This window comes from Pieris rapae, chromosome 12 (genome assembly GCF_905147795.1).
Source record: "Pieris rapae chromosome 12, ilPieRapa1.1, whole genome shotgun sequence".
In the NCBI taxonomy this organism is placed as follows: Eukaryota; Metazoa; Arthropoda; class Insecta; order Lepidoptera; family Pieridae; genus Pieris; species Pieris rapae.
In genome coordinates, this window is record NC_059520.1 from 2,427,422 (window position 1) to 2,551,443 (window position 124,022).

A 124,022-nucleotide genomic window follows, 5' to 3' on the forward strand; every position below is an offset into this window, starting at 1 on the left:
TGATTGTATTTGTTTAATATGTTTTACTCGATGTAAGTTAGTTGATTGACTCGATACCGACAGTGACAAAGATAATGAAGGGTAGTCTTGATACGATCTAAAATAAGTGAGATTATTCGGACCGTTCCGCTTGACGAAGACGGACGTTAAATTGTAAGCTGTGTGGTTGTTTAAGGATAAGAAGTGTTGGAAATATACTTAGTTATTGTTGTAACAAAGCAGGCGTTTATTATTATACACCGAGAATCGAATAGAGAGAATTTATCTCAATATACTTTTTTGAAGTTATACTATTGGCGCGTCAGAGATAAAAGATTAGGGTAAATTTTTACCATCGTGAGTGTCGTTTCTACAAATTCTACAAACGTAGAATAAGGCGAAAGATAAAATTTTTTAAAAGATTTTTATTTTGTTACGCCGAAGATATATTATATCGAAAATATATTACGGTAACTATTGTATATAAAACATTTCTAACTATTTTTGTGCATTTTTATCCTTTTAACACTGAAAAATACGGGACTTTACCTATAGGTACATTTGTTAATCATTAATTTTCCCAATCATGAAACTAAAAGAGCTTTTACATCGCAAAATCCATCCACTGCTAACATTTCAAATTTCAAATCGGGGTCTCCGGTCTCCAACTCTGCAACGATATAACAATACAAGTTACAGTACATACAGTATAGGTACGGTTCATTTGTATTATGATAATTAGGTTAAATAATATACTAGATCCACATTTCGTGTTGTTTAAAAAAGTTTTTATGTGGAACCAATTGTCATTTCAACATCATTGTCAATTCTTTGATTGTGATTCAGTTTGTAGAAACGATATTTAATACTTCATAATACAAAAAATATTTTGCAATATGAAGAAATCTATGGAAAAGCTGTCTTCGGATAAATCCCTTTCTGAGGCCGATGTCTTGTTTTCGTTTAAACGTTATTTTATTAACAATGTCGATTCATATCACGGCGAATGTATCTTAAAGGAAGTATCTAAAGTATTAGAGAAAAATGCTACAGAGTCTGTCAAACAGTCTTCGCAGACAATGGTGCTTGGTGAAGATGCAGTAGATATGGGCCCGGCCCCGCCACCAGAACAACCATATGAAATTTTCGGTAGGACGTTTTTTTCTTCAAAAAGTTTTTATAAATATCTTCCTTATGTAACTATATATTTAAAATAGTTTTATTTTATTTGAAGGTACCGTCACCGATTCTAAAATAAGATCTATTGACAACGTTGCTCGAATAGTGCCTAAGGCAGAATGTTTGTCGACCATGCTGACGTGTGGAACGCTTGTTTTGGACATAAGCTATGATAGAAACGAGCTATCAACAGTTGTGGACTATTTAAAACGTTAGTATATAGCGGAATAAATAGATCGATATTTGGCACCTAATAGGTACACATGGCGACCTAAGGCTGTTACATTCAGAAACGAGGCGTACGATGTCAAAAATGTAACTTATTCTGACATACGGAGTAGACTTGGTGCTAAGCTTCATTTCTAAATTATACACTAAGGTTTTTTTTAAATCAAATCAAAAATCAAAAACAGCATTAATGCGAGTCGCTTCCACGCTGCCATTACGAAATTGTGATAACAATAATTAAATAAGTGGGAAATATCAGCAATGATCATTTCATTCATGATGAAGAAAGGTTTATAAAAAAATCTTTAATTTTTGACTATTTTAAAGTTACAAAGCCCAAGTATCTACTCTGTTTTTAGTTTTGAAGGATTTATTAGAGAAACAGTCTGGCCAAATAGTATCTACAGATGACGATGGTGGGGCAGGCGAGTCTAAGAAACGATATCTCATACTCGTATCTACTGTTATGACTTGGGGTGTTACGAAACCACTCGACCCGGTGAGAATTTTCGCTATCAATAGATCGATATTACAATTGTACGTAACGATAGGTATGTTATCTAAGCAACCTACTTGTGTGAAGGAAATTCGATTGACTTATAAAAATACTAGTATTTTTAGTAACCACTGCATACATAACCAGTGTTCTTTTGTTTGAGGTTTTTCGGAATGAAAACTTTTTAGGTTTTCCTGTGAAATTTTTCTCTATATCAGAGTTCCAAGTTTTAGGTTTTTAATAAAAAAATAAAAAATATGGCTTGTTCGTAGAGGGGTGAAAATTAAGGGTTGTGTGTATTTTTGTTTGCTGTATATAAAAAAAAACAAAAAAAATGTGTTAATAATAAGAGAGAGAGATATGTCAAGATTGTAGCATGTGGAGATCCGTTGTCTCTACTTATGCGAAAAAGTCGTTAATGCATAAATAAATGAATAGTTTATTAGGTCAACAATCAGCAGAACTAAGGGACGTTAAATCTCGGACTTAGTAGAATACAATATTAATTATTTATCGCGCTATCGTACACAAATGACAATTTATATTTCATTAAATACGCCTTAATTTTCGATCAGGTCACGTGTGCTGACGTGAATTTAACATTTTTTACTCATTCCAAAAAAGTGTTTTACACCGCTAAAGGTTTCCATTCAAAAATAAAAAAGTCATTGTAATAAACAGGAGACACCAGATCTGCCGTTTATCGAGTCAGACTTTAGGAAACGGAAGCCACATCCAAGTTACAAGATTCACTATGATGTCGAAAACGAAGTTGTGTCAATCGCTAGAAAATATAGAACGCAGATTGGGTATGATAAGATTTAATTTAATTACTTTAAAATAACAGCAGCTATATTAGATATATGTACTACATACTATTGCATGTAAATGGCGTATTACATCCAGTAAACTAGACAAAACTCGAAAATGGTGAATTTATAAATTAAGAAACTTAAGAATGGTTTCGAAAACTTTTTTGTGAAAAAGTGCTTTCGTCTTGCAAAAGTCGTTTCTGCTGCTTCTAACCTGAACTAGGCGTTTACACTTAATTGTTAGTGCGTATAATAAGAAAATCTACTAACTAAAAATGGGCCAAACTGTTTTTCTTGCAGCACCAAGACAGATTTTTAATGGATCCCATACTATTTTAGAGTGACAGCTATACACACTTAAAAAATTAACAAATAAAATAAAGTTATTTAAATAACGAATTTTATAAAATAACATACCCAAATCAATATACCAATATTATCTTTACTGCTCAGTATTTAAATTTATTTAGGAATCTTCTTTTTTGTTTTATTAATGTGTGCGTGTGTGCCATGTTTTGTTAATTATTTCTACACTTCTTGTACGGTATTATTATTGTACTTCTTTTTGAAGTGAAACTTCTTTTTACGGATAAAACGCTGTACCTAATAATAATAGGAGCATCACGAAGATGTGCAGCGTTTTTGTTGAAGAAAATATGGGAGAGAGCGATTGAGAGAGAGAGAGAGTGAGAAAGGGCGAACGTAGCATGAAGCTATTTGCTTCATGACCATGGAGCTAGAGTTGGTTGATGGGATGATGTATTCGTTTAGAAGTTACATATAATGACTTTAGATATGGCAATTCTGTCGCATAACGTCTTGTGCAGTAAACGGAGATTTTTATTAGTTTATATTATGATAGCAGACTCGGCCAAGCGTTGCTGTGGCTAAGGTTTTTGTTATATTACATAGTAGTAAATTAATCAAGGGAAACCGTAGGAGAACTTATGTGAAACGTTGGTACCACGACACGGACCTAAACTAAACTACCTTTAACTCAGCGCCATCTGTTAGAATTGTATCAAATAATAAACAAATGTTAATGTTATCGTAATTTTAGTAAGGATGCCTATTTTTTTTGAAAATGAAATATAGCCTATGTCACTCAGGAATGATGTAGCTTTCCAACAGTGAAAGAATTTTTCAAATCTGCCAAGTAGTTTCGGAGCCTATTCAATTCATACAAACAAACAAACAAACAAAAAATCAAACCTTTCCTCTTTATAATATTATTATAAGTATAGATTTGCACGTATACAGTGTGCAAAAAGTTTGAATTTAGATATACAAATACATGGTGTGATCATATATACTGGTACAAGGCCATCTATTGGGGCCTTTACTTTTGTATTAATTAATTTCCAAAGATCTTTTACTTGGGTACTTGTACTTTGTACGCACTTTTTATCCATACTAGGGTTGTCTGGATTAACGTTTGTTAGCGATTAGGCCGCACATCAACAACAAAATATTAATTCCTAAATGATTTCCCACTTGCTTAAGTAATTGCCAAATTTCTTATATCAAAATACTTCAGTGCTATCGTTGTCGGAGCTGGTTTGACGTATGGCGGTACAGAGGATGTGCTTTTCTATTGGTTTCAAAAGGCTTGGGAGTGTGAACCGTTTTTACCCATACTTGGACGAGGCTATAACGTAATACCTCTCATTAATGTACTGGATTTAGCTCAGTAAGTATAAGTCCCTTTCATAAATGTATACAAATCTAATGGTACCTTTAAATGTTCCTTCGTCTCTTTCTGTCAAAGTGTGCTTACGAAGTGATGAAAAAAGACAGATATAATTAAACGAATGAATTTTTTATGAAGTGGATATATCTTTGCTAATATAAAGTAGAATTATTTGTATTTTTTGACTGATTTCATTATCGGAATTCTACATTATCTCTAAGTAACAAAGGCTGTACAAAATATTATCAAATAACCTTGCGAGGACAAGCTCGTAGACTAAATTTTACGGAAATCATGTAATTGTAAGATAAATACGATATTTGTAAGAAGTCTTAATTGGTTAAAGATTATTTTATAACTTAATTTCCAAAGAAGCAGAAATAATGAAGTCACAGCTATTAAAATGTTGAAATAAATGTTCAACTCACCCCGAAGTTTGTTACGCCTATATTTAGGTGTAAGTGTTCTTCGTGGTCTATCTGGGGCTTCAAACCTGGAGTTCCTGAGTTCGATTATCAGTTAAATTATAATAACAATTTTCCGGGCTAATCTTGAAGGTTACACTGGTTATTTACAAACTTATAACTTACCTTTAAGCGGACCCTTTGCCAGATGGGTTTTACAATCAATATCATCTCAACAATATTCATAATATCTTATAATTGGCAAGACGTTTTTATATTTACACTACATTAAACAAGTGTATTTATCTATTTTGATTATCTAGGCAAAGCAAGTTTGATGTACGTATACTATTTTTTATTTTTATAGCACTGTGGTATAATTCTAAAATTAATTCTTATTTCAGAATAGTTTACAATCTAATAACTGATTTTCCAAAGAAGTTATATCTATTGGCTGTTGAACAAAACGTTACGAAACAAAAAGAGGTATACTGTTTTAATTAAATTTTGTCATTAAAGATTTAAATATGTACTGATTTTACTTTAACGAGTAGTTATTGCATTTTAAACGTAATTTAATTGTACTTACCTGACGACTATTGGTAAGTAATACCTACCATTAGTGCCAGATCATTCGAAGATTGTCATGTCCTTTCAAATTTAAATTTGAACACTTAAAAAATGGGGGAGGCCTTTGCCCGTGGGCACAGAGAATCAGTTATCGTAACAGTACGGTAGTTAACAAAAACAATAGCTATAATGTATATTATATTGATTCTGATATAAGGCTATAAAAATAAGCTGATGACTTAGACTACTCACTTTTTTTTTTCGTGGGGAAATGCGTTATGCATACCCTCCCGCGGCACGGTTGCCTGGTGGTGAAAGGTTATGTGGGACTCGCCACTGTGCCACCACACTAAAACCCCCCGGCGCCACCAAAAATCACCCAAGGCAGGACACGGTAACAGCTTAGTCTTGTCCGCATACGACTACTCACATGACTTAATGTCCTATAACACCTAGATGGGGCAGAGGGCTACCATCGCTTTAGGTCTTTAGCCTGCGAGTACTACTGAACCATAGAAATTATAAAATAAAGATATATTTATTCAATTTTTCTATAGATTATAAAACCTTTGGGCCGAATAGTTGGATCAGGCATGTTTAAATGTATTCCACCGGAAGACGCCTTTCTGATACCGGAAATTGACGTAAGATAATTTTCCTTTTATAACGATATTACAATTTTTCTAAATGGACACATTTTTCATCAAATCAATTAACAATGAATTTGCCAAAACCTTTAACTCAGCGGTTGTATTAATAATTTGTGATTAAAACATTGTGTGCGGACATGATGGCACAGTTGTTCATTTTATTTATACACATTGACGTTTAAAAATGTGGGTCTAGTAGCAGCAGCTTGCGCCTTATCCCTGAGGTTGTGGGTTCACATACACCCCTACATCGTGAGGAAACTGGCATATCTCAACTCAAAACATCGATGACGTCTCAGACATCACAGATCAAACAAGTTGTCTATGAAATTAAAATGGTCAAATAAACGGGTGCAATCTAAGGCCTAGATATAAGATTTTGCCCATTTAGTTTTAGGGTTGTAGTGTCTCTGGATGTTATTTATATCACTGTAGTTTAGATTCATAGACATTCATATATCATGTGGCGCTAAATAAAATATTAAAATCAAATACATTATACTATGTCTGTAACAAACAGTTGAAAGTTATACTATTATTTAATTTTTGAACAAACTTAATTCGCGTTGCATTATTGAGATTGGCCCACTAGGTTCTTCGTGTTCGTCAATCCCAAATAAGCGATATGATCAGTAACTAAAGGTTCTTTTTGTGGAATTCTTTAGTATGATCGTAAACCTAGTAGGTAATATTTTTATTTTATTTGCCAAACACTTTTACACAAGACTTTTAATTACTTACACTGCTAACGTTTACTACTATTATTATTTTTCTTTTTTACTAAGTATTATACTGCATTTACATTCAGCCGTAGTGAGCAGGGATACGCGATACTTTGTCGTAAGTCACACACTCTACACAACAAGTTACACACTCGTCCTGCCTCAGCATAATGCTGAACCAGGACTAATTACAATCACAGTACTGTGTTCTTTAAAATAAAATTCTTATCTCATTCTTTTTTCTATTCTTCTTTGATTTTTGTTATATTGTGTGTATATAGGAATAAATATTGTATCTATGTCTAACTTGAATAAAAGCATTATTTAGCAAAGGATATACGATTTGATGACGCTTAATTTGAATATGGAGCCCACGTTCATTGTCGAAACAATAGCCTTGCAATGGACCTCGGAGATGAGTTTCGGAGAGAATGTGCCTGCGCTCATCAAACAGTTTAAAAAGGAGAGAGGGCTCAAACCATTTAAGGTATTTAAATAGACATGTTGATATTGTGAAATTGCTATTTCTAAAAATATAGTTTTCAGTTTGAATTTCGTAATTCCGCTCGTTAAAACATTTCATATTTTTTTGTTGGCAACCCAAATAATATTTTAAATATCGAACCCGAATCTGTGAGCTTTTGGCTAAACAAGGCTATATTTTGACAGTTTTCTTATAATATACCGGTGAAATGTCAAATGTTTACTAAAAATAATGATCATCTGTGTTTTTATTGGTACAAAAAAATAAACCGTTTAAGGGATACAGTTTCAAGGGGCACTATCTTGCTGTCTAAAGCCCACAACACAGTACAAATTCCTTTACTTAACCCTAAAGAGAATAGAACAGCTCAGGGCGATGGAAAAAAGTTTTCCTTAAGAAGTAACTGCCAAAACTTGTTCGTGGATTGCTATTATTCCACAGTATCTAAACAATCCTAGGTGATTAATAGATTCTTAAAAATATTAATTTTTAAGTTATAAATGTCCAAGTAGGTTTTATAAGTTCGTCCGTGGCTGTATAGTTTTCTTCAGGGTGAATAATTATTTTATCTATGATATTAATAAAATTTTAGTTTTATAAAAACCTGTTACTCTAGGTGATTGTCTACGGGCCTCCTATTGTAGGAAAAACTACGTTGTCGAAACTTATATGCGAAGCGTATGGATTGATCTATATTTCACCAGACACAGTGGTAGACGATATAATAAATGACTTGGTGTGTATTAATGTATAATACTTAATTAATTAATTGTTTACTTCATTCTCTTGGTTATTCTATAGATTTGAAATTATTTTATATTTTAATGATATTTTAACAATTCTTGACATAGATTTATATATAGAAACTGGAAAGGTATCTGTTTAATTTTAATTATTGAAGTGAAACTAATTTATTCGCATGAGCGTAATTTTTTTTATCGGATGAAACGCAATAATAATAATATTAGCATGTTGAAGACATGCAGCGTTATTGTCGAAGAAAAGGAGGAGAGCGATTGATATCTATTGAGAGTATAGTGAGAAAGATTGAGAGAGAAAGACCAAAGGAGATCGAGAAGATGGCAATTCTGTTGCATACCGTCTTGTGCAGTAAACGCAGATTTATATTTTTTTATATTAGCACGTATACAGTGTGTAAACGCTGTGAATATATATACACAAATACATGATGTGATCATATACTTGTACTTGATCATCTATTGGGGCTTTCACCTTAGTAATAAGTCATTTACAAAGAGGTTTGACTTGTGACATATGACATATGTACTTTGTACGCACGCAATTTATTTTCCAATGCAAGGGCGTCTATTAAGGGAAGGTTCTTTGCCCCTAGCCCCCTCTGGCGACCCTGTATCAATGAATGATAGTAATAAGGCAAAGAAATATACACTCTAGGATTTGAGCTGATCCAATTTCTAGACATGGCGTATACAACACTGGGAAACTGGGGAAACTGCCGGTCTGCCAATGCCCACTGGTGAAGAGGAAGATGCTTCACCACCTGATGATGAAGACGATGCCGGTGAGGAGGAAGCCATTCAGGAGAATGCTCGTCAAACACTTGCTATGCTGCAGTCAGGTCGAGCCCTCACCGATGAGGAATTACTAGGGTTCGTATATAATATATACCAGGTGTTATTTTTCAAATAAACATACTATTTAAATCAGTGGTTAGAAAATTTCTTCAAAAATTACAAAATTCTACAAAAAGCCTAAAATTTATCTATTTCGTACATACCTTATAATAAATTTTAACAATTTATTTATTATGTTAAATGGATATAATTACACTTTAAAAATTTATTTACTAAATCGACATAGTAATAATAAAAATAATATATTATTTATATAAAAGTCCCCAAGGCAGTCTTTAACGCTGGCAGCATTTCTTATCTGTGTACTAGTGACCCGTCCCAGCTTCGCACGGGTGCAATGCTGATGAAAAGCAGGTTCTTAATATGTATTGTTATTTCCGTCGCTGGAAAGCTCCGATAATATACGCGACGTATACCATATAGACACATATACCATCACGGACTTTTCTGTGGACCTTTTCAATGTGTACAATAATTAGTACATTATTTTGATAAAAATCGTAGGGTTCAGCCTGCGTTTGCAATGTAAGCGGAAAAAATTTAATTATTTACGATATCACATTAGAAATCTCAAAAATAACAGTACTTCTCCACTATTTAATGCATGCTATTATGCATATAAACCTTCCTCTTGAATCACTCTAATTAAATTTAAATTCAATATCTATTAAAAAAACCGCATCAAAATCCGTTGCGTAGTTTTAAAGATTTAAGCATACAAAGGGACATAGGGAGTAGGGACAGAGAAAACGACTTTGTTTTATACTATGTATTCGTTATTGTAACTTATTCGTTGAGCCAGGAAAGCACGAACATGACAATTAAGATTCAATGTTTATCTCAAATAAATTTATACGATTACAGTAATATTCAAATTAAACTTTGGTTATTCGATTTGAGGTTATCTAAGCTAATCTAAAATACATGTTTCATAAAAAATCCCCCTACCCCTAGAAATTGTAATGACAATGTAAAATTTTTTACTTTAGATATTTGCGTCAAAGAATGCTTAACCGCGAAGCCATTAACAGAGGCTGGGTTCTCGATGGATTTCCAACTACGATAGCACAGTGCTCGATGCGTAAGCCACCGTTATTATATATTTCAATTGAAGATCCAGTGGGGAGCCTAGGTCTAGGTCTGAGCCTCAGATTTCTGTATCTGTTTCGTGATGATTTTTTAATGGGTATGTTGGTGATCAGCCTTCTGTAGCTGCCACGTGCTGTCCCCTGAAATATTTCTGAACCAATTCGACATAGGGTCCTTCAAGAAGAGAACATACCAATTCTTAAAGGCCGACTTTAAGAATTGTCAAATCTTAAATTGATAAAAATCGACAAATTTTTTTGGCAGTGCGAGTGTCCATGGGCGGAATCTCTTAGCATCTGATGAGCCTCCTGTCCATTTGCCTGTCAGGAACTGAGTCAGGGTTTAACTCAGAACTAAAGTTCATGAAGTTGTAGTCACGTTTCTTCAGATTGTTCTGGCAGACACGAATGTTTATAGGCAAGTGCCATTCCGAGATCTGACAAATGCTTTTTGAAAATCTAACTAAATCGGACTTCTGATTTATACATAGACGACTGAATTACAACTTTATTGCTTTAAAAAATCTGTGTAGTGTTTGACAAGGGAGATGAGCAAGATTCCGAAGCAGGTGAGGAAACAGAAGAAGAACCGTTTGATGAAGATCTGGATTTATTTAGCAATGTATTGAAAAAGCTATTGCCAGGTAGTGTTATTATTTAGATTTATATATTAATTTAGACATTTTTTTAAAATAAACAGAAAGCCTCTTCTATCCATTAATCCTTTCAAATGTTACACATAACATATAAATTAATAATTAATTTCTATTTATAAGACGGTACCCTCCTTACCTAGGTGTACCCTACCACGAAAAATTTGATTTTGACAATACAACATAAGTGTAATCTGTCTCTATTCTAAAGAAATCTCTATTCTAAATCAGGTTATACAGATTCATTCACATGATTACAATGTACCATACAACTTTATGAATAAGAAGATAATATGCTGTCCCAATGTTCACAGATATCGTAGTATCGTTAGAAGCGAGTGACGACTTTATCTGTGATAAGGCCATGCGCCAACCGGACGGTGACTCACGGCTAGACGAGGAGACCGTCTTGAAACGACTCAGTGAATTTAGGCTTAATGATGGTCGTGACGTCACTCCTCTGAACTTCTTTGACGAGCTTGATATACACCCGTTGGTTGTTCCCGTAAAGGAACATTCAGATTATGGTATGAAGGGGACGTATGCGGCGGTCGCTTTGAGGATGGGACGGCCTTGTCGGTATGGGAAGCTTATTGGTGAGTCTAGTAGTGACGGGTTGCATTATCGAGCTCCGTTTGTGCGCCTATGAACTTTCTATGTGTGTGTATGTTAAATATACGCTCGTATGATGAAGGAAAACATCCTGAGGAAACCGACCTTAGATCCAAACAGTCGATGGTGTCTGCTGTCTGCCAGGCACAGAAGTTAGATTAGTTGCCTATTAGAAACAAGACGAAACTATTTTTTTTAATCGGTGTAGTATTTGTGTTATTAGTTACTTTTTGTTTTATTTATATTTGAATACTCGTAGATATCATTTAGACGTTTAAAGTAATTACATGCTCGAAGATATTATAGTACTTATACACGTGTAAGAAGTTTTATTTAAATGTAGTACGTTAAACAATATTAGCTTGTTTAATGTCAAGCCATGCTTTTTATTTGCCGCACGCTTGCGGTGCCCACATACATATGGTCACTTACGACTGGTTTTAAAGCTTTGATCGAAGCCGCTGAAAAGAAAGAGAAGATGGAATGTGAGACACTTCGGTCTCAGGAGGCGAAGGCTTTGAAGGAGCTGGAAAAGAAAATGCAAGAAGAACACGAAGACAAAATGGAGTATTGGGTAAGTTTTTTTAACTATTGTTTATATTTTTTATTTTATTATTTCTAGATTCATTTTGTGTCATAACATGTCAGAATATATTTGTGCTTCAGTGTTATATGTGTTTTTACATATTAACTTTCTTTGCCTACCAATTTATTGTTTCGCAGGGAATCGATTCTTCTTTTTAGAATGCTAACTTGATCCCAACAATGTGCTGTTAAAGCAAGTCCCACACTTTATGCGGAATTAATTTAATTCCCTAAAAATAGAATCGAACCAACCACCGAAATATATATTTTACACTTAATGTGTCTTAGGTGCGGAACTAATGTCTTCGCAATAACTATTACTTAGTAACTATTAGTAACTTCGACAGAAGTCATAATGGTCATGCTACTAGAGTAAAGGGGACCGAAATGCCTCTATAATCTACTGTATGTGTGTCACGTAACTCCTCTTAAACGGCAGAATCGATTTTAATGCTTATTTGCGTTTGGACGGTACTAGGTTATTTATCTACACAGCAAACATACAGTTGTAGGTATATATATACATGTAAATATAAACATCTGTGCATGTGTAATTAATAATCTGTGCTGTCTTGGTAATTAAAGTCCTAAACGGCTGCACAGATTTTGATGATCAGTGGCGCTACAACTTTGTTAGGTCTGGGCCTCAGATTTTTGTATCTGTTTTACGATCATTTTTCAAATCAATGATCAAGTAGGTGATCAGCCTCCAATGCCTGACACACGTCATCGACTTTTTGGGTCTAAGACATGTCGGTTTCCTCACGATGTTTTCCTTCACCATTCGAGCGAATGTTAAATACGCAAAATATATAAAAGAACTATTATAGTCGGAGTTATACATCCTGATGCAAGAAGAAGAAGAGGCAGCGTTGGCTGCAGCCAGCGAACCCATGCGTAATTATCTCATCAACCACATTTTCCCTACCCTCACTCCAGCCTTACTCGAAGTCGCCAAACTGAGACCTGATGATCCTATTGATTTCTTGGTAAGTGAAAAGCGAATGACGTCAGGCTGATACTTTGATATTTGACAGATTAGTCTTAGGGCATGCTTGTCAATAACGTTTACAAAAATTTTGAAAGAGCAAGACTAGTCTATCCGTTCACAAAACTACAAGGAGGCCTTGTGAGAAGAACGGGCAAGAAACTCTGAAAGATAGATACCTTTACATTAATATTATTCTAAGGAAAATGTCGTTATCAACGTATTGAAATATTGAAACACAAATCTAAGAATTTTCTTACTTTAAGCAGAGTCTGCTTTAAAAAACCTGTCACAATACATGTGTATACGGTCTTCATTATATAAGTTTAAATTTTGATAGGCCCTTAGGAAGTTAAGAAGGTCGAAATAACTTTGCATATACATTAACTACAGCTGATTTTCAAGCGTGGCACTTCAATAATTCTTATATTGTAAGCTTAACTCAGACATCGAGATTATATAATTAAAACCCTTTATACAATAAATATTTTGTTTACCGAATACCTGAAAGCATTGTCAGTAATCTTGTCCAAAATTATAAGTAACATATATTAATCCTGATTTCGACTGTGATATAAATACACACGTATGTTTCATTGATACACACGCAATCAGATCACACAAATCAAACATATTCCACTCAATGCAACTGTTTTGGAACTTGTTAGATTTAATAAATTAGTTTGTCGATTGCAAGTACATTTACTATATTACCTCTATAATAAGAATACAGACAAAAACTCAAATGTACTTGTTATATTTAATTCCACAATCGTCAAATAATACTTAGGTACTAAATATTATTTGACGATTGTGGAATTAAATATGTATTATTTTAACTGAAGTATGCAAAGTATTGGGAAATTTTATTGACACGACATTGAAGATGCCCTTAATGATTAAGCAACGTTAAATTCGATTTAAATTTATTCAGTCACGCGGATTTAACTATTTAGAGATAGTCCATGGTTTTGACTTTATAGTTTAACTTGATAAGACTTCTATATCGAAAACATGGTAACCATGGCAACTAATACGTTTAATGCTTATTTCTTCATACAGGCAGAGTATCTATTCAAATTGAACCCAACTGGCAAGATGTTAGAGCCAGGTTACAATTTACAAGCCGAGAAGTTACTTGGCAAGATTAAAATCTTGGACGATGCGTTGAAAGATCTAGATATCAACATAGATCCATTACTTCCGCCGGAAGCCGCTGTCGACGATCCAAAACCGAACAATATAAAAAGTATGAATGCTTTGTAAGGAATGATAAAATATATACTTTATTTATATTGTGTCTTTTATAAGTACCTGCTACATATTTGTAATTTCGGTTACTAGCAAAAATATGACCGACAGACATAACGTTTATTAAAAACAAAACACTGGGTGTGTTTTGTGCATAACCACACAAATTAACAATAATCAAAGAAAACATAAAATTACTGATATCAAAAACTATAAATATTTTTTTTTAATTCTCTTTTCCCATACGGTCCGTTTCAAATGTGTGCATGTGTGCTGTGGCGTAATTGGCCCTGGCTCAGCAGTATGTTGAGTAGCAGAATGTTTAATGAATGTAAGGGAAAAAAATTGATGAGTAAAGTTCAAGAAGTGCATAACCAAATGATATATGAAAAAAATATAGGACCTTAATATAAATATAAAAAAAATTCGAAAAACTAAAAACCTAATAATACGGATTCATGAATACAAAATAAAAGGAAATACAAGTATTACAAGTCACGATAGATCAGGATAGGTTAGGTTAGGATTTTTTATACGGCAAGAATAACACACAATTTCTAGAAGATAAAAATAAACCCATACAAAACAGTGCTCATTTGGCTTAGGCCCATGTGCAACAGTGTACCCACATCATAAGTACCAAGTTCCATTTAAAATGTTGTTAGCTTATAGCTGAGATGTCTTTGCCATTAGTCTGCCACTCGTTATCTGCTTTACTATAAAATTAGTTATAGTATCACTTGTCTGTCTTGACTATCGTCATTAGGAAACAAATTATTGCAATCAACGGAATTAAATAACAAAAACTGAGTAAATTATTGTTCATTGAACAAGTCAATACAACTGATAATATCTGTTTGCGTGATTTATAAAAGCATGCGACAGTATAACTTATGTCACGCCATTTACAATAATAATTCGTAACAATAGGACATAAAAAATTATCGAAATGAAAATTCATCCGTCAAACGCGCTAAGGAAACGTAAAACCTGGTTTCCGGAGAAAGATGAGAATATTTGTTCATTATTGGGAACGAGTTTACGTCATCAGACAACTGAGTTTTTTGAAAATTCAACTTTGCATGGTGTACGTTACATTGCGGAGAAAGAGCGGCCATTTTGTGAAAAGTAAGTACCTGTTATACATGGACGCATGAACTTATGGGTAGCTGCGATATTTGAGACCAATTTCCGTACAGCCTGCCTGGTCCTGTGTATTCGATCTCTTATCGCGGGTCCTTTTTCTGTTATTAATACACTTACCTAATAGATCGTTTAGCTTTACTAAAGTAGATTTTTAATATATTTTTTACTAATTTTAGCACTTCCTCTTGTGTGTTTTGCATGCATGTATATGAATGAAAAGGTGTCTAAATAAGTATTATGTTGTCACTATAGGAGAGACGGGATCTTTAATTTTCTTATTTGGTTCCATCAACCGTAATTATTTACTTTACACACATTACGATAACATTATCTATGCTTGAAAACGAAATGCATTTTGGAGGATTCCTAGAAAAAAATACGTTTATGTACTATTTCTTTTTAATGTGGTTTGCTTACTTTTGCTGACAAGAGGAAGGGGGGGGGGGTTAAGTATCACCTTACGTAATGCGGACGAATTTACAGATTCATGTGGTTCAGTTTCACAGCTATAGGAGCAATAGCAACGTGCATTATAATCGTTAGTTTGTGGGAGAAATTTCAAACGAATCCAACAATTACAGGTAGGAAATGTATAGAGGTGTAAAATTAATATGATTTAGCTTCTATTAAGTATGTGTGTGTTATGTTTCTGTAGGTTTGGACACAGATTTTCATAATTGGGATGTACCATTTCCAGCCGTCACTATATGCGATAGGAATGCCGTTGATGATGAATTGTTACAAGAATACATAGAAAAGTAAGTAAAGGCAAAACATGATCACTTTCGAAGTATTTTCTTCAATGAAATTGTACCACAGTATGTTGAAAAAATTACGCCTATAAAAGGTTTCTTAATTTAAATCTTTATCTTCAAACTACGAAAATATTTTTTACACAATTAAATAATGAATATATGACAGCATAATATACAGGAGTATTTCAATGTACATATATGAACTTTTTCAGCAGATTACTAATATATTATCAGAAATTAAAATAAGAGAAGAAGAATACGTAATTAAAGTAACGAAGACAAACACGTAAATTTGCGTAATGCTAATGATCGTAATCAAATAAATTTACTTACGTAAAACTAAAATCGATTTGGGGTAAAATCTGTGTAAAAAACGCAGATCATCCAATTTACAAATATTATTATAATAAGACTAGCTGACCCGGCAAACGTTGTTTTGCCATGTTCTTGTGCCAAAAAATTAAAGTTTATAATTAACAAAAAAACATAAGGGATGATTGTAGAGGGGTGAAAATTTAGGGTTGCATGTATTTTTGTATGGTGTATCGTAAAAAAATGAAAATGTTGTCTAAAAAAATAATTAAAAAAAATTATCTATTTTTCATCACCCTTAACATTTAGGAGGATGAAAAATAGATGTTCGATTCTCAGACCTACCCAATACGCACACAAAATTTCATTAGAATCGGTCGAGCCGTTTCGGAGGAGTTCGGTTACTAACCCCGTGACACAAGAATTTTATATATAAGATTGTCTCGAAGAAATCGCATTCCTAGATTTTATGCATTTCTACTTTTAATTAAAAAATATTTTATTTTTATAAATATGCACAAGTATTTACAAAAATACAAATTTCATTAGAACATGGGGAACAGATGCGCCTCCAAACGCCGAAGAGTTTTTGCGATGGCTTTCGACTCTCAGTTATGAGTCTATATCGGCCAGAGCGTTAGACTTTACTAAGGATAAATCTGTGAACACGTTAGATCCAAAAGATGCTGTTTTTAACGTATGTATTTTATTTTATGATTGAAACTCACTGCTTTAGCTTGGTACTGTTATATATTTAAAAACCATAGAAACCACCCTGTGTCAACCTTTATTCTAGCAAGCTTGCATTCTCTTACTCAACTGCGATTAGCAATATCTCTCAACCATGAGTCAGTCCTATTTTACCATTCAAACCGGGCAGTTGCCTTTCTAAGCCAATAAATTTAATAAAATCCTTCGTGTTTAATAAATAGTTTTTTTTTTAACTCTTAAACCGGGACGTCGTATAACAGTACGCATAATGTCGTGTGCATTTATTGATTAATCTTTGAATATGCTTTGGAAGGTATTTTTGTTAAAAAGCTAGTTTTATTAGGCCGCGTAGATCAGGGTTTGAAAGGACTATCAGAATTGAAAGACCTTACCAATGTTAGCCAATTATAAATAATAATTGTGTGAAAATCATAGTATTGTCTTTTATTAACATAACTTTTGCACATTTAAAGAAAACACTTTTTTACAGATTATAGTTATGTGTTATTGTATTTAAACTTATAATTATTTAGACATAATTTTAAATTTACCGTATATTTTAATTTCAAAATCACCGTGACCACGCGTATTAATTGAACGGCTAAATAAACTAGTTGGCTGCCGTATAGACAATAAAAACTTGTAGATTGTGCGACACTGTGAAAATATTTTCTACGACTGTGAATGGAAGGGCGACTCGGAGGAATGCTGTGATTTAGTGGCGCCTGTCTTCACCGAAATGGGCTTCTGTTATGCGTTTAATTCGAAACACGCTGAAAAATCTTGGCCATGGTAAGCTATTTAATGAATTAATTAATTGAGTTTACTATTATTATTATTAAATGAGTTTACTCACTAGATGGTAGGATTTTCTTTGAAATATAAAGTCCACATATGAAACAGCAAGTTTATATGAATAATGCTTAATTATAATTTTGACTACTTAGTAATATTATGCTGACTTAACTTTCTGCGGAAAATGGAACTAAAAACAACGAAGGAGGAACGTATGCACACAGAATCGGTTATCGTAGATAAAGAAAAACAATAGTTATAATGTATTATACAATTATATATTTTGTGTTTCTGATATAAGGGTATAACACAGGTATTTTTACTTAAAAGGGTTTCCAAATCTTACACTTTGAAAAGAAAATGTAAGAACTTAAAATTAATAAAGACTTCTTATTATTATTATAAATAAATAAATTTCTGCGATACATAGTTTGAACTTCAAAAATGTTCATTACAACAAGTGCATTCCACGATACCTCGCACTTATATTACACTAGTTTTGCTAACCTAAAACATATAGTTTCCACTCTCTCGTTCCTGTCGTAACAAAATGCCTAAAGAGTCCCTGTCGGAGCTGGGTGATCTTGCGGTAATTTCGGCGATTGGCTATTGCGTATTTTGTGGTATGGCTATACCGGCTGGCAACGCATACGCCAGCTTTCTGGAATTGAGAGTGTCCATGGGCGGTGGTATCACTTATCATTAGATGAGCCTCCCGCCCGGAATCCCCCTGGAAAATACAAAAAAACGTTAGCTGGTCTTCATACTTAATAGCCATAACCAGAGGCCGCGTCTTAGAGAACTTATAAAGAAAACAGTTTCTTTATTCATATAATTATCAAAAAGAACTTACTTATCAAAAAATATTTACCTTAACGGTAAATAAAACTAAATATTTATTACTTATTATTAGTTTTTTACGCAAAACGGACCGAATTTAAGTCTAATTGCGGAAAATGAGTCCACCTACCTACCTCATAGCCAGATCCCGTACCAATTTCCGGCTGAGCTAAGCTCCGGCTGAGCTAAGCTTCCGGCTGAGCTTAGCTCGCCAAACAGCCTGAGCTGGGCTGTAGAGGCCCTTAAGGCCAATAGCGAGATTCTATTCAAAAAAAAACCGTAAGTACCAATTTCTTTACAGGCAACCGCAATCCGAACAATTCACCGAAGCTTTCATCCACGAAACGGACGCTAAATGGTCGTTTTTGTTCAATTCATTTCGAAACGATACAATAATTGATGTAAGTTGTAATAAAATACTTAAGTACGTTATCAAATATTTTCTTAATACATCTTTTAACTTTAACATTTTCGATTCGCAAAATCTTGTGAGTATAGATTATTTTTATGAAGGAATGATTTAGCTTGACATATACATAATATAAATAAAGAACTTCTGACAGCGTTCAACCGGTAAAAGAAACCATAATAGTAATAAACTGAAATAATTGTTGCCTTGTCATACATAACAGGAATTTCATAGTAAACAATTCGTTCCGAAATTCTCCAGTTTTATTATGTTACTAAATAATAAACATCGTGCAGGTATACATACATTCAACAGAAGAAATGGCAGGCTTGGAGCAAACAATCCAACATTCCTGGGACAGGCGTGTTGAAAAAGTGTCGTTTTCCGTCAAACATACATACACAACGGAAGACGCGAGACAGCTTTCGATTCGCCAACGGCGTTGTATTTTCGCGGATGAACAGAAATTGGAAACGTCTAATATATATACATATACTGCTTGTATGCGTCAATGCAGGATGCAAAGATGTCGATCATTATGCAAATGTGTTCCCCATTTTTATCCGCCTATTAGTAAGTTAACAATTTATAATAGTTATACCAGTTATTTCAGTAAAGTTGCTCACGTAATACTTCAAGGTTCAACTTATCATAGCTTGTAATGCTGTTGCAACATTTTGTCTGGCTCCAGTAACTACAGTCAGAGACAGATCGACAGTTCTGACCGCTCTAGGCTATTTATCAGGATGCGCCCTTATTTTCATTTCTTCAAATTAAATGGTTTGTAAGAAATCACTTTCTATGTACATTAGCAAGAACGTTGCAAATTTTTGCTGGCGGAGTGTAGAGAACAAGTTTTTTATAAATACGATTATGATTCTATTTATTTTTCACTTTTGTAATTATTATCATGCATCCACAAATTGCGTATTTTATCAAAGGTATGTTAGAATATATCAGCCCCATTCAATATTTAAATCTTATTTTAACCTTTTTGCGATTATTTAAGCAAAGTTTAAAAGATTAAATATTCTGTTACCTTTGTTCGATTATAATATGAATTTCAAATGCTAACCTTTTCGCTCTTACAGAAGGTTATCGCTACTGTACTATTAGAGAATTGGAATGCATAGCACAACACGCGACAACAATTACCGATGTAACACGATGCAATTGTGAACTCGGGTGCACCCACACTGTCTATGAAGTGGAGAAACTTACAGCGATTGAGTAAGATATTGTATTGCAATTATTTCTAAAGATGATGAGAACTGTAAAGATTAAGTAGTTAAATTTTTTATCGGCTTTTAAAAAAATTATATCAATTTATAATTGTAATTTGAAAATAGTGGGTCATATGTGGTACATTGCGTTAACAAAGCTACGTGTATTGCAGTGCCAGCAAAAGCTCAGCTACAACAAATTCGTTAGAAACTGAATTTGTTTCTTGGCCCATGGTGCGATATAAGCGAGAAGTGCTGTTCGGCTGGGTCGATTTATTAGGTACGTATCACTAAGACAATGTTAAAAACGTTGGCTTCCTTTTGGGAAATTGTGTAATATTTTCAGAAAAAAAGTTAGACATAAATTATTCTATGCGCTTTATCTGTCGTTTGATTTTGTGATAAAGAAAAATAATTTGTACATAACAAAGGCAGAGGGATGTGTCTTTTGCATGTCTTCATGTCATGTTTTATTTAACTTTAACAAAATGGTATAATGTTATTAATTTATTAACAATTAGTTGTATTACATACTTGGTACACATACATTCAGACAGATGGGATTATCTCTACAATCGATCTGTTCTAGACAACCCTAGTAGAAATAAAAAGTGCAAAACTAAACTAAAAATACTGAAATCTAATTTTAAGAGTCATGAATAACAATACTAGATTCTAAAATACATAAAAATAAATATACATTTGCACAAAATAATAAAACAAACTAATTTTACCTACATATAAATTAATGAACTATTATATAAACATAACTATTGTAAAATGAGGATATTCATTAAAGCTGCTACACTAGAAAATATTGTTTTAATAATTAATACAAATAAATGCTACGCATAAAGCGAAAGTTTTCTTAAATATGAATTTATTTTAGTATCGTTCGGTGGTATAGCTGGTTTATTCCTTGGGTTCTCGCTTCTATCGGGCGTAGAATTAATCTACTACTTCACACTACGCGCGTGTTGTGCGCTCGTTCGTGACGCTGACACGTTACGCGAAGAACGTGCGACTCGGCTTTCTAAGCCCAAACCGCCCCATGATCTCAGCCTAGTGCCATGGTATGTAATCTACGAAATTATTTAGTAAGAATTAAATAAAATAAAATAAAATACGTTTATTTTGGAACATAAGATCATTTAGGTATCACTTATTCCACGTCAATCAATTCGAACTTGTAGGCATCCCTACTCATCGGCAATGACAGAGGGTGTAGGCCGAGAGAAAAAGCCGTAGATTACATCATATATATTAGATTTTTCATCAGTGTTACGATTATTGCATTTAATCATCATAAATTGCTCTTCCCACCAATTGACAGGGCCGCAAATTAAACTATTTAGACTTCTTGAGAAATTTGTATTATTTCTTTACACGAATTCGGTGTTTAAGTACAATTATTAATGTCGCCCCACCTTACAATTAGTATTTGAAAGTGCGCCTGATATTAAACTTGCGCAATGCCGCAACAGACCTTTTTTTAATCTACTATAACCTTTAAATCAACTTACGGAATTTTTTACTTATCTACAAAGTTCATATTTATTATTATAAGATTGTTGTTTCTAAAGTTTTTTTCTTTCTAGGTGGAAACAGCCACCTCCAATTCAAACATCAAAGCCTTTGAAGGTTCAGGTTAGTAGCATCAAGCTGCCGCGGTATTCGCCTCCACCAGGATACACACAATACTTACCATAGATTAATATTGTGTGGAGGAAGAATTTGTCTTCCTCCGACTTAAAAGGGGGATCCTTCACTAGTCTGCTGATGGTACCATTGGCAAACGTTTTGAAGCTATATATAAACTTAGCGGTCCGAATAACTTTGTAAGCGCGATTCAGTTTATCGTAGTGATTTTGGAATTGAGTATTTGCCAAATACTCAAAAATATCTAAATACAGCATGTTTACTTAGATCTCTCTCTAACTTGGACCAGCCTCTGTATTTTAGCAAGATTTTTTTTATATTATCGTCAGACCTTTTTCCCGAAGCGGTAGAAAGAAACCTATGTTGTGTTGTTTGAATGTTTGAATTCTGTAGAAAATAAAACTTCAAATTGCTATAACGACTTTTATTCAATACATTTGGTCACATCAAGTGTTTACAGTCAATTCATATTCGACTACATTAAATAAAAAACAGTCAACAAATTCCCAATATTCGAGAAATACAACAAGAATTAGGACCACAATCGTGTAATACATTTATAAAACACGTATCCAAGTTTCGATAGACGTGACAAATTCTGTTTGACTTAGCATTGTCAACTGATTGACCTTTGGACTCTATCAATAACTTAGGATTCAGTTTAATTTCTTGATAGCTATATTGGTATAACTTTAAAGAGAGTTGCACAAGTGTGGCAAGCTTTGTTTAATTTACAATAAATGTAAGAAAAATGATTGAAATTTTTAGATTTAAATAAAAATTCAAGTAATAATTATGACTCCAGTTTCGAGTAAAAAACAAATACACATAGACAAATCGGTCACTAGTCTATTCTATAGAAGTAATGTGCCAAGACTAAATATACCTTTAGTCTGAGTGGTATTAAGAATGCACTAGATATATATTGGTTACACAATACAAAATAAGAGACGATTTATAAATAAAATTGGCTAAAAATCGCTATAAGTCTTGTATCGCAATCTTTCTTTAACTAATGCACTGGACAAAAGACGTAACGCGCTCTCTTTGATTCTGATTGGTCAACAAAATCTCCAATACGCGTTTACATGCGTCACGGTCCCTTTGACCAATCACAATCGAAAACAAGGTTTCGCCTTTTGTTTTACATTCCCACTCCTCGTGTATCACTATGACAGAAAGAGACAAATATATTTCATCAAAAACATTTGTATGAAAACGTAAATCAGTTGACAAGCCAGCAGGTTATCGAAAATACATTTTATGAATTGCACTATCCTTCAATAAATCACACATCGAAAACAATTCTTACTTTGACTAAAAACTAAGTACTAGATAATTAGGAATGAAGCATAGCCTTAAATAATACTAAATTAACTGCATTGCTGAATTTTGGTATTAAACTGCAAAATACTGTTAACTGAATTTGCTAAACTAGCCAATTTGTAAGTAACTAACTGTACGTGCATTATACTACGCAATAATTAAATACAATAATTCATTTAAGTCGCGCTACAGAAGTTAATGATATAAAAAAGCTAGGCTCCAAAAAGTTTCTTGTTATCTAAAAGAAAAATAGATTTTCTTGCATACAAAGTTTGAAATACATAATTTGCTATAAAAACTAAATAAGAACTATGCTTTAAAGTACCCTTTATGTTCAAGCGCTGTTAATGTACACAGAGCCAAAAGTATATAACTGAAAAATCTAGACTCATTCGAAAACGTATTATAAACCTAAAATAGTTTTGTCTAATTACAAAAATATCCAATAGATAGTACGTACAATACGGTAAAACATTTATATGTGAATAAACATTTATTTTTGATTTTAAAAATTGACTGCATTCCAATACGGACGCTTTCACCATGAAAACATTTCTCTATGTAAAAACACTGGTTTGACATTCTCATAAATTAGAAATAAACTAGATTAAATAAATGGATATTTTGGAAAAAAATCCACTTCGAATTGCAAAACCTTTGGGGTTTTATATCGGGCATCATTATACTGTCTTTTTTCATCACAGCGTAAATACCATTTGAAAGAAAGAGACGAAGTATGAAATGCGTTGATAATTTGAATGTTTCGTTAATTCATTCTTACTGTTTAGATTGTCAAGTAGAACAAAACGCGGCAAGAGGCATCTTATTACAAGACACCCTGGTACCGATAAACCCAACAAAGACGGTCTAAAATGGAGAGCGAATTATCGACCAAAATTGGCAATTTGAGAGTATAATTTTTTATTGACAGTAATGTGTATAAATCGTGGTGTTAAATAACAAATATTAATTTATTGAAAAAAATAAATACATAATTAATAACATTGATTTTAATACGTCAGTTACACAAAAAGTCACAGATTAGTCAAAGCGATTGTGACTTAGCATGTTTCTATACGTGTTCTGTGGTCTAATCTAGCCCGGACTGTTTATGATGACAATATATAATATGTGTATTTGTATAATTATATATTCTTAAAACAAACTTGAGGTTTGTTTACGCGTTCAAAGCATAGTGTGCCGCCAGTTTGTCTAGTGTTTAGATAAGTATTGGCGGCTTCTTGAAATTATGAACGTTTCATTTTAATTTTTAAAGCCAACACAGAAATTAAAATAACGATTGGTTCTATAGTAACTAATAAATAATCTGAAATTATTTATATATATAATTTTAAAATCCTGTCAAATAGTCCATTATGATACTTTTTTGTATTTTCCATTAGGTCGTGGCCTAAGGCTACACAGATTAAAGATTTCTTATCTATGCTCTTCATAAACCTGACAAGATTCTATAACGTATAAGACATACATTTTAGTATATGGAGGCAATAATATTCAGAGAGAGCAGAGATAAAGTTAATAATAGGCTCGGCTCGTTACTTGACAATCTGTCTTTAGCAAGAATTTCTTACGAAAATACATAACCACAATAAGTACTGGTATAGGTAATGAATATCTACAAATAAATAATTCATAAACGGCTTTCTTATATATGTACATCTAACGTCAATATAGCGGCCATAGGTCAAGCCTGGTTTTGACAGGTGACAATTATCATTTCGAAACACGTCGTAGCCATAGACTATGACAGTTTATGAAGACTATACGATGATTTATGTGCTTTTAAGTATATTCTCTAACCTTATAAAAGTATGGATATCTAAATAAATATATTATAGAAAAATAATGTAAGAGAGACAAAAATAGTTTTTTAAGGGTAACTTAGATTTCTTTAAGCTTGGTTAAGTACGTAATACAACTTTGGAGTACCTAAGACATTACAAATACTGGGTTAATTTTGATGGAATTTGTAGAAACAATCATTAAAATAGTACTTTATCCTATAATCCAAACGCATAATATGTGATTTTTAATATAGAAAAAGTATCTGCCCGTTTAGTAAGTAAAAGACTAACACCCAAGTGTTTATAATGTTAATAGGTATTTCTATATAACGCAAAAAATGTCAATATCGTGTAGGAAACAATTTAACAAAATCCTAATACTAACATTTCAAACTTATTTTAATCGCTATTTACATAAAGATTTAATGCGTATATGGCCTCTTGCTCTAACAAAACCAAATCTATTGCACTGTTAAATATAGATCTGTCTCTGTCCCTCACAGCGTATACACAATGAGGGAAAGAGACAACAGATGACTGATTATACAATGATAGAGTTGAACAGAACTTTAGAGGAAGAGAGCAAGGTCGTGAAGAGGCCTTAGCTAAAAATACGTTAATAGCTATTGTAATCATAGATTTTTGTATGGATATTGAGCTCTATGGACATATTTGGAACTAAACAAACATGCAATATTCGAATATTAATATAATTCGTCTAGAATTGTTTTTAACAAATCGGTTTTAATTCTTGATATAAAGTGATACCGACACCCATGGAGACTCAATGCCAGAGGGTTCGCGAGTGTGTTAACGGCTTTTCAAGAATTGATACGCTCATTTCTTAAAGGACCCTAAGTCGAATTGTTTCGAAAATAATTCAGCGGGTAGCTGGTTCTACATAGTGGCAAAAACGTCCAGTTCACTGTGTTCCAAATATGGCCACGGATAGCTAAGTTCAATGAAATTATATTACCGTAGCTATTATGATTCCTCCAATAAGCAATAATGTAAAATTCGCATTTAAATCCATATTTTAAAATACATACTTATATGTCAGCAGACGTGGGAGGGGGAATGAGGGGGCCAGAGGGGGCATTCAGCGTCCGCCGAGTTCTCTTCCTTTGTGTTGCAACGCCGGAAGGAGCTGTATATGTTGCTGAAGAGTTCTGGGTCTGAGAAAGTGGCCTGGAATATTTTTGATAAGGCATTAATTATGTAGAAGATATATACAACAATCCCCCCTAAAACACGCACATTCAGTACATGTGCACGCACTGCTGTCCATTATCGATACTTAGAGAAGAGATAGAGAGTTAAAGAGATAAACCGCCACCTATGACAATGAAACAGATGGGGAAGAAATTTGCTACCTAAACATTATATCTAGATGAATTTTGTAATAGATGTGTATTTTCTCTTCTACACACTCCTTAGAAAATAAAAAAAAACACTAACGTATAAATCTAAAGCATACCCGAATCCACTTGAAGACACAAAATTTAATCAAAATCGGTCCAGCCGTTTAAGTGTTAAATTACACACACACAAAAAAATTACATCTATCTTTTACAATGAATAAAGTATATTCTTACTAGGATCTGTTTAATCTCTATGGTTTAACTAGAATATAAACAATCAATAAGTATTTTTGTTGTTTTATAAAATATTTCACGAAACCTACCTCAACACCCACAGCGATTAGCAGATGAAGAACCGGTATGATGAGGATATAGACCCTGAAGTAGTTCTCCTCAATGTGGGACGCCTTCATCACTTCCACCTCGATCCAGTTCGCCAAACCCTGCCAAGGGCAGAACAGGAGAAGGGTGACGAAAAACGCCTGACTCAGTAATGTTATCACCATGTAATCTGAAATATAATTTTATCTTTAATATATATATAAAGAACTAGAAAGTCAAAATATATAAAACCTCGAGGAAACCGGCATTAGAACGAAGAGTTTCCTGCAACTGAGTTTCATCATCGGACGTCGAGGCAGAATAGAAATACGGAGGTGATATGAAATTTCACCTGTTTTTATGAATTTACCGGCAAACATCCTGAACAAATGTCCTTGTCTGCGCAGAAGGTTTTTAGGTATCACTGGGTGTGAGTGTGTATGTGTGTGCATAGTGAAGTGTCGATCGCGTGAATGGTAAACCAGTTGACGTTTGTACGTTCCCCCACTACTTTGTTTAATGTTAAATTATAAATATACATAAAAATTTGGTTCTAATAACTAATCTACAAAACCTGCGGCCGGATCTGAAAACATTATATTTATTTGGAAGTATTTTTGTACACTTATGAACATCAATAAATGAAATGTCTGTACGTCAGTATTGATTTTTTTGAAATACCCTCATTTGTTAATACTCACAATTGGCACAAAAAGGTTGTCTAAAGGGCCAGCCTTTAGCGTAGACGCACGCCATTATCAAATATTGGAATGCGGTCACGATGAATATTACTGTATTCTCCCAACACAACACTTGCTCTATATCTGGTCCACCTTTCACCGACTCGAACCTGAAAAATTCAAATTTTATTAATTACGAGAATTATTAGGGAAAGCTTTAAATTATATCTTTTTTTAAGTTATACGCGATCGGGAAAAATTATGAGAGTAAATTTTTACGATAAGGACGCACACCGTCACAAAAAACCGACACCCTGACGTAGCTATAGTCAGCATTTTAGTTTTGAAGTTATACTTCTTTTGGCGCATTCGGGAAAAACGATGAGAGTAAATTTTTACGATGCGCGCGCACACCGTCACAAAAAACCGACACCCTGCCAGCTATAGTCAACATTTTAGTTTTTCTATTGTTAGCGTCCTCTACAAAAGTGGAATATTTTTTTTTTTAATCTTGTTATGACAAAAAAGTATAACATCCAACGCGTGTACAATACACACATTTTTTATATAAAACAAGGGGCAAACTAACAGAACACTTAGTTGATGTAAAGATATAACGCCCATAACAAGGCCAAAAGCGTTTGCGTCTTTTAAAATGATTTTGATATTTTGTTTATTATAGATCTTTGATTTCCCGTTCTTCACTCGTAATCAATAACATACTAATTAACACAGACATTTTAATTATATTCTAAGCTCTTAAAGGCTTTAACAAGTAAATCTTAGAGAAATCTCTTCAAATATTTGTTTCCGGTAAAAGATCAACGAAGGAACTCACCAAGGCTGCGAGAAGAGTAGCACAGTAGCCACTACTTGTACCACTAGCACTAACGTCACTTGTATGAAGAGTGGGAGTAGACTAGACAATGCTACTAGTGACACTGCAGGCGATTGCTTTGTAAGTATTGGGCCAGGTCCCGCTCGACCAAGGGACAGAGCCAATAGAGTTGTCAAAACTAGATCGATGTACAGGAACTGGTTATTGCCGAGAATCGAGTAGAACTGAAAAAAATTATCACATCTGTTATATACCAATTTGTTTTGGGTTACTCTGCTTAGATTAAATTCAATCCATCAAATCTATCCTCACCGTGATAACACTTAGATCGCGACGTTGGCGGAATTGTGATTGACGCAGAAGTCGCCATTAAAAATAAAGTGAATTGAAGTGAAGAGCGTCGCTGACATGGATGTTAGTATTGCCAGTAAATAAAAATCATCCATTATAAAGGGAATAATTTAAACTTTTATTTAAGAAAATTAGCCCACGATCTACGAAGCTATAATCCAATTCCAGCAAACAAATAAAATATGCTTTATTGGATATTACCTCATACCTTTTTGTTTACTATAGTAGTTCTTATATACTTACATTGTACAGTATCAGGATAGAGAAGAATTGTATGAGAGAGTACAGAGCCATGTACTTGAATATCGCGAAGGACGTACTCAAAGCACATCGCCCTTCCAAAGCCAGCAATTTCACACACGTTATGTTCTGCTCTTGAGATGTGAAAGGGGCCGCAACTAAAAATAAATTATGATGAGAAAACAAAATTTATATATCAACGCCAAATTCAATGATAATTTGTTACGATTTTAAATAGTTACATTATCAGAGTTCATTATGAGTAAACATATAATATTGCTATAAGATATTGTTCTGAAATATTATGTATATTTTTTTAATACTTCGTTTTATTTTCTAAGACTTCTAGACTAACTCTACAATCATAGGCCTGTTATTAAAGTTATACTTCTTTAGGCGCGTTATGAAAAATTTATGACAGTGAAATTTTACGATGCGCGCGCACCGTGACACACAATTAACAGAATGAAGTTAGGTCTAGGTGGCATGAAAATCTAAAATTGTATATTTAGAACTCGTGTTTCGTAACAGTACAATTAATCAGTGTGAATAAATAAATATTATTTTGGTGTTTTTAAATCCATTTCATATAAGACGGTGATAGTTTTTACTAATAAAAGCTTTTTGATTTATTTTATTATTTATCCTTAATCACTACTGCATTTTAGTTATTATTTTCCGATACGCCAAAGAAGTATAACTTCTAACGCGTACATAAGTACAAACACTCTTTTTTTATTCCCGGTTATTATGCGGCAAAAAACAAACTGAAAATTTACTTCATTTATTTATACATTATATTTCATTATCTTCATACTATAAACATTAGCGCGTTTACTAAAGCGATGATTGTTCCATATCCAAGGTTTTCATAATTACATTAACTAATTGACGAAATGGTAATAATATATATCACTAAAGGCTTCTAAAAAAGCCTGAATTGAAAGGCTTAGCGGGGATTAAAAAAATTATAGCACCTTTAGAAAAGTTTAACTTCTTTATTTATACAAAAAAAAAATTTTTTTTTGTTTTAACTAAACCTCTATTGATATCATAGTGTAGACACAATACACAAAAAGAGTCTCTTAGCGTGGTGTTATGGTATAGCAACAATCACTTACCAGAGGCATCTGCTTCAGAGAGAGATATCCCAACATGTGCGGCTTTTAAAGCCCCACAATCGTTGGCACCATCCCCACACATACCCACTATCAAGCCTTCCCCTTGTAACGCTGTTATTAACTGCGTCTTTTGATCTGGGCCGAATCGACCGAATATCATTCCTGAAAAGCATTTTTTCCTTAGGTTCAAGTAGAGTACTTCGCCAAGGTCATTCAACTTTCATTTAGTTACTTACAATATAAAAAAAAATTAAAAAAAAAAAAGATATATATAATTAAGAAGTTCTTTAACTCTATAATTGTGTGTGCGTCTGTGAGGGGGGCAATGGTCGCTAAAAGATACGACCTTCAATTGTTTAAAGTAAAACTAAAAATGGGTATCCATGGACTGCGATGACTACCACTAGGTACGTTTCCCCCCCTTTTTTATTAAAAATTACTTACCTTTGCTAAGTACAGTAGGCATGAATTCCGGGTAATGCGTTCTAACAATTGCCCATGTTTTTCCCTCCATAGCGATCACATAGTCCTCAATGGCTAACTTCGGTGGCCCACCTTCGCCCACAATCTGTTAAAGAAAAAAATTGTTAAAAAATCTCATAACCTAAAGCTAAAATCTTTTTCCTGATTATACTGTTTTAATACAGTGTAATATTTTTTGGCTTTATTTTTTATCGCATAAAATGCCTATAATAATTAACGCTGGATTATAAAAACTAAAACAAAGGCTAACAATATAGAATAATAGACAAACCTCCATAGACAATGGTGGCCTTTGATCTCCGGTCTGTTGCAGGCCTATTGTTACGAGTACAACCTTTTGTTGCGGTTGCACCATGAAACAACCTCGCGCGACTGACATAGCTGTCATTATATTGTCCCCTAGAATATTAAATTTATTTATTACCCACAAAAACACAATTAATAACGGCAATTAAAATAATCTTTTATTATTTTTTATATTTTTCCTTGCTAGGGGCCATTCAAGTATTATGTAGGAGTTTTTGCAAACTTTTGCTGACAAGAGGAATGGGGGATTAATTGCTGATATATTTGTTGTGTATGTATTAAAACTAAAATAAATTTCTGCTACTATCTTACAGGAAGAATGTTAATTCTACTTAGAATCAAAAATTAAGTCAAGACCAGAGATAATGAAGACTTACCAGTAACCATAATCTGCTTCATATTAGCCTCATGAAGCTCCTTAATGATATGCGTCGTTTCCGGCTTCAGGCTATTTTGCATCACCAAAAAACCCAGAAAAGTCATTCCATTCTCCAGAACTTCTCTTTTAACCCGTTGCGCGTCCATCCACTTCATTTTACGGTCAAGTTTCTTATACGCAAGACCGATTACACGGAAACCATTTGACGTGTATTCGTTTAATGTGGAATTGAAGTTTTCTGGCAATGTTAGAGGATCACACATGCCGGCAATCTGCAAATATTTTAAGATTTATTTTACGTAGAACAATTCGAACCCAAATAGCGCACCTATCCTATGGATTTGAGAAAATCCGGCCCGAAGGACTAATCAGAAAATGTTAGTGCAGTTTTTCAAAATACATATTAATAACATACAGATACTCGTGGCACATTTAAGTACCCACGCTATACTGACTAAATGGCAGACTGCTCATACAAAAACATCCAATATATATTTATACAGGGCACTCTGTATATTATGCATAGTATATAATGTATTTTATAATATGGCTAACATTGTATATAAAAAAAAATTAGTTGTTAGCAAAACCTTTACCTTTTCTGGGGCTCCCTTAACATAATAGACCATAGAGGGCTGTCCCAATATTCTTGCTATGACACCCATAGATTGTTGTGAAGAGGAGAAATGGAATCTTCGCAACAGTCCAATCTAAAAAAAAAACGATATTAGCTAGAGTTTGATATATTTTGAAATGTTTGTATTAAGTGAACCGTATCGTACCATAGTTCGATACAGTACAGTACAAAAATATTATACGAAGTAAATTTTGACATACAATTGTGGGTACCTACACTTATAGTTTTTAGATATTTTTCAAAGCAAGCTCGAAGTTAAGTCTGCTGAACGAAGAAGAAAATAAATGAAGAAGCGGAACCATGAGAGAGGAAGGAGAGCCGGGACAAAGAGAGGTGAAGAAGCGAGAGGAAGAACAGAGATGGGGGAGAGGGAGTAGGAATAATAAGAGACGGGACGAAGAAGTGAGAGGAAGTACAGGGATGGGAAAAAAGTAGTAGGAAGAGGGAGTTATTACCTCGTAAGGCATTTCCATAGTCAACGGGTCCAAATTATCCAAATTTTGCAAATCTTCATTCCTTGTGAACGGTGGTTTAACAATCGCTGGTGTTAGATTATCGTATCTAGTATTCTCTGGTCCGGGCTCCTCCAAGACCTAATAAACGAATTACCGCCATTACTTCAGCATCTTAAATCTAAAATAAACTCTCAATTTAGAATTATTAGTATGGGTAAAAAAATATTCGTGACATGTTCCTTTTTTACTTAGAATAATTAGAATATTATTCTAAAGAATAAATAAATGGTCAACGATAAAATATTTAATTAACATATCACTTAAACTGATCACTATACCTACGCTAACAATACCTTTGTTATAATTTTGAATTTAATTAAAAAAATATTTTTAAATGTTAGACATAGTTTATAAAAACTTCGACGTCATGTTCCAGACTTTTAAAAATGGATAATGTTTTGATAATTTAATAGTTCTCTCATCAACAACATAGGAGAGACTTGGCGCAAGTTAAATTATATTAAAAAAATCAAACTGAATTTACTTTAATTATTTTAATACTAGCAGACTCGGCCAAGCGTTGCTGTGGCTAAGGTTTTTGTTATATTACATAGTAGTAAATTAATCAAGGGAAACCGTAGGAGAACTTATGTGAAACGTTGGTACCACGACACGGACCTAAACTAAACTACCTTTAACTCAGCGCCATCTGTTAGAATTGTATCAAATAATAAACAAATGTTAATGTTATCGTAATTTTAGTAAGGATGCCTATTTTCTTTGAAAATGAAATATAGCCTATGTCACTCAGGAATGATGTAGCTTTCCAACAGTGAAATAATTTTTCAAATCTGCCAAGTCGTTTCGGAGCCTATTCAATTCATACAAACAAACAAAAAATCAAACCTTTCCTCTTTATAATATTAGTATAGAAGTATAGATAAATGCGAAGCTATAGACAGAACGCGATGTATGCTCACTATGGACGCCCTATGCCCCAGTTAATAAAAAATAAAATAATTAGGAGGCGCTATAACCTTTTTAGGTCAGGGCCTCAGATTTCTGTATCTGTTTCATGATCATTTGTTAATCTAATCGGCAAGTACGTGATAAGCCTCCTGTGCCTGACGCACGCCGTTGACTTTTTGTGTCTAAGGCTTTCCTTTTCTTTAGGGGTTTTTCCTCATATTATTAATTATATTAGTAACATCTATTAAATAAACACCTATCCATTACAGCGTAGTATTTTAAATATAAAAAATAGAAAATCAAGTCATGCTTTTCTCTCTCACGAGCACTATAGATTAATATGGCAAATTTTTGAGGGTAGTTCATTCTAGTTAATATAAAATATACAAATACAGTTTTTACGTTTAGGTATATAAAGTTCATTGTCATTTTATCAGATTTATGTACGAAAATTAATTTAGAATAATTTAACTGTCTATATATTAATATATATTTTATTTCCGTAGAAATACAAATGCCCTTCAGAAATGGGTGGAGGACATATTAATATATTTATGTCAAATAGAGTTTTTAGTGTAGAATCTTGAATCTCAATGTTGCATAGTTTTACTTTTTATATTTTTTTCGTTCATTCATTTTTTTTATATTACAGAAAGCAAACGAGAGGCTCACTGTGATACCGGCGCCCATGGGCACTGGCACTGCCGGCCTTTTAACAGTTGGTACGCTCTTTTGAAGAATCCGAGATAAATGTGGTAAAAAATGTAGTTCAATAGTATAGTCAAACTCATCTGAAACCTCCATTAAGTCGGCTAAAATACCCATAAATACCAAATTAACATAACTCACCCACTGTGTAAACTCAAACATCTTCAAATCGAGTGGGTCTCCCTTCAACTGTCCCTGAATACTTGTCAAAGAATGACAAGAGGCCAGGGCCTGTACCAATGGACTGTTGGTTGGAAGCGAGCTGATGTCATCCACACATCGGCCAAAGACTTCTTCCTCATTAGACGGTATTACTGCGTATAGATCTAAGCCATCCTCTGTGAGGGTTCCAGTCTAGAATACAAAAATAGTCCTAACAATGTTTTAAGTAAATAGAAATTATGTAGTGTTCATATTCCAACTTGGTCAAATACTCCATCACTCATTTTAGATACAAGTACCTCTTTATAATCTCTACCTACTACCTTTATACCTCTCAAATATTTCGAATACGTCAAATACAATAATTTGACGGTATAAAAATTATGTGTTAATAATAAAAAAATTGTATGGGTTTCATTGTCATGGAATTAAACTTGTAAATAAAATAATAATGTATCAATAATTTAAAAAAAAGATTTAATACGACAGTCACATGTCACAATTAAACCTGATAATACTTGAGACTTAATAAAAAAGAGACTAATGCTAAGTGATATCGCCTCCACCAGACACATTGCCAAAGGGCTCGCAAGTGGGTTTCCGGCCTTTAAAACGTAAATTACATACATCATAAATACGCAGATATGAGATAAATATCTTTTGACATAATAAGAATTTTCACTGATTTTTTAACTGTTCAAAATAATAATCCTCACCGAATCATACCTTCAAAAAAGAAAAAGTCCAACCAACCTCATAAAAGAAAATGTCTTACCTTATCAAAGCACATGACCTGAAGCTTCCCACAGATAATAATTTTAGGCGGTGATACACAGAAAATTTTATTCTTCTTCAACCGTTGCTGACTGTACACGATACCCGCCGTCATAGCAGCGGGCAACGCCGGAGGGACGACTATTGTTATTATATCCAGCGTCCGAAGAATTATTGTGCCCAATGAACTCTAAAAAATATTTCTAGATATATTGTAAGGAAAAACATATTAAGGGCCTCAAATCACATCAAATTATTATGGAAGTCACGGCCAATAAGCTTTCGAAATATATTTGTCAAAAGCCCCGAAACAAAGTTTGAGTTTTTATTATTTATAACGTCATCTCTATTGCTTTGTAATAAGGCGTATTTTACTATAGATAAATTATCAATAATATCTTGCTAAATCCTTAAAAAATATACCGTAGAGCATCGAACCAGAGTCAATTTCAATGTTTGAAGCCCACATAGCAATTGGAAACAATTTATTACAGTACACGATGAGGAAGTTGGCAAATTTAGTCAAAATATATTATCAGAATATATATATCAATTACATTTTGTGATATACTATATTATTTTGTAAAATAATATAGTATATCACAAAATGTTAAATTAGAAAACCGCTGTGGTTTATATTAATGTAACCATAGCAATTAGCAGTCTTGTTTAGGAGCGCGAGAAATGTATGTAAAAGTAGTTTTTTAATTAAGAGTTTATGTTGGTTTGTGTTAGGCTATCCATTATCTGATTGGGTAGACTATTTATTAAACTTAAACGACTTAAAAAACGCGAACTTATTTGCAGCTATAGCCGTCATGTCTGCAATTATAATTAATTAATAAATCCCTCCTCAATTCATAGTATGTCCTCGGCTAATAAAGAATAGCACTGTAATTGTCAATACCATAATATCAACTTAGCTATTTAAAATATATAATATACTAAGTACTCACCCCTCTTTGCACATACAACCAAATCGAATAAACCATTCCCATGGCGGCGATACAGAACATAAAAATAACGAATTTCACCGCATCTTTGTAGAATTGGAAGTCAAATTGCTTTGGGAACAATATACTTTTGATCATTTCCCCTTTCGCTGTGTAAAACCCAGTGCGCACCACTTTCGCTAATACCTTTAATAAACGGAAATATTCTATAAAAAAGAAGTATATACAAAAGTTTTACAATTGTTGATTTTAAATTCGTTTCAGGTCTTGCCATAGTATAACTTTCCATGATCGTTAACACGTACTAGAGACGAACGCATACGTAAGTCTTACGTACATAAACGCGTATAAATACTTTAGATATACGAGATTAGTTTAAATAATTATCTTTATGTATGAAAAGCTAATCAAGCTGCGAAAATATATTAAGTCGGCCATATTTTTAATGTTAGTTTGCGTAGTGTTGGCAAAGTGACTTGAGTTTATGGCCTTGAGATCCTACATTTGAAATGAAACATATACATCAAAAATGTATATGTTTTTGACGTCATAATTTGCGCAAGTCTCGTTTCTGAATCTCACCCGTAGACTTAAAACTCAATGGCATGTTAGGTATAGAAGGCTGATCACCTACTTGTCAATTAGTAAAAAAACCTCGATGTTCTTTAGGTCGTGACAAGGAAAAAGAATGGCAAGAAACGTTTAAGATTAAAAATATTATATATTTAACTTTCCTTGTTGTAACATTCGTCAATCACATAAAACCATACATATGGTTTCAAGTTTCGTATGACCAATTTGACTGAACAGTAATTTTGTCGGTAAACAAACAATCTAAATATGTAACCAACTTCAAAAGTATAGCATCTCAGTAAATTTAGTGGATTTTTAAAAATTATTTTCCCTAAAATATATTGTATAAACAAGTTATACCTGATTATTTCCATAAAATCTCGTTTGTATGACATGTGTGCCTGCGAACAGTGTGTGTCTCTTGTGATTCTCTGTGGAATATATTTCCGGGGTTGGACAAGGCGGTCCCTTCATTACCGGTACACTCTCGCCTATAATAAATTAAAAACAAAATATTTAATTCACATCCAAAAATAGGTATGAATAGTAGCTGTTATTAAGTTATTTCTCCGCTGCTTAGAAAATCAATTAAAACTTAAATGTCTTGCTCTACAAGTAATACAATTCAGTTCACACCAACTAGTATTTAAATTATGTTAACAATGTTAATTCCATGTTAGTCGAGTAGTCGAGTTTGAACTACATATTCGACGGGATACTCTGTGGCACATTTCAATTTTGGCGCCATTCATACGTTCTATAGCTTTGTATGAAATCCTAATGAAAGTTTTCCTTCAGCAATGACTTACTCGGATCTGATTTCTTTCCTGATTATAAAATCCTAACATTTGTATTCTGAGATACAAATTATCCAGCTGCAAACTCACAAACGCATAAATAATTAGCTAGATATACTGGATTTCGATTCTACAGACTCCTTAATTCGTATTTTGGCTCTGACTCTGGTTGGAAAAACTAACACAGACACAGCGCATATAACAACTCTTAACTACACTCACTCACGCACACACACCCATTTTCATACTCATACATTTACGCATGCTTGATGTCTCATACGACTTGTCTATGATTAGTCGTAATACTAAGACTACTTTTTTTTAAATTATTTTAAACATGCACCACAGAATAAACAATTTCACAGACAGAGACAAGACACATTTAGTTAAAAAACAATAACATAGATTTATATATGTGCATTCGAAAAACATACCAGTAAGCATGCTTTCATTGACAATACAGGATCCCGTCAGGAGCATAGCATCACAGGGCATGACACACCCATCAGGGGGCAGCACGAGCACGTCACCGGGTACGAGACGACTCGCGTTCACCACACACTCCTCGCGTCCGGTACGAGACGGACGTAAAACGCTCACCGTAAATGTGCAGGTGGAACCAGCCATATTGTGGATTTTAACACTCATCTGAAAGTTTTGTTAATATAATTGTAATGACCGGCGCATACGACAATACAGATATATAAATTACTATTACGATTATTATTTCGACTTTAATTATTAACATGGCGTAGAAAAAACTATTAAAGACATTGACAATAATTACAGATACAACAAACATTTAATACCTTGGAGAAGGCTTTTACCCGTGGTGTGTCCATATAAAAATGAATGGAAAGAAAGAAATCAGTGGCGCTACAACCTAATGAGGTCTTGGCCTCAGATTTCTAAATCTGTTTCATGATCATTTTTAAATCTAATAGGCAAGTAGGTGATCAGCCTCCAGTCCTCCACACGTCGTCGACTTTTTGGGTGCAAGACATGTCGGTTTCACCGTTCGAGCAAATGTTAAATGCGCACATAGAAAGAAAGTCCATTGATGCACAGCCGGGGATCGAACCTATGACCTCAGGTATGAAAGTCGCACGCTGAAGCCACTAGGCCAACACTGCTCATATTTTTATGAAAGCACAACTTAAATCCTCATTCTGTAGTACTGTAACGAACAAATATCTTTTCTTTGTAATAACAGCCATTGGTTTGGTTGGTTAATTTTCCTGAACACTTTAATCTTATCTTTGAATCGCTTTGAACACTTATAAGGAAGTAAAATTGGATACAACGCTTTAGTAACGCTGATAAAATATGATTGAAGTAAACGAAATTTAATATACATATAACAATTTATTACAAAGTCAGGTGTAATGTTTTTGAAGTGAAACTTCTATGGAAGGAAAAGAGAAAGAGCGATTGAGCCGATCGAGAGAGAGTGAGAAAAAATACAAGCTATTGGTTGATGTATTCGTTTAGCAATTAGATATTATAACTTTAGATGAAAATTCTATTGCATACACTTGTACGGCAAACGCAGATTTTTTATTTATATTATCATTACCTAATATACAGTGTGTAAACAGTTTGAATATAGATATACAACTACATGGAGTGATCATATACCATACGCAATTTTTTATAGGTTGCAGAATATTATTACTGAATAATATTTATATATACCTGTATAAAATAAATAATATATAAAGAATACCTGTTTAGTTTCGTAGAGGGCCAACATGCAGGATATAGCGGACAGTATGAACACACATGTCGCATACTGGTAGTATTCATCCAAAGACCAGAGAATTATCGAGAATATTTGGAACAAATAGAACGGATTGAACACTTCACTGCAAAATATTGTCCAGTACCTTTTCACTTCCACCTCAACCGAATTCTTTCCATAAAGTTTGATACTGAAAAAAGAATTCAATAAGATATTGGGCATACTAAGCTATTTTACAGCTAAATACTTTAATAAAAGTACCAAAGTATGGGCTAAAGTAATTTTAGCCATTTAAATTATTTTTCTGTTTCACTAAATCTATATTTAACTAACGAAACAGAACTCTGTACAGAAAGAGAAATCACAGGATTTGATGTCTTTGCAGTGCTAGAATACCTTTTTGGTTTTAATGATATAATTATTCTCCAACTGCTACACCAGTTCTGTTTCCGCACAGACTACAAGTAGTTTTATCAATTTGTTAATAGAACATAATACCTACAGCTCATTCTGTTGTCTTTTATTGATCCCAGATATATTTTCCATCAATATATTCAATGTAAGTTTTTCGTTCAGTGCCTGTACATTAATAAATGCTCCTTGATCATTCAGCCAGATGTATCGGCTATGTTGGTATATGAAAAAACGAAGTGTGTTGTCTCTATGGTTCAACAAATTCAGGTCTATTATATCCACATTTACTATTGTAAAGGTGCCTTCGCTGTCCATGACTGTAAAAAATAGACATTGTTGATTTAAAGATAAGAGATGACACATTGAGATAAAAATTGCATAATATAGTGAGACTTATTTTAAAAATAAAATACAATAAGACTGTATATATTTTCCAAGTACTTTATAATAATTTAATAGAATTAATGGATTTATATTAAGAAATAAGATATAGCTTATGCAACCAACAATCTCTTAAACAGTTAAAATTTTTCTTCTCTTTTAAAAATACATGTTACGAGTATGTTGTGTTTTTGAATTTAAAAATAATCTCTAGAAATTGAAAGAATGTGTTTACCACAAATGTGTTCTGCATTTTTCAAGCTGCATTTGATATATTTGTAACGGTTGTAAGCGGGTGAGTATGCTAGAGCAAAATATGGCAGCCCACAGAGTGATATACATATCGCACGAAAAATTGTTGATCGGAATCTTGAATATTTGTAGCCATAAATCCTGATTGCCTGGTCATCAGATCCTTCCAAAATCTGCCAATGGGCTTCACCTATCACTTCATATTCTTCTGCAATTATTATTATAAATATATATTAAAACATATTATTGAATTCATGTTTTCTTGGGGTGAATATATAAAATATATTCCTAAAGGGATTTGATCAAATAATTAAATGTTAGCAGAATCTGGGTACTAGTTTTCCTAAATCACATTAAAAGAAAATATTCCAAAGTTTAAAAAAAATATTACCACCTAATTTACAATTTAAATTACATTAACATGTATGTTTTATTGTTTTGATGTTACTATAATGTTCTTACTATCTATATATAATTAATAAATAGAAAATGGTATTGTTAAACTAATCACCTTCGAAAGTTAAAACCTAACTAGAGATAATAAGTAGAAAAATATATCAGTGGCCTTGAAACACTAATTAGAATGCATGTAATTACAGAGAAAGAAACAATACTCATTTTATGTTTTGAAGAAAATTTGTATAATTATCTTTTAAATTTGTAATATTATTATCTTTTCAATTAGTGTATTATATTCATGAAAATACAATACAGTATGCCACAAAAAAGCCACACTTACTTTTAAACATAAGAGGATTAGTGGTCCCCATGTTTCTTAATTTCCTATTTAAAACTAATGGATTTGACCTATATAATATCAAAACACAATCAAGGCTATTATCTTCATAACACAAGCAATTTAAACTATTCATTGATAATTTACGACCTATTGAGTAGTAAGAATATGTGTATATATATGATATAAATTACTTAAATGTCATGACTTATTCATATATCAATAATAATAAAAGTTGTATTTATGTAACTTATTTGACTCTTTTACTTAAACTGATTGGAAATCTTAAATTGTTGTCAATGTGAAATACATGCCAGGGTGTCTTGCTATAGCAAAAAAAGGAAATTATTATTTATTGTGTAAATGACAAAGAGTCTAGTTATTTTTTCCACACAAAATGCAGTCTGTTATAAAGTAATATATAATTAACATCACCTAAAGGTAATCAGAAACTATAATTACACTAAGTATAACAAAATAGAAAATTATAAATAATGATTTAAGTTTCAATTAAGAGGAGCCTGAGATGGTAATAATGTAAGCACATAGAAGTCTATTTATTACACATGGTATTTTAATAAAGCGTCGTAAGGATTATTAATATATTGATTTATTTAATATATATATTTTTGCGTAATATTTGTACTTTATGATTCATATACCGATATAAAATCCCAAATTAAAAGAGAAGTACTTACCGTTGGTGACGGAGGCATTATTCATGTTTGGCATTCCCGAAAAACTTTGTATTCAAACAAAATTTAAGACATAATATTAAAATATTGTTTTAATTATTGACCGGTGCTACCTCATGGCAATTACGATAAGGAAATTTATCGTAAAATAAATTCACATTGATCACATCACACCTCGAAGAAATGAAATGAAATGTCAATGATAACCATGGCATGGCAAAGGCATAAAAAATTTAAAAAAAAAAACAGATTGTCAAGGGTAAGCTTATGTCTGAACGTAGGACACTGACAATCATCACCTGTCTGTCAAACATCTTGCCAGTTGCCATCTGTTAAATTTAAAAAAAAATGCAGTCTCTTTGTTTACTATATCCATTAATAACATTAACCATTTTGTATTTTTAGACTATAGACGTTGAAGATTCAACCTTTACATTTCTTTCAAAAAATTTCAAAATTTCATGCATGAACCCAATGTGTACTATTGCCAGACAAAAAAAAAAGCTACTGTGTTACTGACTTAAACTAGATGGCAGTGTTCTAACTTGGCACAAACGAAATTTGACAGTAAAAAGCGGATGTTATTGATTTTGGCGCGAATGACCTTAATGGAATAAAATCTGTAAATGAAGGAATTTTGTTTATAAATCTCGTATGTATTTTTATCGTTTTAATAATTATTGTTAAGTTTTAAACATGTCTAACCGCGGACTATCAGAAACCAAAACAGAATATTTAGAAATAGGTGAATACAATTTTACCTGGCCGGGAGATAATGGTTCGTCTCATGATTTTGGTGCTATAAATTACACAATGCCATCAGGTAAGTTAAAATTGTATTATTCAATGGTTAATGTAAAATTATATTTACCAAGTAACAGGTCGATTGCACAATACAATAATTTTACGAATCAGATAATATATGTACGTTCTAGTATGTATTTAAAGCAAATGTTAAACAGTAATTAATTTATTAATTTTGGTTTTTAGGTCCTTGGTTTTGGCCTTGGTGTCCATTATGGAGAGTTACACAGCATCCACTATTTCAGGTAAACCAATTAATGTATAAAACTAGATTTTTTTTAAGTTTATGAACGTTTTGATATTTATTTTTTATCAATATTAGTTTAAAAAATTTTTAAAATATATATCCATTTTTTCGTAGTAAATTGATCATTATTTTTAGGTCTCCAATATTCTTTTTGTGGCTTCATATTGCGCTCCAAGTACGAAGAAAGGCCAATTATGGATGCATTCAATATTAATTTTTGGTAAGTACATTCAAAACAAAAGCACAGCATCTGTTAGATTTGTTATTTTATGCAACAGGCTCATATGATGTTAAATGATACTGCGGCCCATGGGCACTCACATTGCCAGAAGGCTCACAGGTGCATTGCCAACCTTTTAAGAATTGGTATGCTCTTTTCTTGAAGGACCATAAGTTGAATTGGTTTGGAAATGCGAAAGTGGGGAGCTGGTTCCACATAGTGGTGGTTCGTGGCAAAAAATTGTCTTAAGAAACTCTTACTGGTGGAGAGGCGTTGACGTCCGATGGTAAACCCTGCTTTTCACTACCTTAAATAGTTCACTAATCAGGCGTTAAATAGTATAACGGTATAGAGTTCATTACCTATCTATTGTTACTGAACTGCGTCTATAATAGTTCGGTCCGGTATCGTATATCCAAACCATCGGAATATAAAATATAGAGGCCACTTGTATGTTACTTATCTTATTCGACTAGAATCAATAGAGTGCACCGCAGTCAATCTTTAAATGAAATTAAAAAATCATAATATTTTGATTTCCGCAAGTTGGTGGTTTGTTGTTGGTAGAATTTTATATGATAAAGAACATGGATCGTTTATTAAAAGATCGCGAGTATATTACGGGGAATCCCCCACGACAGCGTCAGGCTCTTTTACGGGAATCCCTATTGCTAGTGTAGGAATCCATGAAAAAGAAATTTTTATCCTAGCGAATATTTTTTTTCTTTGTACATTGTTCTTAAAGTTAGAGAGACCGAGGAATTTGGAATAAAGAATGTTTAAAATACTTTTTTCTATTGTTAGATTTTTTTATATAAATGTAGAATAACATTTTTATCTTATTTCTCCAACACACGTTTTGTAGCATTATAAATAATGTATACCTAGATAGATAGATAAAAATATGTTAATTAAATAACAGTTTGCTAGATTTTTAGATCATTATTTTTACAGGGTTCATGCTATATTCAGTCTGGGCGTGGCATGTGATATGCTCACCTGACGCGTTCTCGTGGAACTTTGGTTTTGTCTTCTTGAACCTAGCGCAAGTTGTGTACTTGGTGTATGAAATGAGACCAGTCAAGTTCGACCCGGAATTGGAAGAAGTGTATCACACCCTTTTTGAGCCTTTTAAGGTGCGTATTTCAATCGAGGTAATTGATTTATTTGACAGATACATGTTTGAGGGCACAAATTAAAAAAAAAACAAAAAAAAATAACGTAGCATCTTACCAATTTTATTCATTGTTTATGAAACAAAGACAGGCATAATTTTTTTTTAGATTTTTTTTGACGTTCATAACTTTTTACGCACAATCACTAGTAGGCATCTTCTGGACCCATCTTACTTAGCATCAGGTGGAAGCTGATGAGAATGTCCAGTCATATATTATAGTCATACATATATATATTACTAGGGTATGCCATGCCATTTTTCCTAATTAGATATTTGTATGTATTAGCGATTGCGTTACCGGCCGTGTTTTCTTGAAGGAAAGTGAAATTAGTTCAGAAATACTTCCGAGTCTATAAGAGTATCACTTATCGTTTGCCCCCTGTTATATAAAAGATTTTTTTTTCTTTTAGAATATTTTATTCTTATTAAATATAGGTATCAAGACTTCAATTCAAACGCATGGTGTCCCCGGACTTTGCTCATGTGATGTCTCTTCACGCCGGCGAAGCCTATGCCATGCAAAATCTTACGAAAACTGATAGACTGGGCCTGTTGCTGTCCGGAAAGGTAAGGAGGATTTTCTGTATTTATTTATTTATTTATTTGTTTATTTATTTATTTCCAGTAAATTTTCCTATCTTAACAGTTACAACTAATGCGATAGAATTCCATTATATTACCCACACCAACTAACCTACATACAAACATTAAAAAAATTAAACTTAAATTCCTAAATTTTGTATGACTAATTTTCAAACCTGTAAGGTAAGAGCTCTATACTGTCAGATACGGAACAAAAAACAAAAGTAATTAACCTAGACTGTAATAACAAAACTAATACATTTCATGTGTTAAGATTCTTGGAACAATTTTTAAAAGACAGTCGAGTATATTTAAAGTTTTTTTTTAGTTTTATGGCAATAGTTATAACTTTATGCCAGTTTCAAGTAAAAGGTAGGGAAACTAGCAATTAACATTTACAATAGATTACCGAAAGAATTTAAAGATCTTCCGACTAGAGTCTGTGATTTGATTGATTGATTTTGTGAACGATTATTTGTGTGAGACATGGTAATTTATACAAATTTAATAATGTATGATAATTGAATTAATTGATATGAATCTGACTAATAATGTAAAATTAAAACTAAGATAAAGTTAATAGATAATATGCGAACGACTGACAATTGTACCACCTTGACATTTTGTACCATATTCTTGCAATGAATAAATTATTATTATTATTATAACTACACGCGAGAAGAAGTCAATAAATATATCAAAAGGAAACAAAGGGATAAGCTATTTAAAACATAATACATATATAAATAAATATTATTATTGCTTATGAAAGAAGAATAGATTAAGTTGCCTTCTGTAGTAATGCATGTTCTACAAATTATTATATTCAAATTATTTACTAATTAGTCGTGATTCGTGGCAAAAAGTGCCCTCAAAATACGCTAAAGGACATTGACCAATCCAAACACTGGCACGAAGCCTCAGTGGATCAGAACTAGTAGTTGTATCTTTCGCGATTGGAATAACTTTGTTTTAACGCGGTGTGATGACATTGTAGTGATTGCGTCCGTAGATTGCATGTCTCCCTAATACGCTCTTTCCTTTAATAAATCAGGCATAAACTATATAACGAAAATAATATTCATAAACAGCATAAATTAATGCATACTAGTATACATACGTTCAATACTCCAATTAAGCTAACGACGTTAGTATACAACCACGGGCCCACAAAACCGCACCAAATCCGCTAGAGTGAGCAATTCGACGGTTGAATCATTGATATCAAACGTTGGGCCTAATTGGTGAAATAGCATATACTATCAGCTGGGTCAATAGTTATTTCTCAAGTTCTAGGGCGTGTCTAGAACTGTCACTAATAACTTTCTTCACAGGCTGTTCGTCAGTCTTGTAAAGCCTACAGCAAACGCAGTTGTAATACCCGTCCACTGTCACAACCATTAGTTTTTCTGTCTGTTTTTATTTGGAGATGTTGGTATCAGTTTTGGCATCAAGTAGTCGAGAGGCGCAATTTTCTATAGTTTGGTTTGTTTAGTTGAAGAAACTAATGTGAAAGAAGATATTTTTTGAAATAAAACTTTTTTAGGTGCATGAGGGTGAATTTTTTACAGAACGTCACGAAGATGTGCAGCGTTTTTGTTGAAGAAAGGGAGGGCGATAGAGAACGATTGAGAGAGAGTGAGAAAGGAAGATCGAGAAAAATATAAGCTATTGTTGCTATATGTTAAAACTACAGCGAGTATATTTAAATTAAAACTATTATAGAGGGGGTCTGGCATTATAGGTATCATTTTCACTAACTTTAGCAATAGCAAAGTGTTTTAGCTATTAAATCGAGCTGAAGCTTAATCGAGTTAGAATGTTGAAATAACTTATGCAGAACAGCAAACAAAAGAAAGTTGCGTACCTGGGCCACGTGTTACGCGATCACCGCTACCACCTCCTTTAATAAATTATAATAGGAACAATTCAGGCTAAATGGCGTTACTGGCTGAAACTAAGGCTTCGTAACGTACGCCCGAACGTAACGTAACGGTAACGTAACGTTTTTTTTTTTTTCGAGACTGACAGCCAACATTCAGTAATGGAGAGGAGAAGAGTAATCAATACACAAAACAATTGCATCTTCCTTTTAATAGTATTTATATCGTAGTAACATTTCTATAACGAGAAATTGCTACCATTTCATCGTCGAAACAATACAATACAGAAACTGCAAAATGTTCAAAACAGATTGCATGAAATTTTCATAACTAGCGTTTATTTAACTTGTTGATCAGCCATTTACGAGTTCTCCTTGTTATCACTTAGGTGGGGCCTGAACACAAATTATGCAAATGGTGCTAAGGGTAATATTCAAACAATTTATCTTAGATTTGTGACGATTAAAGTAGTTTTTTAAGACATATTTTCTCGTCTCTTCACTGAACCATTGTATAACCTGTTTTTTATAGAACAGTGGGCAAAACGGGCAGGAGGCTCACCTAAGTGATACCGCCACCCATGGACACTCTCGATGCTAGAGGGCTCGCGAGTGCGTTGCCGGCCTTTTAAGAATTTAACGCTAACCGAATTTACTTATAACGATATTTAATATAAGAAAGTGTCAAATAATGTGTTTTCCTAACTTTCTCTTCTATTTATTGGGTGAGATTTTCTGGCGTTTCCCATAGTGGAGCAAATATAAAATAAGTTTACTATGGAATTTACCCGTTCTATCCGCTTACGTATTGTAATGTAGGACTGATACATTATTATGACTGATTATGGCGTCACTAAATTCATTCTCCCTTTACAAAAAAAATAATATTGTGTACATAAATATGAAATAGAGAATTAGGCATTTGAATTTTGACTGAGGACTTTTGAACTTGTCTCTGGGCGAACGAGACATTCGTGGTTTCGCTCATGCTATTCCAGTTCCCCATCTTGCCTTGATCCCACATTTGAGACTACTATAATTTTACAGTAAGTATTTTAGAATGAAAAATAATATGAAAAACTATATTGACATAATTTTTTTGTCTAATTGGTATTAATACATTGCAAATACAAAAGTATGGTGTCACGACATTTGTGTATATGCTATATACACTCAGCTAGATATCTATTTGAAATCCTTACGATTGAGTACATAATGCAGGTGTGAAAGAGAGGTTGGGGCTACAAGTACTGATTTACCACACTAAGATTGAAGATTTTTTTGTTATCTATCGAATAAGTGTTATGTTATAATAGTAGATTTTTTTTATTAGATTAGAAATTTTTTATAGAAGAGAAAAAATTAGATAGAATTAGAATTAGAAAGTTACAATAAATAAATTACGTTCCAAGCGTATGAAGGTTTTATTACGAATTATTGTGAAACACGTGATTTAAATGAAATACTTGACCCAATACAAACAAGCGAATACATGTATCTTTATTTATATTCTATTATTGCTTATGCAGGCGCTTTTATGGATGGAAATTGACATATTCATTTCCCTGCAACGGCGTAACAAAATTTTATTACAAATAAAATGTGAATTTTTCTGACATATTTCATATGTTTCACTGATCGTGCACGTGAGATAAAAATTGTTTTCATAATTTGTTCCATCTATACGAATACAGTTTGTCTTTTATTAATATAACTTTTACACATTTAAAGAAAACAACTTTTTAACGGATTGAAGCTATGTATTATTGTAAATTTATAATTATTTAAACATAATTTTAAATAATATAAAAAATAATAATGTAGTATTTTTATACAGGTAAACGTAATGAGTGGGCATCAATTCCTTCATCCCATACTTCCGTGCGAATTTCTGGATTCCCCGGAATTTGAGTCTAGTAGAGCAACGATCGATGAAAAATTTAAGGTAAGGATTGTTAGCCTATTTATAGCCTAACTACCAACTACGATACCAACTTATTATAGTTTCACTTCACTTATCAGCTATTCGCAATGTATTCTTCACTTATACTTTCGAACACTCTTAGTAACGTCTTCAATCCTTTTCCATTTCCTAAAATATCTAAGACTTTTTGCTTACTTATTACGTAAACTTTCCAAATCTTCCATTGCTCTTGGAGAAACCGCTAAGTGTTAATTGATTTCTTATTGTCTACCTCAAAAATTCTCATCAAATTCTTCACATCACCGTCAATTCTATTTATGAACAGTAAACACACATAACCAACGTAAGTTAGTTAAAAAGTACACAATTCAATTAAGTATTTTCCTCTTCAAAGTATTGCCTATAAACACATTATTACGCTGTAGTTCGCAATTTCGTGTGACCAACGAGTGGGTGGGTGACCTTAATTCCCATTGTACTATTTATGCCTGACTTCTACGTGACGTTTGAAGCTACGGAAGTTCATATTTGCTCGATAAGCGCTTTCTTTGCTGGATTTTCATTATTTCATGTAGCAAATGTCAAATTGGGTCATAGTACGCAGCGGATTTTTTAAAGATTCAATATCGTTGTTATTTGTATTTCTTTAGCAACGAAGTGTAAATAAATAAATAAATAAATAAATCGTTCATATCTACATAGTATCTACGTAGATCAGTAAAATCTAAATTACTTTTAAAATATTATGTTTTAGTAACTATGATTTATTATTTATGATTACGTATCTACAACATTATCTTGTTCAGAAGTATTTACATGAAAAACACTAGATACATTTTTGATATATATTTGTAACTTCATAAGAAAAGTGTATAAACTTATTTACTTTACTCCTAAAACTACGTCTTATACTATTATCACTCCTTACCAAATTGGTCTATATATCAATATAATTTTGTATATATTATGTTAGGTATTGTTTTCGTAATAGCTTCTTCTTACAGTAACCACGACATGGAGCTTTCTTCTCACAAGCCCACAAAATTGCGAAAGGCGAGATCTTTTAAAAAAATATTAAATTAATGCCTGTCATGCCTAATTATCAAAGTCTTTAATATTAATAGCTATGTCCATACTAATCAATATTATTCAATAATTTCGCCGAAATCTTGATACTAGTAAAACTGTAAAGAGTTGGAGCCAAAGAAATCAATTTATTTGCTGTATAGTGGGCAATTATTTATTTCAAATAAAACAGATGCATATATTCCTCAGGAATACAGGGGAATAATAGAACTGTCATAATTTGCAACCTCATTAGATTTAGATACGCGGTTGGCAACATCTGAACCGTGATGCGATTATTTACGTTGCTGACGCCGTGACGAACCGACACTAATGACCTACATAGCCTAAATGTTACCTCAACCCGTTATGAAAAGGTCTCTATGAATATAGAGTACATCACTTTATTATCGAAATGGCACATTGTATGGTGTATACTATTTATTTTTGTAGATAACTTTTATAAAAATTTAAGGAAATCAACGAATAACTATTAACGACCTACCCTAAAATATAAAACTTATAAATATTGGTATAGTATATAAGTATAGGTAAGTATATATGTATTTGTTTATGTGTGTTACGTACATATTTTATTTATTATAACAAAATGAACAAAATATGTTAAAAGGAAATGTTAATTGATATTTCGTTTGCAAAATCAGTCTCTAGAGTCTAGATACTTAAGGCATCATCTCATTTGTTATTGCAAAAGAACGCGTTCTGTTAATTCTGATAAACGAGCTAAGTTTGGATGTCCACAGTTTCTCTTCTGAAATCTTTAGTTTTTGTAATTTATGAATCGATGTTCTTTTTGTGTTTGTTTTGTTTGCCGATAAATGATTGTCACATTAAATTTAGTATTTTATTTTTCTTAATGTAAAAGTGTTGGTATTTATTTGTAAGTAAAATATATTTGTTTAAATCAATTTCCTAGAACATTCTTTTAGTGAGAAATCTTAATGTTGCAAAGAAAAATAAATATTCTTACTATATTATATTAATGACATGCAATAAGGTGCAACGATGGATAATGAAAATATTAAAATATTTTACAACCTTCCAACTTTAACGTTGAAGTTTAAGTTTCCATTAAGTCTTAGTTATTACTGTTTCTATTTTTCAGTTGCTTGTTTATTTTTTCCCGTGATTTCTTGGTGATGGTCATAATTTCTTTCAATAATAATATTATGTATACGTTGTTTTAGCACTTACATATAAATAAATTCTTACTCAGAGTATCTTAAATCTAAAGTTCCAAACGTTCTTCATAAACTTTAAATTTAGTCCCTTTATGGATTTTTTTTATTTATAATGCAATTTTCGTTTTAAAATTTTTTATACCTAATAAATAAATAATGTTCGGAACACACATCATTTTGTTTGATGTGTGAATGATTTTAAGTTGGTTCTTAAGGTTTCTTCGACCAGTGGTACAAAGGTCTGAAATTGCTAATGCGAGGGGTTGCATTTATACCGAGCGGTTAAAGTCTCTTAGTGCCATTGAATGCATGACGTCATCGCCCTGATTGTAGGTGTATAAGAATCGTTAATTGCGCATATAGAAAAAAATACATACGAATTCGCATCGACTGTTCTGTACTACAATGATTAGTAATTGAGATTATGTGACTTCGCAAGTATAATATTTAATATTAATGTTGAGCGCCTTCTAAAGGATCCTTGTAGTCACGTACTGCGAGCAGAATGTCCAGGTACGAAATGGTATTTCTTGGAAACTATAAAACATTTTTCTTACAACTTTTGCTACTTGCTCTGTACGGCACTATGAAATCTTTGCTATATAACAAAGAATCGATTTTAATATTGTGGGTGAAATTCAGAAACAAGACAGCGCGAATTATGACTCGTAGGTACGTCAGAAATCACAAGAATTAGTTATTTTTTATACGTTATTTATATATTATATTATACAAGACAATTAAAATGAACTAAATTTATTGTCGTCATTTATTGGTCATCGCTGTTTTTTATAGAAATATTTTCGACTGAAATTGTTTTAAACTGGAAAGCTCGTAGGCTGACACATAAATGGCGTTACTAGTATTAAATTAATATGATTTTTAGTTAGCCATAATTTATTTTATTTATTTATTTACTTCGTTACATTACAATATAAAAATTGTACATAATTAAATGAAAAGGAGGGCAACTGGCGGCCTTCTCGCTTTCGGGGATTTCTTCCAGGCAACCACTGATGCGATATTCAAAGGACGCGAGTACAAATTTGACAATACTGCCGTATATGTGAGATATAGTGAAGGGAATTTTGCTTGATACAAATAAATTTCGTGTGTAAGAAATGTTGCTTTTTGGCGAAAAAAGGTTTCAAACCAAGGCTTGGGTTAATAAACATTATCCTGAAATATACTCAAGTTATAGTACTATGTTGGATGGGTTGCAGCCGACGGCATAACGTCGACTGACACAACTTAGTTGTGATTAATGGTCCTTCTAGGAATCTACAGATAAGTTGGGCGTGCTCAGATGAAACAGCAGAAAGCGACACTTAATTTTCCCCGCTTTGTAAAGATATTTTGACAACGTGAGAGATTTAGTTATATTTTTATGTGTAGAATTCAAATGGAATTCGAAATATCTCAATTTAAAACTGTTTTTAAATTACTTCTTGTATCGGGTTCGTTCATAAGGAAGTTTAAATTTTTAGAAATTCTTATCAATTCCTTAATAAAGAAACATTTTTTAGCTCACTTACTCACTCATACACTCACTCACACATTTGTACCCACTCACACTCATGCACTCAGACGGGTTGATAACAGTTTGAAAATAAATAAAATAAGGTTAAACAATGTAAGTATTTTAAGGAATTTATAATTAAGGTAGATAATTACACAGGTATTTTTTACTTAAAAGGGTTTACAAATCTTATAACCTAGGAATGAAAATGTACTCAAAATTAATAAACACTTTTTTAATCCAAATTTTATTTATCTGTTAATATTTATATAGTTGTATATGTTAATAAATATTGCTTAAGAATTTCTAAGCTTAGATAACTTTTGATTTGCACGAGTTATGTAACCTATCATTAGAGAAGTTACATATAATAATTAGAAGTGCATATGTTGAAATTGAAAATCATCTTACACTTGAAACCAAAATGAGCCTTTTTACTCATAAATTGTAAACTCATTCTTGTTTCCGATAATGTACAATAGGTCGACTACACTTATATTCGTTATGAGAGATGATTTACATTTAAGAACCCAAATATAAGTCAAGTTAGTTTTAGCGTTGTAGCGCCACTGATTTATTTATTTTTTAAATTCAAAACTATAGCTTTTATCTAACTATGTATATGATATACCAATTAGATAGTAAAATGTTAATGATAGTAAAATGGTATTAGACTCAAAGGTACCTGACCTAATTGCTATCTGATACGGTGGTAAAAGACGAAGAGGCTATAAATGCAAGAAACTAGGTTAAATATCGATGGACTTTAACGTTTTATGTACGGCATTGTATACAACATTGTTGGTAATCTTGTGTAGTTGTTAAATCTTTACGATACTCTAATTTCCCTTTTTTATTATTACCAACTTTTCTTGAATAATTAGAAATGTATAATCTAGTTCCTAAGTGTATCTGTGGACACTTTTGTTACAAACTGTCAACTGTGCGCTAAACTTAGTCAAAAGGGTGACCAACGCCAATTTTTTTTTAAATCCACACAAGTGATTGAGATATTTTGCTCGCAAGGTATAGTAACATACGTATGTGCCTGACGTCGGACACAATTCGCGATGGTCCTGCACTTAAACTTACACCAGCGAATAATAATTTCGTATAGTTACAGAAAGGTACTAATTAAAATTAGTAATGAAAGAGACACAAATCCGTCTACTCTTGCACCATATGGTTTTTGTATATAATCTAACTAGCTGAACTGGCAAACGTCGTTTTGCCATGTAAATCATTTATGGTTATTGTGCCTTACTCGACATAGATAGGTATAGTGTGTCGCGGACTTTTTTGTAGATATTTATAAGATCTACAACTACTTAGAATATTTTATGGTTCTATCTTTAATAGTTTAGGCAGGGTACGCAAAATAAGTAACTTTTTTGGTTGATTTTTTACACCTTGTGTCCGAAAAATCCTAATATCTTACGGAACCCTATTTTTGTTCAAAATTAAATATATAAATAGCCTATATTACTCGTGGATAATGTAGCTTTCGAATGGTGAAAGAATTTTTAAAATAGGTCCAGTAGTTTATTCATTACAATCAAACAAACAAACATACAAAGTTTTCCTCTTTATAATATTAGTGTAGTTAACTAAGCAAACCAGGACTTGTAAATATATATTTCCGTCTTCAGGTCTCAATAGTAGCTGCATCGTCATGCCGCTACTTATACTGGCAGCGCAGTTCTCTAGAATATCTCTTTGTAAAAGAGCCATACTTGGCTTCAGTTGTGACTACATTGATCGCCCGAGATATAACCACAAAGCTGTATGCAATGAACAACAAAATTGTTACTGAAAGGGGCAGCCATCTTGATATAAGACTTCCGAGTATTTCCCACGCTTTGGCTAGGACGCCAAGGAAATTGCGTTCAGCCAACAAGGCCCCGCCTCCAACTACTGTACAGCCCGTGCCGCCTGAAAAACGATCCAGTGAGTATAACAGCTATTTAAATGATTTAAATAGATTTAAATGATTTAAATAGATTTAAATGATCCTTATCCTTCGGATAGATTTGCTCCAGTTCAAATATTTAACGCTGCTGTCATACAAACAATTTGAATGACTCAAAACTTGGCGATTCAAAAAGGTGGCGGAAAGTTTCTTGCTAGTCGCCCGCTCCACGGCTTTGACTTGCGAACTAGTAGTATTTGTTAATTTAGAGTATTTTTCACACTAACATTGACGTTCATAAGTGTACATGGTTACGTATATGAATAAAGTTATTTTAAGTTTGAGTTTTAGCAATTACAGAAAATAGTTTTATAAACGTTTTCTTAAGTAGTTACTTCTCACCCATTAATGGGCGAGAGCCCTCTGTCTCGCGAATCCCGGCCTTTTCTTGCAATGACGTGGATTACAATTCCATTGCAAAAATCTACCACTTGTCATCTGAAGCCATATGCTCGTAGCTATAATATTTCAGCTTAGTTGCCTTTATATAGATTTGTTGCTTCAGGTCCCACCTGGAGGCTCCAAATACTGGACGTTCTATAAAGATGCATTAATGTTTTGTTCTTCTTTATTAATTTCTAAGTTCGCGCTAAGGTTTCCTGAACTCGCCTCGTCTAGAAATGTCTCTCGTTCTCATCAGAAGTTTATTTGAATACTGCAGTATTTCCTAAGGGTTTTTCTTTAGTTAGCTAAAGACAGTAATACCCAATAAAATATAAAAATGTGGGAATTGAAGTCATTTATTTTTACTGTTTGATGTTTTTTTTAATGTGGTAATAAATTATCACATCAATGTAAAATACTGATTTGTTTATTTGTTTTTTTACTATTAGCTGTATAGATAACTAAGTAAAAATAATAATAATAAGAGTAATTGTAAAAAAATATTTAAAAAATTAAAAATTCACTAGCCTCTTTGACTGTAATGTTGCGAAATAGTCAGTTATAAAATTAAAAAACAGTAAAACTACACAATAAACAATTTGTATATAAAACAAGAAATAGTACGCTATATTTGCATACAATTTGCGCTGATTAATGTAGGGCGACGAACCATAAAATTTCGGGCTCCATTACATAATAATTTATGAAGAACTGTCTGTCGTGCTACGACATAAATTGCGGAACATTTGTCCCAACTTGGCAACATGGAACCAACCAATTCAATCAAAACCTTGGCATAACCCGATACAAATATTGTTAATCTCCTTGAACTATTAAGAAATTTGATACCTAAATTTAGATAGAAAAATTTAGGCTTTCAAAGCCTAGATTTTGCGTCTGACTTTATTCAGGTCTTGTTACGAAAGCGTGTATTACAACATTAGTATAAAACTTCAACCCCATTGATTCTCATACTGCCAGAAGACTAAAAGACAACCTTTTAAGAAATAGTATGACATAATTGGTTCGGAAATTCAATCTCCACCCAACCACTTAGCAAATAGTGACTAACAAAACGCTCAGGGAAAAAGGTACATTGAAGTGATAAGAGTGGAATAAATAACATAAATTTATTCTTATTATAATTTACATGTATGAAACGAATTGTTTTGTCAGTAAAAAATCACTTTATGCATATAGCTATAACTCAAACTCAGAATGACGATATTCATATAGGTAACCAAGTACACTAATTAACATTAACAGAAAGATGTTAAATTGATTCTAAATTTACAAGCAGATCGCGAAGGGCGTAAAAGGGGCAAGAAGTACTGGCAACGGAGAGTTTCTCCGTTACTCTTTTTAATCGCCAAGTTTTGTAACATAAAAATTGTTTTAAAATTCATTCTCAAGGATTAAGATCAATTAAAAAATCGTCAAATTTATAAAAAGCTTTATTGATTTATTCTCGTTAACGAGATTTTTAATTTATTCATTATTATTATCTAATGTCGCTTAGGAGTTTGTAAAAATGAATACAATTTCCCTACAAGAATTTATTAATGTTCTGGAGTTTAGCTGGTCGTGCGCGTAGTATTTTTTTTCAGTAATACACGGGTGAAAGCCTTCATTTGTTTTCGTTCAACAAGGCCTCAGTAATATTGATCTGATAGTGTCATAATAACTTAAACTTATTCCGTATTTATTGTAGTCCATTTCATTCTACGTGTTCTTGAGAACTATTTTTATGAACCAGTATTATCTTCAGAGTCTATTGAACTAAGTTTCAGCGAATAGCTATATGACATTTATCGTATTAAAACAACTTTCACTGCCAAGGAACGGTGCCAGAATTACAAATTTATATTTGCAACATAAGTCTTTAAGTAGGTCTCTCCTTCCTTATAGCAAATTTTATTACCAGCTTATATCGAAGTTTGAATTATTAAGTTTTGAAACTTAGATCGTATCGTTACGTCAATACACATGTTTGCCTGTTTCATTGATGGTCTTTATGAGCTTTTCAGGGGCTTTCTGATAAGGTGGACTAGTGGCTTTAGCAATTAAATAAAACCTTAGTAATACTTGTAACATTGTGTTTACTTGTATAAGAGAAAATATATAATGAATCTATAAATGACAACGTACATCAAAAGAAAAGAAACCATGATCCCAATTCAAACTTAGTGCATCATAGACAATTATATGTGGACAGCACCTACCAACACTTTCAAACCAAATATATTGTTTTGTGGGATCTGTGTCTGCCATATGTTTGACGAAAAGAACACTAATATGTGGTATTGTAAAATATAATCTACTAGTCTACAAGTTATTAAATAAATACTTACTGCTAGTAAGAATATGGAGAAAATATAAAAATAATTGTAGATCTGATTTCAAGAATTTTTTTAAACACTTACTATCTATAACTGAATGATCCGCAAATTATTTAAAGACAGTTAATTTTTATGTACTTCGAATATTAAGAACAATCTTATTTTTCAATTTGCTACATATTCTTGCTAACGGTTAAATTGAAGGTAAGATTTGCTGTATATTTTGGTAAGAGTTACACTATGACAAAGGTATTTATAATTATTTTACATGTACATATCGCATTTCAAGAATAGGTATGAACTTCAAATTTTAAAAATTAAAACCGCTACCAAAATTATTATACTAAAGCTAAACATAATTTTTCCTGACTCGCAAATCTATCTACATATATTTGAACATTCTTCTTCTTGTATATATATAATGAACTATTTGAGAAGATTTATAATTGGCCCACAATGTTATATACATCTATTTCTGTACTGTGCTATGAATCTTCTGAATAAATAAATAAATAAATATCGTTTATCACAGAATACTGGTCGCGCGACGTGGAGAGCATCCCCACTCTCATGAAACGTAATGGCGTAGCTGCCTCATTCCCCGAAGGCGACGAAGAATTAATCCCTTTAGCCTCAAACGAAGCACCAACCGCCTCCTCAGACGACTTATCAGTTGCAGACAGTTGTCCCGACACATCGTCAAAGTACCATAGTTGTGAAGCTGTTGAAACTGACGATGAATTAAGACATTAAATTAATTAAATCAAATGTGTTTTATTTCTATATAGAGTGTGTATTTTGAATATATTTATTATAATTTGTGTGTTTTGTTTGAATTATCCTTAACACATTTTTACACACACATACATATACATAACACATTTTTATTAAAAATGTTACAAGCCGCACTATTTGTAGAAATACAAGTTGAATAAAACTCAAGAAATCCAAAATCGCTATTATGAATTGGTCCAAAATGTTTTCTTTACCGGATCAGGCGAATATGTGAGGGTGGTCATGGAAGGTTCTAAATAGAAGCTGTAATGAGGTAGACCAATTTCTGCTGACCTTATTAGTAACTTTCAAGGCAAGTATATGGTCACAAAACAACGTCAAATGTGCGGTGTTGCCTGGTAAGTCCCTAAACCTAGGGTAGTTTTTATTACACATTGTTAAATGTTGTTTCAATGAGAAATTTCGTGAAATTAACTATACCGTACATCTAGAAGCTTCGAAAATTTAAAATTGGTCACAACTAAAATCGTCCTATAGACAGAATTTTTACACCTTACAAAAATCAAATCAAGCGTAATTAATTTCACACTAAACTAAAGTGTCGTTTCGTCTCTTTCTATCAAATTTTGTTAACGTTGTGGTGGAAATAGACATATAATAATGTAATTGGACCGATTTATTTTTATGAATAAGTGGATCAGTTTTCAATCGATCTTCACAAGCTATTATAATTTTATAGAACACCTGCATTGGTTAACACATGCTAATATATATTGTTCGATGAATCACAAATTATTTTTTAAAAATGTTAGACAGAAGAATGGTTATATTCCTAAAAGAAATACATGAAACACGCTGAAATTTTTGTCACATGTCTCTGAAGTTACATAAACATAGATATCATTGATCACTGACTGGGGAGTTGTGACGATGCATAATGTCAGTTGACCAAAATAGGTTTGGTAAGAAAATATATTTCAACACAAAGTATTACCTTATTAGAATCTAAATTAGGTAAATATGTTATCAAAATTAGCCTATTAAACATTGTTTAGCACATTTCAGGGAATTTGTGCAATTTGCACGCGATATTCATGTGTATATAAAATTGTCGCCTAAAACATTTTACGATTGTATTCAGAAATTAGTAGCAAAGTAGTGTATGAAAATTTTATCAAACGAATAAAATCCTTGCATAAAGGTTTTTCCGTGTCATTATTAGGATGTTTCAACCCTTTAAGCCTCTTAGCGTATCTAGAAATGAGTGTATTTTTTCCAATTATTTGTTTATAAGTTTTTTTTTTAGAACACGGCAAACGGGCAGGTGGTTCACCTGATGTTAATTGATACCGCTGCCCATGGACACTCAATGCCAGAGGGCTCGCGAGTGCGTTGCTGGTCTTTTAAGAATTGGTACGCTCGTTACTACATTGAAATTGCGTTAAAAATCGTGCCGAGAACCATATTAAAGATATTCCTTATCGGTTAATTTAATTGGTTACTTCAGATAATAAGGAACTTATAGGCATTATACGTACAATTAATTACCTACTAAACCATATCGACCACAATCCACAATATTAATTTTTTTACTAGTTAGTCTGATTCCATTCGCAAACCGGTGCCAAAAATTAACAAAAAATATTTTACATCATAACGACATGCAAAGTTATGCAACACTTATTAACAATTTACACAACGTGCATAAATTTTCCAATATGGATGGTGTTGCATGCCTCAACTTCGCTAGTTATATATAGGCAAAGTGTCTAGCTTGTAGGCAATCTAAAGCTGTCAGCAGCGGCACGAACGTAACAAGATAACTACTGTTCACTATAGGAAGTCATAATTACACTAAATCGCCCAAAAATAGCCTCTGGCTACTCGTGTTTTAACTTTGGTTGTGCCTGGTGCATTTGAAATTTGTTGAATTTATTTTGAAATTAGAATTTTAAATGTTGAATTGAATTTTCTTTAAGACAATGAAAGTTCCGTACCGTAGCCTCGTAGCTATACCGTAGCTCTGGCACTACAATGTATTCACAGCGATTATCTTTCTTGTTTTTTTAGGCAAACAGGCATGAGGCACACCTGAAGTTAAGTACCCATGGACATTCACATTGCCAAAAGGCTTGCTCTTTTGTAATATCAGTTCTGGCATAACATAGTCGTAATATATTTCGTGTAATTCCAATAATTTGTAATCAGATACATTTGATTTATTATGCAGTGCGTTAATAATCGTTAAATAATGGAGTATAAAAAACCAGCTCACACTTTTGTATACATTGATGCCTAAATGCTTTACATTGTACTAGCGATCTACCTCAGCTACAGATGGAACTATCAGTGAATGGTAAATATCGACAAATCATACTTCTAAAATTCATACAGTAGCATTTGAGAAAGAATAAGAGTTTTTATTGTATAATATTTATGAAAGTGTAAGTCAAATCATTTATTCAAATTAGATCACCCAAAATTGCCATTTGCCTTTTGAACGTTAAATAAATTATAAAGATGATTCTAGTTGCCTCTTCCAAAAGGTAGTTTCGTTCGGAGAAGAATGGGCAAGAAACTCCACACTCTTAAAATATAATTTACAATATTTGTATACATTAGTTAAATAATTATATGTGAAGAGAATGTTCTCCTAGAATAAAACTACTATACAGGTCTATTATCGTATTGTTAATATACATGGTAGTACCATGTAGTAACCGTGGAATATTATACATTAAAGAGTAATGAAAAAAAAACAATAAAGCAGTGTGTGAGATTGGTACTTAAAATCTATTATATATGAAACGAGTATATTTTTAAAGATATCAATCTAGAATACACTCATTTACTATTTTTTTAGTATCAATGCATGTTGGTACAAATAAAAGTGAATGGGTTCAATTTTACACTTAAATTCGTACAAACACCGCTATTCTTGCATTACATGCAATACGGCGTTTCAATGCTTATCTGATGGCCTGTTGTGAATAACAATGGAAAGGTAGATCGATTTATAGACCGTCCAGTTCTAAGTCGAAATTAGTCACGAATTGTAGCCCTCCAAGAATATAAAACTCTTCGGGTTTTATTTCAATTAAATGGCCCAAGGTCTTAGAAGAAACAAGCGATAGTAAGACTAGCTAAGATATAGTTAAGTGAAGCCAAATTGAATCTAAATAAGTATTAGAAACCAGTTTGAATTAAAAATAATATCATATTGTTATAAAACAACAATGACACAAATAAGGTGGATTACATATAATTTTTTCCATTTTATAAAACAAACTATCAAAAACGTATCTTGTACAAATTTCGTCATAAAATTATTGTTTGTTTTTCATGGACGCTAAATCATTTTATTTTGTTTAGACTTTAAAATTAACTATTACTTTATTGTTGGCCAAAAATGGTGATATAAGTGATGAAATATATTAGCCAAAACATTTCATTAATTCTTAAAAGCTATTATGGATTCTACATTTCAATTAAGAGGGTATCGATTGCGTTTCTGAAAACGCATTTAAATTCACACTTCCAATAGCTTTTGTGCAACATTTAATGATATTTCCTTATATATATATATATATATATAGTATATATTTCTGATAAATGCAGTTTTTGCAAACTATGTATCTATTATAGGTTTATCACTGATATTTTATATAATATATATTTTATATATTATAATAAACTTTAAATTTAAAGTCGGTTTTGTAGCGTACAAAATAATTGATTCTCAGACCCAAGTTAATATTGTTGTTATTATATAATATTTTTAACATAGGTATGTTTAGATTTGAATAAGTAACGGTATATAAATAAGCATATGTTTTTAAGATTCCGAGGCTTATACCCAAGCTTTATAGACGAAGTTGGAGGTTGTCATGTCGTTGTAAACTTTGTATGAAGTTTTGTCAATTCTTATATTTTTTATTGATTTTAGTCGTTGTTTAAATATGCGCGAACGAAGTACGTAAGATCCTATATCTTGAAGTTATTCCATTGGAGTACGAAAGTTGTGTGTGTGTCACAATTACACACTGTAATATCTCATGGGAACTTTAGCGTCTTAATAGAGATTGGCCTGAAAGAATATATATATATATATATATATATATATATATATATATATATATATCTCCCAGAATTATCATATTAATAAAAATATTAAAAAGTGAAAGACTCATTGTCATCAAAACTGTACACTTTCAGAAAAAACCGCTGGACAAAAACCAGATGATTTCTTATTGACCTCAAAGAGAGAGATTACCTAATATTAATACAATGCTGAACTAATAGTAGTCGTATTAAAAAGTCGTCTTCGAAACCAACGCAAAACATCATAATAACACTTTATACTTATCACACACGTCATTTGAATATCTATTTATGAGGGAAAACATAGAAAGGGGTCTAAAGGCTAGTTGGAGACGGAAAGGCTGCATTCAAGGTCCGTAGCCGCTGGAGTCTTGCCAGATGTTAATCGTCACGCAGGGGTGTATTGAATCGTGGGAACATTTTAAGCCTCAAGACTTTTATGTTAGAAGACTTTGAATGAATTCTTAAACTTCGATTTGATTTATAATTTAAAAAAATCAGTGACGCTACAACCTCTTTAGGTCTTGGCCTCAGATTTCTGAATCTGTTTCTTGATCATTTTTAAATCTACACACGTCGTCGACTTTCTGGGTCTAAGGCTTGTCGGTTCCCTCACGATGTTTTCCTTCACCGTATGAGCAAATGTTAAATGCGTACATAAAAAGTCCATTGGTGCACAGCCGGGGATCGAACCTACGACCTCAGGTGTGTGAGTCGCACGCTGGAGCCACTAGGCCAACACTGCTCTTTATTTAACATAATATAATCAAGCGGCGGATGTATCTTCCTAAAACCAGATGTTTCTAGTTGTTGTCCTGTGCATTAGAATGCATTGGTTGAATGATCTGATCTTTACGATTTAAGATTTAAACAGATTCGGAATTGAACGCTTGAAGGCCCATAGACAAGGCTCTGTTTTTATTCATTAAATTAAATAGTTATAGGTTTTGGATAATTTCACCTACACGTCTAGTTATTTTGTATCTCAATCGTTTTATTATATATATGTACTTCACTAATTTTGAACGAAACGTAGTTTTGGCATACAATAGACTGTTAATTGTAAATAAACATATGGCCATATCCAGGCTGAATGTTAATTTACATAACACAAAATTATTTACTTATGTACGCTAATCTATTGTTAGTTATTTGCTATTGTGATTATTTTTTAATTTCTACATAATTATGTATTTACAGTGTGTATTCGCGGATGCTTGGCTGACCTATGCGACCTCTTCAATACAAAGAGTTGTGTGCTACGATATTGCGAGCTACTCGACAACAACAACGTATTAACATTAACATATTTTCATACCAAATAAGTTATTTGTGAATTTTCCTAATCAATAAAGTATTTGATTCATGTTCCTTTTAGTAAATAAAGTTTTAATTTCGGCAAGATCGCAGTCGTCGAATACCGTGATTTGTGTACGCGACGATAACAGAAAAATTGGATGGGCGCCGGCAGTATTAAATTGGCAATGTTTTTCCTTTAAAAATTTGCGTTCAACACTTCATCACAGATTATACTGGTGGTCAAAGTACTTAGACTTGTAAAATTCCTCAAATCAAAATATCTTTATTCATGTAGGTAAACAAGTTTAAATTTAAACAAATTATCATATCATATATAAAAAAAAACAAGTACACTTATAGACGTCAAAAAATTAAATCAAATGTAAATTTACATTTACTACCAGTTCGCAAGGGCGTAGAGCGGGCAAAAAGGAGGGCATCCACGGCCAAAATTGAATTAATCACTGAGAAATAATTGTTTTTTACAAACCTTTTGAATTATAATTGAACAAAATTGTTTCTAAACTTGTTTAGATTGTTTCTAGTTTAGATGAACAATATTTATAATAAAGACAGATAAAATGGAGTTTAACGGTTCTTTCGCATTTACATTCCTCAACAAAACTATAAACATAACCAAATATAACTCAAACTTATCTTTATTCATATAGGTAAACATGTACATTTATGAACGTCAAAAAAACAAATTAAATTAATTGTAAATTAACATTTACGACCAGTTCGCAAGTCAAGGGCGTAGAGCGGGTAAGATGAACTGGCAAGAAACTTTCCGCCACTCTTTTCAATCGCCAAGTTTTTAATACAAATTGTTTGAACTGGAGCAAATCAATCCCAAACATATACAGCAAGTCATGAAAAGTAACAGACTGTTATATAAAGATGTGCTATACCATTAATATATCAAGCCTAACGGAGCAACGACGTAAAAATGTCCGATTCTCCCGGGAGACACATTTTATGGTCACAAATAACAAGTTTTAATGTTTTGCGATACGATGTGTTTGACATGATGCGGCTATCGGACGAGTTCATGTCGTACAATAATTTTATTGATAATATCAGAGTAGTAACGACACAGATTAATAAGTCTCAGAGACTAATAAATGCTGACTCAATATGGGTAACACGATATTAGGGCTACCCTATTTGAGCTATTTGAAAGAGCTAATTGCTCATGAACATCTGCAACGAGGCTTGGGGTAAGTTGCCAACCTCTAAGGGAATTGTTACGCATGAAGGCCCGGATACTCTCTTGTTTTTTTTATCTTTGTATCTGTTGCGTGATTGATTTCTAATAGGCCCTACTTGATCACATGATCAACCATGAGTGCCTGGGACATTGTAGACTTTTTTAGATCTAAATCTTGGTTTTCTCACGATGTTTACCTTCACTGTACCAGCGAGTGTTATATGCGAATTTTTCTCTAAATGCTCCATTAATGATTCCCGTCTCTATATGGAAAATCGTCTGTGTTACAGAGATGTGAGTAAAAGCTGAGGGTGATGGGGTTTGGGGCGGGCGGGGTACGCTTGCGCGGAACGGCGCCGCGCCCGTAACAACACTACCAACGTAGCAATGCAAGAGCTTTATAAAAATAGCTTCAAATAAGATTAACGCTCTTGCTTATCTGTGCATTAGTATGCTAAAAACCAAGAATGTGTTTTATTTATATCTTTACAGAATGTACTGGATTAAAAAGGGCATGTATCATAAGATTCAAACATTCATTTTATTTTTTAAATCGTAGGTATGAATCAGTCATTACACATTACAATTACTTCATACTGAAATCAGTCATAACAAATGGAACATAATCATTCTAAACAATACAGCTTAAACTAAAAAGGCATGTTTTTAATAATTTAATGAATGTGGTAGCCCTTATATTACAAGTAAGCGCTTTAAATTAAATCAAGCGCGTTTCGCTTGCGGGGGTTGGCATCACTGGTCCGTCGAAACGCGCCGTGCGGAAGCAGTCAGTCGAGTGTCGCGCAACGCTTGATCGCCGACCGGAGGCTCTGCCGCGAGATTGAATATGAGAACCGCGTGCCGCGCTCACGCTTGTTTTGGTGCTTTATGATGGTGCGGCATGAGAGTGCGAGATATGCGGACGTTCCGTGACGGAAACCTGAGATACACCGCCACAAGTGGGCGGAGAGAGCGGCGTTCTCCGCTGCACAGGTGAGCGGCCCAGCTTCGTAAAGACGCTGCCATCTCGGGGTCGATAAAAATGCCTTCACCCACAACAATACCTGAATAACCTCAGACTTAAAGGATTCGTTTACTTGTACCAGCACGCAAACGCACTCATTAAGGGTGAATTTATCGAGATAACCTTGAAGATTTAAGAACACTTTAATCTACATATAAGTATTACAAATACCATGACGATAATTGAACCAATTGTGGGCTTTTCAGTAGTAATTGTCGAAATAGGAATTAACAGTTTTTTATTGCTCTACAGTTTGTAGTTATGTATAACTATTGAAATGTAAAAAAATAGAACCATTTGAATCTAAATTTAAATTTAATTAATTAATTACACATTAGCGGATATTTACATACGAACATTGTTTATTATCGTAATTCCATTGAAGTAAAAACGAAACTGAAATTGTCGATATTTGGGGATATAATTCGATCACGCTACAGTTTTATGGGCGACGTAATATTTTCCTGCAATATTTACCTCGATCTTTACTCTGAGATTTGTCACGCAACTTTGAAGATTATATTTTTGTTAGATCTGTTATCGCTAAACATTATAAACACGTAAGTATACAGCTAATTTTTTTCAGTCATTATCAGAAACACGTTTTGGCACCAAAAGGACATGTTAATAATTTAATACCGCTAGCACAATATCTTTAGAATATCTATTACTTTGTATTACAGTTTTTCAACGCAGTTTATCAATGCTAAATCGTTGCATGTTAGGTAACTTAAAAAAAAATAGATGATATAAAGGCCCGCGATTAAAAAACAAAAACACGAGAGAAAACAATAGATTATAAATTATTGTCTACTTCCAATTATTTCTGGAAGGCCGCCTTCTAAATTAATTACAATAAAATATATCTTTAAAGGTATCAGTAACATGTTTACCAATAAGTTAAGCGTCAAGCAACGTTAATTAAGGCACGAATCGATTTATAATGTGTGATTGGCGTGATGAGTGCTATTAAAACGTAAACAAAGATTCAATCAATTACTTTCATAAGAGGATTTGGTGTCTCATTGAATAATGATTTGCTTGTCAATATGACGGGAAATAATAACAATATTGTCTACGGATATCGGGGTATAGGGCACATTTTAAATTATTGTTTCCGTATGATGCAAATAGTTACTTTTGCTGAAAGATGAGTGATCATAAGAAACCTATCTGCATATGAAATAAGAATGATAAATGAACCTCTGATGTGGCTGCCCTTTCTCTTAATATTTCGTTGGTCATATTCACGGAGTATGAGTAAACATTTTTTTGAGGTTACATAAGTTTTACGCATAAAATTAAAACTCAATTTATAGAAATCAAATTAGCTTTTTAACTAAAGTTTATTTGTATCTATTCATGACCAAAAAACGCAATTTGACGCAAGGAGACATAATAGTACTTTAGTTTATACATATATATTGTAAATGACGTGATTATGTTTTTATAAATGTTTCACTCATTAGTATTTTCATGTAATTTCTCGTCGCAATATATAGTTTTAATATATATATTTATATGCAGTTATGCAACACTATACAGTTCATAGTAAGTTTAAAGTTACACTATATGTTATTTGTGAAAATAAATATAAAATCGGAGATTTGCTGACTGTTCGAATTCAATATCCCAGCATTACCTAATCCTATCTTGAAAGTTTGCCGAATTTTGTGGCAACTATTTTATATAAGTGAACTAGTAAAGCGCCCTGGTTTCGCAACGACTCATAAGTCAGTTTAAACTTAAATATAGATTAAACCTATATAATCTAAGTCATTAACGCAAACTTATGCATAATAGTTCCTGTACAATATGTACAAGCAAATTTCTAGAAACTAAACCAAACTTTCTTTTCAAATTCGTTGATGTGTGATCTAAATATTTATTTTTAATTAAATATTTTTAAAGACCTTGAGTTACGAACCTAATTATTTTACCAAATTTAAACGGAAATTTTATTTAACTAGAGTCTTTGAATAAACTTAACGAGAAAACATTTTGTTATTAATTGTAAAGATTATTATAAATACTTGACAAGACAAAAGACGAACGAAAAAAGATTAATGACAAACGAAATAGTTGCAACATTTCTAAGACGATAGTTAATGGGGCATATACACGTCATATATTACAGTTTACATAAGAATATGATATGCCTGTTTTAGACAGGGCGCGGCTTTCTGACGCCAGGCTTTTCCAGCCAACTTCAGTTGCATGCATGCAAATTGAATACAGTTTTTAATTAATTAAAACGTTTACTAATTTTATAATTGAGCTGTATTCTAAAATATTACCGACACTACTCCTTACTTAAAGGTTACTAAGACGGAATGCTTTATTTCAGCAAAAAGTCGAGAGTGTGATGCAATGTATAGGACATTTTAATTTCTTAAATTACTAGAGAAACGGTTACGTATTTTGAGTTGATACAGTGTTTTTGTGTTAAATTGTATTGTCTCTTATTTAAAGAAAAACACTTTTTTTTTAATTGAAGTTATGTATTATTTTAAACTTATAGGTAATTATTTAAACATAATCTTAAATTTAACCGACGTTTCGCGTGCTTTACAGCGTGCGTGGTCACGGTGACTGAAGACAAAAGGTGTTAAATGTCAAAAAAGTATCACAGCTGTAGAAAATGTTGTATTATCTGTATTTGTTTCCCCGGAGTTGGTATCGACTAAAATATGTATCTGTCTCTTATTGTATATTATGGTTCGTAATTTTTGAATACTTATTTAATTATACTATTACCAGCCGATAACTTATCTACTTACGATTGTACTTCATTTATAATTTCATAAAAAGCTATTTATATATTTATGGGAGCCTATAAAAACACAAGACATATTATGTCGTAACTGTTTTACTAGTATGTGGTCTTCCTAGGTTTTTAGTTATGTGTCTTTCCTAGGTATGGAATACATTAATCATAATTCATCTCGAATTAGATGAAGTACTAAGCTGAAGACTAAATCTTCTCTTAAATTATATCATCTATAATATAGATAAAATTGCTTGCAACGGCACCCCCTTAAAACAAAAACGACGTCATTTTAAGAAATTTCGTAAAAGTTAGTAAAGTAGACTGATGTGGTATGAAAACTCAAATGAAATTATTATTTATGCTACGCGTATATTTACTCTAAGGTATAATTAAAATAAAAGTTAAGTTTTTGTGTTCTTTAATCTCTGTGAAAAATAATTTTAAACAATTTAGCATATTACATATTCACTAATTTGATGCCTCTACGAGGTGCGGTTAGCAACCTCGCTCGTAGCTCCGTAGCACTTTGTACAATGGAGAACTTTCCTTTATTTGTTGTCTCGTTCAATGTTACTTCCAAGTTTATACTTGTTGAGTAAGTACAATCCTTAACTCCCCGTGGTGGCAGACAAATTGTGATACATGTGTATAATTTCTGTATAATTCCTCTGGAGTCCTAGAAGTTATGGTGGACCTTATCACTGCAGGAAAAATAAAGTTTTGTAATCAAATAAAATAATAATAATGTGGCTCCAACTCGTTACTCATCCTCGTCTCATATTTCTGCATTTTTAATAATCATATCTTTACAGTTGATTTTATTAATAAAGACAATTTAAGTCTTTTCATATTAATAGCGATGGATGTAACGCCCAGTTCGGTTATAGCGACTGTTTTGTAAGAATCATTTGTTACTCTCTCTATAGTCGGCAGCTCATTTCTGAGCGTCGTGGTCAGCAACGAAACATTTAGCGCGGACTATCTGCTGCCACCGGTTTCTGTCCAGCGCTTCTCTTATGACATTGTATAGCTTTGAAGACGATGAGTCTTTCACTTGATCGGTCCATCTGGTTGGTGAACGGCCACGTGATCTTTTGTCTTCTGTGTTACCAACCACGATCAGCTTCTCCAAGTTCTCATCGCCTTTGCGCATTGTGTGGCTGAAATACGATACGATTCGCTGTAGGCATCATTTGTTACAAATTCCTATAAATCCCATTCAAATACTGCGACCGGAATTGGCCGCCAGAGACGCAGAGAGCTTTGTTACAATCGCACAGATGGTCAGTAAATGTGCAGTCCTTTAGCTTTTATTTGTAGATATTGGCTAAGTAAATAGGTGGGCGTGTATGTTCGAAGTTGAATTCATGCGTCATGATATTCTAACTGGCAACTGTTTTTATACTCAGAATATGTGTCTGTATCTCTTCACGAAAGCAGTGTTAATTAGTGGCTTCCGCATGCGGCACTCATAACTGAGGTCATAGGTTCAATCCCGGGCTGTGCACCAATGGACTTTTTTTATATGTGCGCATTTAACATTTGCTCGAACGGTGAAGAAAAACATCGTGAGGAAACCGACATGTCTTAGACCCAAAAAGTCGACGACGTGTGTCAGGCACTGGAGGCTGACGACTTACTTGCCTATTAGATTTAAAAATGATCATGAAACAGATTCAGAAATCTGAGGCCTAAAGAGGACCTAAAGAGGTTGTAGCGCCACTGATTTTTATCTCTTGACGTTTGCCTGTAACGAATATAGATAGGCACATGAAACATTTTCGAACATTAAGGCTATGAAATGCCTCGTGATGTTCCCTTCACCGCAAGAGCAAAATTAATGGTTTTGGTTCGAATTGAAGTCTTCTCTTGTGACACGCTCACTTAACTATTAAGCTAACACTTCTCGTTCCCGACGCCTATTAACTTGCTTTAGGGTCTATTTCACAATGTCCGGATAAGTTCCAAATAAGCTATTTATTACTTATTGGTAAGAATTGTTGCATTTCACGACTTTCAGATAGCGCTATTCGTCATGAAACGCGAAGTTTCTTATTCGGAATTGTTATCTTCGAAATAATTTATGTGTTGCATAGCTATTTGGTACTATATAAGGTATCCATACATTGTGAAACAGGCCCTTAATGTAATACAAATGTCAGTTAGTTTTAGCCACAGTATCGTACATATTATAATAATTAAAAATTTATCAAAACGCCAAAAGTAAATAAAAGGTCTCATTGTTTAATCTTTTGATGGCAGAGTTGAAAAAATTTGAGAAACTTCTCACGAATTTTAAGAATGGAAATTCTCACAAAGAAAACCCGGAGGTTTAAGCGACGGTAAACTCTAGGGTGACCTTTACTAAACAGCCCTTAGACGGCGTAAGCTAAAGAAAACAAGTGCTCGGTTTTATTAAAACGATGGCTTCTTGCTTTAAAATATAAAGCTGTTGTTCAAAAGCAACGTTTAAAAAAAATATTAAAAATTTCATAACGTTTTCAATACAAACTTGTGATATATACAAAATTAAGAAGCGGAAGCGGAAGAAATTGTATTTAAATTACAAACAAAATAATTAATAACGTCTTTCTTTATAAAAAACACATTCACCATTTTGATTTCTACTATTTACTGAAGATATATTTTAAAAATTATAAAACAATTATTTCTGATACTCAATTCCATAGACGGTTCACTTACCAACCTTTTAAGAACCACTTTTGAGCCCTCTGGCATTGAGAGTGTCCATGGGCGGTGGTATCACTTAACATCAGATGAGCCTCCTGCCCGTTTGCCCCTGTTCTATAAAAAACCCGGTACTCTTTTCTTGAAGGACCCTTTTTCGAATTTGTTCGGAAATAATTCAGTAAGTAGTATTGAAATTACTCAAACCACATAATGAATCATTCAGTGCGATTATATCAATAAGCAGTGTGAGTTCCTATTTACCTTCATTAAGGAAAGTGCGTTTTCACAGCCTCCACACGGATAGAGGTTTATTTTTTATTCAGCATTACTGTTTCTTAGAATAAAAGCAACCAGCGGGTTTATTGCGAATAAGCGATCTCTCCCGTGCTTAATTAGCTAACGTTAACACTGACTGTAAAAAAATACAAAAATGAAGTCTCTCAAAAATTAAATATAGTTGATACACAGCCTGCATAATCTTACATACCTCAAACGTAACACAAATTTAAACTATTGGCTCGGTACACTGAACTATAACAAAACAGAATCGTTGGTAAATCCTGGTATATAAAATTTTCCTTAATCTATCTTTTTCATGCACACTTTCATTACATTTGTTTCGTCTTTTACACACACAATTAAACAGTCATAATCATAAATTTATTGTTTTTACAGTAGCCTCGTTGAAAAAACCAATTGTTGTTTTTTTCCTTGAAACTTTGCTTACAAATAAATAATTTTGAATATAATAATTAAGATTAACTAATATAAAGCTATGAATTCATTGTTACACAAGTCACTGGGTTAGAGGGTTTTTATAAAATTTAAAAGATGATGTCTTGTTGATTTAAATAAATGAATGATTCATTCCTTCATAATCGTATCCAATACACCTTCGTTGCAGCATTTGTTATCGCAGACTTTCATCGGGGCAAGACGGAAAACTAGGATTTTACTTTTAAATCATTCGTGAGTCGTTAGGCAATGTTTCAAATTAGAATAACTCGTGCAATATATTGCAATTATAACTTAAATAAAGTACCTCTAATACTGGAGAAATATATTACGCAAGTTTGTAAATGGAGTTTTGTTTTGAAAATAGTACTTTGTGCTTCTAAAGTTGAACCTGTGAATTTTCCGCTGACTTGCATATTTTCTGGCGTCATATATACAAATAATTATTTGTGGTTTAACTCTCATATTAGCCAGCTTCATAAACCTTCAGCAAATTCATAAACCAGGATAATTCATTCGATCTTATTCTATTGACCGGCACTAGAACATCATTATTAGCCTCGCAAAATATTTGTTCAGTCTAAGGAAAACAAGGCGAAAACTTTGTAAATATACAAAATTAATATTTTCAGTTTCTTATGTTGGCCTACTCTACATTCATATTTCAGGATAGTTCATTCGACTGTATTCTATTGACAGGCACTAGTCATGATTAGCCACGCAAAAGTATATTTTGGTTAGTCTAAGTAAAATTTTAACAATACATCTTTGGTTTCAGATAAGTGCGCTCTCCCGGAGTACTGTCAGGGTGTGGTGATGGAGGTGGTAATATTGAAAGCGAGAGCCCAACTGAATCGTCTGGTGTCAGTGCGTCGCGCGAACGCACGGGGGGCGCGCGCGAACGGCGGTGTGTCGTCGCGCGCGCCGGCCCGCGGCCGCGAAATGGCGACCGCCTCACCTAAATCTACATGGCTTAACGCCACTATTGCGTTTAACCTCTCGCGTATTAACACCACGTTTGACACCGATTACGAACTGCTCAACAGCAACACTACTGATGAACACGATAATCATTGGTTCTGCGCGAAGTGGACAAGTGCGCAACAGGATCTCTTTCAGGTAAATAGCATGAATCGAACTTACAAGACTATACATTAAATAAAATCACTTAGGGTCTGTTTAACAATGTCCGAATAAGTTCCAAATAAGCTATTTATTACTTATTGGTAGGATAAACAGTATTATTGCGTTTCACGACTGTCAGGTAGCGCGAAATTCCTCCGGAACTTTAATCTTCCGAATAATGTATGTGTTGCATAGTTATTTGGTACTTTATCTATACATTGTGAAGCAGACCCTTAGTCTCACAAACTGATTGACTGATCACAATGATTCAATGAACGATTCTTATTTATTTCTTAATACTATAGCGTAAGTAAATTGTATAAAACAAAAAAATATACTAAAAAAAGTCAACGATGGAATACTTAATATTTACAAAAATTATTCAATACATTTAGCTAAATAATACTAAATTCGGCTATGGATATTCTTAATACTCCTTTTAAGCATATTCCACGATTGCTGAAACACGACATAAATGAGTGTCAAAAGTTACTGTGATGTATAAAGAATAATGTATAACTAAGATATTGGTGTGTATACTGTAAACTTAAAACTTTGACAAAATGCAAATTTCAACAGGCAGCCAACCTATGCTTCGCAATAGCATTCTTGGCACCGAAGAGTTTTAAACAGAGTATATTGGTGCTACGAGCGCTTGCCGCTACGGGAGCGGTGCTCATGGGCATGTGGGCTGGCGCAGAAGTTTGTGCTCCTGATGTTCTAGCCTGGAGTCTAGCCCTGGTCGTCGTCAACTCTATACATACTGTTTTCTTAATTATAAGGTATATTGAACACTAAAAATACTTACAAAAACATAAGCACATATTACATTTTTAAAATATATTATTATATGTTGAATGTTGAACTATTATATGTAAAACTTAATATATACGAACAAGACACAAGTCGCCATCGGCCTTCTTAACTTTCGCCTACTAGGCTCATTCTGATATGTACCTGTAATGCCCTTTTGAATTGGTTAAAAGCACACAAACCTGCGAACATTATCTACACACAAACTTTATAGATATTTAATATTGTATTCAACAAATGCAGATAAAACTATATTTATTAAATATAGTTTATAAAGGGCAAAATCAAACTTTTATAAAAAACTATATGCGCCATTTTGGAAGCCAAAATGTATGCGAAAACTGAAATTATTCACTATTCACGAAAGCCTATACGCCATAATTAAATTATCTAGGCTTCGTACACATGACATATATTCCACAGGTTTTTGCCGCCAGCCCTTTCGCTAGAACTGACCGATTTGTACCTGAAACTATTTAAGCCGTTAAAAGTAAGCAAGAAACATTTCCAAGAGCTAACGAGAGAGGCGAGGGTCGTGAAGCTGGAACCAGGTGAAGCGTACGCTGTCGAGGAGGTCACGCCCGCAGACGAACGATTATCAATATTACTGAAGGGAAAGTATGTATTTCACATGTTTATGTTGATTTGTTACGTGATACGAATGAGCCCTTCGTTCTATATTCGACGCACGTACGACCGCTTGCATTGCTCATACAGCCGCTATATCAAGAGACAGCGGTATTTTTAGTTGTAATTTCGGAGTATAATATATTTGATACGATCACGTTTCTGATAGCAAGTGTTACGAAATTTATAGTATGTGTGTTTGGAAACTTATTGATTAACTAAATAACTTTCTGGCCAGCTATCGGCCCATTCGCACTATTTTAGGGAGAGAGACAACGCGATGCATGGACGCCGCCACAAGCAATAACATTTAAGTGTAAACTGTAAATCATTCAATACAGTCTAGCAAACAAAACAATACTATACTATATATATATATATATATACGTAGGATATTCAAGCGAGTCAATATATAAGTAAAATGTTTTAATTCACGTAAAAGTGTAGTTAAAATTAAGTGTTAGTAACGGTATCTTGGCTTATAAGTATGGCTTTTTCTATGCTATCAAAGTTATTCTGCACGATACTTTATGATAGGCACTGTAAGCAATTTCCACCCACGCGAACTAGGCCGCGGTCAAAATCCATTTTACTTCAAGTTCCGTGGTGACTTGAATCTAGGTTTTAGGTCTTACTTGTATAAGAAAGCTGTGTTTTTTATTTCTTTTTCATTTTATACTTTATAAAAATACACTAATTTACAGCAAAATTAATATCACAATACAAAATAATAAAACAAAGCATGTACTTGGGCAGTTCAAAGATAAAATTAATTTGTTTCACCTCACCCAGTCTTATTAAATATAAAATATACTATAATATAAGTTTTCGTCCAGAGAAATTATGTTACTGAAATGTGTTAGGACCGTTGATACTTATACAAGATGTATAATAATTTATAATATGTATATGTTATTTATTTATGTATTAACACTAGTGCAACTAGCAGCCTTATCGAGAAAAAATTAATTAAATTAGATAGGGTAAGCAAGAAGTGCAAAATTATTAAAATAAAAATATATTATAACATATATTTTAGTTAATAAAAGAAAAGAAAATTTCTTAAAATAAATAGGTACGCTTGGAGATTTTTTTTAAATATTAATAAAAAACATACAATGTTTCTATACTTAAAATAGTGGATAAAAATGAATGCGCCATAAAATTGTATTACCAATGCAGTGACCAATAAAACCTTTATTGAATAAATACTGATTTATTAAATTATGCAATAACAATTATTTATCTGAAATTACTCTCGGGATACTTATGTACAAAATAAACATTTCAAATAAATAAATTTATATTAATTATAATTAGCAAAACCTTTACCACTTCCAACAGACTTCTGATCTGTTGATCGAAAATTGTGTCATATAAGAACTTCATAATAGGCTGTCTTGTAAGGCCCATCGCGTGTATTAATGCTAAACTTGTCAAATCAATTACTGCCCTACAAAGTTATCAAAACGCCAGACCTAATCTAAAACTGTTCATTCCAATTGACTTATCGTCCAAGTTTTTGCTAGGGATTTTCAACTTTCCAGCGATTCGGCATTGAATACACGACAGCTTTCTCCGATAAGAAAAGAGAATAATGTTTGGATAGTTGCGTCATATGTCGTAGAGCTTTTAGATTTTTATTCCGTCAATTTGAAAAGCTTGTATCAAAAGCTAGATATTTTTGCAGTTTTAAGCTTTAACAAAAACTGTCAAATCTTATCTGTCAAAAAGCACTTATTTTTCATCGATATCATCGTTCAACAAACTTGTCACACAAGTTATATACATAAGGGCAGGGGTATAAACATAGCCTTTTCTGTATTAAGTAAATGGTACTTAAGGTAATTGAAGTATTATTTATTTATATACGTAAAAAAAGATTACCAATGTATGGCCTCTGCTTGTAATTTAATGAGGCTTACATTAAATAATTTTGCAAAGGATTGCTAAGGGACTTTTTGAAAAACATTTAGTTAGGCCCTGCAGCTCATTGCACAGTCTAGCCAATTTGTGTGGAGCCTTTTCTCTTAATGTCTTCTAATAGTATTTTTCATATATTACCCTCTATATATATACTGAAATAACTTTTAAAATTGGTCTCATTTATTTTCATCTTTTTACAAATAATTAAACGTAACATCCCCAAGTGTACCAACAGTATTCCGGTTTATGAATAAGAGTGTATAATATGGACTTTATTATCAATGACTGAATTTTTTCATAGTTTTTCAAAGTAAAATATGTTAGTAAGTAAAATAGTTTTTTGTGTTTTTTTGTTCCTTTATTAGTTTTATGTAAATAACATGTAGGTATTATGTATTTTACACTCATGTTTACCTTATCTAATTTATATTTCCTTTTTTTCTTTCAACAGTGGTTATCTGGGAGAGATCGCTTGAAAATCCGCCAGTTGGCCTCCTTTTCACTTAATTTTGATGATAAATTAATAATAAATAAATAATAAATAATTGATTTAACCTACATCAATAAGAAATAAACTTTTTGAACAGCTCCGTCGTATCACCGGACACCTCTTCATTAGAACTATACCCGTATACATAAAACTTTTTTTTTCAGAATGAAAGTGAGTTGTGACGACACACATCTACACTACATTCAGCCATATCAGTTCGTAGATTCACCTGAGTGGGAAGCGAACCGCGAACAATCGGATGACGTTTTCCAGGTTTGTTTCACCGAATCATAATCATTATTGTGTTATACATATATGCTAACACATATTTATAGTTTTAGTAATAATAAAAATGATGTTTCTGTCTGGAATCAAAAATATTAGGATTTATCTATAAAGGTTTTAGCTTATTAGATTGAGAAGAATTTCATGTTTGAGTACTTACATACTGTTTCAAATTTTGATTTTTAGCATATATTTTGTTTTCAATAACTACATCTAATAAACCTTAGTTAATCTTTCTTATCCTTTAAATATCTTTATATAAAATAAGGTTGCAATACCTGTCCCAACGTACATTTTTAAATAAGGCAGCATATAAATAATTATGACCGTTGAAATATGCATGCGGAAAATACTCGTATGCACGAAGTTACATTGTTACTGAGTGGACGACGTTAATGAAAATACACGATGTTAACTTTCCATTTTTTGTTGAATAACTTCTCTACTGTATTCATAAACCTGCTTACATTTAGTTAATAAACAAAAAGTTTTTATATCCCATTGCTTAAAGTGATACTGGCCAGTTTATAACTTTAAAAAGAAATCTAGGAATAGTTAAAAATGGCGCGCGCGGATTGCATTTGTTTTCTATTTGAACTTTCAATTTCTATTTAGCTAACCTTATTGAACTACTAAGATGTTTAAGAATAGTTAGTTTGTGAACAATCTTCGTATTTATTTTGGTTCATATGATGTTACTTTATATTGAAGCAAAGCGGGCTTATTTGATTGAACGTAATAATCAAGTGTGGTAATAATAATTATATTTTATGTTGGGTATAACCACCGAAACCGGAAGATTTTATCGAGATTATTATACTTTAAATTACATCAATTTCCACACATATATTTCTTAAATATATATTTCGGTTGATTCCAGGTAACGGTGGTAGCAGAGGAAGTGTGCACTTGCCTTTGTTGGCCTCGCATGCGTTTGGAGCGTGTGTTGCGGCATAGACCCTTTCTGAAGGTTGTGCTTGACTGCCTTATTGGTAAGACATCCATAGTGCAAAATTAGAATATTTTCGACGTCCTGGTGGACAGAAAAACTGTGTCAAGTTTATGTTTCCACCATACCAACTCTACTATTTAAGATTATTTATACAATAAATAAATAAATGAATAAAATAAATAAAAATAAGTGAGTCATCGGGATGCTTTGCATAATAAAGGATTTTAGTTTTACTCTATATTAACCACTCGCGTAGAACAATAGCATATAAGTGAAATAATGTAATGTTAATTACTATGTAACGAATAAATGCAATCTAATAGTTGAAGAACGTCTGCTTCTGACTATACTCTCGGGGCGTATATCCGACGATTTAGGAAATATTCATGTTTATAAAACTAAAAAAGGCTAAGTGAGCAAAATGTACAGCATTGGCTCGTTCAATAAGTAATAATAATTTTAGAATGAATTAAATTCTCCTTTTAAAACAGGTATTGTATTGCACACACTATAAGTGTACTTGATCAGTAAAATCTTTATAAAATACCAATTTTTTTTCTGTATGATTGCTAGTTCATTGGCTATATTGCATACCGCTAAATAATCAGGTTGGCGCAACGTAAATATTGCTTTGGTTGAAGATGGCCAATATACAGAAATATGACAAAAAAACATTTGTCGGATCGTACGATTTCTGACTAATAATTATACATTTTAATAAGTTTTATTTTCCGCGTGTATTTACATACAGCCCTGCTATGAGCATATATGTTCTGTGGTGCTGTCTATATTTTAATAAGTAAATATTTTATTTCAGGAAAAGACATAACACACAAGTTATACTCAGTGAGTGAAGGCCTTGGTCTAGGTACATCTGGTGACAATGATGGACCTCCTTCACACCTCACGAGGTCAGCCAGTGTCGATGCCGTGCACGAAGGCGCTAGAGGGCGACTCAGAAGTCTTGCCTGGAGGTCACATACGCCTGCTGCAAAAGGTACAATACAGTAAAAAGTAGAAATCTACTTGAGGATGGGTTTAAAAAAAAATACGTGTATTTTAGAACATAAGATAATCACGGTATGACTTATTCCACGTCATTAAATTCGAGCCTGTTGGCATCCCTACTCATCGGCAAAGAAGACAGAGGGTGTTGGCCGAGAGAAAAAGCCGGCGTAAAAAACTCTCTTTTAAAAAAAAACTTGGTTTGGTTACGATATTAGTTTTGATGATGATTATTGTCACTATATAGTAATTAATATGACCAAATATTTCAGGCAATTCATATTGGCAACCGGTAGTTGCTCGACAATTCCTGCGGCAGTCGCCATTCAGTCGGAGCGTGGCACCACCACCGCGGTTGCTGACGCAGGCCTCATCAGCAAGTCTCCAGCCGGCCGCCCAACCTCGCCGGCGGAGTCCGCCTCGGCGCACCGCGTCCTTCCGGCGGAGTCGCGAGGTAAAATTCGCGGAGGTCCCCGGAGCTGAGCCCCTGGTGTGACGCGGGCCGCGGCCCCAGCAAGAGCTGGTGCCGCTTGCCCCCCCCGCGCCCCTCTCCCCCTGACCAACGGACGCGCGCACCACAGACTTCTAAACGGACCATTTATTACGTGTTATTTATTTGACTAAAGAGCTTCCTGTTGATGTCGTTTGATAGAATTTTTCAGTGAACGTTACGGAGTGAGTTAGTGAAGTGATCGGAAACTGTTGTCGTGAGATAGATTAGTGTTTTTATTGCGTAATTATTTCGTTACTAAATTAACATTATAGCTTTTGTGAGAAATAGCCTAGTCGACGTTGCCAGCATACGTTTCCAAATAATTGAGAGACCTTTTAATTACATTTTTTTTAGTTGATATTGACTGGGCCTAGAAACAATCGAGCAACTAATTCTGCGTAAACCCAATTTGACTATTAGAAGTATGAACAAATGAATGTCCGACGTAATTAATGCAAATAATCGTACTAATAAACACCAATGTTACTAAGATCAACAAAAACATATTGATTGATTTCTTCAATATATAGATGTAAGAAACAATATGTTGGCAACTGTCATACAAATAAAATATAATTGCACTAATTAAATGAAGACTGTTGGTAAAGTTACAATATTTATTTCGCTTTTATCACATTAATTTAGGTAATATAGTTTTATAAAAATATAAATAATGTTTATATAAATTAAACGCTTTACAATGTAACTATAGGCTATAATATCAGACTGAAACGTTTTGTAAGTATCACATAACGGTCACATTGTCTTTTGAAAATCAATTTTCTGTTACTCATAATAAAAAATATCGTCGATATTTTCTTCATTAATATTCATAGACGTGTTTTCAATCCTAGTATAAGATTTGAAGGAATTTTGATCACAAAGGAACGAAAAGCACTACATCAATGTAAGTATTAAACACGCACTTTTCTATATTTCACAGACCTTTTGACAAATAATCACTGTTCTCAGCAAATTAGTCACATCGTTTCCACGTCGATGTTTAGTTGATGTTGTCGCTTCAAACTAGTGCCAGTAGAAGTTTTGGATGTAAAATGCGGGAAATATTCAACATTATTAAGTGACTTACTTTAAAGTAAAACACTTTTTTTAACGACAAAAGTTATGTAGTATCGTAAACTTATAATTATTTAAACATAATTTTAAATTTATCCGACGTTTCTTACTTTATTTATCTGTTTATCTGGTAATATTTCAATAGGTATTGGTTATTAATACGGGTGTAGCAAGGTCTAGTAATTATATAAAACTCAACTCTTTTAGATCAATATAAAGTTTTTCAAGATTTGAAATGTTACCTGTAACACTATTTTGGTGGTTACATTAATGGTGTTCATTAAATATTAATAATGCCGGCTACTCGGCTCTGTGTCACAAAGTGTCATGGCTGCCGAGATGAGAAACTTCTAGCTCACCCTGTTCTGTGCCACCTTCCGCCAATACCTGTTTAACTCTGTCAATCCAAAGGGAACTAAATCGACTTGTCTCCAACAAGTCTCTCATAATATATTTAGTTTAAAATATTCTATTAATTTTTAGTTCTGTAGTAGATTTTAAATTCTGTATGCGAAGTGTTGAATATTTTTTGCAAATACACACTGAAATTTCTATAATGCGATGTGTAACGAAATAGAAGGAATTCATGGATAGATTGTTAAATATTGCCTAAGTAGGTATTTGTGACATGTTTAATACAATTTTCAAATACATATCGTTCCAGTCTTGTCTCGTGTTATAAATTTCAAGATGTAACGTTGCGTATATTGTATCAATTCTCTACCAATCGTAAGCCGTTGCGCCGTTGCTAGGACTACGCGTCACTTTAATTTGTCACCACAGATACGTAGAAGTCCTCGGATTATAATTTTTGTGTGTTACATTGACAAGTGCATTGGTTTTTTTAAAGCGGCTGTACCATTTCTAGCGTCTACGATATCTGTAATTCTCTACATACTAGGGTATTACTTGTTCATTCTGCATCGTTTCTGTTCGCTAAACTATCCGATTAAGGCTAGTATGATTAAGAAAGATCCCATCAGGCCCCAAGTCTCCTGATATAATGATTAAAATTGGTAAAGGCTAGTGAAGTTTTGATATCTTAAGTAACACATTTTGAAAACTATAAATTTGTAAAATACTTGGTGTATTTTCTAAATCTACACTAATATGCAAGGTAATTAACTGTTTAACTGTTGTATGTGGAAGGTCTTTTATATTTTAAATTATCTGCCTAAAATGAGAACAACTTAGAAGTTACGCGCAAAGTAAAAGTTTTATTTTAAATGTCGCCATATAATAATTCTATGCAGAGGTTCACTATTAATACATAATCTAATCGACGGCATTTTATCAAGCTGATTTTAGTAAAACGGTGATCGTTTACCCTGAAAACTGTAAACAAAAATATATACCCGTAACTGTTAGACGGTTTTAGTCATCACCGAGGAATATAGATTAAAAATGAAAAGTCTGTAGTTTTACATTGCCGCTTCATCTTGCCAATGAAAGAAAAATATCTGTGGTAAATCACACATTCAGTCGATCGGCGTGAAACTGAAATCAGACAAAATGCAAACGTAATTTTATGTAATTAAAACAGATTTTGTTGAATACGCACAAAAATGTCGGTTTACAATGTATAGCTTCTTAAATTAAGTTCAAATATTTACACTGTCTTCCACAAATGTCTATTGTTACTTATCTCTATAGTATACCTTATTCAAAGTGTTGTGATTCTATCTTCCAACGATCTGTCTCATTTAAATAAACCGGGCTGTTTGAATCTTCAAGTGAAAACTGTAAATAATATGTGTGGGCTGTTTTAGATGTGTAAGGGAGCTAAATTATTTTAATGAAAGGTCTTATTAAACTATTTTGTACATTCTTTTGCAATAAATTTATGACGCATAAAAAGGCCTGTGAATTGACTAAAGAATTATGTTGTTAAACACCAAATGCATGTTTAATTCAACTCATTTACCGACGAATAACTGTACAAATAGTTTAAAGTATGTTCGAGTAAATCACATATTGAAATTGTTCTTATGTAGTGAAATCTCAAATGTTGCGTACACATGTTATAGACAAGTTTTTCGGTACTACAATTCAGTTTAAATAATTTTCAGGAGCACAGCCCTATGAAGGAACAATTGTGTACTACATTGAGTACAATATAAACGATAATAGACGATAAATAAATTCATTTCGTTTGCAACGTCTATCTCATTGGTGACATAACTTCTGCTGGTGGTTGTAATATTACTTGTTTGATACTAGTACAGTATTAAATGCATTTCAAATACACAAATACTTAATATTATTTGTTGACTTCAGTATCAACAGGTACGAAGACTATTCGAAAGCGTCGCTTCGTTCGAGAATTTTAGATTTAAATACACGAACTGTTCAATTTATTCTATATTGTTAACAATTGATTTACTGTTGGTACTAAATGTAAATGACCTGTAATGATGACGAAGGCGTGTATTGTAGTACCGAAAACCTTGACTGTAAAAGTCATTTACATAATTGTACATTTTGTATATTATCCGACGTAGTTAGGTATGTGTTTATAGAAAATGTGAAATTTATTATCTATGTACGTTTATAGCTCAAAAAGTGCGTAGTGCGTCATTGTTAGGATCGTTTTAATTTGTTTTCTAAGTTATCGTGTTTCAAATTATATCTAGTAGTTGTTGAATCGAGAGATTAATTTAACTATCCGTAGGCTTTGTTAATTTGCATACAACTAGGTGTCGCCAGCCTTACACGTTATGGAATCACTGACTGAGTTAAAGTTGTCGTTCAATTTAACTATGTTAACTATAGCAGATAATCGGCAGAGCGCCTCTGTGATACACCTTAGCAATTTAGAATAGCCTAGAAGAGAATTAACATCGGATTACCTCTTGTTTCATTTTACATGAAGAGCATGGCAACTGAATGTTAAATGTTTTTCAACCTAATTATATATAATTAGGGTATAGAGTAGTGTTCATTATCACACTAAATACCAATATTTATTTAAAACCAGCAGTTGAACCCGCTAAGTTTTAACAAATTTTAAGAATGAATTAAGTTTAGCATAAAGTTCCCTAAGAAATTCAATTAAAATTGTTGGATAAAACTTGTTTAGCGAAAATTATTTTTTTGTTAAGATTAATATTACGAAATTGTTTTTAATTTAATATTATAGATTTTATATTTAATAAAATCAGAGTTTTATACCAAAAGCACATTTAAAGTGTAAAATGAAACAAAAGTAAGTCCGGTATGTACTTGCGTCTTGCAATTAATGTTATTTGATTATTTATGGGTTGCCCCTGCGTCTCGAGCATAACATTACCGTTAAAAATTATATATTATTGTATTTATTCACTTTATTAACATGTTTATTATGTATTTAATAAAAAGAATTGCTTATTGAGTATATTATTTCAAATAGAAATGGTAATTAATTCCTTGACCCTCTTTGTGTTAAATTTAATCAACTTTTGACGACTGATAATGAAACGATAAGCGCGCGAGTTTATTCGAAAACATCGCGTGGCGTCATACTGACGCGTGTAATGCCATTAGAAATATGGCATTATTAATAAATAAATGTATTAATGTGAAAAACTTAAGTCGATGTCATAAAGTGTGTTTAACTAACGTAAGTATTTTAGTCATTATAAACATTGCTTATGTTGAACTTACAAATATAGTGCATAACTCTACATGCTTTAATTGTATTTAAACGAAATAAATGATGTAATATTTGAAAAAGTTCTTATACGGGCACATTTTTTTCAATTGTTTTATCTTCTGTTGCTAATTACAACTTCTTAGTTATCAGTGTTATCAAATATGTAATATAAACAAAAAAATCTATTTAATGTAATGGTTAATATTTGCATTAGTTAAAATACGTTTCATGATAATAATTGTTTATAATTTAAGCAATGTTCTGAAGTCCAGAGACCTTAGACCTTATTCGATGGTATGAAACGTTTTGTGTAATAGAATCTTGCGTTAATCAAATCCAATGCGGTATTTAATTAAGAAGCGTTACGAATTAGATTACAAATTAAGTGCCATCATATAACTGCGAATGTAACTGAATGAAAAAGGTTTTTTTTATAGAACTGGGGGCAAACGGGCAGGAGGCTCACCTGATGTTAAGTGATACCGCCGCCCATGGACATTCTCAATGCCAGAGGGCTCGCGAGTGCGTTGCCGGCAGTTTTATGGCATAGCCGTAGGTCGAACCTCGACTCCAGGTCCTATATGAATAAAGTTATTTTGAATTTGGATCGCACGCTGAAGTTATCTTCCGTTCCATTCGGCCATTTCTTCTCTTGTTGCTTATACACAGGACAAATTAAACGATTTTTTGTTACAACTTCAGAAGTATGTTCTCGTCTCCCATACTTCCAAACATAATCCTTACTTTCTTAAAGTCATATTGAGTAACGAGGCAGCTGCTGCATTTGAATTGCTTATCAGATGTGTTCAGAGTATGGCCAAAAAGTATAACGGCAGTATGGCGTGACAAGTTAACAACATCAAAAAGATGGTACAGTTTAGCATTCATAGGAATGGAGAGCGTAAAAAAATTAAGTCAAAGAATTTCTGCGTGTTCATTCTAAAGTTCTTCGAATTTTTATAAGGAAACAATTCCTGACAAACGTTTTCGACTTTTGGGATTAACAAAAATATTTTTAGAGACGAGACTTGCGTGAACCTTCCGTATGTCAAACATTTATTGGGTTATGAATCACAATCGCCAAGTCTTTTTATCGGCTTCGTCCCTTGTTTTTCCTTCGTATGAGCATGTATTAATAGCGCACATACATTTGTTCCTGGCTCCGAAAGCATGGACTTAGTTGAATCTGGCATATCACGAAGCTAATACTGCTCATTTGCCTATGAAATTAATAAATAAACCTTTGCAGCGTATACGTAATCTCATGATGATAATGAAGACTGTGTTTAATAAATATGATCATTAAACGTTTTTGTAACTGTATGACCATTCTTTAAGATTAGGTCATTATCAAAATGAAGTTATTTAATAGATAAGTTTTTGTTTATTGATTACGACTTTAAAGATAGCGATTGTTTGTGTTCTTTTGTTTTTGATAACACTGACTTTTAGAATATTTTTACTCCAGTTTTGTTCTATATGTTATAATGAATTTATCGCAGCTTTCCTTACTGTTAATATAATGGCATGGCACATTTCATTTAGGTATTTATAAATGAATATATATTTTATGGTATTGCTGACCATCGCCCTAATCTCAGGAACTACTTTAAGCGATGCGATTTATAACTGGATTCGTCAAAATGAATCGCAGAGCTCAGCTATGCGGAATATATAGAAAAATTTGTGTCACCCTGAACCAATAGACGTCTTTAAAAATATTGTATGAAAGAAAATAAGCATGTAATTTATTTAAATTACAGAGATTTTTACGACAATGTACACGCACAAACGGCAGTGTCATTCTAGATAAGAGGAAAAATAATTTACATAACATTGAAGATTTAAAAAGACAGATTCATTACACAAATGTAGCATTGAAATCAGTTGCATTCAAATTATCTGATATTGGTGAAGGAATCCGTGAGGTTGTTATAAAGGAATGGTAAGAACTAGAAACAGATCTAATTTTTGCTTTTATTTAGATAATAATGGCCAATTTACAGGTATAAATCTACCTAACGTCCATCTGACCAGACGTCCCGTTTTGAAAGGGACTGTCCCTTTTTCCAATTACGAGTCCCAATGTCCCCAGAATGAGCGAAGGGACGCAAAATTGTCCCGTTTACAGAAACCGCGCGAAAATTAAACTAAGCAGTAAAGTTTAAAAAAACGTGCCGAGTGTACCATCCTTATTTTGAAATCCTCACTAGCTTTATTTAAAAAAGTTTTTTTCTTCTGGGTACCTATATTTTATGATTCGTCATTAAACCAACTCACTTTTTCTACATAAATTACTTAAAAGTGTTTTTTTTTTCATTGACTACATATTATTTTACCTAAATTAAACCAATGCCCCATTTGTCAAAGAATAAATTTCACATCTCTTTAAATATACGTGTCATAAATGGCCTAATAATTTATCTGTACGTATATTGTATATATGTAAGTGATTGGTGCCTGACACAGTCGACACGCGCAGACGATTTTTAGGTCTTAGACATGGGATTGACACTGTGACTTTTAAGTAGGTAATAAATATACCTAATAAACGTATAGGTTTGTTTAAAATTTACAAAAAACGTAAGTTATATAGCTAAAATTATACAAAGAATTGCAGTAAATAGAAACCTGCCTGTACAATTCATAAACTCCTAATGTTTTGAAATTTTCAGGTTTGTTAAAGTCGGTGATAAAGTGCAGCAATTTGACAACATTTGCGAAGTTCAAAGTGATAAAGCATCAGTGACGATAACTAGTCGATATGACGGTGTTGTCACTCGTCTCTACCATGAAGTGGATCAAACTGCATTAGTAGGCCAGCCTCTAGTTGACATAGAAGTCGAAGGAACGGAAGAAGGTAATCAAAATTAAATACAAATCTTTTAACGCATTTACCATGGAGAGTGTACAGCTGAGCTGAGTCTCATCATCGGACGTCAAGGCAAAATGCGAAATACCATCCGTAACACCTCGATGTCCGATGTTCCACAGGGAATTCTTGCCGCACTATGTAAAGCCAGCTGCCCGCTGTAGTATTTCTGAACCAATTCGACTAAGGTCCATCAAGAAAAGAGCGTACCAATTCTTGCAAGTGTGTTCATGGGCGGCGGTATTATTTAACATTAAGTGAGGCCCGTTTGCTTCATGTTCTAAAAAAATCTTGGAATAGTTTCAGACATTGTCTTTTTGAGATGTGATATAATAAAACTGCTTCGTCTTTGTAAAATGAAAAATCATACACTTTTTTTCAGTCACATCAACACCAACAAAAGAAGAACAAAGTATTAAGTCTGATGTCTCAGCGTCTTCGTTAGTAGAAAATTCTAATATAAAAGGCAAAGTTCTTACAACACCAGCTGTTAGAAGAATTGCGTCTCAGTTTCAGGTTAGTAACCTTTTCTAAATATTTCCCGGCCACTTTAAACGTTAAAAATTTATTTAAACGAAAACAGTCAACGGAGGCATCCGGCCCAGAGTCTCACCTGATGCCAAGCCCATGGCCACATTACCAGAAGGCTTGCAAGTGCGTTGCCAGTCTTTTAACATTCGTAGGCAGGTGATTTCAAATAGAAGTGAAGAATAGTGGTAGTGAGAAAAGTGCCGCCCTTAAGAAACGCTCAATTGTGGAACGACGGATGAGTCGAGGTGATACGAATGGTATTCCGTATAGTGCCTTGACGTCCGACGACGAGACTTTTAGTTTTTGGGTTTAAAAAAGTTTAGCGAAAGATTTCTTCTATCAGATATGGATTTATGGCAATTCATTACTAAAACTTTTCCAGGTAAATCTGAATTCAGTCCCAGCTACAGGTCGAAATGGACGGCTACTCAAAGAAGATATACTAGCATACTTAAATATTAGTTCTGATAAATCGAATGAAGTGCCAGACCTTCCCAATGAACCTGTAGTTGAAGTTAAATCAAAACCAGAAATAATACTCGAAGACAAAGTGGTCCCTGTAACTGGATTCACTAAAGCTATGGTTAAATCAATGACGGAGGCTATGGTTCGTATTTTATTATATGCAGTAGCTTAATTCAATAAAACCACCAACTAGGCACTTAAAAATAAGGATTTTGTAAATTCTATTGACATTTAAATCGTTCCATACTTTTCCCTTGCAAAGTACAGACATGAGTAGGCAAAGAAATTTAAAGATATAAAAAACTTACCAAGAGATAAGTGTTGAGTTTAATAATGTAGCTGTAGTAATATTAAATAATATATTATATGTAGTGATACTTACAATCTAAGGTTACAATGGCTGTGATGATGACTACCGTACAGTGGCTCTTTCTGGCGCAATTTTGGGCCTTGGATTTGTTTTATTATAAAATTTTATTCATCCATCTGCAATCTGAATCGATCACTTGTCAATGTAAAAGGAAATCAGCCTCCTGTACCTGGCAAACGTCATTGACTTTTTGGGCCTAAAGCGACCGTTATTACCTATTTTCTTACTATTTCAGAAAATACCTCACTTTGGTTTTAGTGACGAATACAATGTTACAAAATTAGTAGAAATGAGAGAGACACTTAAACAAATAACCATCAAGCGTGGAGTGAAATTGACATACATGCCTATAATTCTCAAAGCCGCATCTTTAAGTCTACTTAAACACCCTATTTTAAATAGCAGTTTGGACAGTTCGTGTGAAAATATTATTTACAAGGCAAGCCACAATATAGGCGTTGCTATGGATACGCCGAATGGATTAGTGGTTCCTGTCATAAAGGTAACTACACACAATCAACACGTAATAGTATTAGGCCAAATTAACAAGAATAACTCACGGGCCCAAATATCATAGTTATTTATTTTATTTATTAATACTACGTTACCATACATACATAATTATACATATAAAAACAAAAAGTAAGTAAGTAAGTAGGTTACATAAGTTATTAGGCAACGGGCGGCCTTATCGCTTACAAGCGATTTCTTCCAGGCAACCCTAATATGGAACAATAAAAAAAAAGAAACACCTACAGAGGGTACAAGAAGTGCATAAATAATCAACAAATTTAAACTCAAAACATGCAACTATAACTAAAATTAAATCTATAGAAAACATATAAATAAACTTATAAAAAGTAAATCAACATAATTACACTCCTTGAACCGAAGTACTCTATCATCTTTTTCTGTCGAATGGTGTTTATGATGTTTTGAAAAGGGACAGATTATCACTTCAGTTAAAACGGTGTAATAAGATTGCATTTGTTTTTATGAATAAGTGCTAAGGTATATTCGCTTCCAATATACACAAAATTGCTAAAACAATTCGACTGTTGATCTATATAACTTCGTATACATAGATCACGTTTCACGTAGATAAAAACTACTAACTGATATTAAACTTGACTGCCTTTTTACTTTTTATGTCACATCATTATATCTCGTGTATCCCGACGGATTGTTATTTGATTACAGTCTGTAAAAGGTATTCCTAAAGCAATTATCGCTTTACGATAGAAACTACTACTTGACAGACATATTATGTGACCCATTTTCCATTAATTTACACTTAAATAGAATAAGTTTTATATAAGCAAGCAACCTTCCTTATATACTTGTCTATGTCGATGATCACTGTGTTAATTTAATTGCATTTTTCCAGAACGTCCAAAACAAAACTGTACTAGAGTTAGCCAAGGAGTTAAATCTCATACAAGAAAAAGGCGCGAAAGGCCAGCTCGGTCTAAGTGATCTGTCAGGTGGAACTTTTACGATTTCAAATATCGGAAATGTAAGTAAACCGTTGATGAAAAAGTAAGAATCTCCTGTTGATGCAAAAACTCATTTCTAAAAATCAGTTTCAATAGCACGGTTCAAAACTTGTTTCATACTTTTACAAAATCAAATAAAGCATGACTCAAAATAAGTTCTCAAAATTCGTGTCAAAATCTGCACTACAACCCTAATGATTCAGGTGACTTTTTCGAGATCATTTAGGGTCTGTTGCACAATGTATGAATAAACTAGGCAACACATAAATTCGGAAGATAAAAGTTCCGAATAAGAAACTTCGTTTCATGACGAATAGCGCCATCTGACAGCCGTGAAACGCAACAATATTGTTTATCCAACAACTAATAAATAGCTTATTTGAAACTTATCCGGACATTGTGAAACAGACCCTTAGTGTCTTAAATTTCAAGTAGGTGATCAGCCTCCTGTGCCTGAACCATACCGTCAATTTTAGGCTCTAAAATACGCTGGTTTCTTCACAATGTTTTCTTGCACCGTACGAGTGTTGTTTAAAAAAAAATGACCATTGCTGCAGTGCTTTGGAAGCACGGCCCAGGTTTGAGAAGTGCCGTTTCCTCTGCTTCACCTCCTCAAATACCTAAAATTCGTGTAAGGATAGAGCCTTACTCACATGGCCATCACTGATTCACTACTTTATAAGATTTGTCCAAGCTCATGGGAAAATCAAGTGAAGGAACTAAAGTTTATGTGAAATATCGAAAAAATACAATGTAGCAGGAACGTTCCTTCTACATTGTATTTTTTCTAAGTAAATTTATTTTTTACTAATGAAGTAAACTTAACTATTAATTAAATTTGTAACAGGTCGGAGGAACTTACACAAAACCAGTGATATTACCAACACAAGTATCCATTGGAGCTTTGGGAAAGATTCAGGTACACAGAAATAAATTTTGATTTTGTATTTGTCGTGTCACTTTACGATGGTATTTCATGACACACCAAAATTGTGACGTCAGCGCTAGTGATATAAATGTACAAAATACAAAAGTGAAACGTTAGGTAGATTACTATTTTCTCTGAGTAATAGTTAAACGAGTTTAACAATATTTAAAAAGCATTGGTGCAAGCAAGATAGCGCTCTTTTATTAGTAATAATAATAATTTATTTGCAAGAATATGATAAACAAATGTTATGGTAGTACAATCTAAACTTAGTCATTACATAGAAGTCATTCTGCCATACGTAATGGCGTGCAAATTTGTCTTAAAAGTGGAATAGAAGTTACAATTACATTATGAATCATATAATTATAGTCAATCCTTATATTATTTTCACTATATCACATTATTAAAATATATTTTTTTTTACGTTTTTATTACATGTATTACGTTATGAAATTAATATTAATTATAACATTTTACCAAAAGTAATTCGATTCATTAAGTCGATTTTTGAACCCTTTAGTAGGAATGAATGTTTTGGTAAATTATTACAAGCATTGATTGCCATACAAGTAATATTGGTATTGTAACATTCTTGTTTTACTTTTACAGAAATTACCGCGATATGACGAAGAGGGAAACGTGAAGCCAGCACATATCCTAACAGTCAGTTGGTCCTCCGACCATAGAGTTATTGATGGTGTTACCATTGCTAGATTCTCAAATGACCTCAAGAGTTACTTAGAAAACCCTTATCTCTTGCTTTTGGATCTGTAATTTATTGTTAAGTATATATGCAAAACAAAACAAAACAAAGCTATTGAAATGTACAAATTTATGAAACCAAAGGCGCCTTTTAAACAGACTTAACAAAGAGTAGATAAACTATATAGTATAATTAGTGTAAAATAGGATCTAAATCTCTATTGTGAAGTGTTATGATTTTTTTATTAAACACCTTACAACAGCTAACAGCTCGTGATAAAAAGAATGTCAATGCCATATTATATATTATATTCCATAATGTTGCGTTGCTTATTTTGAATTAAGATAAGAGGTAGGGAAGCCTGGGGTACTAAATTTGCTGATACTAATAATTAGGTTCTTAAACAACAAAAGTTAATTTTACCATTTTAATGGCGGTGTACAATTTTTCAAACATGTAAAATGTAGCCAATATATTTTGAAGTAAATCAAAACAGGATAAGCAAAAACATAGGAAACCATCGAGAAAGGATGATTTAATAATCTGACAATTTACCCTTAGCCTCACGATTCTCTGACCTATGATTTTCTGATGTTTTCGAGTAACGCGCAAATTCCTATGAACTATGGCCTAATGGGCATAATTATTTATAAATAAACTCTCATATAGCAAATGTTTTTTATTGTAAAAATAAGCTTAAAAGATTATCGGCGTAAAACTTCGAAACGTGTAACTTTAAAATATGCTATAGTCCATTCAGGTATACAGTTGGGTGTGTATTCGCGGTGAAACCGGGCAAATATTTCAGTAAAAATCAACGCATCTATGTTGTTTATCGGTGCCCATTTCAGGGCTAGAAAGGCCATGTCGACATCACAAAATTTCTTATCTGCAACAACATATTTGAATATCTTAACGTAAATCTGTAACAATGGTTTTTGAATAAAGTTTGGTCGACAGAGATTATGGGACCTCCGATCTTCCATAGATATGTTTTCGATTTGTCATCCGTCACTCACACATGCATCTCTTAATAGTTTTTTTTTATATTAGCAGATTATGTAATATCAGAGATATTATAAAGATTTTTTTTCTATGGTAACATCGTTGAAATGTCTCCGTCCCTAGGGGAATGCCTATTTGCGGTCTCTCACACATCACGCGATAAACAAAGTGCAACGATTATATGAATGAAACAATACCAGCTATCCGAATAAAATAGACTTTCCGAGGCGATGAAATCTGAATATCTTTATGCTTTAAAGCCAGCAGCGCCCTCTGTTTCTCGCCCCAGTTACGATCAAGTTCTCGTATCAAGCTCAACCGAGCCGGCTTCGTGAGAAGACCATTCAGTTCGCCGAGTTGACCTTCACTTATAAGGTGTGTTATACGAGATATAGCCTGAAATATACACAAAAATATTTTGGTTTTAATATTTTTCTTAATATTAATATTTAATTTTGTTACACTTTAACAATCAACCGCGCACTGAAAAACCATAGCTTAAAAATATATTTAACTTTACGACAAAAATTGTGTATAACCTGTGTCGTTCCAAATTTAAAATCCTTTTCCCGGAACGTCGAGTCCCAAACTCGTCTCAACACAATAAAGTCGATCTTAGTCATGAGCCATGTAAACGGATTTTGTAGGAGTATAAGTTTCGGTATCCGTTTATTTTTCTTAGAAGGCCCCTTTCGGCGAAACATGGACAAGTTGTTAAGCAATTCGAACCTCCGTGAGGCCTGCGGTTGTGTCCGGCCATTTTTCCCTCTTTGTTCCAACTGCTTATACTTTATTGGTCCTTGGCTGCACAAACAGCGGATTGATTGAAGGTTGCACGTGTATAGATTCGTATACGATTTTATCAACTTAGAATTTTGAGCGAACGGCGTTGCAAGTGACCAACATTGTTTTAGTAATAAAATTTTCGAAGCTATCATCTGTTAACAAAAAAATAAATGATACAACGAGCCCATATACGATCTTGTTGGTGATCGCAACGATTTGTAGTTTTTTATTTATTTATTTACACTTACACAAAAAAAATATAACAAAAGCAGATTAATTAATTAAGTTATTAAGTGCAGCCTTTATCACTAACAAGGGATTTCTCTCAAGCAACCCTAATATGGAACAGTAAAAAAAGAAACACCTACTGAGGGTAAAGTACAAGAAGCGCATAAATATAATTAACAAAAAAACTCCTATTAACATTAAACACTACCTACAACTAAAATAAAGTAAAATCTAAAGAAAAAAAAAACAATAATGTACAAGCTAATCCAAGGGGTTAATTGAGTCAGTTAATATATTATATAAGTATTAATTTCTTATGTATATTATTTTTTTAAGTAATACAAACATATATAAAATTTAATTGCCAAAAAAATTCAGTGGCAACCTTTTACGTCTGGGCCTCACATTTATGTATGTTTCGTAAACATTTGTATTTTCTAGTGGATAAGTAAATAATAAGTAGCCGTAGGGAAGTCGGCAGGGAAGTGGACAGGACGAGTGTGTAAACGCGTCGTAAGTGCTCACTACGGCTAAAGTGTTAATGCGGCAAAAGGCCCAAAAAACAAAAATGTCAGTTTCCTCACAATGTTTTCCTTCATCGCATAGAAACTCCATTGGAGCCCCGTTTAACCTAACTTACAACCTTAGGGATGACAGCAACTAGGCTAACACTGCTGTTGCCTCTTCACAAGTTGCACGATCTGACTAACGGGTATATTATAATATGTATATATTTAAAGAGAAATATTATGTGACCATTGAGTACGAAATCAAGTTGCTTTGCATATAATGTTCTTACACCATTGGCTAGTGTGCCGGGTCGAACGTTACTTGGAAATGTTGCTTCAGTAATACAGTATTATTCTTATTGAGAGAGGATTCTCATTATATAAAGTGCAATGACCGAAGTTTTATCTTTACATCTACGCACTATGGGGCGAATTTCATTATACATAATACTATAAATAATTACAACAAAATATCAAAAAGAACTTAGGAGCCATTTTTAATTTTCACTTCAACTTACAATTATCACCTTGCAACGGTTTCGCAATAAGCAGATTTCCAATCTTTAACACTTACATAATTTTACCTTCATTTTTAGAATTTATTAACTAAATAGACCAAAAAATTTAATAACTTACATGCTACATAAATTTCGACAGAATTGACGGTGACGGTACAGCGATGTCATAATTTAAAGTAGGTTTTATTATCTGAATTGTCTGAAGGCTGTGTACTGTAAAATACAAGTTAAATTAAATTAAATAAGACTTTTTTCCTTTAATCAATAATATCAAGCAAAAAGATAATTTGATAATTTCTAAAATAAGCATAATTTATTATCGGTCGCATTTAATAATTATCACAAATATAAGATTATCTTTTTAATAACAGCCAAAGGGTCAGGATACAATATGTTGATTGAATAAGCGACCGACCGGCTAAATATGGAGTGTAGGGCAGTATTCTCAGGACTACGCTCTTCTTACTATACACTTTGTGTGAATTACAATTTCCGAGAGGGAAAATCGTAGTGTACGTCGATAATACAGTTCTCTTCGGTTTTTAAACTACAACCACTTATTCCCATGACTCATTTGAGGCGGTCGTCTCCATAACCCAAACGGCATGGCCCGTTAGAGCCACAATTCGGTGAACAATGAAATATATCACACACAGGTGTGATCGATGTGCTGTTTTAAACATGTATTTTAAAATTTGCTCACTGAGGCTTTCTTAGTTTTATAAGCGTGGTGATTTCCTAAATTGTCGGACGTACGCGTCTCAGAGTATTTATTACCAGACGCAGGTTCTCTCTTCAACTGTTACTTTGCATTCATTCGCTTCATAGCAATTAACTAAATCATGGGAGTTACGCCTGCGTTTGGTAATACTCTCAGTATTACCAGCCGCAGGCTCTCTCTTCAACTGTTACTTCGCAGTCAATTGTTTCATAGCAATTAACGTTTCATTATTTCGCCTATATTCTTTTGTTGTATACGAGTTAATATAGAGTAAAATTAATATCATCTATTATTTTAAAGACCCAGGCACCATACATTTTGGTCCTTCGAGCTATCCAGGAATCTTACAGAAAATTTGATATCAACAGCCATTTGAGGAAGACTTTCAACCATAATCCTAAGGCTCTCTTAATACCTGCGGTCTGTAAAATAGTTGTCAATGTAAAATTATAAGCAGGTGTATTTATATTAGTATTTCTTTAGTATTTTCTTATACATCTTCCTGCCTTCATAGTTATCTGAAAATGTATAACCACCATTGTGACTAATAAAACACAATGCGATCGCATGTATATAATATACAATAGCTTGAATACATTACATATGATACTATTCAGTTATGTAATAATCGTGCATATGGATTAGTTTCAATATGGAGACAAATTAAAATATCATTTACAGTGTCGGTCGTTCATTGCATATCATATTTATTCGTTTGCGTATACCTATGGTAAGTCGACTTCTATAAATGATGCAATATTTGATGCCTTCTCCATTTGTCAATGAATTACAACATAAATTGTCAGATTTAATATAGTTTAAAACGTTTTTGCAATGGTTTAATGAAAGTCATGAGTTAAGTCTTTCACCAATTCGACTTAGGATCCTTCAAGAAAAGAGCGTAACAATTCTTAAATCGCCGGCAACGCACTCGCGAGCCCTCTGGCATTCAGAGTGTCCATGGGCGGTGTTTTCACTTAACATCAGGTGAGCCCGTTTGCCCCCTGTTCTATAAAAAAAATTAATCTCGATGCAGTGCCTATTTTGCAAATCGAAAAGTTTTTGACTAAAAATCTACGTATAAGAAAACTATTCTTGAAGAAACAAATGCAGTAATATAAGTTCGAATATATAGTATATTTTTTAAAATTTTATTTTATTTTTGGTTTTAAACAGCGACTTCATTTTTTGAGATAACTTTCTCAACGAGCGATACCTAGATATTAAATATATAAGTAAGATATGAATTATTAAGATTATCTTTTGATGGCAGGTGCGTTATCTATACAATATATAAACCAAATCTAGTAACATTTGTCGCAGTTCGCATACATTTCTACGGTAAGTTAATATTGCAATATATAATATATAAAATAGTATATATAGACTAAAATGTCAGTGACTTTTTTATTTGCCGATATTTTTAAAAATATAGGTCTTCATATATACATTTATAGACTAATTATAATAAATTTGGATGTCTAATTCTTTAGTTTTAGTATGATTTTTTTATATATATAGTCCTATGCTATAAATTGAGTTAAGCTTATGTATTCCTGAAGTTATAATACATACTTTGATTTTAAATGATGGTAATGTTCCTAATTAGTATCACCTTAATCTAGCGATTTTATGCATTCAGTAATTAATCAAATTACTACAGATTTTCGAATATAATTATTTTTTGTTTAAGAATTATGTGGACACTGTTAGGTGTGGTGGCATTGGCCACAGCAGCATCAACATGTCGGCCAAGCATAACAACTGTGAGTGGCAGCCATGCCCCGCAAACCGTATGTTCTGGTGACATGATCTTCGCGGATGACTTCGTTGAGTTCGATTTAGAGAAATGGCAACATGAGAACACGCTATCTGGCGGTGGTGTAAGTTAACATATAGTTTACAAAGCAATTTGTACAACAGGTCCAAATTATTTAAAATTCACTACATAGATTCAAAACTCATCGAAATCGGAATAGATGAAAATAAGTAATACACTTTTACTGTAGCGACATCTATAATCTACGGCTACAGTCAATCTATCATACCCTGAACCCTACTACCGAAATTATTTTGATCACTTTGGATAAATACAACTTCTCGATTCTTTACACGATCTCGGCTAGTCAGACACGTCTTGTAAGAATCCCTTTACGAGGAGGAAGCATCCTTCCTCCAACAGACTATCGTTAAGTGTACCTATATAAATCATATGAAGAATCGTCATCTATAAAATAGTCAACTTAAAAGACAGTGCTATTATAAAAGAAGCTTTTACAAAAAATATGAAATGCACGTCGCTTATACACCGTTTTTCATATTATATTCTATTAAAAAAAGAAAAAACAGCTGTTTATGACTGCTAGACCAGAATATTTGTTTTGTTGTAAAAGTGTTTATAAAATTGTTTCTATATATATTTATGTTTATAAATAAAACTAGAGGACTAATGTTCCTTAATTAAATCGATAACACTGTTCTTTTATTGAAGCGAAATCAACCAACACATGAACAAAAGTAAAGTAATTGTATTCTTTCAACTAAGTGTTCCGTTTTAATCACGAACTAAAAACTATTTTTTTAGAACTGGGAATTCCAATACTACAACAACAACCGAACAAATTCATATGTGCGAAATGGTATTCTATACATCAAGCCCACGCTGTTGTCAGACCAATATGGAGAGGGTTTCCTCACCAGCGGTGTGCTCAACGTCGAAGGAGGAGCACCTGCTGATAGGTAATTTTCTAATATTCTTATTTTCAGGTGCAATTACTGTCTACCAGCCAAGATTATTTTGCCTAAATCTAAAAGTTTAGTGTAATCTGTGCTTGCACCTTTTAAATATAGTCTCCAGGTTATGAGTTTGCGGTATGGTGGCGTAGACCCTTACCAAGTTTCACATAGTATTGTCTTTTATTTACATAACTTTTACACATTTAAAGAAAAACACTTTTTTAACGGATTATAGATATGTATTATTATATTTAAACTTATAATTATTTGTACATAATTTTAAATTTAAACCGACGTTTCGCGTGCTTTACAGCGTGCGTGGTCACGGTGACTGAAGACAAAGGTGTTAAATGTCAAAAAGTATTACAGCTGCAGAAAAATGTTGTGTTATCTGTATTTATTTCCCCGGAGTTGGTATCGACTAAAAGATGTAGGGTTTTTGCAGAAAGAAGGACACCGTGAGCAATTTCTGCAAAAACCCTACATCTTTTAGTCGATACCAACTCCGGGGAAATAAATACAGATAACACAACATTTTTCTGCAGCTGTAATACTTTTTGACATTTAACACCTTTGTCTTCAGTCACCGTGACCACGCACGCTGTAAAGCACGCGAAACGTCGGTTTAAATTTAAAATTATGTACAAATAATTATAAGTTTAAATATAATAATACATATCTATAATCCGTTAAAAAAGTGTTTTTCTTACCAAGTTTTCCAATTCCAACTTAAAACCGTATCTAACATTAAACAAGTATGTTTTCTTTTGTTACCAAGGCTCAGTTTACTTTAATGAATGACAATAAATATTTCTTTGTACAATACATGAAGTATTTCAAAAACAGTCGTCAACAAACAATCTTTATCTTGAGCGTAACAATTATTTATGAAATCTGATCCATATCGGACCTGAATTTATTAAAAACCTATTTTATCGCCCAGATTTATAATAATTATAATAATTTAATTGATTTTTACGCAGTCTTAATGATCAGATTAGATATGAGCTACACGAATGCAATTTGAAACTCTGAATTTAACACATGTTATATTATGTTACAGTATTATTGTTAGAATTAATTTATGTTAATTGACTCTAAAAGAAAATATTTTTATTTAGTGATAGTTTCATTAAAAACCACATATTGATAGGTATAACCTTTTTTAAAGAAGTAAAATCCTTTAAGAAATCAAGCGCTGGTGTCCTAAAAAGAAGATCATAGATTATTTTAAAACACAAAAAATTCAATATTTCTTTATTCTATAACAAGTAACAATGTTTTAGCAGATATTTGAGTCCCTGAACAACTATTGTAACTGAACAATCATTACCAAAATACTATACAAAGAAAAATAGAAACCTGATACTTCTTACTAGAATAAAGAAACACGTTAACATGGTTTAGAATAATGTTAGAGAAGTGCACAAAGCCACTTCGTAATTTTTTTTCTATCATCTTTTTCAGATGTACTAACCCACAATGGTACGGTTGTGAGCGTACAGGATCGCCACAAAATATCCTTAACCCCATTAAAAGTGCCAGGCTGCGAACAGTCGACTCCTTCAGCTTCCGTTATGGGCGTGTTGAAGTGAGGGCTAAAATGCCGGCTGGTGATTGGTTATGGCCAGGTACAAAGTACATCTAATTACATATTCATATTACAATAGAATAGTGTAGGTTAAGCGTCCGATTATTACAACTACAATCCCTGCTAGGTATACCCACATTTATTTTTATATGTCCAATATATCCTAGAGCCTACCTAGAGAATCCTGGACATATGGACATGATCGGACACGTCATGGTGATTTTTTTGTTGCGAATATATGAAACAATAGCTTGGAGCCTGGGTTAGCCGAAAGTTATAATGGTTTAATTAATTAACCTTCATCATGCTGACATAGAAATGTGGGAAATTCAACAAATATCAATATTTCATACTTTTAAGACAAAACTTATCTTATAGACGACAGGAGGTACAATTTGATCTTTAATGCTTCAGGGCACTTTTAATAATGTATAGGATTATATGATAAACCCTCTTTCAGCTATTTGGATGATGCCAGCCTTTAACTCATACGGTACTTGGCCAGCCTCGGGAGAAATCGATATTGTAGAGTCTCGCGGCAACAGAAATATGATGTCAAACGGCCTCCATATTGGTACTCAAGAAGCTGGATCTACTTTACACTATGGACCATTCCCGGCACTTAACGGCTGGGAAAGAGCCAACTGGATTAGGCGAAACCAACAGGGTTACGACAGAAACTTCCACAGATACCAACTGGAGTGGACGCCAGGTAAGACCAGGACGGACTATATAATTCTAATACTAACCAGTATTCTGTATTCCACATAATTCCGCGTTTACGTTATGATATATAAATTACTGATGTAGAAGTAAATTCATCAACTTTAGTGTTTTTAGACAGAAGCCTCACACGAGCTTTTACAGGGGATAAACGGGCAGAAGACGTTATACTTATGTTGTTAGGTGAAACCGCCGCCCATGGATAGGTAATCATACTGCCAGAGGGCTTGCATTAGTTGGCGCTTACGCTCCCTAAGCCGAATTAGTTCATAAATAAATCAATGGCCAGCTAATTGAAATAGTGTAAATTATTGAAATCAGAATTAGTTTAAGAAGTATGCTGTACCTAAAAGGTCTTGACTTCTTATGTATTGGTAGGTATATGTATTTAATAATATTACTTCAAGTGATTTGAGTCGCAATTCCGCAAATTGTATGTACTCTTAATACGTATCTATATAATAATTAAAAATATTATGGATCTGTCTTATCGTAGTGGAAGAGCTACTGAAAGTACTACCGTAAATCAAGACAAATAAAACTGTAGAAAATTTCAGACTACCTCCGATTCATGATTGATGACCAGGAATACGGATACATCGCCCCACCAGCTAATGGTGGTTTTTGGCAGTTTGGAGGTTTCGGTTCCAATCCCAACTTCCGTAACCTAGAGAATCCATGGCAGTCTGGCAGTAAAATGGCACCATTTGATCAGAAGGTACCTTCATAAAAAATAAGTTCATTGCTATTAATAAGACGTATATGATACTCTAATAATACTGCATTATACATGCAAGATCAATTTATTGGAGACAATATTCTTTGAAATAGATTGTATCTAAAAGCTAATTAGCACAAAACCTTATTTTACTTACTTACCTTACCAATATGATATCGTCAACATTAATAATAATTATAAACCACCATTTTGCTTCCAGTTTTACCTCATTATGAACTTGGCTGTCGGTGGAACTAACGGATTTTTCCCTGACGGTGTATCAAACCCAGATCCTAAACCATGGTGGAACGGTTCACCAACTGTAAGTACTTAACTCACACTAAAACCCTATCCATAATCTTTTTACAGTTTCATATTTTTCCGTCAAATTGTGTCAACGCTGTAAAAAGAGGCAAATGAATACTTTTGTTAAAACGGTCCATTGTTAGTATAAATGTAGTCATGGTTGGAGTCACAACATTCGAAAAGACATCTGTAGCCATAATATGTTTATGCAGCATGCAGCTTTTTTTTAGTTTTTTCCTGGTTCGCCCAAAATAGTACTAAGACATTGGCTAACGTGACTATATAGTCCAATATATATATATTGGTACATAAGAAATATTAATCCTGAGTGAAAATAAGTTGCTAACTTACAGATTGCAGAATTCTTGTGCACTAAATTTTCTATTGCAGGCACCTAGAGATTTTTGGAACGCGCGCAACGCGTGGTTAAGAACGTGGAACGGTGAGAATGCCGCCTTGCAGGTTGACTATGTCCGCGTTTGGGCTTTGTAATATTATTTAAAATATATGTGATAAACTATTTAGTATTTTTTTTCCTGAAGCACTTTATCAAAAAATGAGAAAAGTGGGCATTCGAAATCTAAAATTCAGAAAATATTAGTCAACTGGCAACACATAAAAAACACGTTTTCCGTCTATGGACAAAAAACAGCCAATAAATGTTACATTTAAGATGTAACATTTATTGGCTGTTTTTCAAATTCAAAAATAATTAAAATAAGATGTTAATGTTTCACTATTACATCGTCTAAGAGACCATAAATTATAGTAATACTAATAAAAAAATAATGTTTATTTGGCGTTTATTAAACGTAAGGGTTAGGCTTTAAGGTAAAATTATTAAAAACACATTTATATAGATAATAATATATTTATTAATACTCTTGCTATCAGTCCATGTGGTAAAATCGGGGGCTCATATATTGTGTAGGCTTATTGTTCGAAAGCGGCGTCGATGTGGCCATTATATAGGGTGGAATCGTTCGACGTTTGTCTGTGAACGGACTGATTCGGGAATAGTACCGCCGCTCTATTATCTGTGAGCACCATAAATACTTTTTAGTATTACGAAGTCAGGCGCTCAAAACCCTTTACGACTTGTGTGACACTATTAGCAAAAGAATTTGTATGAGAATGATATTATGCTCACGCCATGCCATATCAATTAGTCAGTGGGTCACGCCTGTCGCAAAGTGATTGTCTCAAGCCCCAAGTTTAGATTAAATTATTTATTACTGTATAATGTATGCATTTCCCAAACAAAATTTTTAGTAAATTTCACATATTTGGGGAATATATACAGGAATTTAGGATTAGGTGTTTAGCAGTAAGTTGCAGATTTTGATTCTGCAACTTACTGCTAAACACTTCTTATTTTTTAGATTTGTTCAAATCTTTCCTTTAAAAATAATTGAAAACTGACAATCAGTGTTCAATCAACCCTCATAATTCATTTGTTTCTTTATCCTCAACTAAGTTTAAAAACATTAAGTCTTGCTTTATCTGAAATATCTTTAAAATACTTAATACCTTACCTTATCAAAAAATCTCGTTAGCTTAACCGAATTGCTTGTGCCTGGAGCCAGACTTCTATAAAATTCATTTTCAATTTAAAATTATACCTTTAATAAAATACATTAAAAATACAAAAAGGTGTTTTAGGACCAAGCAAATAAAAAAAATCCACATGTTCCAGAAAATTAGTCTTATTTTATATTTTCTATCTGCATCTTTTATGGATGTTTTCAAGGGAAGCAGGTGATGTGAGTTTTGCACCAACCAACCCAAAAGAACAGTTATTTATTCTGTTATTGAATATCATCCCTTATTCAGTACGCTATTCACATATGTCATTACATATATACTTTCTATTAATATACCTTGGTTGAAAACAATTAACAAATATTTCATCAGCTCCACACTGCTCTGCTATACTACTTGCCAGTCGCCTATATTGATTCTTTCTCTGTTTTTCCTCAGCCAAATCAAACTTGGTCCCAATTACTAGTATAGGAATCTGCAATTTGATATAATTTCCTAAGTAATATTAATTTATTTACAAAAAAATTATGTGCCTTTTTTATGCAATGGAAACAAAACCCAAGACCTCGGATTATATATACAAGTCTAACTAACCATGCTACTGTACCATAACAATTTAAGCAATTCACAAATGTAATTAATGTGAGAAAAGTAGCTGGTACAGATACCGGCAAACTTCTTGAGCACCTTTGCACAAGGGAGTGGGGGAAATGTCAACTGATTCACCAATCAGGAAATCAACACGTCACTCTTCCGCCATCCCCTCTCCCAGTGATACCTACAAATCGCTTTTAGGCACGGACATTGTTCAAGATGTTTGCCGGTATCTATATATTGTAACACGAAGGTCCTGGTTTTGACATGTGAAACTCAATTTGAAGCATTTGACTAATAACTGAAGTTCCCATTAACAATAAAGTTAAGTTTTCAATTACAAAAGTACATTTTTGGTGGAATATTTCACAGGTCTTAATAATTATATGTACCACCAATATTATTTAGAGTGAGAAAGTAAATATAGCAAGTATATGTAGGATGTACCTACTGGCTGTAAACAAAATTAAGCATTGTTATTCAGTTAAACTATAATCTACTGATCCTTTAAAAACTTATTTGATGAGTGATAATTTATTTTGATACACACACTCTTGTTAAACATGTGTTTCTTTAACAATAATTACAAAAGTTCTCAGCAAAATTAAATAACAAACAGTACCTGTGTTGATCCTAAGAACTGCTCAGGATCCACATCTACATGTTGGAAGGTTGGATTTGTTGAACCTTGATTTAATATTTCTGCTAGCCATTTTTGTAAATTAATTTGACTTTTTCTATTAGTTAAGTCATGCACAAGAATAATACCTGAAATTATAATTTCATGTTTAGAAATTCAATATATTTGGAAATAACCAGTTTGATGACAGGAAAAATGTTTTTTTTTATAAATATCTTAATAATGTCTACCAATATGTAAGAATATGGACATTACACTAGCAAACCACAAAAACACACCATGTGTTGGTTGATAAAATACATTTCTTGTATTACGGTGGTTATTAGATCCGCCAACGTCCCAAAGTTCCACGAAAAACGTGTTTTGAGCTTGAGTTCCTTCTTTGTATCTGTGCAGTTTTACTTCTACTGAACAACCAACAGTCCAGCCCGGTGACAACAGTGGTTTGTTATGAGCTATCAAATACGTTAACGACGTTTTTCCCACACCTAAAATATAATTGAAATAAACAAAATATTCAATAATATTCATATAGCAAACATTGTACATATTTTAACTTTCCCGCGTTTAGTTTTTGAAAGTTGGCTAACCTTAAAACAAAGTGTCATGGTGGCCACAAACATGTAAGCAATCGGTGGCTGTGTATTTTATTTTTAAATAAACAATTCTTTTTAAATTTCTTTGATGTGAAAAGTGTAAAATTAAAACACATGAACAGTGATTTACCGGAATCGCCGAGGACGACTACCTTAACTTTCTCAATAGCAGCCATTCACAGGTTTTTATTAGAAAAGTTTATTTTGTTTGTCTTCCGTCTAGAATTATTTGACAATTGAAAAACCTTATGAAAAATATGTATTTGAAGTTCGAATGACAAAACCAATATACTTCTGACAGTGACGTTCGTACATATTACAGATAAAAAAGTTTTAAACGCAGGACTAAGGCTGACCCAATCTCTCTGAATTCAATTTTTAATTTTTAATCTGAGCTAAGAGAATTTTCTATTACCTTTATTTTATTTACCTTTTATTAATTTTTCTGGATCATTATCATAATCAGCCTTAATTTGACTATTTTACTCATTAGCGTTGTTTAATGATAAATCCGTTAGAAGTTTTCAAATGGATGAAATGTTTTTCAGATTATTTCCTAATTATACCTAAAGCTAATTATTGTATACATAGGGCCGTTTTCTAAACGTAGAAAAAAATTGTAAGTAACTATAATTATTATGTACATCCTAGATTTATCCCTAAAAATACTAGAATACTCATATTAAAACGTTTAAGGTATTTGCTTTACCTTATACTTTTTTCTGAACTTTTTTGATTTGGTTCTGAAAATTGTGATTTTAATTTATTTATATAGAATAATTTTGTATTAGTGCTGGTAAATCATGAAGAAATTTAACATTCTGTTGGTTAAATCAAATTATGTACTGTGAATGCAATCGCATGGTATTGTCAATGTCATTTACTTAGTATCCCAAGCTGAAAACGCAGGTTGCGACGACGGACGAGTCAGAAAACAAAATCAATATTTGAAAATAACTCACGTATCCGTCGCCATTGTGTATTTAACTTTACATCTTACATTAGAAACTTATTGTGGTCATAATAAACCTAAATCTAAAATGCAGTTTTACGGCCACTTAAAAAGGAAATAGAGAACTGCTGTAACAATGGAAGTGTTAATAAAATGTATTGTTCTTCTCGTTTCTGTGCGGTCGGTTTATCTTTATTGTGGTCCATACAATGGCCAGATTTGTAAACATTATTCTACGGGATACGTCTGGTACAACCAAACAGGGGGCCTTGAAAATGAAAAAATTACAACAGGCCTTTGGAAAGAAATGATTTCAACTTTAAAAGAACCATGTAGAAGTAAAGCCGAAAAATTACTGTGTGCTTATGCTTTTCCTAAATGTATAAATAAAGATGATGTGGGAAACATGGCTTTACCTCTTTGCTATGAAGACTGTATGGCTGTGAAAATGCAGTTCTGTTATAATGGTTGGATTGTGATTGAAGAACAGAAGCGTCGAGGTGTTTTCTTTGAATCAAGAGGGCACTTTAGGTTTCCAGAATGTGAGAAGCTTCCAAGATTTTCAGGAAAAGGTTCACATGTTACTTGTCATAATACAGGAATAACAGAAATGGACTACAGTCAAGTAACTACAAATTGTTATCATGGAAATGGCAGATTTTATCAAGGTACTATGAATGTGACAGAAACTGGACTTTCTTGTCAAGCTTGGGAATCACAGTATCCACATCAACACACTAGACCACCTCTTATTTTCCCAGAAGTCCAGAATGCCACAAACTATTGTAGAAATGCAGGAGGAGAAGAACGTAAGCCATGGTGTTATACTATGGACCCCACAGTAAGATGGGAGTACTGTGATGTACCACTTTGTGCCAATTCAAGTGAGATTGCAATTGACAATATCAATGGACCAATTATAATGGAAAATTATTTTACCCCAACTTTTGTATTATTTTTATCTATTGGTGGTCTTGGTTGTGTTTTAGGAATAGCATGCATCGCACTTTTATGCCACTATTTTTTGAAAAATCATTACTCTAAGTGTAACATCTCTAGAAGAAATGTTCAAAATATGGATATAGATTTAGATAAACTACCTAGTAATATGGCATACCATACAACAGGGGCACAACTTAATCCGAAATTGGAAAAACTGGAGTTTCCTAGAAATAATATAATTTATATTAGGGACCTTGGGCAGGGTGCATTTGGTAGAGTATTTCAAGCAAAAGCACCTGGCTTAGTTCCTGAGGAAGAATTCACTTTAGTGGCTGTAAAAATGTTAAAGGACGAAGCATCTCATGACTTACAATTAGACTTTGAAAGAGAAGCTTGTTTACTTGCAGAGTTTGATCATCCCAACATTGTTAAATTGTTGGGAGTATGTGCTGTTGGAAGACCAATGTGCTTACTGTTTGAGTTTATGGGTAAAGGTGACCTTAATGAATACCTCAGAGCTTGCAGTACTGCCCCTAATTATCCTCCAGGAGTTGAAAACAGAGAAGATTTGCGCCTTTTGGTTGCTCCACTTAACGACTTAGATCTTTTACATGTATCTAGGCAGATTGCATCTGGCATGGTGTATTTATCGGATAGAAAATTTGTCCATCGGGATCTAGCCACCAGAAATTGTCTCATTAATGATGATATGGTAGTTAAAATAGCTGATTTTGGTTTATCTCATAAGATCTATCTACAAGACTACTACAAAGGAGATGAACATGATGCCATCCCAGTACGGTGGATGCCTTTAGAAAGTATTTTATATAACAAATATACACTAGAATCAGATGTATGGGCTTATGGTGTATGTTTGTGGGAGATATTCTCATTTGCTCTGCAGCCGTACTTTGGCATGACTCATGAGGAAGTAGTTAGGTTTTTGAAGGATGGTAATGTCCTAGCTTGTCCTGATAACACACCTAGGTGTGTATATGACTTAATGAAGCAGTGCTGGAACCACAATCCTAGTGATCGTCCAAACTTTAGAGTTATTTACCAAACATTGGACAATATTCAAATGATATTAGAAAGAACTCACTCTGATTAATGTAGTAAAGCTGGGTTTGAATTTAGAATGTAAATAATTCCAACCTTGAATTATTTACTTGTCTTGTAAATATACCAATAATTGCATTAGAAATGTGTGGTATTCAATGTGTGCTGTAAGAATCTTACAAAATGTTAATTAGGTGTTAAAAAAAAAATTCTTACATTTTCGCACAATTTTGTTGCTCAAGTCACCACAAGATTATGAATCATCATTTATTCAGGGAATAAGACTGATTTAGTTATTTGACCCGCCTTAATCTTTTTATTGTGTTATTTCCTTTAATTATTTTATCTGATTTTTTATCTTTTTATGATAACTGCAAATGCTTGATTGTTTTAATAAAAATAAGTAGAGAGCAAAAGTAAATAAAATCTATATATTTTTATATAAGTAGAGCATTTAAATGAAAAAATTCAAATTACATAAGTTTTAACACAATTCACACTGGGTCTTCAGTATTATCCTTTGTACAGCTTTAGGTGTAGTTGTTACATTTCAATTGTTTAAATTCCTTAATTTATTGTTATATTATAGTAAAATCTCTCAAGTCATTGTATGTCAACTTGTTTTTCTCAAAAACCTAATGTTATGTGTTTAACTGACTTTGTAATTTTAGTAATTTCCAAAATAAGTCAATTTCAAAATAACAATGAAGGGTTGACTTATTTGGTACTCTTGCCCTATTGACATTTAATCATCTAATATTGAATGAAATTTTTGACTGAAACAACATTCTTCAAGAAATTTTATATTAAATCTTTACTAAAAGTTTTACTCCGTCATTTTGGATTTTTGTATGTTCACTGCCAATACGTAATTATAAGACTAAGTTATCATTATGGTACTTAATTTTTACTTTAGAGCTAATTATCCACAACGACTATTGAAGCCATTTTACTAAAACTAAATTAAACAGTTAATTGTGTTTGTTATGATAACATTTTAAAAATAATTTTAAGCAACTTTTAATATATTATTGTACACTTTAAATTATTTTTCTTACGTAATGTATGTTAATTATTGTCGTTAAGATTAAATGAGACAATTTTGTATATAGTATTTTATTTATTCATATAAAGATATATTGAAGAACAATGCAATTATCAAGGAACTATGAATGTGACAGAAACTGGACTTTCTTGTCAAGCTTGGGATTTGGGAATCACAGTATCCACATCAACACACTAGACCACCTCTTATTTTCCAGATAAATTATTTACTAATTAATCTTTATATGTTTCAGTCAAAAATAATAGTTACTTAATAGTTAGTTTACAATTAGCTTTCTAAATCTAATTATGGTTTAATTACGGCTGTCGGATCTTGTACAATTGATAGTTTAAGCTGAGTTTTCTCAACGAAACTAGAAATGTATTTGTTCGCGCTCAATTTCGCTAGCGGGACGCCGTGGGGCGGTGCCTTGCACGGCTACTCCCTTTCGTTTAAGGTCATCGACGTGTTGCTGGATCTTAAAAGGTTTCTTTGAATTTAGATTTATACAACTGTTTTGTTCAACCCGTGACCATATTTGCCCTCAGTAATTATTTGGAACGTAAAAATTCGTGTAAAAAATGTATGTTGGGACGTTGTATAATTCAAAAATACATTTACCTAAAGAAAATACATTTCTATTAAATGAAACCTTTTACATTAATATAATCGTAACATTCTTCTTTGTCCTTTGAACGTACTTGAAATGTACCATTTAATACTTGCCGGTCATACAATTTATTTGTGGTTTTTATGGTAAATTTCGAATGAGAGGCCAGTTTTAAACGAATCCTCCTTGCAGCAACTAATTGAAACATCCCAAATCGAACTTTGCAGGTAATTAATCATGACTGAGGAGCGTTTGGTGACAGAAGTACCGAGTAGTTTGAAACAATTAGCTCGGCTGGTTGTTAGAGGCTTTTACACAATAGAAGATGCCCTAATAGTGGATATGTTAGTTAGGAATCCATGTAAGTATTTTTATAACGCAAAAGCATGCGTTGTCATAGGTTCGGTTTTCCGCAATTTTTTTAGGTTCGCATCGAATGATGTCTCTGCTCTGTTATACCTAACAACCTACAAGTTTCTGGTTGTCGGTTAAGAAATACTAAAAATTATTTAAATAGGAAATTATAAAATATCCGTCTCGATTCAAATTCCATAGGAAGAATGATCTTGAATGGCAGAGAAATTATTACCTACTCCATTGAAAGAAATGCGCCGATTGTTTTTTTTAATTTGATTGAAAAGCTATTACGTAAATATTTTGCGAAAGATCTGGAATACCTTTTACTTTTTATTTGCAGGTATGAAGGAAGATGATATTTGTGAGCTTTTAAAATTCGAACGCAAAATGTTGAGAGCGCGGATAGCAACACTCAAAAATGATAAATTCATTCAAGTGAGATTAAAAATGGAAACAGGTCAGTTTATACTTGCTTCTGGGTCAATTTAAATTAATCGCCTACAGGATACCTCTGTTTTTATCTTATTTTAATCACTTCTCAATTAAAACTGAGAATTCAAATTGTAATACTAGATTCTACTGATATTGATTATTCCTGGACGTGTTTTGTTATTTTTCCACGGCTGTTTATCGTTCATAGTTTCGATTCTTTATTTATTTATTTAACTATAAGTAATCTAACAGCTTATCCTTATACATACATATTATAATACAAAATACTAAGACAATACAGAAAGCCAAAACAGATGACATAGATAAACAATTTATGTATAAAAAACAGAAAACAAGCAAGCGCATTAAAAGACAAAGATACATTTAAAAAAAAACAGAAGAATAAAATTAAAAAACTGAAATTTGACATTTAAAAAATAATACTAAGAATTTAAAACTACTACTTAAAAAAATCAGAGTCTTCCCGCTTCTCCAAGTACTTCTTTTGTTCTGGAAAGTAATTTTTTTCGAGTTGATTAGAAGGCCGTTGATTAACTTGTCTATAGATACACTGCAACTGGTGAGAGATTGTTCGTCTTGTGGCGGCTGACTCTCCTTGGTTAAAAAAAATAAAAAATAAAATACGTTTATTTTGGAACATAAGATCTTCTAGGTATCACTTATTCCACGTCAATCAATTCAAACTTGTAGGCATCCCTACTCATCGGCAAAGACAGAGGGTGTAGGCCGAGAGAAAAAGCCGGCGTAAAAAACTCTCGGTACTCTTTTAAAAAAGCAAATCATCAAACAATATTTATAACAAATATAACAAATTAATTAGAGGCAGTCTGCCCAGCACTAGTCCCAGGCCCTTTTATCAACTAGATAATCAATAACTTTATAGTAAGCCTTTTTACACAGCTTTTCTTTAATACATTTCTTAAATTTATTAAAAGGCAGAGATAAAAGAGCCTCTGGGATTTTATTAAAGAATAGTATCCCTATAGGTTGCTGTGCACCATATGGACTTTCAGTGTGCGCATTTAACATTCACTCGAACGGTGAAGGAAAACATTGTGAGGAACCCGGCTTGCCCTGGATCAAAAAAGTCGATGGCGTGTGTCAAGCCAGAAGGTTTCTCCTTACCTATTGATTGATTGACTAGAAATCTGAGGCCTATGATGTAGCGCCACTGGACACACCGGAATTTAAACGAAATAATACACTTACACACTGTAATAAAAACTACGCGTGGCTTCGACTTTTACTATATTATCTCCATATGTGTATTTTCGAAGGAGATTTTGAAGATCACATTAACGCTTATTTAAGGGCCTTTTCAGCTCAGCTCGTGTTTTGGCGAGCGTAGCTCTGCCTGAACATTAAAACGCACACTCACACACAGTTTACACACCCTTACACATTCCTACACCTCAACCAATAATTTAATAATTTAAATTATTATTAATTTTTTTTTTGTTAGTACTACATTTTTAGTTGCAGTTCTTTGTATAATTTTTCTTGTAAAACGTAAATATTATCTTTAAAGAAAATGGATTGGATGGATTGTCAAAAACCTTTTAAATACATTAAAAAAATATTTACAGGTCCAGACGGTAAAGCTCAGAAGGTAAATTACTATTTCATAAACTACAAAACGTTTGTTAACGTAGTGAAGTACAAACTAGATTTGATGAGGAAACGGATGGAGACAGAGGAGAGAGACGCGACAAGTCGGGCCAGCTTCAAATGTCCCTCTTGCGGTAAAACATTTACCGATTTAGAGGTAATTATTTATTACACTTTATACAGGTGTCCATAAATAATCGTTGTTTTGTTTTTTCGTCCTAGATATAGATTTTCACTCATGACCGTATTTGTACTTTCTCAGAATCCCTATTTATATGCGCCAAACTTGTAATACAGTGTTACTATTCGGTAGAGTATTTTTTTACAGTGGGGCCCGAAGTAAACACAAAGTGATGATTTGAGAAATTTTTAGTTCGCGAAACTTAATACATATTATTTTCAATATACCCAATAAGCAACCATAAATATCGCCTTTTCGCCATTTCAATGAGGACCGGGGCCCTTTATATCCACCCAAGCTATATATATATGCAGCCCAAAAAGCCCTTAAGTAAATCAGCTACTGTGTTCAGATATACTATGTTAAATTAAATACTTTGTTTGAAACTGGGTAACATCGGGAATTTTGTTTAAATTATGTAAAATAATTATAGGTTTATAATAATACATAGCTTCAATCCGTTAAAAAAGTGGTTTTTTTTTAATGTGTAAAATTGTTAACTAGGTTTTTTATTTTATTTATTAAGTCTGCAATATTATACATAATACGAAATCTACTGATAATTTAATAAAATATAGGTTTATCTAAGGGTTCATAAGAAGAGAATATTAATCTACAATTTATGAGTGAGGTAAAAAGTTGGCTTTAAGAGTGCGATGATTTACGTTTTGTTTACTCTTCTAATTATTAACTAAAATAAATGTAACTTAACTAAGTTAGGTTGAATTTACTATAACTGCCCATTCAGTTTGTGTAACACATTTTACAGGCTGACCAACTGTATGACATGATGACACAAGAATTTAGGTGTACGTTCTGTAACCAAGTTGTGGAGGAAGACCAGTCTGCTCTCCCGAAGAAGGATTCTCGCTTATTACTAGCCAAATTCAACGAACAACTCGAAACGCTATACATATTGTTGAGAGAAGTTGAGGGTATTAAGTTGGCACCAGAAATTCTGGAACCGGAACCCGTGGATATTAACACTATACGAGGGTATGTCAATTTTTTTCCTACCCTCATTAAATAAAATTGCAGTTTTTTTTTAAGTAACTGTTATTTAATAAACCCATTTTAGTAAAATCAATTCAACTAACTAACGTATTTTGGGTATTTCTTTTCTCGCTATTATTGTATTTTTATTATAGCTAAGTTATTTATATATGTTATTGGTTGTTAATATTAATTACATCTTGTTTTTAAGTATTCATTTATTAGTAATACTAATTAAGTACATTAAGGGTTAGATACAGAATCGGGACTTAGTGCGAAGTACGACATAATGTCAAAATCCAATAAATTTTTGAGGTACGGAAGTCGTCCCTTCAAGCATGATCTTGTGTCCAATTTTTTTCATTTAAGTTTTGTTTCTGTAGAAGTAAGATTTTTTAAATAAATACATGTTACATGTCTTAACGATGTTACGATTTTTTCCAAATATTTTAAATTTATTATGTCTTGCAGGCTCACAAACAAACAATCAGCCTTACGGCCATCAGGTCAAGAATGGTCTGGTGAGGCCACTCGCAGCCAAGGTCTGGCTGTTGAGGAGACCCGAGTGGACATCACCATCGGAGATACTGATAACGCAATGGATGCGTCAGCTTTGAGGAAGGAGAGACCTGTATGGATGGTTGAGAGTACTATTGCTGCTAATGATCAGGTAATATAGAGGATGTCTTTTTAACCAGCCGACAAAAAGAGGAGTTTGTGTCGTTCCTTAAACTAGAAAATATATTCTTACTTAACAGTTCAAAATTCATCAAAATCAGCTCACTTTTTAGCCCCATTTCCTTTCCCTTTCAGTACAGTATTTTTAAAGTATCAAACATTAATTATTATTTGACATGATTTGAACCCGTTCCACTAAGCTATGGAAGGTATCAAAGTATCATCTCAAAAGAATTGTAGATTTTTGTAATCTGTGTTAGGATTCAAGATCTCAAAAAAACCCATAGGATATTAATTTCCATTTAAAAGTTAGAAAAAAGAGACAAACAAACAATGTTGTTTTAAGGTCTTGTTGCCAGCAAAATGATTTTCTGTTGACCCATAACTCCTTGGAGTGACAGCTAAATTATTACAAGAAATCAAATTACAAACATACAAAATAAAACATTAGATTATCAAATTTCCAATCCAGCCAAAAAAACTGACAAAAAAAAGGTTCTGCATTTTATATTTGTCGTAATACTTTTAAATAATTCCAGAGTGACAGCGTCCACTCAACAGATATGGCACTAGAAAAGGCTGCAAGTGCTGCCAGCACTAAAAGTACGGGCAAAGAAAAGACAGACGATATTATGTCTGTCCTTCTCGCGCATGAGAAGCAAAATCCAGGTAATATTTTGACACTTATTTTCATAATTGTGCGGCCTACGTGGGCCCAAGTACAGTAAGTATATAAACACGTCTTGTTATCCAGGTTATCATTTGTATGTACGAAAAATATTATTTAATTGATACAATCATTGTTTTCACAAAAAAATATATTTATGTACAAAAGTGCCTATAAGTAATCTGTGTATATTATTTTTGATGCTCAAATAATTAATAAACTACGGTCCACTGTCCCACTTTATCATATAAATTCAATTAAATAAAATTTTAAATATTACATGCAAAAAATATTTCAGGAAATACAGCGGCAAATTCACTCAAACCGGAACAAGAGAGTTCTGATTCAAGTGACAACGAATCTAAAGACCCCTACAAGCTTAAAGATGAAATAGCTGCAGTTGGTATGTATTTAAAACACAGATTATAGCAAAGTTAATGTATAGTCAAACGTCAATGCGATCAATTGACATTAGATGTCATGTTGATTTGACCAAAACGTAAACATTTTATTTAAGTTTTAATTCTCGATACGTTTCAATATATTTTTCTTATTTAACAAACCAAGTTATAAACTTTCAATACCTTATTTTGACATTCATACTTACATTCTTGCATTGATAAGTATCAAGACAACATACGACTAAGTATAAAAATATTCACATATCATAAAAATCAAGACGACATTGTGACTTTGAGATATGAATAACATATATCACTATGAAGTCGATAATTATTAGCCGACATTTTTTTACTTTGGCATTAATTCTAAATTTTTCTAATAATTTAAATATTGTCAGAACTAATAATTGCATATTAAATTCCTAATGGTTGAAAACATATTTGTACACTTGTCACGTGCCAATTTCCATTCAATTCTACACAGCTATGTGAGTTGGAGGATTGCCTGTAAATTTGAAACTCCTTATTCATAAAAAAATCTGCCCTAATTCTAACAAAGTAGTCATGTCTCTCATCATCAGAGCATAAACAATTTGACAGAGAGAGACGAAAGAGTTTTATTTGTAAGTCGTTACAATCTATAATTTTTTATTCGCATTTTCAGCCGAAATGGAAAGCGAAGATTCGGAATCTGATGACAATGTACCCACTGTTTTGGTGAACGGCAAGCCTGTTGCATTGACAAGTATTGACGATGACGTCATCGCGACCATGACGCCCTCAGAAAAGGAAACGTATATTCAAGTTTATCAAGAATTTTACAGTCATATGTACGATTAGATATTAAGCAATAAATGTTTCACTATATTTTTTTTAATAAATATTATCAACAATTAAATGGTTAATATACACTATGTACTATAAAATTATATCCTACTGCCCTGGTCTGAGGCAGTGTAAGAGCCCCTTTAGCTTAACCATGCGACTCTCAACCTTCTATGGGCGCAGTTAAGTTTTGTAGGCAGATAACCTATTTGTCTATTACTAATAAAAACAATCAAAGAAACTGATTTAATCTGACGCCAGTACTTTGTAGTGCCAATAACTTACCGTATTTGTCTTAAACTGGTTGTAGAGTATATTCACACGAATTTTAGTGGTTATATACAAACTTTTTTCATATTATCTATGGGCAGAACATCCATTTCCTCTTCATTCCTCTAATATTACTGTATATACTTCACGCTTGTGTGAGTGTTGATACAAACAAAATAAATTTCATTCGTATAATCCGCTAAAACCTAACGGTGTAATAGCGATACTTGATCGAAAATATATACTTAAAAATATAAATATTTATAGTAAAATAAAAGATTAACAATTTCATCTCGTTTATTTAACAGAAAATAAATAATTTAACGTCTAAAAACTCACAAAATGTGATACTTTGGTATTTTAAGGTCTAGTTTCGATTACATAATAAAACTGTAGAGTAAATTATTGTCTATGAATGTTTTCACTTAATTATTAAATATTTACAATATTTTATGATTTTCTAAGCATAGTTTAAAAAGTTACTGAACAGGAAAGTTGTTGTTAAAACTAAAGTACTTTTTACGGTTTTACGAGAATACTTTAATAGGTATTGTATAGGCAACTTAAAACGCTTCGTGGAACTTATCGGAATCACTAACAAATTAGCTGTCAAAAACTGACATTATCCCACTAACGTTTAAATGACAGAATAATAAAAAAAATCGTGCTAAATCCCCTTTCCCCACAGAGTAAAGACTTGTAGACTGAACGTGACAGTACTTTAGTTAAAACAGTGTGATAAGATTTAGAGTAGATTTACGAATGAGGTAACTTTCAATCCAGACCAAAAAATACAAGCTACTTAATTAAAATTAATAATTACAATGTCGCTTAATACTGTAACAATGTTTGTATAATGTCAAGACATTAAATATATGTGCGTCTATACTCTCGACAGATAACATATTACCTTGTCAAATTAGTCTAAGCACCGAAAAAATTTGTTATAAAAAAATTAACGTTGTGTGTGACCTGTATAAGTTAAGATAATTAATTAATTCAGAAATATATATTACAATTTATGGAATTTTATAATGGCGGAGGGGTAGTACCATAAATAATAGCAAATTTTATACTATTTTTAAGAAAAATATCTTGATTTCAATATTTTATGTAAAATTTGTTGCGGTTCCTGTACCGATTTGCAGAAGTTAAAGTAATTTATACATTGGGTGTGAGCTTTACGTAAAATCTGCATTTAGTATAAATAAACCAATAATTAGAGTACTTCTCTAGGTGGCGTCAAAATTTTTTATCGTGTATATATTATATTATTGATTCAGGTACAACCATAAAAAATTGCAATTTTTCAATACTAACACTTTGTGTTAATTTTTTTAAAGGATTCTAATGAACACAAAAAATGGCGTTCTAATAATTTTTCGTAGTATTTAAATTACGAACGTTATTTTAAATTTATAACACGAAGTTTGTATCTCCAAAGAGTTTTCATTATTATGCCACGAGGCATACAAATTATAGTCTGTGCGGAATTAGAACCATCCTGGTACTTTCTTTAGTACTGGCATCATGGCAGTACTATATTAACTTTTGTTATGTTGACAACTCTGTTAAGTCATTACAGTTTGACAAAAGTTAAGGTCAAAATATAAATTTGTTGTAAAACAGTGACGCGAAAATAACAATTTTACGCCGCATAGACTATATTATATACTCTTTAGCGTAATATACTTTTGGCACACTTCATACTAAAACTATAATAAAACACCCTCGTATTTAAATAGCAACATTATACACATTTTAAGCTAAATTAAAAATTTGTACCATGATGTGTTTGAAAACACTTCGAAAAAGGCACTGAAACTCTTAAGTACTTTGTATAATTAAAATAACTACATAATAATAATTTGATAATATTTTACTAAAGAACACAAAATGACTATAATTTGGAAGATCATATATTTTTACCCCATTTCTCCCAATATTCGTCCGTTTGCATTTCCATTATTCTAGACAGACATCTATCACACGCGAACATTTCTTCTTCGCCTGTAAAAATGGCCGCTCGAGAGTTTTCCTAGAAAAAAGGTTAGTTCAAACATTTAATTCCAAAAAAATTTTATTATAAAACTCCACCAACCTCATGTGCACATATACATATACATTGTAAAGAGACTAACCATAGACACACCTCAATTGGGTACTATGGTTAGTCTCTTTACAATATACACTCTATGATGTTCCATGCTTGTCTGACGTGAACGAACGTAAAGTTTTAAGTGCGTTAATTGTAATTCAGACATATTTATAACCAGGCAACGTCATCGTTGATTCGAATAATCTGTGACAATTTTGTGTCATATGACTGACGTATTAAAATCAGTATTTTAAAAAACATTGTCAAATAACAATTACTTTACTACATAACACCATGTTTTATACAGATATTAGCCCTCATACAGTCAATTAGGTAAATGTTTGTCACATATGTGGTAACTTTTTAGTTAAAATAATTTTACTATATTATATAATGTTATTTTTTCTAGTTTTCTTTTTCCTACTTAGTTTTATTTTATGATTTTAAAAATTTATTATTATAAAAGTTATATATAACGGTGAAGAAACTTACTGAATCCTTTGAAATACTCAAATCATCCATTAGAGCTCTATCAGCATCGCCATACCCATCTTTTGTATCGTTTAAATTAAATAAGTGTTTTGGTTCACAGTCAGCTGCTATGACAACCTGTAAAAGTATTCAAAATTAATAACAATTCAATACTGTTGCAAAAACCCACTGAATGTGAATTCATTCAATGTCTGTGTTAAACAAAATATATAACTCAATCATACTTTAAAAGACGCCTTAAACTCTTACCCGCACTTTGTTGTCGTAAAATGTGTCAATCAATGTTATGAATCTTCTAATCTGTGACCTATGTTTGACAATTGACAGTTGAGGCAATTCTCTAATGAACACAGTGTGAAATGTTTTAGATAATATGAGGTAATCGCTGGCACCGAGTGGCTGTAACAAATATATTTTTATTGTGGATACTATTTAAAAATTAAGTTGATACATTTGTTATAATTATTAGCATTGTTTTATAATTGTTCCAAAATTAACCAAAATACAAATAATTATTTAAAAAAATATCTTTTTGCTTAGTATTCTTGCAGTTAATCCCAGGTGTTAGTTTCTTGAAGTTACAAGCATCAGAATTTCATTGAAGATAATCATGCTTCACAAATTTTACATAAAAGAAACACTACACACAACAGGACTTAATAAATGTTACTTAACTAAATATGTTGTAATTGAACTTACTCTATCACACAATTCTTCAAATGTTGAATCTAAGACACGCCCACAACTCTTGGCAAATTTAACATTTCTTCCTAATATATTAATTACTCTTACTCTTACTGTATCATTTTCTTTTGATATCAGAAATTTAAACAGATTATCAACACCATTGTTTCCTGGTGTTAACTCATTGTTTCTGAAAGAACAAGATGGATATTACTTAAAATTTCAAAAGTGGGTTTGTAGGATAACTTTTTGTGTGTAGGATTATTGAACTTCTAAAATGTATTATAAGTATACTGGGTCAAGGTCTGACATACTGTGTGAGTAACCACTAAGCTTACACACTTCAATCAAGTACTAACAGAAAGTTCTTTTTAGTTAATATATCATTAAATTTAAAAACTAAATATAATATTTGTAACTTACATGAAATACTTTCCAAATTTGCCACCACTTCCTTGCAATCTGTAATCAATTCCAGAATCAAGTTGTACAACATTACAATGCGCTTTTAATATAGGTATAAATGGCAGGAAGTTAGCTCTTTGTAATCCATTCTTATATAGGTCATCAGGTTGCCGATTACTTGTAGCAATAACAACACAACCATTATCAAATAATTGTGTAAATAGACGTTTTAATATCATTGCATCACCAATATCAGTCACCTGTAAAATATAAATCTTCAAAACAATGACATTTGTAGAAGTTAAGTCAAGTTTGAAAATATACTTTAATAAATAAATCTGGTATGGTCCCTTGATGATGAGACCCCCAACAACTGTTTAACTAAGTTATAATTGTACTTTAGGTAAAAAAATTGATTTTATACTTACTTGAAATTCATCAAAACAAATTAGCCATGATTCTTGAGTTATATCTGCTGCCACAGGTGGTATGGGATCAAATGGTTTTGATCCTTCATCTTTAAACGAACTTGCTCCTTTTCCAGATTTGATTTTAAGTTCATGGATCCTTGAATGGATATTTAACATAAATGAGTTAAAATGTACTCTTAACTTTTCTTTGATCTAAAATTATTACATGTATTGTCAAATATTTAAAATGATAACTAATAATTTAGTTATTAATAAAAATTGTCTTACCGGGGCTGTTTCATAGAACAAATCCATTAACATGGTTTTTCCACCTCCAACACTTCCATATATGTACAACCCTTGTGGTGCTAATATTTTTGGCGGTTCGCTTCTCTTAAAAAACGAAAATATAGGATTACGTTTGGAGGCTGTTGCTGGACGCTTAAAATTGACAACTTCTTGATATACGTGTTCAAGGCGTTTGACAACATCTTCTTGGTGGGTGTCTTTACTAAGCAAGCCCTCTGATATTTTTTTCGAATACAAATCCAAAGGACTGATTTTTTTCTCTTCTGCTTGTAAAGATAAGAATTTTACACATTGATCATACCGTCTCCAAGGATACCTAATTAATAAAGTGTTTTGCAGCATTGTACGTACACATGTAGTTTTATAAAACATTGTTATCGCTAAATTAACTAAAAGGATTTCAAAAAATCATTTTTGTTATTATGTAATATTAAAAACATCATTTTTATCATATGGATATTTTTCAACAAATTATTAGTTTTTGCCACTGCCAAATGTCAGCTGCCAATAAAAACATAACAAATTGACACATCCATTTTTCGCTGACCACAGACGATGCTTCGTTTTTTTTTTTAAAAAAAGGAAGAAATCATTAGAAAGTATCATGAAGAGACCGAAAACATGTGCATTTTTACTGTTTTTTCAAAAAGAAAGATTTTCAATTAGTTTTTTTTTTGCATGAAAGATTACTATCCCCGGGTATACAAAAATGTTGAAGCTAGAATCTGTATGACTGTACTTAGCTTACTTACCTGCGCTTATAAAGACCTTGTTGCCGTTAGGGTACTTGTATATACTACTATACTCATATAATATAATATATACACATAGTGAAGTCCATTCATTATGACGATTAACATAATACCTATATCCTTTATACTTCCAATACGTACATAGTGCATTAATTTATTCACCAATGATTTTTTAATGAAACATACTGTTTCAGACTAAAGCATGTAGTATGCACGAAACACGAAACAATTCATATGAAAAAATATACATTTTGTGGGAATCAATATAATACTATTATTATTTGACGTTATTCTGAACATAAGTATTTTTCTTGTAGCTTCGGTCACTGAAAGATTTGGTCCCAAAAGGGTAAACCAATTTATGTAATGGCGCCAATGCCCGCGCAAATCAAAACGTATTGCAGATGTCAATGGACGGTCACCTTAATAATAACAAGGACTCTGACGCACCTTTATTAAAAATGAAGCTTAAGTAGTCTACGCAAGTACATGATGAAACAAAAATCCTTTTCCATTATTCTACTCATACTTTTGAGATGAACGAACTAAATAAATAAATTATTTGTTGTTCAATAATACACAAGGTTTAGAAGCTATCTATGACATATAACCATAAAACTATTCAAAGACATGTTTTTTTTAATTTAGAACTAATAACAATTAGACTCCTTATTTACTACGAAGCTAAGACGTAGACAATCAATATTGAAGAAGAAAGTAAACTTTAATTAACATCGTTGTCATGGGTCATAGAAAACCAAAATTAAATGAATCGCCGTATGAAACGCTAGGCAAATTAACCGTTACACTCCGTGGTCGTTATTACAATAAAATAATATTAAAACCTCCAAAATCCATTTGTATACTATCAAAGTAATGATATCGAACAATGCACAATGGATACCGCTACAACAATGCGCGCTCCTTTTTGAATACTAAATTATCCTCAACATAAAATAAATTAATTTATCTCCCTAATTTAGGCAGGCAAGTCTTTTAGCAAATCAATTTTATCCTAACAAATCTCATATTTTGCCTTATTATTCAGCCTTCACTATTTCTTAGTAAATATTCTTTCAAAGACATCCTAAATTTCACACAAAGGATAATCCAACGTAGTAGAGCACTAAGTGATAGATTCGTCGATTAAAAATGTTCTCCTCAAGCTAAACAGGCGAACAATCATCTTATTCAATTTCAGTAGGGGCTTAATAAATTCAACCTCATAATACCAACAGTTTATACAAATTATCCCACTTTGCAATAATAATAAGAATATCTGAGAAAGCAGGATGTGGTCAAATTGAAATCGACATCAGTGCATTGTGGTAAGTGCATAATATATTGCAATCGGAGATAATTTTATCTTGTGTCAAATCGGCAGGGTTGAGGACATGAAAAGGAATTGCTAATCATTAAGCCAATTGGACGAGGGTTTGTTCGTTAATGAAATCATACAAATCATAAATGCGTAAAAAGCTGGAAGAGGTTAGGTTTTATTACATTTTAATATACTTGTTTGAAATGTAATCTGTAGGTACATTTTTATTTTTTTAAGGACGAGAATTGAATATTTTAAAATTGAATGGCCAGTTACGAGTAAATGATTTTATTCTTTTACCAGGTTCTAAAATTATAACATTAAGGGCCTGTTTCACCATGTCCGGATAAGTTCCAAATAAGCTATTTGTTACTTATTGGTATGATAAATAGTATTTTTGCGTTTCACGACTGTCAGATAGCGCTATACGTCATGAAATTCGAAGTATCTTATTTGGAACTTTTATCTTTCGAATAATTTATGTGTTGCATAGCTATTTGGCACTTTATCCATACATTGTGAAACAGGCCCTAAATATAACAATATTATTTATATAATCTTGGGGCATCATCTTAACAGCTAATACAATTTGAGTAGTAGAATAGCTCTGCAAAAAAATTAAGTAATATACGCATACCGCTACTTCGCATACTATTAAAACGTTTTATGTACACTGTACAAAATCTGCTTACCTTATTATTAATATAAAGTTTAATCTTGAGGCTTAAGTAATATTCCGATAATATTCGACAAAATTAAAAATGAGTTTCATAAATCATTAAAAATGAGTTTTTATTTTGTCATAGCTAATAAAATTGGAGTGAAACTAGCCAAAATAAATAAGTAATCTCGCATACTACATACTATTATACAAATTAAAAATATTTTATGAACTCTGTAAAAAAATCTGCTCTATTAGCTACTATACTACGCAGGTGCTTAACAAAAGTTCAATAATTTACTTTCATAATATGCGTAAGACTATTCCGGACGGACAGTTAATTCATGGAGTCCTCTTTTTTTGTCTGTATCTCTTAACTCCTGGAAATCCGTCTCGACGTCGTAACTATGCTATTTACGATACTTTAGCGTCTGCAACATATGCGACAAATAATGAATATAACTAAGGCTATTAAGAATTGATTGTGACGTGGCCAAGAATGTCATATTCCTACACTTACTTGGAGCAGTGTTATCGTGGTGGCTGACTGAAATCGTTGATTTTTAGAATGAACTTTAACCTTGCTTTAAGAAAACCCATCAGGTTTAAACGCACGGTTTAGAAACAAACGCTTCACCAGTCTTTATCTATACGATCGAATATAAAATCAATGAAAACAACCCTCCAATATTAACTATACTCTTCTTCATTAGTGAAGAGCCTATCTTGAAAAGCCCTAATAGAAGCATCTACTGCCTCCACGACGCTCTATCCTCAGTTGTTGATACCCATAATCTTAAATTTTTTCAGGTAGGCGATTGACCCCAAATTCTCCTGCCAGTTGGTGGACTATCCAGACCAAAGTATAACCATGACGTCCGCCGTTCCACAACTAGTTTTTTTATTGGCTGTTATGCTGCACACCACCACTATGTGCCGAACCAATTCGACTTAGGGTACTTTAAGAAAAGAGCGTACCATTTTTAAAAGGCTGGCAACGTACTCGCGAGCCCTCTGTCATTGAGAGTGCCCATGGGCGACTGTATCAGTTAACATCAGGTAAGCGTCCTGCCCGTTTGCCCTCTGTGCTATAAAGACATCTAAGCATCTGTTTGTAAATGATTGACAGTCTGGTCTTTGTTGTTAGCAGATCAGGATATTGTCAAAACTTTCCTCCAACACCACATCCAGAATTCCTCTATATTTTATCAGTCCACTGCACGAATTGAACTATGTTAAATAGTTAAAATTGTTACTAATTTGAACGGCAAAAATAATAAGTATTCATCAATGTGTCTGCAGCATTGTTGTATTGAAGTAGCCAATACAATCCATAATTAGTCATAGTTGATTGCTGGCGTCCCATGTAATCGTTCAAAATATGGACGAATAGTGCAGTTATTGTAGCCAAAGTCAAGGTTACTTTGACGAACTGACCTACGGAACCTAAATTGCTCTTGAACTCGCTCACACAGTGGCCTCAATTGTCGTGTAATGTCGACTCGGTTAACAACCTCTGCTGCCAAGGTGCCTGATGCATTGACTAGCGCAACTGTTAAATTGATTCGGAGGAATAATTGCATCTTGCAATTCATACAGCACGTGATCGATGCCTGCCGTCAGATCCAAGTCTCGCGGTATGTGTTCTTG

At 32.7% G+C, this 124,022-nt stretch overlaps 12 protein-coding genes across 13 annotated transcripts; 8 read left to right on the forward strand and 4 right to left on the reverse strand.

The window, feature by feature from the left end:
* Positions 1–864: 864 nt before the first annotated feature.
* Positions 865–14,097, forward strand: LOC110994686 (adenylate kinase 7). Its single transcript, XM_022261481.2, has 16 exons — positions 865–1,128; positions 1,214–1,369; positions 1,746–1,885; positions 2,564–2,691; positions 4,232–4,384; positions 5,193–5,274; positions 5,916–6,002; positions 7,059–7,217; positions 7,831–7,950; positions 8,655–8,845; positions 9,820–9,911; positions 10,452–10,562; positions 10,886–11,167; positions 11,630–11,757; positions 12,599–12,757; positions 13,819–14,097. The coding sequence occupies exons 1-16, from the start codon at positions 876–878 to the stop codon at positions 14,020–14,022; spliced, it is 2,445 nt and encodes an 814-aa protein (XP_022117173.2). The 5' UTR covers positions 865–875; the 3' UTR covers positions 14,023–14,097.
* An 859-nt stretch (positions 14,098–14,956) lies between these two features.
* On the forward strand, positions 14,957–22,182 carry LOC110994684 (sodium channel protein Nach-like). The gene is made up of 11 exons (XM_022261480.2): positions 14,957–15,135; positions 15,637–15,734; positions 15,809–15,911; positions 16,770–16,917; positions 17,578–17,723; positions 18,868–18,967; positions 19,272–19,548; positions 20,067–20,205; positions 20,372–20,478; positions 21,088–21,271; positions 21,797–22,182. Exons 1-11 carry the CDS (start codon positions 14,957–14,959, stop codon positions 21,906–21,908), a joined length of 1,593 nt encoding a protein of 530 aa, XP_022117172.2. The 3' UTR covers positions 21,909–22,182.
* Positions 22,183–22,266: 84 nt separating this feature from the next.
* LOC110994650 (polyamine-transporting ATPase 13A3) lies at positions 22,267–41,516 on the reverse strand. Its single transcript, XM_022261442.2, has 20 exons — positions 41,319–41,516; positions 39,868–40,092; positions 39,340–39,568; positions 38,823–39,027; positions 37,531–37,744; positions 36,660–36,790; positions 35,730–35,912; positions 34,775–34,963; positions 33,979–34,191; positions 32,161–32,298; positions 31,665–31,778; positions 31,067–31,340; positions 30,655–30,782; positions 30,345–30,468; positions 29,901–30,062; positions 28,783–28,937; positions 28,189–28,412; positions 27,372–27,520; positions 26,673–26,860; positions 22,267–26,176 (listed from the first exon to the last, which is right to left on the reverse strand). Exons 1-20 carry the CDS (start codon positions 41,350–41,352, stop codon positions 26,045–26,047), a joined length of 3,411 nt encoding a protein of 1,136 aa, XP_022117134.1. The 5' UTR covers positions 41,353–41,516; the 3' UTR covers positions 22,267–26,044.
* Positions 41,517–41,864: 348 nt separating this feature from the next.
* LOC110994674 (popeye domain-containing protein 3) lies at positions 41,865–57,397 on the forward strand. Its single transcript, XM_022261469.2, has 8 exons — positions 41,865–42,138; positions 42,306–42,364; positions 42,502–42,586; positions 43,541–43,722; positions 44,199–44,330; positions 48,065–48,172; positions 53,587–53,884; positions 57,162–57,397. The coding sequence occupies exons 1-8, from the start codon at positions 42,012–42,014 to the stop codon at positions 57,380–57,382; spliced, it is 1,212 nt and encodes a 403-aa protein (XP_022117161.1). The 5' UTR covers positions 41,865–42,011; the 3' UTR covers positions 57,383–57,397.
* Positions 57,398–64,787: 7,390 nt separating this feature from the next.
* On the forward strand, positions 64,788–79,315 carry LOC110994693 (blood vessel epicardial substance). Its single transcript, XM_022261490.2, has 8 exons — positions 64,788–64,967; positions 71,973–72,313; positions 72,899–73,101; positions 73,556–73,750; positions 76,340–76,448; positions 77,341–77,452; positions 78,230–78,409; positions 78,690–79,315. Exons 2-8 carry the CDS (start codon positions 72,011–72,013, stop codon positions 78,911–78,913), a joined length of 1,326 nt encoding a protein of 441 aa, XP_022117182.1. The 5' UTR covers positions 64,788–64,967; positions 71,973–72,010; the 3' UTR covers positions 78,914–79,315.
* A 4,131-nt stretch (positions 79,316–83,446) lies between these two features.
* LOC110994679 (lipoamide acyltransferase component of branched-chain alpha-keto acid dehydrogenase complex, mitochondrial) lies at positions 83,447–91,494 on the forward strand. The gene is made up of 9 exons (XM_022261475.2): positions 83,447–83,585; positions 85,382–85,563; positions 86,294–86,478; positions 86,873–87,006; positions 87,404–87,628; positions 88,092–88,358; positions 89,244–89,372; positions 90,200–90,271; positions 90,893–91,494. The coding sequence occupies exons 1-9, from the start codon at positions 83,514–83,516 to the stop codon at positions 91,055–91,057; spliced, it is 1,431 nt and encodes a 476-aa protein (XP_022117167.2). The 5' UTR covers positions 83,447–83,513; the 3' UTR covers positions 91,058–91,494.
* Positions 91,495–91,690: 196 nt separating this feature from the next.
* LOC110994681 lies at positions 91,691–94,135 on the reverse strand. Its single transcript, XM_022261477.2, has 4 exons — positions 94,033–94,135; positions 92,531–92,929; positions 92,189–92,387; positions 91,691–91,875 (listed from the first exon to the last, which is right to left on the reverse strand). Exons 2-4 carry the CDS (start codon positions 92,927–92,929, stop codon positions 91,691–91,693), a joined length of 783 nt encoding a protein of 260 aa, XP_022117169.2. The 5' UTR covers positions 94,033–94,135.
* A 1,918-nt stretch (positions 94,136–96,053) lies between these two features.
* LOC110994664 (beta-1,3-glucan-binding protein) lies at positions 96,054–101,347 on the forward strand. Its single transcript, XM_022261457.2, has 8 exons — positions 96,054–96,094; positions 96,447–96,636; positions 97,338–97,492; positions 98,957–99,120; positions 99,541–99,792; positions 100,361–100,521; positions 100,742–100,843; positions 101,218–101,347. The coding sequence occupies exons 2-8, from the start codon at positions 96,451–96,453 to the stop codon at positions 101,317–101,319; spliced, it is 1,122 nt and encodes a 373-aa protein (XP_022117149.2). The 5' UTR covers positions 96,054–96,094; positions 96,447–96,450; the 3' UTR covers positions 101,320–101,347.
* Positions 101,348–101,609: 262 nt separating this feature from the next.
* LOC110994655 (rab-like protein 3) lies at positions 101,610–104,475 on the reverse strand. Its single transcript, XM_022261447.2, has 6 exons — positions 104,330–104,475; positions 103,882–104,091; positions 103,586–103,731; positions 102,708–102,844; positions 102,363–102,417; positions 101,610–101,864 (listed from the first exon to the last, which is right to left on the reverse strand). The coding sequence occupies exons 1-6, from the start codon at positions 104,373–104,375 to the stop codon at positions 101,718–101,720; spliced, it is 741 nt and encodes a 246-aa protein (XP_022117139.2). The 5' UTR covers positions 104,376–104,475; the 3' UTR covers positions 101,610–101,717.
* On the forward strand, positions 104,244–115,043 carry LOC110994654 (general transcription factor IIE subunit 1). The gene is made up of 9 exons (XM_022261445.2): positions 104,244–104,381; positions 109,035–109,168; positions 109,505–109,621; positions 111,204–111,382; positions 112,176–112,402; positions 112,871–113,069; positions 113,617–113,746; positions 114,043–114,147; positions 114,810–115,043. Exons 2-9 carry the CDS (start codon positions 109,045–109,047, stop codon positions 114,983–114,985), a joined length of 1,257 nt encoding a protein of 418 aa, XP_022117137.1. The 5' UTR covers positions 104,244–104,381; positions 109,035–109,044; the 3' UTR covers positions 114,986–115,043.
* LOC110994653 (tyrosine-protein kinase transmembrane receptor Ror2) lies at positions 105,066–108,259 on the forward strand. The gene has a single exon (XM_022261444.2). The coding sequence runs from the start codon at positions 105,288–105,290 to the stop codon at positions 107,202–107,204; it is 1,917 nt and encodes a 638-aa protein (XP_022117136.2). The 5' UTR covers positions 105,066–105,287; the 3' UTR covers positions 107,205–108,259.
* Positions 115,044–115,519: 476 nt separating the features above from the next.
* Positions 115,520–120,087, reverse strand: LOC110994661 (putative ATPase N2B). 2 transcript variants are annotated; one of them, XM_022261452.2, is made up of 7 exons: positions 119,618–120,087; positions 119,348–119,542; positions 118,938–119,179; positions 118,530–118,704; positions 118,080–118,229; positions 117,831–117,947; positions 115,520–117,278 (listed from the first exon to the last, which is right to left on the reverse strand). In XM_022261452.2, the coding sequence occupies exons 1-7, from the start codon at positions 120,008–120,010 to the stop codon at positions 117,156–117,158; spliced, it is 1,395 nt and encodes a 464-aa protein (XP_022117144.2). In that variant the 5' UTR covers positions 120,011–120,087; the 3' UTR covers positions 115,520–117,155. The 2 variants fall into 2 exon arrangements, with proteins under 2 accessions (XP_022117144.2, XP_045486385.1); XM_045630429.1 differs by having other exon boundaries at positions 119,348–119,486; positions 119,618–119,766.
* Between the last annotated feature and the right edge of the window lie 3,935 nt (positions 120,088–124,022).

Bases quoted from the DNA above. Each gene is read 5' to 3' on its own strand.
- LOC110994664 (XM_022261457.2), top strand. From the start codon at position 96,451: ATGTGGACACTGTTAGGTGTGGTGGCATTGGCCACAGCAGCATCAACA. The intron at 97,493-98,956 runs GTAATTTTCTAA...CATCTTTTTCAG, and splicing joins GGAGGAGCACCTGCTGATAG to ATGTACTAACCCACAATGGT. The intron at 100,522-100,741 runs GTACCTTCATAA...TTTTGCTTCCAG, and splicing joins TGGCACCATTTGATCAGAAG to TTTTACCTCATTATGAACTT.
- LOC110994693 (XM_022261490.2), top strand. From the start codon at position 72,011: ATGGAGGTGGTAATATTGAAAGCGAGAGCCCAACTGAATCGTCTGGTG. The intron at 72,314-72,898 runs GTAAATAGCATG...AAATTTCAACAG, and splicing joins CGCAACAGGATCTCTTTCAG to GCAGCCAACCTATGCTTCGC. The intron at 77,453-78,229 runs GTAAGACATCCA...ATTTTATTTCAG, and splicing joins TGTGCTTGACTGCCTTATTG to GAAAAGACATAACACACAAG.
- LOC110994684 (XM_022261480.2), top strand. From the start codon at position 14,957: ATGAAAATTCATCCGTCAAACGCGCTAAGGAAACGTAAAACCTGGTTT. The intron at 16,918-17,577 runs GTATGTATTTTA...AAAAACTTGTAG, and splicing joins CAAAAGATGCTGTTTTTAAC to ATTGTGCGACACTGTGAAAA. The intron at 20,479-21,087 runs GTACGTATCACT...AATTTATTTTAG, and splicing joins CGGCTGGGTCGATTTATTAG to TATCGTTCGGTGGTATAGCT.
- LOC110994655 (XM_022261447.2), bottom strand. From the start codon at position 104,375: ATGGCTGCTATTGAGAAAGTTAAGGTAGTCGTCCTCGGCGATTCCG. The intron at 104,092-104,329 runs GTAAATCACTGT...ATTATATTTTAG, and splicing joins AGTCGTCCTCGGCGATTCCG to GTGTGGGAAAAACGTCGTTA. The intron at 101,865-102,362 runs GTAAGGTATTAA...TGGTGCTCACAG, and splicing joins TAACGAGATTTTTTGATAAG to ATAATAGAGCGGCGGTACTA.
- LOC110994653 (XM_022261444.2), top strand. From the start codon at position 105,288: ATGGAAGTGTTAATAAAATGTATTGTTCTTCTCGTTTCTGTGCGGTCG.
- LOC110994674 (XM_022261469.2), top strand. From the start codon at position 42,012: ATGTCTAACCGCGGACTATCAGAAACCAAAACAGAATATTTAGAAATA. The intron at 42,365-42,501 runs GTAAACCAATTA...CATTATTTTTAG, and splicing joins CACAGCATCCACTATTTCAG to GTCTCCAATATTCTTTTTGT. The intron at 53,885-57,161 runs GTGAGTATAACA...CGTTTATCACAG, and splicing joins GCCGCCTGAAAAACGATCCA to AATACTGGTCGCGCGACGTG.
- LOC110994650 (XM_022261442.2), bottom strand. From the start codon at position 41,352: ATGCCAAACATGAATAATGCCTCCGTCACCAACG. The intron at 39,569-39,867 runs GTAAACACATTC...TATTTTTTACAG, and splicing joins AAATGCAGAACACATTTGTG to TCATGGACAGCGAAGGCACC. The intron at 26,177-26,672 runs GTAGGTTTCGTG...AAAATATTCCAG, and splicing joins TAATCGCTGTGGGTGTTGAG to GCCACTTTCTCAGACCCAGA.
- LOC110994679 (XM_022261475.2), top strand. From the start codon at position 83,514: ATGGCATTATTAATAAATAAATGTATTAATGTGAAAAACTTAAGTCGA. The intron at 85,564-86,293 runs GTAAGAACTAGA...TGAAATTTTCAG, and splicing joins GAGGTTGTTATAAAGGAATG to GTTTGTTAAAGTCGGTGATA. The intron at 87,007-87,403 runs GTTAGTAACCTT...AAACTTTTCCAG, and splicing joins GAATTGCGTCTCAGTTTCAG to GTAAATCTGAATTCAGTCCC.
- LOC110994654 (XM_022261445.2), top strand. From the start codon at position 109,045: ATGACTGAGGAGCGTTTGGTGACAGAAGTACCGAGTAGTTTGAAACAA. The intron at 109,622-111,203 runs GTCAGTTTATAC...AAATATTTACAG, and splicing joins GAGATTAAAAATGGAAACAG to GTCCAGACGGTAAAGCTCAG. The intron at 113,070-113,616 runs GTAATATAGAGG...AAATAATTCCAG, and splicing joins CTATTGCTGCTAATGATCAG to AGTGACAGCGTCCACTCAAC.
- LOC110994681 (XM_022261477.2), bottom strand. From the start codon at position 92,929: ATGATAGCTTCGAAAATTTTATTACTAAAACAATGTTGGTCACTTGCA. The intron at 92,388-92,530 runs GTTATACACAAT...TGTATATTTCAG, and splicing joins TTAAATTTGGAACGACACAG to GCTATATCTCGTATAACACA. The intron at 91,876-92,188 runs GTATTGTTTCAT...ATGTTGTTGCAG, and splicing joins CTATTTTATTCGGATAGCTG to ATAAGAAATTTTGTGATGTC.
- LOC110994686 (XM_022261481.2), top strand. From the start codon at position 876: ATGAAGAAATCTATGGAAAAGCTGTCTTCGGATAAATCCCTTTCTGAG. The intron at 6,003-7,058 runs GTAAGATAATTT...AGCATTATTTAG, and splicing joins TTCTGATACCGGAAATTGAC to CAAAGGATATACGATTTGAT. The intron at 11,758-12,598 runs GTAAGTTTTTTT...GAACTATTATAG, and splicing joins AAGACAAAATGGAGTATTGG to TCGGAGTTATACATCCTGAT.
- LOC110994661 (XM_022261452.2), bottom strand. From the start codon at position 120,010: ATGTTTTATAAAACTACATGTGTACGTACAATGCTGCAAAACACTTTA. The intron at 118,705-118,937 runs GTAAGTTACAAA...TTGTTCTTTCAG, and splicing joins AAATTTGGAAAGTATTTCAT to AAACAATGAGTTAACACCAG. The intron at 117,948-118,079 runs GTAAGAGTTTAA...ATACTTTTACAG, and splicing joins TTTACGACAACAAAGTGCGG to GTTGTCATAGCAGCTGACTG.